The sequence below is a fragment of the Gopherus flavomarginatus genome, chromosome 3 (genome assembly GCF_025201925.1).
Source record: "Gopherus flavomarginatus isolate rGopFla2 chromosome 3, rGopFla2.mat.asm, whole genome shotgun sequence".
Classification (NCBI taxonomy): Eukaryota; Metazoa; Chordata; order Testudines; family Testudinidae; genus Gopherus; species Gopherus flavomarginatus.
In genome coordinates this window covers 95,317,512-95,439,407 of record NC_066619.1, presented here as the reverse complement: position 1 = coordinate 95,439,407, position 121,896 = coordinate 95,317,512, and the positions used below count along the sequence as shown (strand labels likewise).

Here is a 121,896-nt window from a genome sequence, read left to right as displayed (position 1 = left end):
AGGGGGCGCGTAGGGGAGGCTCCGCCACTAGGCAGAGCGATCTCCGCCGGGTCCCAGCAGCAGCAGCCGGAGCCGGGGAACCTGCCTGCAGCAGCAGCGGAGGGAGCAGCAGCAGCTGGATGCAGCCCAGTGGATTGTGCCCGTAGCGCCCAGCGGGATTTAGCCAGGGAAGAGCCGCCGCCCCCTTCCCCGCTCTGCCCCCAGCCCGACTGGGCTCCTGCGCGGGGCATGAACGGCTACGGCTCCCCGTACCTGTACATGGGCGGCCCGGTGTCCCAGCCGCCCCGGGCCCCCCTGCAGCGCACTCCGAAGTGCGCCCGCTGCCGCAACCACGGCGTGCTGTCCTGGCTGAAGGGCCACAAGCGCTACTGCCGCTTCAAGGACTGCACCTGCGAGAAGTGCATCCTGATCATCGAGCGCCAGCGGGTCATGGCCGCGCAGGTGGCGCTGCGCCGGCAGCAGGCCAACGAGAGCCTGGAGAGCCTCCTCCCGGACTCCCTGCGCGCCCTGCCCGGGCCCCCGCCGCCACCCGTCGCCAGCGGGGACTGCGCCCCGCAGAGAGCCCCCGCCGCCGCCCTGCGCTGGGCAGCCGAGCAGCCCGCAGCCCTGCAGCCGCAGCTCCCCAAAGCAGGTAAGCGCAGGGCATGGGGCGGCGCCGCGACCTGGGGGCTCCTCGGCGCCCGCAGGCATCGGGTGGGCGTGGAGGAACCTGGCTCCAATGGGCGAGGGGCGCTGGAGTCCCCGAGGTGCCTGGGCACGGGGCAGGGGGCTCCGGATCCCCCAGGACCGCGAGGAGGGGCGGGTCAGGCTGGCTAAAGGCAGCTGGCAAGGAGAGCTCCCCAGCGCAGGTAGGGAGGGGGCACCCGGGGGCAGGCCCAGGCGGGCAGCCGGTTCCCCAGCTCTGTGCCTTGCTCCGAGCGGCAGGCCGCATGTGGTCCGGAGCCGGCAGCTGCCTGCTGGTCTTTGCAGACAGCTGAGGGCTCTGTTCTGGCTCTGGGGAGCTCGGGCCGGTGGAGCGGGTGTTTGTGCATTGCTGGGAGTCCCTTCGGAGCCCGATTCTGACCCCATAGCCGCGCCATTGGCTCTCGTGGAACTATTTCTGCTTCACCGCGGTATCCGGGGGGATCAGATTCCGGGCCTGGGTGTTTGGGGAAGTGGGCGCTGGCCAGCTACTGGCTTTTTGGGGGCGAGGGGGCGTCTTAATAAATGGGATCGATTGTCAGGACTTGTAGTATTAAACCACACTGACAATGACTGTTCTGACTGGCCCGGGACTCTGTACCCAAACCTGAACCATGGCCCCTGAAACATGATCAGAAGGAATTAGAATTCAACCTGCAACTACACCACAGCTACTTCCTAGGCGCGGGCAATGTATGGAATCAGACTGAGCGGGTAGAAACCCCCCACATGCACAGTGCATGTCCCTGGCCTCAACTTTCGCCAGAGCGCAGAGCGGTGTCATTTCACTGCAGAATCTCTGGCTCGTCTTAGCTCAGTCAGGTCCCAGTGGGAGACTGCCCGAGTAAGGACTGCGCAAAAACTGACAGCATGAGTCCGCATACGTTTGCACTTGCAAACAGTGCTTATTCAAGTGAGTGGTCCTTTTGAGATCGGCGGGATGTGTAGCAATGTGAATGAAGACCATTTACTAGTAAGAGATCGCAGGATGGGACCCCTGAGTCAGGGCCCCCCATATTACAGTGATGAGAGCCAGTGCAAACCCCTCCGATAGATAGTAAGGACCTCAGGAGTTGCTCCAGAATTACAGCAGACACGTTAAGGTGAGGTAGCACTCTGGATGTCACCGAAGCGGTACAGAGTCCTAAAGCGCCAGGTCTGACCTTGCAAAGGGTAGGGGCTGCTGTATAATTCCTGTTAGAGTCCCAGTATAGCGCCTGCCTTTCGCCTTTGCAAGGCGGGCGGCAATAACTCATTTCATCAGGTGGATCTTTAGACAGACCTTTTTTTTTTTTAGATTCTGCCCTATTTTTGTGTTATGTTGGAGAAAACAGTTTCCGTAGAACAACGTGTCTTTTTCCCACTCCGACGGGCACCTTGGGAGGCCGGAATACACTTTACACTTAAATCTCAGGCTTCACATGAAACCGCTGAGTTTGTTGATTTTCATCACCTGGAACAAAATAATAACCAATTGAAAAGACCGCAATGAGCAGTTTTCGGCCTGAGCTGCTGTGCGGCTGAACTGTGCTGTAGCGAGGAAGGGGGCTTGTGATGTACAGTGTTTCCCGTGTGTGCAAAATTAGGAGTTACCCAGTTAATTCTTTTTGAAGTGGATAGTTTTGGTGGGAGCCCATTTCTGTGCCTCAGATGTACAGAATAAATAAATGCCAATATATATCCAGGGTTCAGTCACTGAATTAACATATGAGCTGTTGGGAAGGACAAGGAAATGTATTTAGTAAATATTATTAGTAATATAGTACTAGTATCAATTGACTAATATATGTATCATTTATTGTTCAACATCTCGAAACTCATCGGAATTTACACCATATCGTATTATAACTGCAAATCTGAAATTCATCACCTGAAAACTTTGGGGCTTGCACTTTTTTGTTCAGCTAAACCACTTAGGAGGGGGGTCACCTTTCCCATCTCCGGGGCAGAGGCTGCAGAACAATTCCCGAAGCACTATTAAAGCCATAACAATACATAATCCAGCATTAAAATGCAGCGTCGTTAAAAGAATAAGGGATGGAACTGGCACTTTTTTTTTTAAGAGCAGCCAGTAATCAAGAGTTTGGGAAATGTCAAGAGGAAAACGAGACAACAGTGGCATTATGTTTATATGTCAGTCTGTGAATCTGACCCTTTAAAATATTTCTCTGTGCACAAGCTATACATATAGCGTTGCTGCTGAGTAAAAATAGCGCAGGGCTGATGCGTGGAAGAACATTTTTCTGGGGAAAAATACAAACCGAAGCCTTTTTTCACTGAGTACTTACTGGACGAGAGCACACACTTATTAAAAGGTAAACTTACAGGTGAAATCAACAGGAGCACAAAATGAACGGGTGTGCTCCAGAGAGGTTTTTTCAGCGCCTCCAACCAAAATTAGTCCATAAAAGACACAGAACTCTTGTAAACCAACCGTTGGCTACAGAACGTAGATCGGCCACAAATATTTCCCCCTCAATTAATTGTTATTCATGTTTCTAGTGTTTAAGATGGTTTGCGCGTTGGGTAGTTTAACTTGAATGAGCAATTTTCAATATACCTACAGCATTTTTTTCTGGACATTAATAACTAGAGTCTTCGATTAGAGGGAATCTGAGCCCAGAGGGCTACGAACCCCTAGAAAGAAACGGAGTTGGATTTGCGACGAGCTCTCCACAGCAATCTTTCAGCTCTTGGGTGTTTCTGTAAGGACAGACTCAGCCCAGCCCGCTTGCTCTGCGAGCCAAAAATAAGGGTAATTGCAAAGGTGGGATACTGATGTTAGGAGCTCCCATTCACCCAGGGCCGGCTCCAGGCCCAGCGCGCCAAGCACGTGCTTGGGGCGGCATGCAGCTGGGGGCGCTCTGCCGGTTGTCCGGAGGGCGGCAGGCGGCTCCGGTGGACCTCCCGCAGGCGTCGCTGCGGAGGGTCTGCTGGTCCCGCGGCTCCGGTGGAGCATCCGCAGGCACACCTGCGGGAGGTCCACCGCAGCCGCGGGACTAGCGAGCGGCAGAGCGCTCCCAGCGGCGTGCCGCCGTGCTTGGGGCGGCGAAATGGCTAGAGCCGGCCCTGCCTTCACCCCATTTATTCCTTCCCCCAGTCAGCATCCCTCCAGCTCAACGCGATGTAGGAGGGGCTGGTGGAAAAAAAAGCAAAGCGAGGGCTAATCCGCTCTCGACGCCAGATCTTTTCCGTGGTCCTTTCAGAGTGAGGGAACCCACAGCCCTGAGCTGACTGCTCCTATGACTTTTACAGACCTCATCCCTTTTCTAGCTCGGGAAGGAGGGGGGCGGATATTCATGGACCCTAGAGCTGCGCTGCGCGCCCCTTCTCCAGTGGGTTAGGGAAGGAGCGCTGGCACAGTTCAGTTAATTTGGCTGAAATGTTGTCGGGGAAGTTTCTATGGTCTTCCCAGGCTCATTGCACTGCAGCCAGGGCTTGGCATTTTGTCCCCCTGGCCTGCCATCGTTCCCAGAGGACAGGAAAGAAGTGAAGTTGCTTACAGCAGATCTGTTGGTGGGGCCCTGGCTGGGTGGGATCGTTTCCGCCGAGGAACGAACACTGCATCGTTGTAATCGGAGCTAACGGAAGGAAAACAGCCCCCTGACCCCTGAACAAAATGGGGCAAGATTTAAAAACAATGATAGGGTCGGAGGGAGGAAAGGAATCCATGGGCCCGATCTCGCAGAGCTTTATGATTCCCCTAGTGAAGTCAAAGACTCCACTTGGGTGAGTAAGGCTCGCGTAGGCTTTGCAGGGCCAGGCGCAGAGGTGGCATTCAGCTCCACTGGTTATTTTATTCTCCTTGCCCCTGTGGAACCAGCTGGGCTTTCCCATCCCGCTCAAGGTCTGCTGCAAGGGGCTCCCTTTCCCACGCACCCTGCTGACGGCTCAGAAAGGAAGGACCCTTTAGGGCAGCTGTAGGGCCCATTTCCCCGCGGGACCCTCTCCTTTCCTGCGCGCTCTGATCGATTGTCTGATTTACACTAGTTTTGTTATTTCTATTCTGGGTTAGTTCTACTTGTGATCGGCTACCAGTGGCGCTGTGTGGGGCGTTGTGATTTCCCATTTCCACTTGGGGCAGGCCCAGCCAGCCCCTGTCATTGTAAGGAGTTGTAATGTGCCCCACCTCGGTAACTCCTGTTAAATCAGGGGTCCCGCTCCGGGTCGGAAAGTAATGCGGAGGGGAGGGAATGCAGGATTGGTGTAGATGAGGGCGAAACTGTCGCTGATTTCGGTGGGGGCGGGATCAGAGCCTAATTGTAATAGCCGAGAATTTGGGTTAAAATCTTGCTCTTTCAGAGCGTGGCCCGTTGATTTCTAAACAGGTAGCTCGCCGCCAAAGCTTCACGTAAACATGCCCGTGTGTGTGTGTAGCTTCTAGCGCTGCTCACAACATCTCTCTCATCACGCAGCTACACACGACCGGATACGCGGCTTGAGCTGCCAGCCAAAGAACTCACTGAATATTGGCTCGAGTCGTGTTACCCTGGAGCCCAGATCCTTCTTTTCATCTGCTATTGGACCCGCACTTGACTCCCAGACCCCAAACTTCTAGGTCCCCTTGTTCACTCACCCCTCCCCGGCCTGGAATATAGGGACTATTCCCACCCTGAGCGACTGGTTAGCGCTCTGCAAACCCATCAGTAACCCGCAGAAGCGTTGCAGCTTCACCATCACCCCATCCGAGGCTTAAGATCTCTGCCTGCCGTACCCGCATCCCCATCCTGCTAAGGGCCGGGGACGCTTACAAATTCAGGGTAAGAAGGGGTGTCTGTGTGTCGAGGGCAGAAAAAGCAAGGAAAATCCTTCCAGAAAGTGCAACAGAAATAAACTCCGCCAGCAGGATATAAATCTGGCGGACAGAAGCGATGTTGACTTGCACACCCAACTTTTCTTTCCCCCTGATATATGAACTTCCCAGTTTAAAAGATTACTGTAATCACAGGAGGACAGTGTAAATCGAATCTGATAGCAATAACTTTAGGAGAAGGTCAGGCTCAAGTGAAATGTTACCAAGCAACAGGCATTTTGTTTGCAAAATACAATCAAAGAGCATTGATGAGAAATTTTTCGCTGCCAGCCAGTCAGCACTTTCTGCTAACAGCTTTACAGGGGAAAAGGGGTAAATCTTCATAAATCAATCTGTCCGGAGCTCTCCCAGCCTCTTCTCCCAACTTCTTCGTGGAAAGGGAGGAAGATTTTGCTTATCTGCACCTCAGCTGCCTCCCTGGATGCAAGACCTTCAGAGAGTTGCTCCCAATGACTCTAATTACTCTCATTTTTAATTAAGGTTGCAATTCATGGGGCGCATTCGGAAACTGCCAGGTTGCTTTGCCTTCATTGTACATAGACTTCCCTTGTAATCAAAGGGAAATAGAAAGCAAGGCTGATATACCTCAAAACAGCTGAACACCCATCTGGAGCCTTTCTTTTAAACCGGATTCACCATTCCAGTACTTTTCTTAATTCACAGAGTCATAGAAATTGGAAATGAGAGACACCTTTTACATCATCTCTCCGCTATAAAGTATGGTTCCTAGATATCACAATGAATAGCATACTGGAGAGCGGTAACAGGATTGTTCCCTAGGATATATTAGCCAGTGCTTTGTCCAGTCTTTTATATCTCTGGGCTTTAGATCCATCCAGTGTGTCCTGATTTAGGGCCAGGTTCTAATACCCTTTACTTGGACTACTTTACTCCTGGAGTAGCCCTGATCACTTCAGTAGGGCTACTTTCCCCGTAAAGTTCAGTTCGGGAATAAGACCAGTTTTCTTAATTTCTTCCGGCTACATTATATTGTCTAAATAATTCTCCCTCCTCCAGGAGCGGCGCCAGGGTTTTTGGCGCCCTAGGCAGGGGTCCTTCCACGCCCTCGGTCTTTGGTGGCAATTCTGCGGCGGGGCGGGGGGGCCTTCTGCACTCCCGGTCTTCTGGGCACTTCAGCGGCGAGTCCTGGAGCGAGTGAAGGACCTGTCACAGAATTGCCGCTGAAGACCCAGAGTGCAGAAGGACCCCCTGCTGCCGAATTGCCGCCGAGGATGGCAAAATGCCAACCCCCCCAATACTGGTGCCCTAGGTGACCGCCTAGGTCGCCTAAATGGAAGAGCCGGCCCTGCCCTCCTCCTATTTTCACCCTACACATAAACACAGCTATCCTCTCCCTGCCCCTTAGTAATGATTAGTGCTTGTAAACAAATACTGTGAAGCCATACTGGGCCTTTAGTTGATTTAAGTGCTAGGTTTTGCTTAAAACTCAGTCTCATAGACTTTAAGGTCAGAAGGGATCATTATGATCATCTAGTCTGACCTCCTGCACAATACAGGCCACAGAATCTCACCCATCCACTTCAATAACAAGCCCCTAACCAATGTCTGAGTTATTGAAGTCCTCAAATTGTGATTTGAAGACCTCAAGCTGCAGAGAATCCTCCAGCAAGTGACCCGTGCCCCATGCTGCAGAGGAAGGTGAAAAACCTCCAGGGCCTCTGCCAATCTGCCCCGGAGGAAAATTCCTTCCCGACCCCAAATACTTGTCCAAGATTGCCCTTAGGGAAAAAGTAATTTAGGAACAATCACTCTTAGCCTCCCCAAGATACACAGGCCTTTAAAAACAGGGGAGGAAGTTTGCAATGTAATGGGATGCTGCTTCTTCTTCTTCTTCTTCATTATTATTATTATTATTATTTATTATTATTTTTGGTAACTATATAACAGTTTCACAGGAATCTATGGTATTTTCCGTTCAGGTCATTATAATTACAGAAACCGGGATAACAGTAGATGTGGGTGGGCTCCAGGTAAATTTGGGTGGCAGGTAGATCCTTCTTAATCAGGTACGGTTTAGAGCTATTTTCAGGAAGGGCTATCAGTGGGACTATTAAGGGCAGCAGGATTTAACCCAAAGGATTAGACATGTTTTCAGTGAAGGAATGAACTGGAGCGAATGGCTTTTTGTCTGGCTATCTTTCACGGGTACTTATATGGCCTCATTATCATAGTATCTGAAATTCTAGTTCTAGACATCTCCCTTAGAGCTCACAATCCCTGTGTTCATGTATGTATACATCTATACAGCACATATGTACACATGCTTTTCCCATTGCTGTGTATATGTTCATGTGTATATATATATATATATCTCACTATAAAAAGGTGTGAGTAAGTGAGTAAGAAATGTTATGGAAGTTCTCCATAATTAGTATAAACAAGGAAAGCGATTCTCTCTGGTCACCTCAGGGCTAACAAAAAAGTGCACTGAATGCAAGCAATCTGAAATAGCATATGTTTTATTAAAAACAATACTAAAAGCTGCCTGAAGCCAAGGTTTCTTTCTATAAAATACAGATCACCTTTAGGAGAAGTTAGAGAATATCACAGAAAGATACCGTGGGCTAAGAACAAAGTGTACATTCATTTTTAGTTAAATGTATATTGTAGTAGTTGAAGACTCATCCTATATTTGGGAGTAATACGAAATTAAAGCCCTAGATGTGGCTAGTCTGCATGTTACATTTCTACATTTCACTGTCCAGAATATTTGTATGAATTTGTAATATACCTTTCCAAATCCTTCATTATTTAACAGTTGTTATTCTCTGCCCATTGCAAATACGTAAAAATCTAATCGCAACCATTCCCACAAAAAGAAGGAAATGAACCAACAAAAATTGCCCTTTGCCAAACAGCACTTGCATACCATCTATGTGTTTGCTAGAGGCACTAGTGTTCAGATAAGTTGAACAAAGTAACCAAATTGCCTTCCAGGCAAGAAATTAGCATGACCTATCAAGTGGTGCAAAAGAGTCACCATCTGACCTGTCTGAGAAACTAGACATTTGTGACATCTGCAGGTCAGCATGAGTTTTTAAATGGTGTATGCCACATCCAGATCAGTTCAACAGGAAAAAGGCTTTTGACTGACAACCATACAGAGAATAGGAATCACTATAAGAATAGGATCAACCCTACTGTATACAATTTTCTAAATGTTTACTAAGGGTAGGAAGGAAAATCCCTGTGAAGTAGTAACAATGAGGAACAAATATACCATGATTTCATTTAAATAGTTGTAATCCACCTTTGTGACTCTGATACTAGGAGGATTTGGGCAGTCTGGAGAGATACATACACCTTCTGCATGTAGTGCACGTTTCACCAATTGCCAGTCCAGATACGGGGCTAGGAATAAGGATTTTTATAGGGTATATGTATTATGAACCTATCCTGATGTCACTGAAGTCAGAGAGTGTGTACATACTTTTAGCTTTTTAATTCAATAGATTTAATGTCTAGAATCTGAAAACATCTTTAAGTCAAATTTCATAAAGACAAGTTAGAAAATTTTAAAGCTAATTAATCCCACCCCCAAAACATAAAACCCATAAAGTAATAATTTCACAGGATCAGAGTTGTATTTAACTGATCTGGGAGATGTAATATGAATATATTTTTCCATATATATTTGCTAGGTTATGGTGCCCAGTATTAAATGTAAGCTACATAACAGTAAATACATTTTGGAAACTAAGAATACTTCTGAAATACACTTACTTGCATGCAATTTACATAATCAAATTGGTCACTACAGCACAGTAAATTTACATGAAAAAATATCACCATACTATCTTCCTCAAGCGTCTGTGTACCGGAAATAACCACTCAGGGGCAAGAGCTGCTGTAACTTATCTTCCAAGCTCTGTTCTGCAGTCCTTCCACATGTAAAGTTCCCATTGACTTTACACTTGAATGGAACACAGTGGAAGCTACACTTGAAGAATGCAGAGTCAAGTCCTTAAAAGGTGGTGCACTGCAGCAGTTGGGTGTCTGCAGAGGATGGAGGTGGGTAGCATATGGAGTACCAAGAGTTCTCCCCTAATAATGTCTGGGCTACACACAATTACCATGTACACACACACATATATCAATTTAAAAATGTTTATATCATTTTAGCTTGTGTGGGTAAATTTCCTATTTCCCTGCCCCTGTTTTCTTTTGCTGCTAGGAAAGAGATTCCATGCAGTGGGCAAATGGGGCACTCCAGATTGTCTGTCTGCAAGCCTATCCGAAGTAATTTACAGTTTTGAATGAGTGGTTACTAGCATGATTTCCAACCTCAAAGCTCCTTGTTTGCTCCAGGCTGCTTCCTTGCACTAATAAAGTTAATAAATGAGTAGGCCTCATTTTAGTGCAGTTTTGCAACAGAATGTTTGAAGGCTTTGTTCAGTGTTTATTTAAAAAACAACAACAATAATTAGGACCAGATTCTGCCAGCCTAACCCTTAGCATCAACAACATACTATATGCTGAACTCTAGTAAAATCAATGGAGCGCTTCAGCGAGTAGGGTACTATTCTGCATGAGTCAGGCAGGAGGAAATGGTTCTTAGTGAAATAACAGTGAATATCTGCCAGCAAAATATATTGTCACCTTTGTCTTTAAAAAATGCCAATGAAGCAACTCTCCTGGCTTAGTTTGTTTATTTCTACCAAGGAGTTGCATTGAAAAGGGTTCCAAAATCTTTCCACGCTCTGGGCATGTTTTTCAAAAGTGACCAGTGATTTTAGGAGTCTCCATTTTTGGATGCCCAGCCTGAGCCACCTGAAAGGGGCCTGATTTTCAGAGGTGCTCAGCACATGTAAGGCATCCCAAATTGGACACGCAAAAAATGAGCTACCCAAAATCACTAGTCACTTTGGAAAATCTTGGCCTCCTTCTCTGTAGTGTACTGTATTAGCTACCGTATAATAGATTATAATCTAATTGATACACAAAGACCTAGGGCTTCACGAACTTAAGGGGCAAATCCTACTCCCTTCCCTTTTCCACAGACGTAGTGGGAATAGTATAGTCCTCTGCACAAGGTAAAAGTGCAGGTGTAAGAGAGATGAGACAGGAGGCTATGCCACTGAGCTGTGCTCTATGGATTGGGGGGAACTATATGGCTCAGAGTAGGGAGAGGGGCTGTCTTCTGCTGGAGGAAAAGTGTGCTGGTGATGAGGGGTTCTTCAGCCTTGAGGCAATAGTACTTGTGGATGGCTTCACTAATGCTGTTTGGCCTTGTGGGGATTATTCTTGTGTCCCAGGTCCCCTCAGAACTCTTCAGCACACAGTCCATTCACTAAGAGCATGATGTGGTCCTAAGAGAATACTAATTTAAAAGAGTGAAAATGCCTTTGGGGAAGGCTGGCATTCAGCTGATGGACTGATGTCTTACAACTGGAAATCCCAGTTAGGAATGGCAAATCTAGCACTCAGCAGGGTGAGCAGAAATTTAGTTGACCAAACCCATTTCCTTTCTATATAATGTAGAAAGACAAAGTTATTTACAAGGAGATATCAAATGCATAGTGCATATCCCCTCAAGTCAGCTAGTCCTCATTAGAGAGCACCATGCTGGCTTGAGCACTGGTAAAATATAATTTAGCATGACAAAGAGAGGGGTTTGGGTACAGGTTATTAATGAAGGCAAAATGGAAATAGGATCACCACTTCATTCAACCTTTTACTGTAATCTCAGGAAATTCTTTCCTTCAGTAAATTCTTGCTTTATTCATGTTAAAAAATATATGATACAATGTATGAAAAAAGTTTTTGGGCTCTGTGAAAGGCTTAATCCAACTGCCTTCTACTTTACAGACATGACTGAGGAACGGTTGGGTGACGCAAGTGGAACAGATAATGCTGAGACGTACAGTGACAAAGACACAGACCAAAGGAGTTCTCCTGATGTGACAAAAGCCAAAAGCTGCTTCACTCCCGAGAGCCCTGAAATAGTGTCAGTGGATGAAGGTGGTTATGCAGCTCAGAAAAATGGTGGCAGCACGGAAAGCAGACCAGATAGTCCCAAGTACCACACAGAACAGAATCATCTCCTGATAGAAGGTCCATCGGGGACAGTTTCTCTGCCTTTCAGTTTGAAGGCCAACAGGCCTCCTCTTGAAGTGTTAAAAAAAATCTTCCCCAACCAAAAGCCAGCTGTGCTTGAATTAATCTTGAAAGGCTGTGGGGGTGATCTGGTGAGTGCTGTTGAGGTCCTTTTGTCCAGCCGATCTTCAGTAACGGGTGGAGACAGAACTTCTACAGAATCAGACAGTCTTGTTTTGCCCTCCAATGGGCACATTTTTGAACATACACTGAGTTCATATCCTATTTCCTCTTCTAAGTGGTCTGTAGGATCAGCCTTTAGAGTTCCAGACACATTGAGGTTCTCCACTGATTCTAGTAGTGTTGTGCCAAATCCTTTGGCTGTACCTTTACAGCACCCTTTCCCACAGCCACCACGATACCCACTGATGTTGAGGAACACTTTGGCGAGAAATCAGTCCAGTCCTTTTCTACCTAATGATGTCACCTTATGGAACACCATGACACTGCAGCAGCAATACCAGCTGAGATCCCAGTATGTCAGCCCATTCTCTAGTAATTCTACCAGTGTATTCCGAAGTTCACCTGTCCTTCCTACTCGCTCATCAGAAGATCCCAGGATCTCAATCCCTGATGATGGATGTCCAATTGTGTCTAAACAACCTATTTATACAGAAGATGACTATGATGAAAGATCTGATTCTTCAGACTCTAGAATACTTAATACATCATCTTAGAATGACACTTGACATATTATAAGTAAGTGATATTTGCAATTCAGCTGAACTACTGGGCAACAAGAGGAGGGACACATTCTCTATGAAACCCTTGAAATTATATTAAAAAAGTGACTTTGCTTGGTACTGTACATTAGCAATAAAGACATAACTTATTAAATTTCTTGCACTTCACTGGAAAATGCCAAATAGCTATACTCTATGGCTTTAGTGCTGAATGTTTATTACAAAGGAAGATTCTAATGCTAAGAATAATTATGGGAAAGCTGGGACTGTGGAAGATTTATAATAGAACCTAAAGCTGAAGATCTGCCTTGCCCCTTAACTCAGACAACCGGAATGTTAAAATAGAATACTTGAATGCTGTTTTAAAAGAGAGGACTCCTCAGGACATAAGAAATCAAAAGAACGTAGTTCAATTGCAAACGGACTAAGCAGGGACCTTGTATTCTTATTCCAATAATCATCCTGCATTTAACAAAAACAAAAACAACCCCTTCCCCCAAAAAACAAATCAAAATGACTTACTGCACATGAGACTAGCGTGAACTGCTTCTGTGCTGTTTAAGCTTGGACACTTTTTAGAGACAAATAATATTAAGAATTATTCTTTTCACATGGCTAGATCGAAACATGTGTAATGTCAATGTAAAACCAATTACAGCTGTGAATTGCATGAAATGTATTGTGAAATAAACACACGATTAAAAATTGTCAGGTTAATGTAGCATGCTAAGGACTCTAGAAAAATAAACTAAGAAGATGATCTTGGTTTATGTCATTTATATTTGGGCAAAGAACATTTCTAAAGTGAGGGCCAGAGCCTCAGCTGGTGTAAATATGCCTAGCTTCCTTGACTTGATGGAGCTAGGCCAATTTGCACCATTTGAAGATCAGGCCAAGAACCTGAAGCCAGTAAATGAACATGACTAATGGTCAAAAGGTGCCCAAATGCTGTGGAGTAGTTATAAGCAGCATGGCAATTTGTGTTTGTCCTCACAGCACAGATGCTGTCGTCAGTTAAATGTTGTCATCAGTTAAGCTAAGGTATCTTGGAGATATGTGTTTGCAGAATCTGAGGAGGTTGGCTGAGTAAAGCAGAATTTGCTATACTAGGAGTGAGCAGAAAAAAGGATATTTCTTCATAGCTCCTTTTCCTCATAGGCTACAGCAGCATAAAGGAGAGAGGATGCAAGTTATGTGGTGTTAGAAGACATGTCTTTAAAATGAGACTTCTAAGCAAATTGTAATTTTCAGATTGGTATCTTTACAGGAGCAATTAATGCTGCCCTCATCATATATACATTAGACCTGCACTAAGGACCTCTAAAGTGAACAATTTATATACAGGGTTCCTCAGCAAAGTGTCATCTCAGTATCAGTTTTTCCACCTTTACCTAATGATGATACCTCTGTGACAATTGATATTTGCTGGCACCTTAACACATATTTCGGTGTAGGTGCAACTATTGGCAGGATTCAAGGTGGAGTGGAGTACATATCCCCTCAAAACAATTCTGGTGCCTAGCACAGTGTGACCCCAAAATACAGATAAAAATTATTAATGCTAACTTTGTGGGAGATCAGTAGCCTCTGTGTTCTCTCCCAACCTTTCATACTTGGCCATGCCTAGGCACCAAGGGTTTTCCTTAGATCACAAGCATACTGTTCTATAAAAACATTGCTGTATGATTTCTCTTTCTCCAGTGCACACAGATGCTCAGAGGGGCTCTCACTCTTGCCAAATCTTTCAATCTGTTTTTCCAGATAATAAAATGATAAATGTAGGGGGAAAAGGAAACAAATACATAAATAAAATCCCTGCTGGGAAATAATGTAAACAGAGCTCAAAATGTCTCGCTATGTCTTAACCCTGGTATTTCAATTTTGAAAGGAGAAATGACATTACTTACATGCACTCACATAGTATTTTTTTCTTAAACACTTTTAAAACAAATTAATCTTCATTCTGCCTCAGTGTGGTAGGTAATCCATAGTCCTAGACTTGTTCCGAGGTCACAGGGATAATGAGTGTTAGAGCCAGGGTTAGAATTTGGGATTCTTGGCTCACTCCACCAGGCAATGATTTTTCTCTAGAAGGAATCTTTTGCCTAAATATTCCTGCTAGGCGACCCAGAAGTGTCATTAGCCATAAAGTCATCTGTGCCCATCTGTCTATGTACTAGATAGATGGAATAGAGGGCAAAACAAACTGTGCAACTCATAGGAGTGTATTTTGTTGTAGTTACACCAATGGTCAATTTCCCAACTGAAAAAGGACTGTTAGAAAACAGGACTTAACTTAACCTGTACTTGGAATTGGGACATGCCATTGGAAGAAAGCTGACTCTTGGCTAGCACTGTGTGAGAATTTCATTGTTTCTTTATAATTATCATGGAGCAAGAATCACAAATACATCACACCATTGATAAGTGAATATAATTTCTTATCCTTAGTATAATATTGAAAATAATGATCAGATCCTCAGACTGAATACATGAACTACTAGGGGCCTGCTCATTCTCCTCTCACTTACATCAGTGTAAATCAGACATAACTCCTTCAATGTCAATGGTATTATACTAGTGTATAAACACTGTGAGGGGAGAATCAGGCCCGTGGTGGTGATCAGCTGTATCATTATTCTCTCCTGCACTCTCACTATATTTGTTGTCTGGGGATACTGATACTACCCAACTCTCTATATTTCTTTTTTGGTAACTGCCAATGAAAATGAGAGTTACAGCCAGTATTTAGAGTGGTCTGAAAAAAGTGTATGGGAGAGGGGGAGAGGGGAGGACGGCGGGGGGGGGCTCTATTATAATCTAGAGGCAGCAGCTTTGGTAAGATAGTGCAAGTGCATCCCTCGGTGACCTGGCTTGATTTTTAATCAATTATTTTTGGCTGGGTCTGCAACCCCTTACAACCGCTGCACTTTAAGCCCTGGTCAGAGCACTGGCAAGAAACAAAAATTGTATAAGCATGCACTGTGCACATTTCTTCACACTTCCCTGTAAATGCTGCTCAATCCTGACCTGTAACAATGCTGTTATTCCAGTCAGCTTCAGAGGGCTCAAGATTGAATTCTTTGCACACCCAGTGACATTGGTTGAAAGATGAAAGCAGGATAGAGCCCAGAGAGGACCTACCAGTCATGCCACAGGTGCGGAGTCCTTGTAATGTGGACAACTGGCCCCTATGGATGGAATTGCTACTACTGTATCTCATTTCACTTTTCCTCTAAGCCACATTTGAATCCAGCTTTCACAGTCTAAGTACTGTTGTGATGCCTCTGGCCACCCACCTAAATCCTGCAACTTCAGTAATTTTTCATAGCAGTTTTGTGAGTCCACCTTCCTCTCAAAATGATCTATGTATAAGGTCCTGCTCTATGAAAGTCAATAGGCAAGTTTGTGCCATTGGATTCAATGAGAGCAGAACTGGGCCGCAGCCATCCGCAGAAAGAGCTCCTGAAACAGTTTTATTTTTTGTACAGTTTGTTATGACTAGTTAACTGCTTCAGAAATTTGTCTATCTCTGACTCAGAGCCTCATATTGTCTGATTCAATCTTGGGAATTGATTTTGGATTTAGTCAACTGCAAAATGTTCAAGTTGGAGGAAATGTTTATGCTCCGCAAAACAAAAGTACAAATAACAATTAGAAGTAAGTAGTTTTTGGAGATATTTACCAGAAAGCCCCAGAAACACCAGTTGAATGAGCAAACCCATATAAATCCAAGGAAAGATGTTTTTCACTTGGCAGGATATCCACTTTGCTTTTAAGTCCAGTGACCGGTGAGTACTATTTGGGATTTTAAACATAGTGCTTTCATTATTAAGTTTCTAACATGCATGTGCGGTAAAGGGAGAATGTTTTTAAAATGTTGATCTCCTTCACATGAGACTGATCTTACAACCACCCTGCTTACTTGAGTAATTTTTATATGTGAAGTCCCATTGAAGTGGGAGGAAGGACAGTCTTGTGGTTAAGACTCTGGATTCCACAGATTTGGGTCCCAATTCCTGAACAGACTTTGGGCAAGTTGGTTAGTCAGTATGTTCCTCGGTTCTGTGAAAATGAGGATGGTAGTAAAACTTCCCCACCTCAGAGGGAGCGGGGTAGCGAGGAGAACATTCATTAACAATTGGTCACTGTAGCATGTGAGCCTCTCACAGCATACCTGCCAAGACAGGGAAGAGCCAAGGGGCAACTCTTCTAAGTATGGTTTGTTTGTGAGCAAAGTTGTGGAGCTGTTCTATATCAAGCCTCTTTATCCGCTGCCTCAAACACGGTGGTGTTTTTTCCCTTTAGACTCCCAAACTTGCCCTCGTTAGAGGTCTGAAAGGGCATCTCTAGAACATTTGTTGGGTGCACGGTAAACAGGTTCAGCTCACATTTGTGCTGACATATATGAAAAATGAGTTTGCTTCCCCTGGTACACTGTTTCAGTGATTCATTCTTTATGTGCATTTACTCAGTGGACATGAGTGGAGAAATAAGATTGATGCTAAATTTATATGTTAATTTTAATATTGAAGCTATCCAAGAAATTGATCAATTCTTCAATTTCATTTCTTATGTGGTATTGCACATTGTCATTACTGGAAAATAAAATTATTTCTGAATGCACACTACTCAAACTCCAATTCTAGTGGACATATAACTCTCTGATGCATCATTCTTCTCTCTTCCTTATAATGACCTCATTCACTACGGCATTTTTAACATTCTCACAGTACACTTTGCCACTGAAAGAAAATGAAGACAATTCTTTCCTCTTTAGGTGATGCTCGTTTGTTAATTTATTCCATGCAACATTTTGTTACATTGTGCCCATGTGAGGTCCATGACTCATCATCTCTCTGAGGGATTATGAGGTATAAAATTTAACAGTAATCTTGGTTTAAGAGTCACAGCCAGTGCTATTAGAAATTGACAGTCATTTTTAAAATAACTATGGTGCCTGGGAGGGATAGTCACAGCTTCATGAGCTGATGGTCTGACCCCGAGAGGCTTATGGCTTGATCCTGACCCCAATGGGAGTTGTGAGTGCTCAGCACTTCCCAGGATCAAGCCCTTAGAATGCTGGCATTTTTCAGACTGCCAGCCAAATGAATGCTTAGGAGAATGTGCACTCTGTGGAGAGCATTCTGTGATCTCCAAGAAGATCTGTCACCGGTCACCTGGCTAGACTGAACCTACAACAGAAATCTGTCTACAGCTCGTGACAGGTGCTAGCATCTGCAACTCTCCTTTGAAGTTAAAGGGAGTAATAAATACTCAGCACCTTTCAGGATTTGGTTCATTACCTTTTCTTTCTATATTGGAAGGGCAGTAGATGTCTAGAGGTTTGAGTGAGGGGCTGGATGTCATGGAGTCTTGAATATTAATCCTTCCTTTGCCAAATGACTTGATCTGTGGCCTCTGGTAAATCACTTAACCTCTCTGTGACTCAGTGTCTCTTTTCCCCTACTTTACAGGGGTGTTGTTAGGATTAAGTATTTAATGTCTGTAGAGTGCTTTGAAAATGTAAACCGCTGAGTAAATGCCAAATGCTGCTAGATGGCCCAGGAGCTTTCGTAATAAAGACTGGGAGGTTTTATTTGATTTATTTAAATGGTTTCTGTGTGCCACGGGATTCTTCTTCAGAGAAACTTTAACTGGTATTGCCAACCTCAAGCCTTCAAAAAATCTTGAGTTAGACCCCCTCCAAATTCATGAGATTGATCAGATTTTAAAAAAATATATACATTTGGGGTGATGGCTATTTACTTTCCATTTTGAAGGCCGTTAAGGTTCATGTTTTCAAATTTTCTCTGCAACCATGAGGACTAAAAACTATCTTCTTAAAAATGAAATCTCTGACTTGCATAATAACATGACTCCAGGATCTTAGACTTTATCACAATTCTCATAATATTTGGTGTTTTCCCTAAAATCACAGTACTCACAATAAATTTGTTAGAGTTGGCAGAACTATTAGACCCCTTGGCTCCTTTTCTCTCTGAGATGTCTAAATGAGCAAATAACAATAAAATAAGGAAAAGCCACCAAGCAGAGGGAGGAAAAGTGTAGCAAGCTCCCTTCCTTCCCCCAAGTCTATAAAGGCCCTCTGTGCTTTCTCCATGATGTAGAGTTTCCTCAGTGTTTGAAAGAGCAGGGCTAGAGAGAAGCCCTTCAACCCAGGATGCTCTTTCTCTGAAACAGGTGGATGTACCTGCAGACATTAATGCTTCTGCTTGGAAGGGGAATTTTCACTCCATGGCCGCATCCGTCCCTGGGAGGGGAACGGAGGGGTAAGGGAAGATTGTGCTAGTGCAAGAAGAGGAATCAGTGAATGGGAATGTGCTGACTTGGGGAAGAAGAAGCGAGGTAGCACCACAGAAGGTCTAGCATGCTGTGCAGTTGGTGCTTCCTTTCAGAGATCCCCCTGTCTCCTTTGCAAACTGCTGTAATTCCTTCATGCTGAAGTGAATGTTAGTGAGGTGAACCTGGGCCCTTCCCATTTTGCTGCTCCATTGTACCTTATGTATGACCACTAGGCTAGGGCTGATTGAGTTAATACATGGATAACACCAAAATAACACTGAAGCTTTCAGAGGATATGAGCCAAGGCCTATTGAAGTCAGTGGAAAGATTCCCATTGACTGCAGGTGACTTTTGACTAGCTCCGCACAGAATGCTCTGCCAGTAACGAAAAAGTAAGTCCCCAACACTAACCTTATATTTACATTTATGTGGTATATTTAGCCTAGACCTGCTTACCATTTACACTTCTCTTGCAAAGGGGGTAATTATTGCTTCTCTTTGGTACACCCAAGGAGGCCATGTTCAGTCAATATGTCCAACAGGAGAAGCTTTGATGATGGGCTAGGAATGCCTCCCTTCTGCCTACCCTCAAATAGAGTGAGACTATATATTTTTTATTCTGGGCAAGAGAAGTGAATGAATTCCAGCCACTTCATAAAATTGACATAAAACACCTCTATTTAATGTAAAAATGAATGTATTAAAACTAGCCTGAAACACAAAGAGACACAATTCCACATCCTTTGTGAGCTCTAGAGGCATTGTTCATGTTTTAGGGTTATACCAATACTGATAATGGAACAAGAGGTGTGGGAATGGAATTGCATTGCATTTGGTGAGAGTGTTACAGTGGCTAGGGCACTAGGTGCTAACCCTAGTTCTGTCACTAGGCCCAATCGCCAATCGCCAGTAGTGGGATTTTCTAAAGCACTTACTGTTGACCTAACTGAAGTAAATAGTAAAATTCCTATTGACTCCAACAGGAGCAAAGTCGGCCTACTCTGAGCACTTGTGAAAATCCCACTCAATCTCTCTGTGCCTCGGTTTATTCCTCTGTCAAATAACTACGTTATCTACGTCATGTGTGTGCGCGCACATGCGTGTAGCTTAAGTAATGCTTGTAAAGCACTTCGAATTTCTGTCTTGGAAGCATTACTGTATATAAAAGCAAGGAGTTGTTAGATATGGTACTATACTAGTACAAAAGCATCTTTATTATAAAAAACAACAACCTGGACGCTTTAACCTCCTCATTGGAATTGGGCCAAAAAAATTCAAATAAAAACAGACTTTACCTTTACATTTTAGCAACAATCTTAAAACTCTGTAGACTGTGTACTGAAAAATTCATTCTAGTTCCTAGGTCAATTTCTGCTCTCAATATGCCTGTGTAACCTCTTTGCATTCCAAAGAGGTGCATGGCTTTAAACAAAAGAATTTGGCCCTATATATGTAATTCCTTGTAGATTCCTTGCCTGATTATTCATTATTAGCTAAGGTGGATTTAGGATGATCAGTGTAAAATGGGAACATTATCTCTTCCCCTCGGGGAAAAAAATACTGGTTTGAATTTTTGTCCAATGATAACAAACATATTGAACCACAGATGCTAATCTTTCAAAGCCTTCCAGAAGGGGTGGTTGTCCACTGCCTTGCACTTTCTGCTGTCATTCACACCTGTACAAAGTGAGTATAAGGCATTACCACCAGTGTGAGTGAGTGAAGAATTGTGTGGTGATTTCATCTTAAATAACTTTCTCATAGTGGTTAAAAAAAAGCGCAAGGCAATGGAGAGTCAGGCCAAAAATGCATTCTGGGAAGCTATGTCTCCTGGGGCCCAATCCTGCATCACTGAAGTCAATGGGCATTTTGTCATTGATTGGAGCGAGAGCAAGTAGAACCTCTGTGCCAGACAGAAGGTGACGTCTTTTGATTCCAGAACACATACAAGTCTCAATGAACTGGTTTGCTGACTCCTGCTATATGAGCATTTACTAGATATGTATTATGAACCAGGAAGCTGTGATAGCACTTCCCAAGATGTCTGGTATAGTTTTAACATCAGAAAACTCTACAAACATCCTACTATTGAATTATTGTAGAGTTCCATAGTTTCTGATTTGGCTGGTGCTACTGGCTGCTGTTCTGCTGGTCTGGCAAAAGGCAATATAACTGTGGCCTCAGAGGGTGGGGCAACAGGCAATACAATCCATAAAATCTTGCTATTATTTGTTGTGGTTTGATTCTTAACCCAATGTACAGAACTGCTCTTCCAGTTTGTTAAACCCATTTTTAGGACAGGGAACACATTACTATGACTAGTTACTGTGACCTGGTTTTAATTCAATTGTAACTGATTAAATTTTGACCCTGCAGGGAACTTTAATTACTTTTTGTTACAATGGCAAACAAAAATCACTGATGCTGAAGAACTGCTTAGTGACCCAAATACCAGCTCTTCAGCCTGTGTGTTTTTGGCAAAATACAATCTCAGCTGGCAATAAATATCCCCTATATATAGTTTGAGAGCGCCCCTGGAAATGAGAGAGAGATTTTCCTTCCAAATGTCTGGAATTGCAACTGTCTTTGAACATGTGTTTGAGCCAGCCTTAGCCTAGAAAGAAATTGCCACAAACGACTGTAACATGTTTTTTTCAAAAATATATCTAAAATAATATTCAGCTTGTCAGATTAAATTGACTTGACTTGGACATCAAAGGCACATCTGTCTTTGGGTAAAGTGGGTTTGGCTGGGAAAACCTTTGACAGAATACTATATGGACTTGCAAATACCAAAGAGGTATTTAATTTGATAATGTAACTAGACAGAAAACTTCAAGACTCTATTTTCTGCTTCTTCAGTCTTGTTCCTTTAGACAATGGCTCCATCTAGTGTCTGTGTAATCACAGCACTGAACTGTTCTGCTATTCCATGACTTGGAAGCTGCAGTCATAGTGACTCAATGATATGGTGCTAATCTGCTTTGTCTTTTACCCATGAAAAATATTTGGACATTTCTTTAGGGGTTTGTTTCACCTGTTCATCTCAACAAATCCTTTACACTAAATAAACGCCATTTATTTTTTAGACAATGGGCCAAATTCATCCTGCTGTAATTTCAGTTGCTTCACTGGAGCTATACCAGGGATGCATGTGGCCCCAGGTTTTATCAGATCCTGCAGAGGAATAAGCAGGAGGAGGGAAATGTGGGAGGAAATTTGTTTCAGAGCCCTTTGCTGCTCTCATTGGGTTTTGCACTGGAAATTGTAGTCTCTTGGTTGTCCCCTTACGGCCACGCATTACTCCCAAATGCTGTGTTGGGACTAGCCTTTCTTGTGGCATAAACAGAAACACTATCTTCCAGAGTGGCATCAGCAGCCACATTTCCCCTGCATACCCTGATGTTTCAGGAGCTATTGAGTGTAAAATGCTTCCACGGGTGTCAGTGAGGGATGAATGCTGATTTGGCAGTGTTTTATGTCCACTTCACATCCCTTTTGAACTTCTACTTTGCTGTGATAATGACACGACATGGACCTCTTTGAAGTTTGTGGCTCAACACAGCTACCTAGCTGAGCCAGTATGAAGGTCTAGTCTTTTGTGAGGTTGTTGGCAACCACAATCTCTAGCTTGCTGGACTGATGTCAGCTTCTGAGAACTCATTAGCTCTGTGCCTATATCTTGTCAGTTTGATGTTAAGGAACAAGCTGCTGTACAGTCACTGGATCGGCAGCTTTAGCATGTCAAGGTACAGGCCTTGGTGAGGTCACTGCATCAGCAATTTTGGCAATTTTGACTTAACTCCCCACAGACAGGGAAAACAAATGGGCCATGCACCATTTTCTGAAGCTCAGTAAACTAAGAATGCAGTAAGATCTTCTAGAGATCCAAAAACGGTGGTATTATAAGCTCCCAGAAGGTATATCTTATAACAACAAGCTGCCAAATTCTGCACCAGCTTCAATTTCTGGATAGATTTAAGAAGTAACCAGATGTAAAATGCATTCCAGCACCTAATCGGGAGGTAATACAGGCACAGAGATGATAGTTGCAAGGTCTACATCCAAAGATGTAGCCTCCTGGCCATACATACATGAAAAAAGCTGGTCTGGCCACAGATGGGAATCCAGCAGGACTCCTACAGTGTGTCCCCACAAATGGTAGGTGAACACCCTCTATCAGAAGGGGGATGTTATCTTTGTCAGCTCATCTGGTTGTTTTCCTCAGCCAACCAACATCACCGTCATCTTCTCCAGATTAAATCTGAGCCAGATAACTTCTCATCCACGCCCTCATCTCATCCAAACATTGGGCCGAGCAATCAACTGCTTTGTCTGGATCAGGTGATATGGAGATATAGGGCTTGGTGTCATCAGCATACCAAGGGCATTGAAACCAGTGTCTTTACTAACCCTCCCAGTGACCCCAAATATACTTTGAGCAGGAGAGGTGAGATGGTGCATGAACATTGAATGTGGACTCACCCAAGAGCTGTCCTATCTTCGTCTGCCATAGCCCACAGATAAATCAACAACACCTCCTAACTGAAGGCAACCGACAAATCTAATATTACCATGAATGCACACAATCTCATCCTTGGCCAGGAGATTAGCTGCAAAATGCAGCCAATACAGGCTCAGTGCCATACCCTGGTCAGTACCCAGATTATCAAGGATCCAAGAGATATGAGGTCATCTGATACTCTTAAGTACTTTGCCATCATCTTTTCAGTAACCTTTGCCAGAAGTAGGTGAGTTACCAGACAATAATTGATCAGATTTTCAGTGTCAAATGATCATTTCTAGAACAGAGGCTGTACTGGTGCTTCTGTAGGAGAAACTCACAGTCTGCCCATCCCTAAGGAGTCTTTGACATTCTCTACTAATAACCTGTACACTTTCAATAAGCAGGAAGGACCTAGGTCCTGAGCACAAGCATAAGGACAAATTGCTTCCAGTATTTCTAGAGTTTAGCCTGAGTGCCACTGGCTAAAGCTCGAGCAGAGAAGACTTAGCTTTTGCCCCTTTCCCACCCGCCATCCTCTGCATGATCTTGTTTGGCCTTCCTTTATGGTCACAGACAGAGCAGATTAATTCCTAGTGATTTTGTCTGCAAAGCAAGAAGAAATTTCCTCACAATGAAACATATTTATATTAGCTAATGAATGGCAACAACTCCGATTGAACAGGCTTCTCCACCACCCAAAGGAAATCTACTGATTGAGACTTTGCAGATGCAGTGGTGCTAGCAAAGAAACTTCACTATGCCTCTTGCACAGCCACAACACAGAACTTTAAACCCTCTGTGCTGTAATCAATCAGCCCCATACTGAGACTTCTCCCACTGGCACTCCAGCTGTCTTTCCTCCTGCGTCAGCTGTCACAAGTCATCCACAAACCAAGGTGACTTGCGAGGTCGAAACCCAGGAGAAGATTGTCTAGGGGGCCGCTTCATTGATGGTTGACGTCAACAGGATGTTGTAATAGTCCACCAAACTATTAAAGGAGTGGTCACTTAGCAGAACAATATTTTCCCTTGGAGCCCTCTAGAATCACTCAGGTTCCATTAGTTTTAGATATAACCATCATTCTGAACTCCCATTGGAGTAAACAGGAGATGTGAGTGCTCAACACCTCTGAAGATCAGGCTATTTTTACTGAGTTGCCAAAATGTGGATTTAAGTGACTAACGTTAGCACCTACATTTGAAAATGTTGGCATAGATTACTTGCCTATACTCAAGGTTATATGAAGTCTTTGCAACTGTTTGTAAAATTCAGACATAAATACTGTGATTTTTCTCATGTACCATTGTTTTTGCGAGAGCCTCCAGTGACTAGATCACTTAATAGACTGAATTCTTTCTTTCTACATTTGAAATTAAAGTGAATTCCTTCATAATTTACTCTTTACCACAATTCCTTATTCCAGTTTAAGTTTATTCACAACTTTCTTTAGACAGCAAAGGCAATAGAGATAATAAATAAAGCCCTCTGGTGCCAGGCAGAAACAGACGCAGTTTGATAGGAAAGTATACTGCTGTCTTGAAGGACCTCCTTGAATATGAGACATAAATCTGAGAAGGCTCTTTTGAAATGTCATAACCTTTCCTTCCTTATGGGAAACTTCTATTCAAAGAGAGTGTAACTAAAGTTGCAGCTCATCTGGACCTTGTTACCCCTAACAATGAATAGTAGAATGATATAAGAGGGTGGAAACTGCAGAAAACAGCCATTTGGAGTGAATATACCATTCAATATCTCCATTATATAATGTTCCTCCTTGGAAAAAACCTTCCAGGTGCACAAATGTAGTTTTTGCTCTATTTTATTCAGTGTCTGGAAAATATTAGTCATTGATGACAATCAATACAGAATTCTCCAGTAGCCAGGTAGTGTTTTAATGGCGTAGCAGGAGCATTTCAAAAACAACCAAAACAACAACGAGCTGATGATATGGGGTTTGGAGGGGAGGGATAAATTACACCTTCTTTGTTTGGGCCAGGGAAGGGTGTTTCCTCTATTCATGACTAGCCACTGCACTGTCTGCCTATGCCGGTGTATATTACAGTAGCGATGGGGCTAAACCCAGGCTTGAGCCCTGTATCCAGATCTGAATTTCCTATTATGATGAGGCAAATCAAAACCCCAGGTCCAAACACTCCTGAGCTTTGAGGGGAGGGGAAAGGGGAGAAGGAGTTCAGGAACTGGCTCTGACTCAGAACATGCCCAAATTTCAGATTGTTTGTTTGGTTTTGCATTATTATAATGAAAGGTTCAAGCTGAGAACATGGTCTGATATGGTGTTTTGGTTCTAGGCCATCTGTGTTATAAAATGACACTTTCTGCGCTTCTGGGAATGATATCACACAGGTCCCATTTTCTAAAGTAGCGACAGCAGTAGGCCAGATCCTCAGCTTATGTAAAGTGTCATGGCTCCAATTTATGTCAGTTGCCGCTCTGGCCCACTGTGGTTTACTCAATAAAGAGGACTAGAAATCGAGACTTCTGGATTCTATTCCTTACTCTGTCACCAATGCGCTGAGTCGGATCCTCTGCTGGTATATGTTGGCGTAGCTTCATTTATTTCAGAGGAACTTGTGCCGATTTGCCCCCAGGATAAGGCTCTGACCCACTGTTTGAGCTTGGCAATTCATGAAGAAACCTGAGTGCTTACACTAAGGAGTCCATTGGAGCTCTTGATTGGCAGCTCTGAAAATCAGGCCACTTATTTTAGATGTCTAAACATGGATTGGGTGGTCTTTCAGCATCCAGATTTCAAAATGATGGCCATAACCTCTTTGCACCTTAGTGTACCCATATGTGGAATGGTTAGAATAAGAGCTTTATTATCATAGCACTTTGTGAAGGTTAATCAACTGTTTGTAGGACATTTGACATCACTGGCTGGAAGGTGCTGTATAAAAGCCAGATTGTGACTGCCCCTTATACAGGTCTGCATGAGTCTGGGGACACAAGGGCATCCAGGAGCACTGTGTGAAGAGCAGGCACTTTCTGGTTTTGATCCATTCTTTCTTTCATTTCTTTACTAGTTCCTGCCCCTTTCCCATGCTCTATGCCTGCCATGGACTTGAGCCAGTCCAGCCCTATTGCTAAGTGTCTTATTCCAGGCTCAGCGACTCACATTCATGAATAAAATTCATTGTTGGTTACCTGGTCCTTCCAGGTATGGTATCAAAAAATCCCCAAATGATTTGTGAATGACAAACTCATTTTTACATTTTGGCTCCTCTGTCAATTTGACAACTTCCAACATAGTTCTTTCATTATAGAAAATAAAATTAGCTTTTGATTGACCAAATTAGGTTAAACATATCCGAGCCATAGCCACACACAAACAACTGACCATTCATGCCCTTTCCGTGCTGTTTAGAATAATGGCGGTGACAGACAGCTACAGAGGAAATTACTGAGTTGTCAAACTCCATCTAGTGGAAGAAAAGCAGAAGAGAAAGAATGTGTGGTAACATACTCGTGCTCTCACTCACACACACACATACACACACATTTCTCAGTAAATTTAGAGAGTTATAAAAGATCTTTTATTTGCTGTATTTTTTTTAAATTGGAAAGAGGACCAATAAGATAAAGAAAACAGAGTCCATGCATCTATAGATTGAACTCCCTGCTTGGAATTTCAGTATCATGGGATTTGAGGTAATAAAACCACACCAGAGTCGTAAAAATCTTCTAGCATTGGGCTGCACTAACTGGCGAACTGAAATTATGTATAGTGCCTACCGATTAGATTATCTCAGATTACAGAGATGTTCACACTGATGCATGTGGAAGGGTGTACTGGCCCCGCACTGGAGAGGAAGGGGTTAGGGCAACACTCTTAGCAGCGGAAGCCCCCTACCCTCAGCCCTGCTGGGCATGCTCCAACTGCTGCTGCAGTGTAAAAGACAGTTGTACAGCTCAGTTGGGGCTGACCGCTGAGGGGAAGATGCACCTCACCGGCTCCAGCTGAGGAGCAGCCAGGAGCCTGGATCAAGGGAGCAGGAAACACTGTGGTCTAGGCAGGCACCCAGGCACCTATGCAGGCCCCAGGGAGATTACAGGTATCCACGCTACCTCGAGACCCTGAAGACACCCAGACTCAGCTACAGGAGTTAAGGTAGGAAGCAGCCCAGGGAGGAACCAGCCAGCGTCCCTGCAGTAGTTGGCGTGTTGTGGGCGGATTACTCGCTGACTACGTGGCAAACCTCATTGCCACTGTCGGGGCTCTGGGTTGGGACCTGGTGGAGCAGGGAGGGCCTGGGTCTCCCTACCCAGCCATTTCCCTCCTTTCTTGGGAGATGCCCCCCCTCTACTGACTCTGGCCATTGGGCTGCCCTTTCCCGCAGACAAGGGGGAGCCCTACTGAATGGCCTTTGGGCTGTGTGACCCTGAGGCAGGGCGCAACCCTAGAGGTGGTGCCACGGGGATATCACGCCCTTGCCCCTCCCCAGAGTGATGGGGGTACTGGCCCCGCAGCAATGTAATTCAACATATTAATGAGCCAAAGTACACCTTACAAGGAAAGTGCTGTACAAATGTATACAGCACATATCTAGCTGTAGAGCGCAGAGTGGTTTTTAAACCTGAGCAAACATTACTTACGCCCTTTTTACAGATGGAGCAGCTGAGACAAAGAGCATAAGTGATATGCCCCAAATCACACAGTGAGTCAGTGGCAGAATCAAGAACATAAGACCCCAGATCGTCTGACTCTAATTCCTGTGCTCAGTCCACTATATATAGCTGCTCCAAGGCAATCAGGCATGCAGTCCATGAAGCGTAATGCTTACAGGGGCTAGAGGTTTTGTGAAAACCTTGTGTCACCACCTGTGCTTTGGAGCCATGTTGTTCCTGGCTGGCTAAGGCCAGTGGGGAAGAACTAGATCCACTCTTAGTGAAGATTATTCCTTTAGGGAGGGCAGATTGCTGGCTTCTACTGTGAGAGCCATTGTATGATCCTCACCGCAAAAAATATCAGTTGATGCTGACAAGTGCACCAGCTACCTTTAGTAATTAATGTTCATATTTGTGGGTAAGACTATTGATAAGGTTGTGGCAAAGAGACTCGCCAAGTATTTGACAATCTCACATCTCCATGACTAGTCACAGGCCTGGGTATGGCACAGACACTACATAGATAGCATTGCTAGATGAGCTCCTCCTGGTGAAGGATAAAGACCAGGTGTCCATGATGATATTGCTACAGTAAGTCTATCAGCTGCCTTTGATACCATTGATGAGGAGTAGTTGTCCTTACCTTTGAACCCCTGCTGGAGTAGACAATCTGTCCTTCAGTAGCTTAATCCTTATCTCTCAGAGAGATTCAGAGGGTAGTTCATCTTGCATCTTGTCTCCCTTCCTTGTTCAACTTGTACATGGAGCCATTGAGATAGTTATTGAGAAGCACGGGGTACACTGATTTCAGTGGGCTAATGACACCCAACTCTATTTCTCTCTCATCCAATCCTGGCTGCTGTGTCAAAAGTCCTTACGGCTATTTGGTAGAGAGTGGGACATGGCTGAGAGGTAGCTGGCTGAAGCTCCATCCACAGAAGACTGTGGTGATGTTAGGCTGGGTAGATCAGCTGGAAGAGATGGTGATGGAGATATCTGCTCCTTTAAGTGAGGGTTTGTAGCCACCGTTTGATCCTGGAGTGAGAATCTAGTGGTTTTGTTGCATTTTTACAGCTGCTACTGGATTCTTTTAACAGCTGTAATGAGGACAATCTTTTGTCATTTACGTCTGGCCTGCAGACTGCAACCATTTTTTTTTCAGATGAGGAGCTTGCAACCAGGATCTGTGTCTGTGTTACCTCAAGATTAGATTACAGATATGCCTGAAGAATGGAGCTGGTGCAGAATACATGAGGCTGCTTGGTGAGTGAAGTTTCTCATTGGGAGCACGACGTAACTGATCTGTGAGTTGCATTGACTGCCCATTGTTTCTAGGTGGAGTTTAAGGCCTTCTAAACGACTTGGGACCTGCCTATTTGAGAGGCTACCTCTCGTGTCGTGCCCAACTGCTGCAATACACTGTGCTTGCAGAGCAAACTTTAGTGATGGCCGCGCAGCGTTGGAATTCATCCTCTCCCTTGGTCCAAACTTCAGGACATGCGCTGCAAGACTCACTTTCTGTCTAGGCTTTGAGGACAGAGGGGAACATTAATGACTGAGATTTGTGGCCACAGAGAGGTATTGTTGATTTGATATCTCTGGTGGGTCATTTTCTGGTTTGGGGGCCACTGCTATTTTATTATGTTACTCTGTTTCAATACTGCGTCCAAGTTGTCTAGTGCATTATTGTTAATAAACAGAGCAGCCTCACCCGAGATGGAGGATTTGGAGTGTGTCCTACTCCCGATGGACACTGGGAGCCTATGGTGGTATAGCTATAGCTGAATTTCTAGAGATGCTAATTAACATGATTGTAAATTCTGGTGAACACAGGGCACAACCATTTGTTACCGGTTGTATTTAGGTTTTAAATATGACTAACAACAAATGGTTGTGTCCGGTTGGCACTAGAATTTACAATTATGTTCAACACATATGTTAAAATATGACCAAAAATGTAAACATTGACATAACCAATGGGTGCCATAGGTTGTGGCATCTGCAAGGGATTCAGAAGTAAACCAGTAGCTGCTGGGAAAATCTACACCATTAAAACCAAAGCATCGCAATTAAGAGGTAGGTTTGCAGTCTGGAGTGTATTTTTTACTACAGCTGCTTGCAGTTGGTGAAACTGAGGCATAAAGAAGATCCCTGGAACCCATACATGGTACCCAAACTAGAGCCATCTTAACAGCAAGAGGTGCTAAGGTCTGCTGCTATGAGATGAGTTCTTCTAGCTTTAACTGAAGGAACTGGTATCATACAAGATTCGCCTCCAAACTCTTTCCAAAACGGCCCTCAATTTTTTGACAACCCTTCTAGTTGCAGTCCTCTCCAATTTGAAAAATACTTTCAGTCCAGTTATTCCATGACTCTGCTGTTTCACATTGTACATGTGGGCTGTAATTCTAGATGCTGGAAGAACAAAAAGCAGTCTGTTTTAAAACCTCACATTGAGAATGTTTGGTAGGCCTGTATACAAACTTTGGCAGGAATCATAGCAATATAGGGCTGGAAGGGACCTCAAGAGATCTCCTAGTCCAGCCCCCTATCCCGAGGCAGGATTAACTATATCTAGACCAGAGGTTCTCAAACTGGGGGTCAGGACCCCTCAGGGGATTCGCAAGGTTCTTACATGGGGGGTTGTGAGCTGTCAGCCTCCACCCCAAACCCTCTTTGCATCCAGCATTTATAATGGTGTTAAATAGATACAAAAGTATTTTTAATTTATAAGGGGGGTCACACTCTGAGGGTTGCTGTGTAAAAGGGGTCAGCAGTACAAAAGTTTGAGTACCACTGATCTAGACCGTCCGTGACAGGTGTTTGTCTATCCTGTTCTTAAAATACTCCAGTGACAGAGATTCCAAATCCTCCCTGGGTACCTATTCCAGCACTTAACTATCCTTATCGTTAGAAAGTGATTTTAATAGCCAGCCTGTATTCCCCTTGCTGCAAACTAAGCTGATTACTTCTTGTCCTAACCTCATAGAACACAGAGAATAATTGATCATCATCCACTTTATAATGGACATATATATTTGAAGACTTCTTGAAGACTTCCCATGTCTCCCCCTCAGACTTCTCTTCTCTAGACTAAACATGCCCAATTCTTCCTTTTTACTATCGAAAAGCACAGGGAACATTTAGAAAACCATGAGAATATTTATTAATACAGGGTTGCATTACAGTAAAGGGAATTTAATATGTAACATTTGCTAGTGCTTATAAAATGAGGACTCAACAGAGAGGGCAGTAATACCTTGGATATAGCCTCAAGTGAATTTCCTTGTGAGCTTCTCTGCTGAATATGGTGTTTTTTGATATTCCTCCCATTAACAATAAAGTTACTTGGAACCCATCTTCTCTTTCACAATCAGTAGTGATATTGCACTAACTCTGAACCCTGAGCTGTGCAGTTTATTTTGACAAAAACCACTCCTCTATATGTGTTATAGTCAACATTACTGAGGTGAATGTTGTTGGGGGGATCTTATTTGGGGAGCCAGTGAATGTTAATTTACCACATAAAGCTTTTCTTAGTTTTCCTTCACGTGGCACAAAGTATTTATTTTCACACAAAATAAATCCCTCTAATTGTAAGTAAAATATCTTACTTACAAAAGGTGCCTGTTCTAGAACTGTCTTTCCTGTGCCCTGATTTATGACTATCTGACACCTTGTAATAAAGTTACTGATTTGTAATGTTCAATTTATTTTAAAGTGACAATGTTGTGTTTATGACAGGGTAGTTTGCACTGGTAAAAGTTACTGGTTCTTCACCATGGGTAACTGAATGTAAAACATAGGAAAATGTAATAAACAGATGTTCTTTCTATCACAGGAGCTTGCAGTAGTATATATCTCAGAATTGCCCTTTCTTCATAACATCAAGGCATTTATTAGAGATATATCAAACCATAAAAGGCAGATTCAGTCTCTTTACATCTGTCTGTTACCATTACACAAGAGACGCAGGTAGTGGCTATATAGAGTACAATATCTTGCTGGAGACTATGATTTTTGTTTGTGTAGGGCTTAGGGGCACCAATCGGGTATCAGGGTTGCATTGTGCTAGTTACTGTACAAATGAGTATATCAAAAGACTGTCCTTAGAAAGTAATGGAAACTCAAACACTTGGTGTCACTGTTGCTTCACAGAAATAGATCTGAAGCATACTTTATCTGACTATGAAAAAAGGGTTATTTCCCAGGGTGGAAACTTAGAAGTAGACATTTTGGGTAGTCATTGTACCACTAATTTTGATCACTTTCTACTGAAATGTCAGTAGGGACTGTGATGTGATCTATAGCATTAAAGTGCCTAGCCACATGCTGATCCAACTTCTTTATAACAATAACAGATTTGTCATTCATGAAATGCATATGTGAGCACATCTGGTGTGTCCTGTGTGTGTTATTTATGACAGTCCAGATGTTGACATGGTACGACAGCTGAGAGAGGTAGATGTGCAATGATGACATGTTGTATATTGTAGGTTCTGTCAGTGGATATGTCTTTAAAAAGTGGCTTGTTTTTTTTAATGACCACTGATAGACTGTCTCTTTGAATCATGGTGGTTAGAGTCAATTTTGCTAACAATCTGGTTTCATTCTTTAACATCTGAAGGCCTCACCCGGCTGGCACAAAAGAAACAAAAAGAAAGAAAGAAAATTCAAAGTAAGGCTGACACTCTCTAAAAAGTGTGGTTGTTGTCTGAACATCACATATTGAGACTTCTTTGTCCCCAACTACCTGCACATCTGAGCCTTACTCAGATCAAAGGAAAAAGAAAGAATTTTCTAACTGCCAACCCTGTAAGCACAGTTTGATGTGTAAAAATCAATATGGCATTTCTGCTTCATTCAGCATCACCAGGAATGTAGATTCTGCTTGACGTGATTGATGCACTGAGTAGAATAGAATACAGCTTCTTCTCCTGCAGCTATTTTGGCTCTGCCAAGCTGACAGCAATAAAAACCTGGATTTCTCTGCAAATGATGCTGATATGACTCAGAAGACACATGTGGCCAAGTTCTGCCCACAGTTACACCTGTTTAACCAAAATTGCTTCAATCAGATGATACAAGTGTAATTTAGGATAAAATTTGGCCCACCGAGTGCAAAGAATGTGATAACAATCTGGTGTTGTTTTGACAGGTAATTTCATAACTTAACCACTAATTTTAAGTCATATTTCTAAATTTTGTAACATGCTGTAGCAGAAGCTGAACTCAAGTTAATGTAGTTGTGTCATTTTATAGAGGAGCCAGGTATTATTATTAATAATAATTATGTATTTATTTTATTTTACCAGTGATTAATTTGTCCACATGAATTCAATCAGATATCTAGGTGCCATAGGTTGATTTGACAGCAAACAAAAGAATCAACAGCCAGGTGACCATATAGCCAATTCATGTTTCTTGCAGGCCTGCTCTGTTAGTTGTTTAACAACTTTACCTTGGATTTGAACAATGCTTATACATGAAGGCAGGACACATGCAGGCAGTATCCTTTCAATGCACAGAATCAGTAGCATGGATGAGGCTTTTTGAATGATCACTTATGACTCCAGAATTCTCAGTACATATTAAAACTCTTCTGAAAACTAGGCCCAATGCCTATTACAGGGTTCACTTTCCTAATACATTGTCTGTTTACTGTTTGCTCGCATACTGTAAAGATGCTTTGCAAAATTTTACTCATTCATGGTGAGTAATGTAATTTGATGGGAAAGCTGAATGCCAGCCCCCAGCCCTTTATCTTCATTATCATGGCACAAGATAGATTTTGTGCGTGGGCTGGCATCTTTTCATGCTAGTTTATCAAGTCTGCCCTAAAGACTACAGTAGCCACTAGCACCGGTAAAAGGATAGTCACTAAAGACAGGAGAAGTCCTGTATAAGGAGTGGAAGGGAAAGAAAGGGTTTGGGCAAGGGGAAGGGAAAGGAGTAGGGGAGAGAGACAGTTGTTCTGGGGGGTGGAGGGGCAAGGTTTCAGGTACAGAATGAGAAGGACAGGTAAACTGAAGAAGGGAAAGGGAGCTGGGATTGCCTGGCAGAGGTCTGATGTTTTGAGGAAGGGTCTCGATGGTGTGTGTATTGTCCATTGGGACTGGGGGAAGGGTGGCTTCAGTCAATACAGTTAGTGGGATAAGTGGAAGAGAGGAAGGGAAGAAAGACAAATAATCTGAGAAGATTTTTGTAAGGATTCACATTTCTACGAGGTGGAACTGTCCTTTTCAAGGTATTTTGAACATGGGAGAACGCGTAGGTCCCTGGCTGGAGGAGGAAAAAGTGTATTTAACCTCTATTGCTACTATTTGATCTCTGTGGCTTCTCCACTTTTTTCATGGTGTTTCAGAAGTTTGGTCCCGGAATCTCATGCTTCGGCCAATGATGCTGATTGGCTGAAGTTCCCGAGTGACCCTTGGTAGCCTTGCCTTTCAAAATGAAGAGTTCTGGGGATAGATAGTTCCTTGGCCTGGTGGCTGGAGTGATAGGATTGTTCTGGGGTCGTGGGGAGAGGTTACCTGTGGGTTGTAGCAGAAAGCAAGTAATTCAGTTCTAAATCCTTCCCTTTCTCTCAGACTGAGATTCTGAGGAATTTCAGTTGGAGACATGCTCACACAAATGCTCTAGTCTGAACTCCTGCTTCTATCCTCCTATGAGAGTGAGCACAGATGTGAACTGAAAGGGCCTGCTTATCTGCACTGGTGCTTCTTGGCCAGACCCCTCACTAGGAATCCACCAGTGAGTGACTTGGGATGCGAGGTTCCAGCTCTGTGCTGGGCAGAGTTGAGCATACTCCATTCAATCCTGTATCCAGTTGCTCTCTGTCTGAGTGCTGCTCAGCACCAGCGACTGGTGTGTCCTTCTCTGTGGCCTGTATCAGGAATGAATCAGAATGTTTCATTCTTGTAAGTGATACTTTTTGAGTAAACATCCCCTAGGTTCCTGTGATGTGTAACTAATGGAGTGCTAAACTCTCAGGACTGGTTTAAGACTCAGAAAGTACACGTGTTGCCAATCCATCATGTTCCTAATACTAATTAACATAGCAGGGACACAATAAAGCCCCAGAACTTGCACACATTACCCAGCTCAAGTTTCCATTTTATAACAAACTCGCTATTGACCTAACAAAAGCACATCTTGGGAAAATGAGATGTGGTCTCTTGTACCATTCAGTAAAAGGAAAAGAGATGCTGAATATCGTTTGTTGTTATTGTATATCACGGAATGGAATTTTCAAGTCATGTGCAGGCAGTTACAGTTTTACAGACATCATATGTATTCCCCAATAGCATTCATGTATACCATTCCTTGCTGGGCTTCAGCCAGACCTAATGCACACACAACACTCCCATTGACTTCACTTTCATAGGAGGTTTGCCTGTTTTAAGGGTCTGATTCTGCTCCCACTGAAGTCAATGGGACTTTAGCTGTTGACTTCAATGGAGCAAGATTAGGTCCTAAGAATGCAAGACTGGACCCAGTGTATTATTCATGTACTATTAGTAATATCATTGCCTTTGGCTCCTCTTGAGTTCTCTTTATATTCAGTTTAAAAATATCAGGCAGGTGGACAAATAAACAACACTAATAAGTGAATGGTAGAATTTATGCTAGATTTAGCATGTCTAAGATGAATGGTCATTATTAGGTACTATAAAATATTATTCTGTTATTGAGTCTGACTCACTACTGCGTTGCTCCTGTTTTATGCCTATGGAACTCCTTGGATTTCAAGAGATTTACACTGGTGTATAACTGAAGCAAAGTAGCGGTGAATCAAACCCATTGTACACATTTGGACATTTATATTATGCCAGTGGTGAAATTCTGGCCTCATGGAAGTCAATATAAGTGTTGCCATTGATTTCAATGAGGCTAGGATTTTACCTTTGAAATTCTACAGTAGCTCCTGCTGAAGTCAGTGGAATTCAGAGACAAACATCGAAGTACAATTTATTCCCAAGTCATTCCTTATCATTGTGTGTGTTGCACAAGGCGCTAACTATTCCAGTCATTATTAAACAAGGTTTTCATTTGGGAAAATGGTGATTTAGCCTAGAAGTTGTCATAATTATCACCCAGCAAAACCTAGTGGACCATATCCTGGGGTCTTTACTCAGCCAGTCAGAACTCCTGCTGAAGTAAGGGGAGGTTTGCCTGAGAAAGAATCTCAGGATCTGGCAGAGTATTCTTAAACCTGTTTCAAAAGCATTTTCTTACCATTGTTTAAAAATGTAGGTACTTATATTTCACAGGAATATTGACAGGTAACTTATATGGATCCTTACCAATATGAATACCCAAGTAATATACAGGTTTCAGGTATGGCCATCTAAACTATTTGGTATCACCTGGACATTTTGCCTGAAGTATTGTGGCTGCATCTGCTTTGGCATGCCCTAATGGTGAAATGTGTACTGCACCGTGCTGCCCTAATACAGAACCTTCGGGAAGAGCTCATTTATTAAACAAACAGCTGTGAAGCAGAGTGGAGAGACATTTAGCCTACTAAGATTTGATTAATCTCGTAAATGTTCTAAACTGCACAGTATCCCAGAGAGCCGCTTAGAAGAGACACCACTCTAAACCTTCCCAGTGAAGTGAGCACTGGCGTATGTATTTCAGTGGGCATTAGGTGCCTAAATACCTTTGAACATCTGTGCCAACAGCAGCTGAAACTCTTTTAGGTGACTCCTCAAAGTCTCCTGTGAACAATCTTGTTGGCAAATTGGACATTCTGGACACGGTGAAACGCTCTACAGGGCTTTGTCCTTTAAAAAGGAAAAAGCATTAAATATAGGCCTTATCTAATTCCAACTGAAATCAATGGGAGTCTTTCCATTAATGTCAGTGGAGCTGGATTAAGCCCTGTAACCACAGAACGGGTAAACTTTATGCACTGTCTGAGTATCTGGACACATTACATAGTTGATGGCCAAAGACTGCAATTTGCTGAAGTGTCAGATGTTAAATCACTGACAGTGTGCTCAGTATACCATAAGATCTTAGAACAGTTTATGGAATATTCTTTTTGTATTATTACAAGTAAACCTAAGTGAAGAAAAATACTGCAAGTCAATAATGTTTTGGAGTACAGTGCCTCCAATGTTCTTAATATATGTGCTCAGCATATTGCAGATGTGTATAGAGTTACATCTAGAATCTCAATAACTTCAATGAGGCTGTACAGGTTTAATCAAGGGCAGTGTTTGATCCCAGTGCATTCAGTGGCTGCACATTTCATGCAGGCCTCTTGCCCTAGATTTTCACCTGGATTTGTGTGTTTACAAATGATTATACCCTGCTGTAGTTTAAGTATATCTAGTAGATGAATGTATTTTTGGTTTCACGTATATTTTGTGTTATTCTTTTTTAATATTCCCCTCCCCCCACCAAAACAGGACAAAGGAAAACAAGTGCTTTGCTGCCTTGGGATCAGACTATTCAACATCTTGCAGGATGGGGACATAGGTTTAGAAATGACAGGACATTCAATATGTGAGTCAAATTCAGGCTAGTCACTAAGCAGGTGCATGGGTGGAAGGAAGGGAGAAGATACAAAGAGCTTTCCTCCCCCTTTCTCCCCTACACAGAGACTGGCAAGAATCACAATGGGGAGCACCGTCCCTACTTCCTCTTAGGTATAAAAGGGGCAGAAGCAAAATGATGGTGAGGCCATTGCTCTGCCCTTCCTCCACTGGTGCATGAAGTGGGTAATGTGCTGTGCACGCCTGATGGGTGGTGCAATGAACAGGCCAGCGTGCACTACCCAGAAGTCCACAAGAGAAATCCCATTGCAGCTTCTGCACCTCTGCTTCATGCTCTCTTTGCTGCCTCTTATGGCTCTTTCAGCAGATGCTAGCCCTCTATTTGTAAACAAGGCACACTAGAAGATTCACAGTGTGAAAGGCCCACAGGAGAGCTAATTATGGGTTAAAACATGACCAAATGTGGTCTGCAGAAAGTGCAGCAGTAGAAACTCCTCCACAAACACGAAGGAAAATCTTCAAGAAAGAGGACCCATACAGCAAGATACTTCAGTGCCAACTTTAAACATGAGAGGCATCTCATTGACTTCAACTGGACGCTGTGTCCTCCCCCTCACTCCCGCCTCCCCCTCTTCTGGCCTTCAAACAACATTCCAGCCTCACCAAGCCCGTCATCAGAAGCAAGCTCCCCACAGACCAAGGCACTCCAACTCAAAGCAGCACCAGGCCGTGATAGAACAACAGCTGCAAAACCTGCAGACATAGCTCCACTGCTACAGTGGTCAATACCAACCACTCAACAAAACTTTCAAGATCCTGGGATCCCACACATGCCTATCACAACATGTGATGTGCCTCATCCAGTGCATCATATGTCCCAACAACAACTATGTGGGTGAAACCAGACAATCACTGTTTCTCATATGAACTCACAGAGTAAAATGACAAAAGACACAACTAGCCTATTATCTGTAGGCAAACTTTTTTCACAGAGTGATCGCTCCATATCTGACCTCTCAGTCCTCATCTTCAAAGGAAACCTGCATAACACTTTCAAAAGAAGAGTCTGGGAGCTTAAATTCATAACTTTACTGGTCACTTAAAACCAGATTCCCTGTTGAGATTGGGTTTTTGTGGCTCATTACAATTTGTAAACTACTAATCAGAAGTGCAAGTAGGGTGGTACGCTCCAGTATGAATTACCGGCAATAGATTTCTAGCTGGTACTGGGTACCAGAAAGACTTTGGGAGGTTAGCTCCCCACCCCCCAGAGGGAGGTTGAGCTGCACTCTGCTCCTGAAAGGAGCAGAATGTGGCTAGGGAGGGCATTCATTTTTTATATGGGTTTTACGCACAATACATATGCTAACAAACTTATACAAAGACTTTGTTTAAGTTTGTTATCATATGCATTGTGCTATTAAGTTGGTCAGGAGTCCTCCAGAGTAGCGGGCTGGGTGGGACGGAAGGTGTTTAAACAGCGTTTTTGATTCCTGCACCAGCCTCTGGACTATGAACATGTACTGATGGGAGCATTCTAACCAAGGGACTGAAGACTTTAAGGTAATCTGGAGCCTTCATATTTCCTTGATCCTTTGCAGATGGACTTATGAGTTGAATATGGTACAGAGACTGTTCTAGCTTCATTGACTGCTGATTTCTCCCTTGCAATGGACAAAGATCAGATGTCTGCTGACTTTCTCACGTAAGCCAGCAGCCTTTCGTACCTGTGGTATAAGCAACATAGACCTTTGCTTGAATGGTTTTGTTCTTTCCTCTCCAAATGTCAAAGCTTATTCCCATTGAAATCAATAGCAAAACTCCTTTTGATTTCAATGGGAACAGCATTTGGCCCCAAGAGATCAGAGAATGTGATTTTGATCAATTGCTTATCTATCCAGAGACAGTTTTCATGCACATTCTGCCAGGCTGATTTTGGTTGCCCCTCCTGAACGTCATGCTGAGGAAAATAATAAAACAATTTGGGCTGTAGTTCTATCAAGATGCACATGGCACACACAGTTCTATGCCTCTTTTCCATCAAACCCAGATGATGCAGCTTCTTTGCTTTCCTCATGCCTGTCAGAGAGCAATACTTAGGCCTTGTGTACACTGCCACTTTACAGCGCCGAAACTGTCTCTCTCAGGGGTGTGAAAAAACACCCCCCCGAGCGATGCAAGTTTCAGCACTGTAAAGTGCCAGTGTAGATGCTACTCCCCTCATGGGGGAAGGAGGTGGGTTTTTTTTACAGCACCAGGAGAGCTCTCTCCCAGAAGTGGTGCCGTGGCTACACAGCCATGTTAAAGCACTTTAACGTTGGTAGTGAAGATATATCCTTAGAAAAAGGTAAGCTGGCAAAAGCTTAGTTTGGACACAAGGGAGGCACTGATAGTGTGTTAAGGGAAAGTGGGATGATTGTCCTTCCTATCCGTCTTTCATTTAAGAAGTTTTCAATTTAGGGTGCTGCTGGATCCTCAATGACACCTGGAAGTACAGGTGGCACCAGGAGCCCAAAGCATCATTTTACAACTGCTGTAAAATTTTAGACAGGTAAAGGGGGTGTCAGAGGGGATGGGAAGAGCATGTGGGCCCCAGGCTGGGGAGGAGTCACGTGGAGGGTCACGTAGGAAGTACCCGCAAGAAATGATTTCTGCTTGTGCCACTGCTACTAATCCTCTTTTGTTTTATAAGGGCACAGGTGTTAATTGTCCACTTCATTTTAATTGATTTCTTGCAACAAGCGTTAACCCCTTATGCTTAACAATCTAGCCCAACTTATGATACTCTGGTTATCTTTTCCAGACCTGACAAACAGTTCTGTGAAGCCCAAAATCTTGTATCTTCCACCAACAGAAGTTGGTCCAAAGATATTACCTGACCCAGGTGGTTTCTCTCATACGTAAAGACATGCACTTGCACAAGCATCTTACTGAGCAGGGGCCAGAAAGGGGAAAGTGAAATGATGTGTCAGTAACTTGCACTGTGTCTGTGTCATGCAGACAGCTATGAAAGTGTTATGGGCCACCTTCTTCCCAGGTGTCACTCCATTTACAGTTACAGCAGGGATTGATTTTTTTTTTAAATGTGCAGATCCTTAGGCTACAAAATGCTTAAGAAGTTTTCAGTTAAAATTGCATGGTTCAGATGCTCAGACTGTGTGTTCTAAAGGAAATAATGTATCTCTCTTAAATGATTTCTGATGTGGTATGAACCAACATGATGAACTGATCTCCTACAACTCCCAAACAACCTGTTTGATTTATATATAGCCCAATGAACCATCAGGTCCATATTCTGATAACCTGATTCATGCTGAGTAGCACCTTGTCCATCAGTGGTTTCATTGACTTCAGTAGGACTATTTGAAGAGTAAGGGTGGCTTTTAGGGAGGGTTGGATTATTGTGTATAGATATGGCCTGAGTCTGCCTACCTTATTTTAACCATGCGCCTGCTTGGGATGCCATTACTCATGCTGACTTGTACCATACTCTATAACAGTCCTATTGATTTCACTTAACATAGAAGAGTAGAAGAATCTGGCTAGCTATGTCTACATTAATGGACTAGTGCTGCACACACCACAGCTATACCGATACTTACTTGATTTAGCAATAGCTCTATTGGCATCTTTAGTATTTTGATTTGATTAAAATGTATCCTGGGAGGGATGGGGGAACGGAAGGGAGGAACTATTCTGTAAACTTTGTTATTTAGAAAAGAAAATAAATTGCCTTTCAGTTTATTTTCTGTCATAGGAAATCAGATTTAGTTTCCAGAATTGTAACCACCCCATCCCAGCTCTTTCTGCATCTGTTTGATATTTGCATAAAGCTGCCAGAATGCAAACAAGTTTGGAGACAACATCTCGAGCAAACTCTGCAGCGACTCTAAAAATATTTTTGGCTGAGTTACTTTTTAACGCCATATATTAAAAAGTCACTAAAATTTATTGGCGTAAACACTTGCCAAACTACTTAAGACAGTTGGGAAGATTGTAGTGAACTACATTAGTTGCTGACTTGACAATTTGCTACGCTCACCGCTTGTCTATTGAATTCTTGATATTCACGCTAAGAATTGATCTTTCTAGTACCTTTTAACAAAAGACCTGCCAACAGTGCACTGACTTATTAAATGCTGGCAAATGAAAGTTCCGCCTCGTCTACGAGCCCCGGAAAAGCTGCCCACGATGGCATTCACCCCCTAAATGTGAGCTTTTTGTTTACATTCCAACTTCCAGCACTTTTCATCTGGCTCCTTCCCTGTGTACCGCGGCCATGAGTTTCCAGGCTGCAGAGGAGCAAGCACTGTTTTAATGGAACCGGTTTGTTTCACTGACATTTCTAATTAGGAACAGGTTTGTACGATCGCGGGTGCTGATGTTACCGCAGTACGAATGAAGACAGGGCTAGAATGTGTCCTTCCAGTACAGACCTGATTAGGAGTGCTGGGGTGGGGGAATCGAACAACGGATCCTAGGAGCACCCTTATGGAAGGGAAGCCAGAACTCTATGTCTTGGTAGGTCAGCTCCGCTAGGGTCCATAGTCCGTCCTCCTCCGGGCTCCTTTTGGACTGGCTTGCTCCCCAGGGATACTATCAGGAAATAATTCCTGTACATAGAAGAGGGTAGGGGGTGCATCCTGCCTACTTCAGGGCCATCCTGATCCAGAGCTCACAGTGATGATGTCGATGAGTTGACTTCAGTGGGCTTCCTATCAAAGCACATCTTACAACATTCCACTTCGCAGGTACGCTGCTCCCCCTTTACAGCCATCGACTTTAGTTCAAATGTGCACAGGTGAAGAGCAGAAACGAGCCCGGTATGTGGGGCCTAATGAGTATGAGGCTCAATGCTGGTCATCTTACTCATGCAAACAGTCCACTGGGGCCACTCACACAGCCAGCAGAATTTGGCCATATAGTGTACAGTGTGGGAGTGTCAAGTAACTATGAAAGTATCCGGGTTTCAATTTCCTGGGTGTGTACTGTGGCACTAGTCTGTGTTTAGCGTGTACTCCTGCAAAGGAACAGTCGAGAGAACTGCTGCTCTGACTCTGCACGTACAAACGCGTAGCTTGCAAATGAAACAAATCAATAGTTCAAGTTTAGCTTATCTACAAAACGAAAAAGCCACAAATTCTCAGGAAGGTATACGGGACCTGGTTTAAAAGCCCACAGACGTGAAACCAAAGTCTTCCTGCCCTCTAAATGGCGCTCGTTGGGGGAAACTTCTGTTTATTTACTGTTATTTTTAATCAAAGACAAAAAGGGCCACACATTTTAATAGCTGGATAAGGCCCCAGAATAAGACAATGAAACTGATTCTTGCTGATACTGAAGTCACTCGCAAAACTCATTGATTTTAATAAGCGAATATTGGAACTGCTATATATCTATAGCAGGGAGAAATACTTTGGTATAATCCAGATCTTTAGCTAGTTTATATCAGTTTAGTACCTTTGACCCCCCCTCCCACACACACACCCGGGTTCTGCTCTTTAATTGTATGGAAATGGTATAAATGACTAAAGAAATAATACAGGAGAACATCAAAGTCGAAAATCATCCTATTTTATAGCAAACAAAACTGAAAGCAAGTCTCTAGTAGCGTTTCAATATCTGATGTTTATGCCCCTTTTAGGGACTATATCTACACTGATCTTTCCATTCCTTTGCTGCTGTGATTCCTTAATACTCCTAGAGGGCTCTGAAGTTGAAAAGTGACTTTTCTGACCCCACAGTGATTTCACCGGACTCAGGAGATTTGTCTCTCGTGCACAAAATGCCCACTCGTTACTAACGAGAGTAACTAACTGATACGAGGTATGGTTCTGCTTTGCATTCCTGATGGGCCGCGCTAATGTGTGGAGCATGGTTAGCGCAGTCTGCTCGTCGAAAAGCATTCGGCGGGCCAGCTCGCCCTTTGGAAGAAGCATGCACACAGGCAGCAACTAGAAGCCGTCACCAAAGTGCCAGCCCCAAAGGACTTCCCAGAGAGAGAGAGAGAGAGAGAGAGAGAGCCCACGGGGCAGGGATATATGGGCAATTTGTTTCAGATTAATTAGTAACATCTCTGACAAAACAGGCCGCCGGGATCTCCAGCGTTTGGCAATGTAATCTGCTTTAGACAGTGAGAGGAGAGGGCAGGATCAAAGCATTCTTCCAGTGGAAATTGCACCCGGGGTTGGCGTTTAGTTAGCCTGCCCTAACCTTGCTAATAAATTTTCCGGGAAAGAAGAGGGGAGGCTGGAGGGGGGCGGGGTAGGACGAAAGGGGACAGCAGCACCTGCAGCCCTGCCATCTCCCGCACATGTTAGATCAATGCAAAGCAACTCTGCCCTGCTCTCTACAACCCTGGGCAACAACGCCACAGAGGCAAAGATTTCAAAGAAGAGTTTTCCCTCCGGAGTCCTTAACACTCTTGTAGCTCTTTTTTTTCCCTCGGAGGACTCTAAACGCAGCCCTTTTACAGACCAGGACCACGGCTGTAAATGGAAACGATATAAAGGCTAGTCACCTTCCACTGTCCCTCTAGCTAGTAGCTTGGCTCCCTTTCCCCATCTACTGTGCGGGCACTTAGGACCGTCCTGCTTCCCATTTGCGTCTCTCCCGATAAAGTTGCATTACAGTGATTCTTCTCCAGCAAGAAGACTTAAAACTCCTAATTTTCTGCGTTGGTTGGGTTTTATCTGAAACCCCTACAGGCCAGGCAGACACACTCTGCAGACTCCCACAGACACATTAGAGATGCAACGGGAATAGATGCAGAACGACACCGTTTAAAAATGAAACAAAATGTTGGACGCTTCATGAGAATTTCTTTTATTTTAGGGGCATCAGTTAGATCAAATTGTTTCAAACCCATTCAGATAAGGAGGCTTCTCTTCGGAGCAGGGAGGAAAGGTTTGGGAACTTGAGAACGTGCCATATTAAAACTATGATTTAATGAAAAGTAGCCGTTCTTTGTTCCCTTAAAATTCCACGCAGAATAGCGGAAACTGCACTAAGGTGCGAAGCATCTTGTTTTCAACCAAGCCTTGCTTCAGAGAAACATACACAAGTCCCAGCTACGTTGGCGCTGGCTCCATCTAGGTTAGGGAAGGCCTGGCCAGGTATGTTAAACTACAGATTGCCAAACACACAAATAAGGACAAGAGAACGGTTACTCCTTGAAGTACCATTTTCTCATAGACTGGAGCAATGAAGCACATTGAGACCAAAGGATGGGGAAAGCAGTGAATAGTAGCGTTATTTCTCATGATCTCTACCGCCAGCAGATGTCACCTTTCCTGCTGGTCATCTTTCTGCACACCCAGCCCGCCCTCGAACAAGATGACTATGTATTGTGCAAAAGCCGTGACTTGCTGTTACAAAGAGCTCTCGTTTTAGAAAGGAAGTCCCCATCTATTCCCCAATAGGCTATGATCCATTACTGATGTTTTGGGGTTTATCTCATCCATGCCTTTAGCCATACAGCCGTGCAACAGATAAGCAGAGGAGATTCGGACTTGTCATTTCCCCCCTTTCACCACAGAAAGAGAGTGTGTGTGTGTGTGTGTGTGTGTGTGTGTGTGTGTGTGTGTGTGTGTGTGTGTGTGTGTGTGTGTGTGTGTGTGTGTGTGTGTGTGTGTGTGTGTGTGTTAGCGTGGAGAAGGGGGCAAAAGCTGACAGACCAGTACTCCAGTAAACTGCTTTGGTTGATAGGATCCTGGCCTGCAGGTGTGAGTGTCTAGCCGGACTGATGACTTCTGCGAAATATTAAGCCCTGGGGCTGTGACAGTGCTCGTGTTGACGATCATTTTCGGAGTCGCGGGTCAGGGTGCTGCACTAAAGACTTCCCCTCTATATCCCCAATGATTGCAAGCCAGTCTTGCTGAAAGAGTGGGATTTCTTTAGTTAGCTTTCTGGCTTTGGGAACGAACTTATCAATGACTCAGCGTTCAGAATCCTTTGTTGCTTCATCGCTTTATTGCAACTTGTTTTTTTCCTAGAAAATTGCGCAGAATGCCCAACATTCCTGTGTAAAACAATTTGTTAACCAGTCTCTCGTCTGGGTGTCTACCCGAAATATGCATCAGATATGTTGCACAAATCCTAATAGGCGGCAACATAAATATTTGACTGATTAAATGACGCCGTTTGACAAAGCAGACAGCTAGATGTGCCTGAAAACAATAATAAAAACAAAATTTTGCGTCTTCTATATTTTTATAATAGGCTTGAAACAAGTAAACCATTAAGCTAAAACATAATATACGGCTACATGACAGATTAACTGGGCAATTGGATGTTCAAGTGAATTAAATATAATATTTTAAGAAAACGTTCGATTCTATTGCCTTGCTAGACGTCATGTAGAAAAGAAAAAGGGACTGACCTTGCTTTCCTTATTTGGCAAACTCTCAATGACATCAGTTGGAATAAAATATGTGGGGCTTAGTATATATTGTCACTGTGGACACTAATGTTAAATAGAGAAAGTGTTATACATAGGACCAAATGCATCTGTGCTCTATGGAGTTGTGGTAGGGATGCATTTAACCTTAAAGATGAAAAACGAGATGAAAGCTCTATAATTCTGTTTTTGCTATTCAAGCTAGCACAAGAGTTCTCTGGCGGAGCTGAGGCGGTTCCTATCTGCTTCACAATAAACCACTTGAACGAAAGGCTGCATAGTTGTACCTCTGTCCACCAGAGTGATCTATGCTGTGCTATTGCTGGGTCAGCCATCGAAGAAATAGGAGGTTGCGCCTTCCTGGAGATCTGGTAGGATCATATACTTGGGATGAGGAGGATACTAGTTTCAAATTCCTCTTTTTAAAAGGACAGGGTAATGAGAGAGAGGCACCCCGTTATGGTGATGAGGATCATATAAGGTCCATAAAATAGATTTGGAAAGATGGATCTGATCCACAAATTGCGTCAGAGAAGCCTAAACAGGGGTAGAAAGACAGATAATGTAGACAAAAAAGAGAGAGATTCAACAAAACTTGAGGTCCTTTAGGCTCAGGCTGTGAACGTGTAAACGAGGGACTCTATTATTTACACTACTTCATGTTTCCCATAAGTAAATCAAATTAGAAAGCAACCACTAAGGATCACGGTTACATTTGTGATGTAAGGGAGCGGGCAAGGAGGGAAGCGTATATGTCCTGCAAAAACTGAACACAAACAACAGTTAAGAAGAAGAAAGTTACACAAACATGCTTTAAAATCATGGCTCGGTTTCACAGTTCCCCGCGGATAAAATAAACACTAGGCGAACTGTTTTGTAATTTACTATTGTGGCAAAGAATTTTACTTCGTAATTTGGTATCGGTTTACAAGCAAAGGGGACTTCTGTTTCCTAACCTAACAGGTCTGTGTCATGCCTGCCCCTTTTAAGAGGGACCCCAAGGGGGAAAGTGAAATTCCTTGGGTATTTGCCTTTTAGTCATGCTTATAAGTCAAACAGTAGCCCGCGTCTCTTTTGGGTTGAATAATCTCAGCCATCAGGAGATGCACTTTCCCCCCAGTCTCTCTCTTTACATAACACTCAAAGGTGCTGCGGGTCAAAGAGGACAAATGTTCTTGAAGCTCGGTGCGTTTGATGTTCTGCGGCGGTGGAAGAGCTCCTGACACCTCCTGAACTAGCCAAAGAGCTTGGGTGAGCTCGGAATGGTCCGCAAAGCTAATATTGACAAAACCACCTAGGAGGGTTCATTGAATCGCACGGAAGGGGACGGGGTTCTGGGGACACAATCCAGGCCTAGGTTTTGGGAATCAGGCTAGCCCCCAGGCATTAGAGCGAGTCCAGTTTAAAAGCCGGGCGATCAGTCCTTGCGGTCTTTACTGAAGCAAAAATCACCACTGACACCAGTTTTGACACGTTTGATTGGACCTCACTAGGAGAATCCGGCCCCTTCATGTTTGAAAAGCTCTCGGAAGTGGCTATCAGTGTCAATGAATTGACATACCCCATTCTCAAACTCCAGTCGACAGCCACATAATTTCTCCAAATCTTAATATATGCAGGAAGAAAATGGGAGATCTTATAAATAACTAGTGGGTTGGGAAAAGTGAGAGAGGCTCATTCCAGAGGAATCCCCAGCCATAGCGTCAGAAGCTAACTGCCCAGCGGATTCAGACGCTCTGTTTAGGAAGGATCTACATGGAACAAAGATCTTGGTGCCCAGAGCGCTGAGTTAGGGTGCCCGATCAGAGAAGGATTTGGGTCGTATATAGAGAGAAATAGCAAGTCTGAAGGAGCTCAGACTTCACTGGGGAAAGGGAAACCCTGGCCCCAACGAAGTCAATGGGATTTTTGTTATTGACTTCAATGGGGCCAGGATTTCACTCAGGGATTTTCCCTAAACGGAGTAGAAACCTCAGGGGCTGGCTGATGAAAGCCAATGACATTTATTTCTTTGGAGTCTCATCAGGTGAGCAAATGAAATGGATCTTTCATTATAAGGCACACGAGAAAAGGGCAGCATTCGGGCCAGTAACAGCTTGCCCTGGCTCAATACATTCTGCTTCGCGGTCCAATAACCAGATCCTCAGCTACACCCCGGAAAACCAGAGCTATACCCTGAGGAATAAGGGTTTAGAAACGACCCCTCATAAATACTGGCGGGGCTTGTTATTGGGACCGATCCATTCCGTCCGGATTTGTTTTAACTCCTGATCAGAAAAAGGAGCAGCGGGAACGTGAGTAAGAGGTTATTTGCCTTTGATTTAAAATGAAAACGTTGGCCTGGTTGCCAAAGGGATTTTTGTCACTGGGCAGGATCAGGTCCCTTGCGGGAGAACTGGCTTCCTGCCCAGTGGTTTAACTAAGCAGCGGTGGCCAGATAGGGCCCCTCTCAATTTGCGGCCCAGGTGTAACTAGAAAGGGGATTGACACATATCCACGGCGATGCTGATTTCAGCAGCTGCGGCTGATTTTCCCGGGTGAGTTTACAGTACACAGACTTCTACCGCCGAGAACTGTTTTCACTGTAGATAACAATTATTTAAAGTCAATCGCATTCCGGGAACACTCACTTTTAATTTGTTTATTTTGAGTTTATAGAACAAGATCCTTCCCTCCCTCCTCCCCGCCAAGTAAACTGGCTTCTGCTGACAGATTTCTGTGCTTTGTTCGCTGAAGCGTATACAAAACTCCTGGTGGGATTGCTTCTAAATATTTGAAATGACCAACGATCGCCCTTTATAATCGTTTGGGGCACGTGCCTCTAACCTGAACACTACTGTAAAAAGGAAATACAAACAGGTTATTTTTTTTAAAAGGCAACGTATAGAAAATGTAAGTGTTCAAACCAAAAGCTAATGAGATCACTCCGCGATATTTAAAGGGCCACCTATTTGCTAAAATTAAAGCTGATTTAGAGCAAATGCGTCACTTGTAAGTTCGCCCCTCATCTGTTGTTGACACTTCTCCCTTGAATTTTCTTCTCTATCCTTTTCAAGAAGGGAAGACATGACCGTATGGAGAAAGCGTGGCTTTTCACCAGGCGCAGATGGACAGTTGTTCCTCTAAAGAGAGCTAACGGTGATGAAGATGTTCTCTGTCCCTGCATGAGGCTGGAGCCAGGCGGACAGAGGAACAGCTACCCAGCTGAATGTGAACGGTCCAGTGCGAATCTCCAAACACGTTTCACAGTCTAAATAAATCATCCACACATCATAAGAAGAGATACAAAAATCTAAGGAAAAAATGGATCGACCTGACCCACTAGGGTTTGAAAACCTGACTTGCTAAGGCCAAGTTTTTGATATATCTAATATAGATGTTAACTATATACGCGCAGTTGGTATATATTCTAATGACAGGGTAAGAGTATATGTTTATATTATATAAGAAAACATATTAACCTATACATACACACACCATGTAAAGGGGAATATTCATCAGAGTATTTATGTCACAAATATGCAGTTGCTCTGCGAATATTTTGATCTATATCATTCTTTTCGATCAGCGCATTGTTGGAAAGTTTGATTCCATACAATTGTTTTCCAGCTCACAAAGTGGATAAAGTTAACTTCTGAATAAAATTGCTAGTTCTGAGGATAGCCTGACATCCAGGATAACCAATACTTTTATGTTTTTACCTTCCCTCGGCTCCCGCTTTTACCTTGCGAAGCAATGACACTTAAAAATATTTCTGGCACAACTGAAACTTTGCAAGTAATCATTTAATCATTAAGTTTTAAACGAAACCAAGCTGTCTGCCCCCTGCCCCTGAAATGTAGCATCAGAAATGAAGCAACAATCGAAAGTTATTCAGGACTATGATATTTGTCGGGGAATATTATTGTTGTGACAATTAAGGGGAAAAAAAGCTCAAAATAAATGCACAGTATAACTATCCTTATTTCTAAATTGCACGTCATAACAAAACACGATTCCGTTTTATTTTCTGACTTTTAAAGGCCATTGCCAATCGTATTTAATGCAGCCAGAAAACCCTAACCCCATAAGGAAAATGTGATATTATTTTGGATATTTTAAATTGGTTTTGCCCTTGATGCCCGCACTGCCTATAAGGAGACAATCTCACTACCCGGCGCCTTTTATTTATTATTTGTAATAGTGATGCTGGCTATGATTTTCCTCTCTTTTGACCTCATGAAAAATTCCCCTTTACCCCTGTGTTTACAGTACAGGGGGTACGCCTAACGTTTGCAGGTCGTCTGAAGGATAAACCGTGGCTTTCACACATCGCCCGGCTTGCAGGGGCTGGACACATTATTATCACACAGGCAGGCGGACACAACCAGGGGCGGAGATTGGGGAGAAGAGGGAGGGAATCGACGGCCCATACTGCCAATCAGAACTCTCTCCGCCCAACAACCCACCAATCAGCTGTCCGGACGCCCCAGAGCCGGAGCTGTTAATACAGTGGGCGAGTCGGGCTGGGCACTGCACGGAGGGGAGCATAGAGGCGGGTGCTGGCGCTGTGCTGTTAAGGCCTGGGGTGCTGTAGACAAATGCACCCCAACTCCCCCTTGCTTATCCCTATTCCTCAAGCCTGATAACCCACTACAGCATCTCAGCCCCGCCAGTCCCTTGCTTCGGTCCCCGCAGCTCGCCCATCGCTGGCAGACGCTGCCGCGTTCCTCCCTGGCCCGTCCCAGCCTGCAGAAGTGAGTGCCCCGCAGCGAGCCGCTATGTGTCGGGGCTGCTGAGGAGCTGCGGTCCCCCTGGGCTCCGTGCTGCCCCGGGTTCGGTCTGCGCCCAGCCACTCCCGCGGGGCTGGATGCAGCCTGCTTCTGCGGCCGGCCTCGGGCTCTGAACTTGGGTAAGTGTAAAACCCGGGGGTTGGGGATGTGCGGGCTGGGCTGAGCAGAGGCGAAGGAACCTGCCTACAGTGCAGTCTCTGCCTCGATTGAACTAACCCACCCCCTAACCGCCCGGGGTACTCTCCAGCACTCTGTGAAGGGGCTGGGGCGTCTGCACTCACTGGCGGAGCGTGTGCTTTCGAGATTAAGAAGTCATTTGACTGTAAGGTTTCCCTATAGATGTAGTCTAACCCCCATACACCAGAGAGAGGAAACCAGGGAATCTCTTCAGACTTTGCGACCCGCCGGGTGCTGCCAGCCCCACAGCCCGTGCTGCGCTTGGCCCCACCGGAATCTGGATTCTTGGAAATTAGCCCCTAGATCCCTTTCTTCTGCCGTTCCACGCCGATCCCGCGTTCGCTGGGTCAGCAATTCCCAGGGAGGGCTATCGGGAGTTTTGGATGTTCAGGGAATTCAGGTTCGGGCTCTAAATCTACAGCTTCGGCAAACATAAGGGTACAGGCCCAGGTCAATAGATAGCTGAACTGGAAAGCCGAGAAGTCGCGCTGGGACTTTAAATTCTGCAGATCGCACTAGACAATGATGCCGTGAGGCGTGCGTGTGATTGAAGTGACATCCTTATAACCCCGAAGAGGTGTGTGTGTGTATGTATGTAACCCTGGCAAGGTAGAGCTGAGCTGTGCGGGTGCCCGGGAGAAATCTGACATCGGTGTGTTGTGTGTCGGTAAGGATTTGGTAGCTAAAGTGTGTAGCGCTGTGTGATCGATTAGATGCGCGTGCAAACAGGCTGTGCGTGTGACTCGGAGAGCAATGTGAGGTGTGTGCAGTAAGCCTGATGTCGGCCCAAACCCCGGCACGACCCCGTCCCAGGGCTAGCACCGCACAGGATGCGTGTGTCAGGTGGTGTGCGGGGCTAGCTTGGACGCGGTGCAGGGAGCGACCCCTTGCACGGGGCAGGGCCTGTGTCCGCCGGGAGTATGCACTCAGCCTGGCCAGCCCAGCCCCGCTTGCGGCGGACACGGAGCCTGCTAAGGGCAGCGCATGGCGGGGTTTGTGTTTTGCAGCGCGGAGCAGCAGATCCAGGCGGTGCCATGGCCGAGGGGCAGGCAGCCTACGGGGCCGAATGGGAGATCGACGTGGAGAGCCTGGAGCTGGACGAGGGCGAGGAGCAGCTGGGGGCCTGCCTGCTGCAGGGCGGCGGGCCGGGGGAGCATGAGGACGAGGAGGAGGACGACGAGGTGGAGGAGGAGGACGGGGAAGAGGAAGGGGCGGCCCCGCGGGTCCCTAGCCAGCCCAAGCAGCAGCAGGTGGAGCGGGGCAGCGGAGTGGAGCAGAGGAAGCTGAGCCGGACCCCGAAGTGCGCCCGCTGCCGCAACCACGGCGTGGTGTCCTGCCTGAAGGGCCACAAGCGCTTCTGCCGCTGGCGGGACTGCCAGTGCGCGAACTGCCTGCTGGTGGTGGAGAGGCAGCGGGTCATGGCCGCCCAGGTGGCGCTCCGGAGGCAGCAGGCCACTGAGGTGAGGAGGGGGATGAGGGGGGCAGCGCCCACTACCCCTGCGCTGACAGGTGACCCCGCCTGTGTGAGGGCCGCGATCCCTCTCCTAGCGGCGCTCTCGGGGAGCAGGAAATGTGGAGAGGCCTCCAAAAATCGCAGCCGTTTCCAATGATTAATACCGATTTGTTCTGCCATCTGTGCAACTGACTAGCCAACACCAGAAGGTAGATTGTGCATCTGTTTTCTCCTGATTGGGACGCAGGCATCATCTTGACTCAGCTGAAAAGGATCAGGGAGATTTTTTTCCCCCCAGAGCCCATATGGGGAGGTAGTTGGTCATTTTCCCAGGCAGTTAAATGCTGTGAGATTTACAGATGTGGTTCTTAGTGAACCTGGGTAAAGAAGTGAATGGGATGAGAGATCCCAGGCGGTGGACTCTGTCCGCCCCGGGAGAAGGGCTCGCTCGTTTCAAAAGGAAGAAATTAGTCATTTATAACAAAAAACAAAAAAACAAAAAAACCCAACATCCTTAGATTGGAGGCGGTACTTCTGTGGTGAGGCGTTCACGCAGGATGGCAGAGATCCTAGCAGAGTCTCTCCTGGGAAGTGACAGCTTTCAACAAAGTATAGCAACGGGCTCACTAGCTTTGGAAAGAGTCAGCGTGATATTTGCCCCAGCCCTGTACTTTTCTAAGAAAGCACCGAGAGTAATTCTGGGATTTGAATCATTCATGAAGATGTGACTAGCCTTTGGATGTGACTAACCATCGCGCGTCGAGATTTTCAGAAACTCGCTTGCGATATTCTTTGCTAGAGGCTGAGTACTGAAACGTGGCAGGGGGGAAACTAGCAAAACTGTCAACAAAGAAAATAAAATCCCTGTTGTAGTTCGGAACATCGCCGAAGGAATGATTTGTATGTTATTATGAATAGTTATTTTAAGGGCTGGTGCCGATGAATGATTATTACAATTTGATCTAGCACATTCTGTCACCACTGTGTCAGATGCAAGTTCAGCTGACGCATTTTGTAATATATGGCGTAGTTTTAAGAGGCGGTGTAATTCCGCAACTTCACCGCGTTGTCTAGGGGAAGCTGGAAGTAAATGCGCTTTCTCAATAGATTCGTTACATTTATGGAATCATTGCTAACCAAGGCCTCCTATAAAATCTATCTACGTACGTGCAAAAATATTCCAGAATTGCTATTCCCCATCTTTAGCACGTTCTCTGATCTACACCATCCTTTCCCTCCAGAATATTTCCTCAGGGTTTTGCAACGACTGGTTTTCAGTAATCCTTTTTTTATTTAAAACGAGGCGTGTTGTTTCTTGGTATTAAGCGATCTGCTCATCTGAAAGCGTCACTAAAGGATTGTGATGCAGACCTGTGAGCCGTTCCGATTTTCACTAGGATCCAACATTCTCCTTTGAGTGCACACGGAGCCGGTGCTCTGTTCTGTCTAGTCAAACTCCCGGGCTCTGATCGTAGAAATAGATTAGATGCTTCTGATAAATATCACCCTTGCTTCTCTTTCCTACTGACATTCGATGACCCCGACCGTTTTGCGTCACTTTCTGTTTTGTTTATCTGCACTTAAGGCAGATTCTTTCTAACAATAAAATCCGTTTCCTCCTTTTACAACCCGGAGAGCGACATTTTGATTCTTTTGAATCCGTTCTTTTAAAACGAGTAGAGCAGAAAATAAAATTTCCTTAAGGAAGGAAACGACGATTGTCCTTCTGTTTATTGACCGTTTTCTTCTCTTTTCCCTTGCTAGGATAAAAAGGGACTATCAGGGAAACAGGCTAATTTTGAGCGCAAAACAGTCTACCAGAGGCCTGTCAGGACGCCCAGCTTGCTGGCCAAAAGCATTTTAGAAGGTAAAAACTCTCCTGCATTCTGACCTTTATGAGCAACCGACATCATAACTGTAGGAGCTGCTGAAACACCTACTCAGATTTCCTTGTGCTATTTTGAAAAAAAAAAACGCTCAGAAAACAAAGTGTCTTGCATAATGCTAAAAAATCTAAAGTAAAACAAATGTATTTAATGGCTCACTACTACAGAAGATCTCAGGATTTACACTATCTGTTCAAATTAAAAGCTTAGGGAGTCTCTCTGTTTTAGAAAAGCTCCTCATTTCAAAATTAAGAACAAAAGGCTAAATATGCAACAGATTAGAAAAATAAACACTAACTCTACTAATTATTTACTAATATTATTTAAAGGGAACATGATTATACTGAAGACATATTTCTTACTCTGCAATACACTTGGAGTGCATATACACCAGTAAGCATGATGTACTGTTACCTCAAATCTCTGCACATCAAGAATATATTTTAAAATTTTGGACTCTAGCAAAAAATTGTTTTAGAACATAAAATAGTTCCCCTCCCTTTCAAATGAGATCTCCCAGTACATTTTCTTGTATCTTTATTTGTTTTTTTTTGGTTGGGATGGAGATGGAGGAAATACGATCAGTCTGCTTGTTATGAAACAAAATTGCACCAAAGGATTCTAGAAACAGCACATTGAAATTTAGGGTAATTTTTAGTGTAAAAATGAATGTAGGTAAATAGCTACCTGGCAACTATTGACAGTGCAGAAGATTTTATTCTTGTTTCATTTTATTTGTAAATGAATGCAATGAACTTGGCCTTTTGTAAATATAAAACATAACAGACTCTTCAAACAAATTTGATGTACATTATTTTGTGTGGCCAGAAATATTATTTGTAGTACAATGCCATTTAAGGTAAATTTTTATTAAATAAATAAACATTGTAAAGGGCTAATTCTTGCTTTTTTCAATACCCTATAACCTATACCCAAAATTGTTTATATGGCCATTTTGGTTACTTTCCAAGTGATTAGACATTAGAAAAAAAGACATGAAAATGATGACGTCCAGTTCTGTTAAGTGCTATTTTCTCTTTACCTGCATTAAGTTAGAAAGAAAGTTTGGCCAGATACGAAAGTGATTTTGGCCAGAGAAGAATACTCTTTCCAGGTTACTTTCTTCTGCAATTCATTCTTTAAAAAAGAATCTCTTCTGCATTCTTTTCCCTAATCTATCTTAACTTTCTTTTTCTTTTCTCCTAGCTCTCCTTGGATTTTTCTGCCATCTGTAACAATGTGTTACAGATAATGATTCATCTTTAGAAAATAGAAATGGCATCAGTTATAGGTATAGATATCTTCTTTGGCAATCGGGAAACCAGTGTGAGATGAATGGGAATGAAAGTGGGCTAAATCTTGTTCTCCTTACTCATGTAAGTAGTTCCATTAACTTGAATGGGATTACTTGTCTGGGTACAGCAAACAGGATTGGGCCCAGTACATTATATTAAGTGAATCTAATTAATGTGGTCTCCTAATTGAAAATGTTGCAATTTTAAGTAATTTGTATTTTTTCTTTAATTTTGAGAAAGTAAAATAATCTAAATATTTAAAATTTTCACTTTAAAAAAATAATTTTAAATGGAGGAATGAAATGCCAGCATAACAAGTAACATAGAGGAGTAAATCCCTGCTCACTTTGAGCCCAGTCTGACTGCTGTTGACTTCAGTAGGAGTTGGACTGGGCCCTTTATGTAAGTAATCCTGTTGTCTTCACCAGAACTACTTACCTGAGTAAAATGAGCTGGATTTGGCCCTATATATGCTGGAAGCGTCTATATACTACGTGGGCTTGGCTGTGCAACGTGCTGAGCACTTCCAGCAAGGTGCCTTCCTTGGGAGTTGAGGGCATTCAAGATTTGTAGGAAGTGCTTAGGTCTTTGCAGGATTGAGCTCAATATTAGCTTTCCTGTCCTTTTACAAACACTACAGATAGGTGATCCTGTTTTAGTTACTTTAATTTATTCATACCCATACTTTGTTGTTTTAGGTTATCGCCCCATGCCAGCAGATCCTTACCTGGGAGGGAATTCACCTTTGCCACCCCCTGTAAGTGACAGGATGAGAAAAAGACGGGCCTTTGCTGATAAAGAGCTGGAGAATATTATGTTAGAGAGAGAGTATAAAGAAAGGGAGATGATGGAAGCCACTCAAGCTGCTGCCCTTTTCCTGCCTAACCATATGGTGCATGGAACTGAATACAATTCCTACAAAACTGCCTTTAACCCTACCCAGGTTGAAGCTCCTAGCAAGGAGTTTTGCAACTTCTTACCAACCTGTCTTGACTTAACCATGCAGTATTCAGGATCTGGGAATATGGAACTGATTTCTTCAAACGTCAGTGTAGCCACTACCTACAGGCAATATCCTTTGTCCTCCAGATTATTGGTATGGCCAAAGCGTAGCCCCATTAGTGATGCTTTTCTCTATCAGCAATGCCTACTGAATGCTACTGCAGTCCAAGCTCTCAAACCTGGGGCAGCCTGGGACTCCAAGACTTCACAAGGCCAGGATTGTGTAAATTCAGAGCAGGACATGATGTCACCAAAAACTGAAAATTCACTTGTGCTTTCTCATGCTCGAGAAATTCAGTGTCTCCCTCAGGAGGCCCGTGAGAGGTCTGCTTTCTCTCCTCCGAAAAGGACTTTTCCACAGATTTCTGAGAAGGATTCTCTGGCTTCTCAAGAACACATCTTAAGCAAGATCAGCAAAGAAAATACCAAGCACCCTCAAGCACTCAAGTATAATCCGTTCCACTCATTTTTACAGCAAACATTTCATGACAAATCAGGGCCTGAGTTAAAAACATCATTTGTAAAAGAGAGTTTTGAAGAGGCATCTAAGAAGTACAGAGAGTGCTCCATCAAAGATAATCAAAAGTACAAATTTACAATAGACAGATACTCAAAAGACTTTTTTGGGGCCAAACAAGCTGCAACAAGACTCTCAGCAAATGAGCCTCTATCATTCTCTGTTGAATCAATCCTTAAACGACCCTCTTCCGCAGTCACTAATGTCTTGCAGTAACTACATCCTCAATATCAAGTTTAAATGTTTGCCATCTGCAAAGTTGCTGCCACCTGTCTTTTCTCTCCAAAGATTCGTACAAAGGACTTAGTTATGTAAATAGTGATTTAAAAAAACCCGTGTACATAAATATGCATGTTTTCTCTCATGAAAATAAATATTTAAATTTTAAAAATGAAAACGGTGCATGTGCAGACTGTAAAGTGTAGGCTTTATACAGCACTTCAAATGTTACAATAAAATGAGATGACTTATGAACATACTTCTTCTTTGCCATGCCAAGAGGACATTATCACTTCTGCCTTATGTCTCTCTCCCTCCATCAAATGGGTATCCACGCACTTGCAGAACATGTGTATGCTATTGTTTGCTATTATAGATAGGGTAATTATTTGCTGTGCTGGAGTAACTCATCTCTGCTTTGAACACATACTAGCTCGCAGAACAGGTAACAGCAGTGCAAGTTTACTTGCTATTATGCATCAAAGGCATTTTTCCATTGATTTCAATGGGCTTTGGATCAGGCCCCAACTGTCAGTGCAGTTCTGTTAGGATAAACCTCCTGGGATGAGAGAGTAGGTTATTCTGGGCCTCTCTGTTTAGACTGGCATCATTCAAGCAGGGCATTAGTATATCAAGTTTGGAGATAGGGACAAGGGGAAGGAAGATGGAAGAATAGGAAAATTCAGTGACTCTTAAGTGTTCTCAGATAAAGGTCTGCTCTTGTGTCAAATGGGCATTAAAACCCCCCTCAGGCTCTTCACAGACTTGGAATATTGAATTTCCTGAAACTTTTCACTTCTGACAATCACAAGCGGGACTAGATATTTGTGCCACCTTCAATGAAATGAACTTTGGGATAAAAAAGGGTTTCATAGAATAATAGCTACAAAATGAAAATTAAGGTATAAAATTAAGAGGAGATATTATATCTTTGAGTCCTTTTGTAGGCAATGAAAATAAAATTAGGCTGGTAGGTAGAGTTCACCTCAGCTGGAAGCCTCCTTCAGGTTGTAGAAAACTTTACCTGTTAACTTAGATTTAACTTAACAAACTTTTTTCTAATTTTTTCTTATTTTGCTATTTTTTTTCTATTTTACCATCATCTAAGCAGAATTAGCTTTTGTTTTCCTGCTTTCTATACATACCAATTTTAATCCTATCAATGTGTTGACATAGCCCTAGGTGGTACTAATTTGTTCTATCATCTAAACGTCTTTAGTAGTTGGGTGAAAAAATTGCAGTGGACAGATTAGGTTACAAATTCTGAGTAATGAGTGATTTTTGTGAATTTATTCACTATTCGGAAGTGTTTGGTAATTATTTTTTCCTGAACAAGTCTCAGCCCATGGATTGTCAGCGAACTGACTACTGAGAGTATTTTTTCAGGTATTTGATATTTGAGTTGTATGAGTAGTGTCACATCAGATTCTTTCTGTTCCCTGGTTGGATGATCCAACCTTCATAAATGACTTCTGTGTCGCTATCTTCGGGTTTTATACTATTGTCCATCACTGGAATATCTGAGCTCTTTCTAAGTAAAATCAATAGTAACAGCAAAGTCTGCCTTTGCCTGACACTAATTTCATTGAGTAATAAAAACAAATGTTTTGTGATTTAACAAGTCTTGGCCACTGGTTCAAAATTCACTTTCCATGAACATTCATAGAAATAATATTTTTCTTGTGTGAATGTTAAATGAAAAGGGGTGTGAACACAATGAAAGCAAAATAGTTGCAATTGCTTTTTCTGACTCTGTCCGTGATCCAACTCCCGTTTAGGTCAATGGAAAGACTACCACTATCTTAAATGAGAATTGGATCAGACCTTATTTACCCAGATCTGGTTCCTAGCTTTCTGTGAATCCACTTTCACGCTGAATCATACCCAGCTGACAGTTTTGCCTATGTATAAGGCTCCTCACTTTTCATGCTTCGTGGTTTTATTACCATGGATTCATTCTTTGGTGGTGGAGGTTACAGAGCATAAAATGCTAATGAAGCCTTTTAATTTACTATATATTTAATATATTTCCTTTGTTACTAAAATTCTATTTGCTTTATTTCTCAAGCTGCTGGCATGAACTGTGATGACAGATGTGGGAAAACCAGAAGTCCAACTAGTAGACCAGTTCTGGACTCTGGGAATTTGTCCTGAATAAATGTCTTGTTGCTTAACAATGCATGTATCTAATTTTGTTCAGCTTAATATTGGTAATCTTTTTTTCCAGGAAATTAAGTACCTTAATTTATCTTTGGAAAAAATAAAAGACCTCATGACCCCTTTAAAGAGCCAATTGAGAAAAGTAATTCCGTGTCCAAATTCTGGGAGAATTCCAAATTCTAAAATCTATATTCCAGATAATTTTTTTCAGAGTATAATAATTGGGAGTGGAATGGCATTTTTATTACGTTTAACCAGAAATGTGACCCTTGAGACAAAACTGGGCTAAATCATGTTTGCTCTGCTGCACAAGTAGTCCCACTAGAGTCAGGATTTGGCCCGTAGTCTGATCATTGTCCTTCTCATTTAGTTCTTTAGGGTTTATTAATTAGCTTGCCTGGCACTCACGTTTTCTTCCTTTCTTTCTGTAACCCCTAGGTTTTCATGAAACTGAAAATGTTTCATGCAGCTTAAAAGTTCATCACTCCCAGCTCTGTTTTCCTTTCTTTAAAATATTTGTGAGTTTATTTATTGATCATGGAAGGAATGGATTAATAGTTTGAGACGTGTGTGTAATGCATACAAGTGCCATGTAAACTTCCACACACAGCTCTGCTTGGCCAACACCATCCCTGCTCTTTGAGCCCTGGACCTCTCTTGAGCAGAGGCTGCCAATGGTGTCCACTTGTGTGACGGTCTGGCGTTGTGAACTGAGGGACAGCAGGTAGGGACCATCACTGTTGCTTTCAGTTGTGACCAAAACTGCAATTTGAACCCTGGTCCCTGGCTGAAAATGTCTATTGCATTGACTAATGGCATTACCTGCTCTCATCCTGCAGCCATTCTTCTATTCAACCTTGTGATATGTCAGCTGTTAAAATAATACACACCACTATCTTGGATATAATTTTTGTAGTGTTTTCTTAGGTGTCAGCAGTCACAATCCTTTATATGCGAACACCTGAACCCAGATCCACTCCTTCTGTAGGAATCCACTGCATTTGCTGAGTTTCAAACATAAGTTATTTGTATTTTACTCAGCTTCTTCTGAGTGGGCCTCTGGTTTACTCCCGTCTAACCTGAATTCTTTTTGTGCAGCTGTGGAACATGGTTGCAAGGAAGCTCAGTTTAAGATCTGGGGCCAGTGATTAATAACCTACATTTGTGTTTGCTTTTAAACATAAAAATATTCTTTGTCATGGAAAAGAACAAAGCACAGTCATGCACTGCCCATGTAAAAGTAGCAAGAAGATCCTTGCAGATCTTGTTGCCAGAAAGCACAAAAACACCTGCTACTGGTGCCGGACTCTGCACTGATAGCTTGCAAGAAGAGTGGACTCATTTGTAATAACAGGTGGAGGACCTAGAGAGACTAAGAAGCCATAGTACCCCAAAGAGCTTTGCATGTATTCCTGACTCAACACTTCTAGCTTGCTGGTCTGGTGTCAAGACATAGGCATCTGTGATACTGGCTCAGCACCTTTGGGTTACCGCGCTCATGTCAAGGTGCAGACCTCTGAGTTCGCTGGATCAGCATTTCTAGCTTACCATAAAGTACAAGCTTATGTAAATGCCAGATTTCTATGCGGTCTCTGGCTCAGCACATCGAGCTTCCTTGGGCTGGCACAGACATTTGTACAGTTACTGGCTAACCAGCCATAACTTACTCATCTGATATTGAGACTCAGGCCACTACAAAGTCAGTAGCTCAACAGCTTTAGCAGGCTGGGCTGATGTCTAGGCAGCAGCGGCTCCAGATACCAGTGGTCCAAGCGCATGTCTGGGGTGGTAAGCTGCGGGGGCGGGGCCCTGCTGGTCCCTGCGAGGGTGGCAGTCAGGCAGCCTTCGGCGACACGCCTATGGGAGGTTCCCGGTCCTACAGATTCGGCAGCTTGCCTGCAGGAGGTCTGCTGGTCCCGCGGATTTGGCGGCAATTCGGCTGCGGGTACGCCAAAGCTGTGGGACTGGCGGACCTCCCACGGGCAAGCTGCTGAATCTATGGGACCAGGGACCTCCCACAGGCGCACCACCGAAGGCAGCCTGCCTGCCGTGCTTGGGGTGGCAAAGACTGTTTGCTTGGGCTTTGCCTCCAGGTGAGAGGATTCAGATCTATGTAATGAAAAGTTACAAGTTAACTGTATGTTGCCACGGATAAGAACATAAGAATGGCTATACTGGGTCAGACCAAAGGTCCATCCAGCCCAGTATCCTGTCTACCGACAGTGGCCAATGCCAGATGCCCCAGAGGGAGTGAACAGAACAGGTAACGATCAAGTGATCTCTCTCTTGCCATCCATCTCCACCCTCTGACAAACAGAGGCTAGGGGCACCATTCCTTACCCATCCTGGCTAATAGCTATTAATGGACTTAACCTCTGTGAATGTATCAGATTCTCTTTTAAACCCTGTTATAGTACTAGTGTTCACAACCTCCTTAGGCAAGGAGTTCCACAGGTTGACTGTGTGCTGTGTGAAGAAGAACTTCCTTTTATTTGTTTTAAAACTGCTCCCCATTAATTTCATTTGGTGGCCCCCTAGTTCTTATATTATGGGAACAAGTAAATAACTTTTCCTTATTCACTTTCGTCACACCACTCATGATTTTATATACCTCTATCATATCCCCCCTTAGTCTCCTCTTTTCCAAGCTGTAAAGTCCTAGCCTCTTTAATCTCTCCTCATATGGGACCTGTTCCAACCCCCTAATCATGTTAGTTGCCCTTCTCTGAACCTTTTCTAATGCCAGGATATCTTTTCTAAGCTGAGGAGATCACATCTGTACTCAGTATTCAAGATGTGGGGAAACCATGTATAAGGGCAATAAGATATTCTCCATCTTTTTTAATGATTCCTAATATCCTGTTTGCTTTTTTGACTGCCACTGCACACTGTGTGGACGTCTTCAGAGAACTATCCACAATTACGCCAAGATCTCTTTTCTGATTAGTTGTAGCTAAATTAGCTCCCATCATATTGTGTATATATAGTTGGGGTTATTTTTTCCAATGTGCATTACTTTACATTTATCCACATTAAATTTCATTTGCGATTTTGTTGCAAATCACTTAGTTTTGTGAGATCTTTTTGAAGTTCTTCACAGTCTGGTTTTGTTTTAACTATCTTGAGCAGTTTAGTATTTTCTGCAGACTTTGCCATCTCACTGTTTACCTCTTTCTCCAGATCATTTATGAATAAGTTGAATAGGATTGGTCCTAGGACTGACCCTTGAGGAACACCACTAGTTACCCCTCTCCATTCTGAAAATTTACCATTTATTCCTACCCTTTGTTCCCTGTCTTTTAACCAGTTCTCAAGCCATGAAAGGATCTTCCCTTTTATCCCATGACAACTTAATTTATGTAAGAGCCTTTGGTGAGGGACCTTGTCAAAGGCTTTCTAGAACTCTAACTACACTATGTCCACTGGATTCCCCTGGTCCACATGTTTGTTGACACCTTCAAAGAACTCTAATAGATTAGTAAGACACGATTTCCCTTTACAGAAACCATGTTGACTTTGCCCAGCAATTTATGTTCTTCTATATGTCTGACAATTTTATTCTTTACTATTGTTTCAACTAATTTGCCCGGTACTGACATTAGACTTACCGATCTGTAATTGCTGGGATCACCTCTAGAGCCCTTTTTAAATATTGGTGTTACATTAGCTATCTTCCAGTCATTGGGTACAGAAGCTGATTTAAAGGACAGGTTACAAACCATAGTTAATAGTTCCGCAATTTCACATTTGAGTTCTTTCAGAACTCTTGGGTGAATGCCATCTGGTCCCGGTGACTTGTTACTGTTTAGTTTATCAATTAATTCCAAGACCCCCTCTAATGACACTTCAATCTGTGACAATTCCTCAGATTTGTCACCTACAAAGGATGGCTCAGGTTTGGGAATCTCCCTAACACCGAAGCAAAGAATTCATTTAGTTTCTCTGCAATGACTTTATCATCTTTAAGTGCTCCTTTTTTTTAATCTCGACTGTCCAGGGGCCCCACTGGTTGTTTAGCAGGCTTCCTGCTTCTGATGTACCTAAAACATATTTTGTAATTATTTTTTGATACAGTGTTGTGCTAACCATACTAGCACCTTCCTACCAATTAAAGGCTTATACAGTAACCAATAGAAAAGCAGGAATGCATTCTGTATATTGTTAGTTTAAAACACTAAGTCTTCTCTAATCATTTTAAAAGCTCATTAAGGCTGAAACTCACACAGAAGTAAATTCTTATACTAGCAGAGCCCTCATTAAGGCAGGCACAGAAATATACACCCACAAACTGGTCAGTTACTTCCAGAACCTGGTGAAGTATGGATCTCCTAGAGACAAGGCAGGGGCATCCATGGGTCTCCAAATCACCTATCTTCTTCAGAGGAGTACAAGAGTCTCAGGGATAGAGGGCTTAATTCTACAGTGACTCCTCCTAACCATCTAGCTGACAGCTGCTATCTGAAATGCCCTCTCTATCCCTGTCATAACATTTTTTCCCAGATCTGGACCTTAGCGTCCAAAATATGGGTGTTAGCATGAAAACCTCCAAGCTTAGTTACCAGCTTGGACCTGGTAATTGCTGCCACCAGCCAGGAATTATACAGTACCTAGCTCACTGTGGTCTCCCCAAAACCTTCCCTGCGGGACCCCCAGACTCAGATGCCTTGAGTCTTACAACAAAGGGAAATAACCCCCTCCCCTTGTTCCCTTGTTACTTCCTCCCAGGCTCCCCTCCCTGGACGACCCTAGGAGATTCCCTGCTTCCAGTCCTGGAAACGCAAGTACTGAGAGAGCTAATCTCTCTTCCCCCTCACCCTGAGGGTATGCAAAGTCAGGCTTAGTAAATCTAACACAAAGAGATTTTCCCCCTGACTTCTTCCTCCCACCAATTCCCTGGTGAGCTGTAGACTCAATTCCCTGGAGTCCCCACTAAAGAAAAACTCCAACAGGTCTTAAAAAGAAGGCTTTATATAAAAAGAAAGAAAAAGGACCTAAAATATCTCTGTATTAAGGTGACAATATACAGGGTCAATTGCTTAAAGGAAAAAAAATGAATAAACAGCCTTATCCAAAAAGAATACAATTTAACACATTCCAGCAACTACACACATGTAAATACAAAAAAAAAAAACAATATAAACCTATTGTCTTACTATCCTTGTACTTACAACTTGGAAACAGAAGATTAGAAAGCCTGGAGATAGAAAAATCACTCTCAGAGCCGAGAGGGTCAGACCCAAGACAAAGAACAAAAAACTCACACCCAAAACTTCCCTCCACCCAGATTTGAAAAAGTCTTGTTTCCTGATTGGTCCTCTGGTCAGGTGTTTTTTGTTACCCCTTTCCAGGTGAGAGAGACATTAACCCTTAGCTATCTGTTTATGACAATCCCCCACTGCACTTGGCCAAATGTGGATCAGAAATGGTGGAAGCAATCACTACTTACCTACGCTGGCAGGTAGCAGTCAACTGGGAGGCAAATCAGTTTATCCCAGGACTGGGGGCTTAGCTTGAACATCTTGGTGAGCTCAACTGTCCCAGTGTCACATCAGGAGAGAGCCAAGACCAAAACAATTTAGAGCTTTTAGGTCCAAACCAACATCTTAAACTACATCCAGGAATCAACTGGAACCCAGCTCAGCCTGTGGCATATCGGTGCTCCCTGTGTACAAAATTACTTAGTAAGCAGGCTGCTGAATTCTGCACTAGGTGCAGTCTAAGAATAAATTGTGGGGGTCGCTGCAAGGACACGTGAGTTGGCTGGAGAAGGTTCTAGGCAAAAGTGCTATGGCAAAGCCAAGAGACAAAGTCATTTTAGGGAAGCTGTTCTTTTCTTTACTCTAGTAAAGTTCCTTGTTAAGCGTTAGAAGAAAGTGACTCACTTTTGGTAATTCCTTACCATTGTCACATGACAGTAACCCCACGTAGAGTATATTGCCAAATATTTCACCTCACGGTAACTAAGGTGTGTGTAATTGTGGTAAGGTCTGCATCCAAAGGAAAAGAGTATATGATTAGGAGGTTACCTCTAGCTCATGGTCGTCTGTAGTGTATGATATGTATTGAGTAACATTAGAGTTTACATAAAGGAAAGGGGGGCATGGATCAGCGTTTGTGTCACTCTCCCTGTCAGTACCCAGCCCAGGGACACTAATGATCCAACCAGTGGACCAAATTTGGTGTTGAATCCTGGTCATGTGCCACCTGAGGCATGCTGCACATATGCTAAGAAGACAGAAAGGAAACAGGAATTAATATGTGCTAATAAACAGGTTCCGTGTTGCTATTTCCCTATTCAGCTCATGCGTGATTTGGGGGCATTGCTGCCCCCTACCCCTGGCTGCAGCAGCTCAAGCTCCATTTCACTGCAAATAAAAAACAGTCCCCTCCACCCTCACTGTATGTATGCCTCAACTAAGCAACCATGCATTAGATATTGTATATTCTTCCAAGCCCCTCACTTTTCTGGTGTATGTTATCCTGTCAAGTCCATCATTTAGGACCCTATCCTGCAACCACTTACAGTATGCTTACCTTTCCCCATGGGAGTGGTAAAATTGCTTTCACTGGAACTATTCATGTGCTTAAAGTTAAGCATGTATATCAGCATCTGCGACTGCAAACATCCTAAATCTGGTTCTGTCTTTTACGAGTTTTCTGTAAAGCACCCAACCTAGCAAGTTTATCTGGTGGTGGTGGGCTGGAGGAGGCTACTAAATAAATAATAATAATATATCTCTCACAGATGGGGAACAGCCACATATGGATGAGCATAATGCATTCATTAGTTTATGAACACAAAGTCCCACTAGAGAGTATCATAAATCCATGTGATGTTCCTGAGTGCTGGATTTTGCATTTGGATTTCTGAATTAGCTGAAAGTTGTGTAAAATGAAAATCACATGTATTCAGAAACAGCACCATAGCAGTGGAAGCTTGTAACATCTGAAAGTGGGTAGGGAAAACTGACACATAAAGATATGCTCAGAGCCAATTTACAGCAAAGGGTAAAGATCATACTATAGCTGACTTCTCCCTAGTGACTATCCATCCAAAGAGTCTCTTGTGTGCTGATTATACCAGCAAGCGTATGGAATATATTACAATCACCAATAGGCTTATGCCACGCTAGTTTCAGAAAGGAGCATATGAACAACAGGGGTGGAGACTTTAACCTTCTACTTGTGATCAAAATGAGCTCTATTTTCATTGTTATCAAGCAAAGAAGCATGTCTTAACTAGATCACTTGTTGGAAGAGAGTGGTACCATGATGGAACAACAGTTTTGCGCAAAAGCTGATGCAAGCCTTTCTACTGCATTCCACTTTTAGATAGTGGATCTGAGATAAGATTTCAGTTCCAAAAGCAGATATTCAAAAGCTGGGCATAATAGGTGAGTCATACAAAATGCATATGTGGCAACTCCTGTACTTATGTGCAAAAACTAGGCAACTGAACATGCAACTCCTGCACTGTTTGCCAGAAGCTGGGATTGGGTGACAGAGGATGGATCACTTGCTGATTTTCTGTTCATTCCCTCTGGATCACCTGTCATTGGCCACGGTTGGAAGACAGGAGACTGGGCTAGATGGACTTTTGGTCTGATCCAGTATAACTGTTCTTATGTTCAGTGATATCAACCATTTCACACGCACAAATGGAAGGAGTTGCCTGCCAAATTGCTGTATGTGACTTTTGCTCAGGGCTTTACAAATTTAGCTTATATCTTTAAACATAAATATAAATTTAAATTTATTCCTGGTTATCATGGGTTGATACTTTATTATGCATGTGACATAATTAAATCTCCCTTTCAGTTGTTCTCTAATATTTGTCCTACTTATCATTATTTAAATTCAGGAAATTGATACTTGTGTTAAGCAAATATATCGAAGAGTCAGAATACTGAACTGGTCAGGCACAAAACTGAGGTATATGTGGAGCATTGAACTCTAGTGACAGGGACACTGGAAAACTTCTGTTTTACATCAGCAGCACCCTTAAAAATTATTAAGTATTTAGTGAGCTAATATGAACAAAATAGTTGAAGTGAAGCTTGGTTAAAAAGGAATGCTGGAAATGATTATTAGTATCCCAGGTGATGGTCTTACTGTGTAAACAAATGAAAATCAAATGACCTGAGCCAAAGCTGCAAGGATCCTCATAAGCCATCTTTAGAACAGATTGACTATACAAATCTTCTATCTGGTTAATTTGCTAGTCTACTTTTTGGAAGCCTATATGAAATGTGTTGATGGGCTGAATACTACCACCACTTCCAACACTGCTTGACAGTCTGTTTTCTCAGCACACTTGCTAAGGACTGAATAGATACAGAACTGAATATAGGCTGCCTGATCTCAAGAAACAGGTAAATAGATATTGGTGATGGTCTCTTTTCCCCTCAGCCAACCTAAAGGAATCCAGAATGATGGAGATAGGTGATGCAAATCATCCAGTATGGCAATTCTGCTAATCCTAGCTAACACAATGGGACCCCATGGAGAGTTCTCTTTTCTTTTTGAAGAGCAGTGTAACCCAAGAGGAGGGACTGAATCTTGGAAAGCAATACAGTTCCAGCAGTATCTGGTGAACTCTTGCGGCTCTTTCAAAATCTAGGCTAGACTGTATGAATCTCCTGCTGGGCCAGCAAAGAGATGGCTTATGAGTTGTCTTGGCAGAATTCATTTTTTAATTCTTTAAAATCATTTTAAATGTTCACAGTTGTGGGAAATTATGGGGGAGGGGTCAGACAACAATTATTTAATGACAATAGGTGTTGAGATTCAAAAAGTTAAAGCTTTATAACTGTTAAAACACATCACATGTTAAAATATACAGAGTAAATATCCTTAAGTCAAATACTAAGTTGTCAAGCAGCATTTTCTTATTGTGTTTTTTGTAAATTTCAATGATCAGCCATGAAAATATTTTTTCATTGGTTCATGTGTGTACAGTGAAATCAGCATTTACTGACATTTGCTGATGAAAATCTAATCCAGGGTTCAGCAACCTTTCAGAAGTGATGTGCCAAGTCTTCATTTATTCACTCTAACTTAAGGTTTCGCGTGCCAGTAATACATTTTAATGTTTTTAGAAGGTCTCTTTCTATAAGTCTATAATATATAACTACACTATTGTTGTATGTGAAGTAAATAAGGTTTTAAAAATGTTTAAGAAGCTTCATTTAAAATTAAATTAAAATGCAGAGCCCTCCGGACTGGTAGCCAGGACCCAGGCAGTGTGAGTGCCACTGAAAATCAGCTCACGTGCCGCCTTCGGTACTCGTGCCATAGGTTGCCTGCCCTGATCTAATCCTTCAAGCCTTCAGTACAGTTTCAGAAAAGACTGGAAGGCAACATGTGAAGACCCAGTACTGAGGGTTTACATCCTTACACATCAGTGGTGGGCAACCTGTGGCCTGCAGGCTGCATGTGGCCCACCAGGGTAAGCTGATTGTGAGCTGTGAGACATTTTGCGGATGTTGACCCAGGGGCGGCTCTAGACATTTCGCAGCCCCAAGCACAGCATCATGCTGCAGGGGGGCGCTCTGCCGCTTGCCGGTCCCGTGGCTCTGGTGGACCTCCCGCAGGTGTGCCTGCGGACAGTCCACTGAAGCCACGGGATCAGCGGACCCTCCACAGGCATGCTGCCGAAGGCACCCTGCCTGCTGCCCTCCCAGCAACCGGCAGAGCGCCCCTCTGCAGCGTGCTGCCCCAAGCGCGTGCTTGGCGTGCTGGGGCCTGGAGCCGTCCCTGCATTGACCATCTGCAGGCACCCCCTCCCCTCTCGCAGCTCCCAGTGGCTGCAGTTCGCCGTTCCCAGACAATGGGAGCTGCGAGAAGTGGCAGACAGCATGTCCCTGCGGCCTATGCTGCTTCCCACAGCTCCCATTGTCTGGGAATGGCTTACCTTGATGGGTCGCATGTTGTCCACCACTGTGCTATGATGATTCAAACAATATTAAATAATAATAACAACAGTGCACTGAGAACCAGGTTTAGTCCTAAAAGCAAGTTTCCTAGATGCATAGATTCCAAGGACAGAAAGGACCATTGTGATCATCTAGCCTGATCTCCTGTATAACACAGGCCATAGAACTTCCCCAAAATAACACATTGACTAGTGGTGGAACAATTATCATCACAATATTTTGGTCTTATATATTGCTTTGAAAATAAAAGCTGAATAATTTATTGGCCAATACTTGATAAAAAGAAAATGTAATTACTACCCATGTGTAATTATTGCACAGCACAGGTCAGCTGATCATCAGAATTTAACTGGTGTGTGTTTCAGTTTTCACTGCCACGAAACTGCCATTCCAGGCTCAGACTGGGAGGGAAATATGGTAAACATTATTTCCTGTTAAACTAGCCATCACTTTAATAAATATTGTGAGAAGGCAGGAAGGAAGTAGAGTTCCCATTTATAAATTTCTAAATTCAGCCCCTGTTCCAGCCATACTCCATTTTACAGCCATGAGGATTTAATAATATTGATATTTTGCCCTTGGTAATTTTCATTTGTGGATCTCAAAGCACTTTTCAATGATGTACTGATCATCACAATATCCTCATATAGTGCTGGTAACTATTATTATGCCCATTTCACAGGTGGGTAAAGTGAGGCATGGTGAGGTTAAGGGTCACAAAGTAAGCTTGTTAACATCACCTGTGAGCAGTTACTTGCATGAGTAACTTCTTGAAGTCAGGTGGACTAGAATAGATCACAACTGGAGGGAGAGCTCTCCAGTTTTGTTGGGTGACGTCATGGATCTCAATGTTATGTGATGATTATAATTGACTTTAACAGGACTACCCATGCAGATAACTACTCACCTGCAGGAGAAGAGTTTTACCCAAGGTCACACAGTAAACTAGAAGCAAAAGCAGAAATTGAACACAGAAGCTTTGACTATCATCTCCAACCACAAACTCATATTTTCTTTCTCTGTGGTAACATAGCTTTAATCAAATGTAGTAAAAACAAATCTCCAAATACTCTAATCACTAGAAAAACTCTCTCTGCAAATGAGATGTATATACAAGAGAGTGAAGGACAAGTCCAGGGTAAGAAAGGAGCCAGGCAAAACCTTTTTGGCATGTGGCCACTACCACCAGAATCCTTAATATTTACTGCACAGTGTTTGGTCATGCAGTTTGGGACACCAAGTTGTTTGCAGAAGCAACAAGGAGACAAAGCAGGTCTCCAGCATGAAGTCGGTATGGTAGCCAGCCCAAGCCAATTAAAACATAGAGCAAAACGTGAACAGTTCACATCAAGATATTCAGTGTTCTGTATTAAAAAATTGTGTTGACCGGTGAACTCTAATTGAACTTTTATGAGTGTTTACTTCAGTGTAATCAAGTGACTGAAATAAAAATATCTGTCACAGGATCACTGCAACAAAAGCTTGATAGATGCTCTCAAGAGTTCTTGGGAAGGGATTCTTTATAATTTACATGCTTCATTTGAAATATAGATTCTGAAGTACTAGTACATACATCTGTTTCCCTGACTTTTTAACCATGGAGTGCTAGTTTATTGCTGAGCTTAAGGATAAAAGAAGCAAGATATGAAAGTTTCAAAAAAAGTTTTCTTTGCACTAAGTACATTCAGATGTCTGCCTCCATGTATCCCACACAATGCTTTACATCCAGCTTATTTTACCTTTTGTTTATTAGCTTATTTCATTAAGAAATGAATTAATCTTGAAAGGTGGTGATGATGGGGTTGGGAAAAAAGTTGTTTACAAATATTTTAATTAAAAGTGATTAAAATACACTTTTCATAAAAAAAGTGATTAATTTTTTTTTTAAAAAGTTGATGCTGAATCATTAAACTGATGTAAGAACAGGTTTATGGGAAACTGTATCCCTTTCTAGTGGAAACCATGGTCATTTCACTTTTGGTTGTGTCATCCGTGTCTGAACTGAGGTTTTAAATGATATGAGATGGGGGCAGGAGGATGGGAGGTCCTATGTTAATCCCCACTCAAAAATTATTCACATTATACATACCAAACACCCACATCTAAGTAGCACCGTATTGTCAGCTGTCATTTGGAAGGATGCAAGGAATGAGCTAACCTTGAATGACTTTTAGGGCCCAAGTACTTTTATGATCTCTGGGTTTCCTAGCCAAATGGAAAATCTGCAAGCAGCAGGGGAGCATGGCGTTTGGTTTCTTTTTTTGAGACTTTGAATGTCTCAACAAAAGCCTTTTAAGATTCCCAGAGAGCATGATGATGGGCATAAAATAAATGCCTACAATAATAACGGTAAGTGTAATATAGATTACCATTAAAGTAGTATTGTTTTGCACGCAGTCTACATTATTGCTTAGCATTTAGATAGCATCCTCCATTCTTTACAAATATTAAGTCTCCCAGTACCCCCGGGAGTTAGGCATAGGAACTACTTGTAAGCTGGTGGAGTGGGCCATCTGGCCCAGGCACGAAGTCTCACACCAAGCACATTTTGTACTCTACAGTTTATTCTTGAGATTTGGAACAGTACACAGGTTACAGTGAAAGGATTTTGCACAGGCAAAAAAGGCACAACTCAGGCTACAGAATAACTAACTTCCCTCCCCCTCCCTATCAAAATAAACTCCAATCCCTCCTCACAAACACTCTCTTTTTCCTTCTGATTGGCAGAAAGCTGCTCCTCTATGGTTTCCTAGCTGTACGGAGTATCTGGCTGTATCTGCCTTCAGTGTCCAGTCTTGCTTTGTTACTTTATTGTTTACATCTGTGGTAGATCTAACAGGGAGTTAACTCCTTGCCAGTTGGAATTCAGGTGGGAACTCTGCATCCTGTCTCTTTAACACTATACAGAATCCAACTCAGAAAGGGTGAACTGAAACACAGAGTCAATAAATAATTTGCCCAATGTCACACAGCAACTTATGGGCCACGGTAGGACTAGAATCAAGAACTTAACTATCATCCTGTGCACTAAGACTAGACACACTTCCTCTCATTTATTGTAGTCAACCTGTGGAGTTCAGGAAATGACAGAAGTTAATAATTTAATCTTCACATGAATGTAGATCACACGTATAAATACACTAGTTGGACTGAAAAGTTATGCAGAGCATCATCTCTCATGCTTTTGAATGTGAACTGACTGACCAAGTGTAGCGTTTGGTGAATCTTTCTCCTAAGGTGATCAGCAGTGAAATAGGTAATATTGCTGACATATAAGCCATAATCATTTGATTCTAAAGTTAACAGCAGCCAACGTGAATCAAGCAGTTCATAACTCACTTGGTGTCAGATTCTCAGAGCACCCGTGACTCCCACTGTACTTTGCAGGCACTCAGTACCTCTCCAGATTTGACCCTTTATCCATCTCTCTCCTAACTCACTGTGACAGCCCTGCCTTGCTTCACGTTTGGAAGGATGCCTTTACAACCACATGGACTAGAAATTTAGGCTCCAGTCCTGCATGCAGGGAAGTGAGCTTGCTGTACACCCTTTCAAGGGTATAGTGGGCTTCTCCTGGCCGACTGGGCTGGTCAGTGATTGGCAGGGAGAAGCAGGACCACAGTTGTCTCCTTGCTGCCCACTTTGAGTATCAGGGAATCCATGAAAAGAGTTCAAGGACTGTAAATGTATCTGCCTGGTAAGCATGGTTGACCAAGTGGCAACTCTCTCTGTACTCTCCCATGCCCCCACAGACCATAATCTTGCTGTAGAAACATCTCTCCAAACCCAGCATCAGTCCCTGCCCCTGGTTCCACTTAATATCAGTCCTTCACCAGTTCCCAGCACAGTCAGCTCAATGCAGTGACTTACTTAGTACTCCAGTTGAGTCCAGAGGCCCACTCCTTCTGTGGATATAACTCAAAGTCCAACATAAACCTAACGCCTCATCTTCTGCCCCAGATTCTTACAGTGGGGGAAACTCTCCTTCTGAAAGTCTGTTCTCTTTCACCTTGTCTTTAGGCCATGTCCTGGGCTCTAGTCTGTGCCTTCAGTCCCTTGCTTGAAGGAATTGCTGCACTGTCACACAGGGTGGGAGTATTGGGGAAATCACATCTACCCTGGAAACCCTAAACAACTGGGCTGTCTATTCATAATCCAGTATTGCCCCACCTACTCCTTCCCGTGACTCATCCTATACATTTCCAGCCTAGTCTCTTCACTAGCCCTCCCATTCTTTATGGTGCACTGTAAGGAGGCGCCCTGGCTCCCCACCGCGCCTGAGAGGGACGAGCCAGAGCAGGTGCCTCAGTGGGCGGAGTCAGCACAGCCTGTCCCGGCCCCCCGGAAGTCAAGGGGCGGGACAGGAAGTATAAAAGCCCGGCCCCAGCACTCAGTTGGCGGCAGGCTGCCGGAGAGGACAGACGCTGGTGCCTGGGCTCCCGCCGGGCCGGACCTGCCCCGCGCCCACTCCCCAGAGGAGCGCTGGCCGGACCTGCCCCGCGCTCACTACCCGGAGGAGCGCTGGCCGGACCTGCCCCGCGCCCACTACCCGGAGGAGCGCTGGCCGGACCTGCCCCGCGCCCACTACCCGGAGGAGCGCTGGCCGGACCTGCCCCGCGCCCACTACCCGGAGGAGCGCTGGCCGGACCTGCCCCGCGCCCACTACCCGGAGGAGCGCTGGCCGGACCTGCCCCGCGCCCACTACCCGGAGGAGCGCTGGCCGGACCTGCCCCGCGCCCACTACCCGGAGGAGCGCTGGCCGGACCTGCCCCGCGCCCACTACCTGGAGGAGCGCTGGCCGGACCTGCCCCGCGCCCACTACCCAGAGGAGCTCTGGCTGGATTTGCCTCAGACCCAGTACCCGGAGGAACGTCGGCCTGACCTGCTGTGTGCCTGATACCCCGAGGAGTGGCCTGAGCTTCCCCACGACCGGTACCCAGAGGAGCCCATGGTCTGGGACCCCCCAGACGACGCTGGCAAGGACCAGGTACCCAGAGAGGGGGAGGTTGGAAGTAGCCCGGGGATAGCCGACCCTGGTTTGGCTCCTGAAGAGCCCGAACCCATGTCAGTGTGTTGCGGCCAGGATCCCCACTGACCGCAGCGGGTCTTGACCGCTGCTAGGGCCCCGGGCTGGAACGCAGTGGAGTGGGAGGGCCTGCGTTCCCCCTGCCACCCGTAACCGGGTGGCAGACTCCCCCTCTTCCCGCCTATTGCCACTGCTCTGCCCTGATCCAGAGGGCCAGAGCTAACGAGACTTGTGTTTGGTGCCCCGCCCGACCCAAGGGCTGGGCCCCTTTTACTTTGCCACTGCTCTACCCTGACCCAAAGGGCCAGAGCTAACTAGCCTTGTGCTTGGTGCCCCGCCCGGACCAAGGGCTGGGCCCTGTTGACTTTGCCACTGCTCTGTCCCGACCCAGAGGGCCAGAGCTAACTAGACTTGTGTTTGGTGTCCTGCCCAAGCCAAGGGCCCGGGCTGATACTGTGTTTGCTCAGCCCCTGCTAGAGGCCTGAGCCTGAACTGTTACTGCCCGCCCTGTCCAAGGGCTGGGGCATATTTACTTTGAGAGCCCCGACCCCGGCTAGAGGGCCGGGGCTCTACCTTGTTTACAGACCCTGTACCACGCTCAACACCTGCCGAGGGGCTAAGCCTACCCGGACGACAGTGCGTAAGGAGGTGCCCTGGCTCCCCGCCGCACCTGAGAGGGACGAGCCCCGACACGACCGGTTTACATGCACTTACTCCTAGATGTAGTCTCCCTGAATACCATCCACTTTTGATAGCACTCAAACTCTCATCTCTGCCCTCCTTTGTTGAGCCTGCTCTTATCTCCCAGCAGGCCTGGTTTAGTCCCATGACCCTAGGCACATGACTAACCTTAATTCCCTTTACCTGGGGAGGCAAGCTATGCCTAGCAGAGGTATGGCTGAGCAGGGCCACCCGGGGGGGAGGGGGAACAAGTGGGGCAATTTGCCCCAGGCCCCGGGCTCCACAGGAGCCCCACGAGCCCTGGCCTGGTGGCGGTCTGGGTCTTCGGTGGCATTTCAGCGGCGGGAGGCCCTTCAGTCGCTTCGAGTCTTCAGCAGCATTTCGGCGGTGGGGGGCCCTTCAGTGCTGCAAAAGACATGGAGCGATTGAAGGTACCACTGCCACTGAAATGCCACCGAAGACCCGGACCGCTGCCTGGTGAGTACAAGTGCTGCAGGTCTCCCACTTTGTCCCAGGCCCCCTGAATCCTCTGGGTGGCTTTGTGGCTGAGCCTTAAACCTCATTAAAAGGTCAGTTTGCCATGTGACACCCACCCTACATTACTGTGTATTTTTTTCCATTTGTGTAGCAAAGAAGTGTGGTCCCCTTTGGAGACTGACAGTGAGATAGGGCCAGTCACCCCCTGGTGAGTGGAATAAGGAAAGCCATGCCCATCATGCCTGAAGCAGAGGAGTGGGACAGGAACAGAAGTATAAAAGGCAGGCCCTGAAGCCACTGAGGGAAGCAAATGCTTCCACCCTGCTGAGGATTTCTGCTGTCCTGAGGGCTTGGCTGAACTGCCTGAGCTACCAGACATGCCTGATGCTGAGAAGCAACTGATTACCACTTGCAGTGTACACTGGGAAGATGAAGGACAGCCTTGACATCCAGGTACACCCTGAGGAGAGGGTAGGAAGTGGCCCAGAGTCAGCTGACTATGGTCCAGCTGGGTTGCTGCCTGAGTCTGGTTCAGTGTGTTGTGGCTGGATCCCCAGTGACAGACCACTCTGACAGTGTTAGGGCCCTGGGCTGGGATGCAGTGGAGTTAAGTATACCCCTACCCTCCTACCTCCTGGTCAGGGTTGCCAGGTGTCTGGTTTTTGACCAGAATGCCCAGTTGAAAAGGGACCCTGGAGGCTCTGGTCAGCACCACTGACTGGACCATTAAAAGGCTAGTTGGTGGCACTGCAGAGCTAAGGCAGGCTAGAACTTACCTGTCCTGGCTCTGATCTGAGCCCAGGAAGCAGCCAGCAGGTGTGGCTCCTAGGCAGGGTAACCAGGGGGCTTGGTGTGCTGCCCCCACCCTGAGAACGGGCTCTGCACTCCTATTGGCTGGGAACCATGGACAATGGGAGCTGTGGGGGTGGTGCCTGCTGGCAAGAGCAGCGAGAGGAACCTGCTGGCCACTTCTGGGGTCAGGGCCGGCTCTAGCCATTTTGCCGCCCCAAGCACGGCGGCATGCCGCGGGGGGGCGCTCTGCCGCTCGCCTATCCCGCGGCTCCGATGGACCTCCCGCAGACATGGCTGAGGAGGGTCCGCTGGTCCCGCAGCTCCGGTGGACCTCCCGCAGGTGTGTGCCTGCGGATGCTCCACCGGAGCAGCGGGACCAGCGGACCCTCTGCAGGGACGCCTGCAGGAGGTCCACCGGAGCTGCCTGCCTCCCTCCCAGCAACCGGCAGAGCGCCCCCCGTGGCATGCTGCCCCAAGCATGCTCTTGGCATGCTGGGGCCTGGAGCCGGCCCTGTCTGGGGTACAGCATGGAGCCAGGACAGGCAGAGACAAGCCTGCCTTAGTCCTGTTGTACTGCTGACCAGGAGCTGCCTGAAGTAAGCCTGTGCCCGAGCCCCAACTCCCTGCCCCAGTTCTGGGCCCCCACAACATAGAGCCTCCTCCTGCACCACCAAACCCCTCATCTCCAGCCTCAGCCCCACGTGCAACCCCAGTCCAGAGCCCATACACTCTCCCACACTCCAACCCCCTGACTCAACCTGCAGCCCCTTCCCACACTCAGAGGCCCTTGGCCCCACCCCCCAGCCTGGAGCCCCCTCCTGCATCCCAAACCTCCTCATTCTGGCCCCACCCCAGAGCCCGCACCTCAGTTGGAGCCTACACCCCTTCCTGCATCCCAAACCCCTGGCCCAGCCCAGTGAAAGTGAGTGAGAGTGGGGAAGAGTGAACCACCGAGTGAGGGGCAATGTAGTGAGCAGGGGCAGGTCCTCAGGGAATGGGGCAGGGCTAGGGTGTGCAAGTAGAAAGTTGGCAACCCTAATCCGCCCCCCCCCCCATTCCTGTCTTCCCACATTTAGTTGGGAGGCATGTGGGACTCTACTGTCTGCTGAGCAAGCTCCCTAGATTGTGTTGGGTGCCTTCCCTGCCTGAGCCCCCTAGACCGTTTGGTGCCCCGCCTTGCCTGAGGACTTGGGCCCTTGGACCATGAACTGCTCTAGCCAGCTGGAGGGATTGAGCTCTGAGACTGCTAACTTCCACCTTGTCTTAGACTGTTGTTCCAGGGTCATGATAGCAAAGAGGTGCGGCCTTCCTCCAAGATAGACAGCAAGGGAGTGCCACACATGCCTACAATTTGGTAATATCGGTGATATGGCTCTGGTTTAATCAAACAAGTCTCTCTCATGTAATAGCACTAAAATGATTATGTGATATCATATAACTTTTGTTCATAATCAAAATAGGCGGGTAAGATTTTAGTCCCAGTCATGTGGCTGGCATCAATGCTCATCAGAAAAAACACAACTCTCTTCTTTCAGGCTACTGCAAATGTTTGTATTGATGCTATGGTGACCATGGTTTGTGGCTAGAGTGAATATCAGATCTATGTATCTGTAAAGACAGTAGGTTCCCTTTGTTGGCAAAGCCAGTACATCTATCTTAAATTCACCGCATGGAGAGATGGGTTTTGTGAGCCAAAGGTTGTTAGATTATTAAGATTGTTTGCATAGCACCTAGGAGTCCAAGACATGGACTGTGGCCCTGTTGTGCTAGGCACTGTACAAACACAGAACAAAAAAGCTCCCTGCACCAATGAGTTTACAATCTAAGTTTTGCAATGCTGCACTCAACTTAGCTGGTCTCAGTATCTACATGATGCAGTCATATTCAGGGATAATTACTATGCATGTGAGATTAGAATCTAGCCTTAATCACACAGCAGAAATGTAATCTGTGTCATGTACTGCTGCTCTCGGTGGGATTTGCTGGGCCTATAGGTAGAACTCCAATTAACAATAATTCACAATACAGTAATGTTGAATTAGCAGTGAGCATTGAAGGGGTAGCTCCTGGGGCCTTATGATTAAAGTTTACAATTTATGTAAAGAGTTATGCTGCTGTTCTCATCCATCCTATAAAACCATGTCACTGCTTTGAAAAGCACTACCAAAATGGTGAATGTGCCCTAATTAAGCAACATTGGAAGTACATTATGCAGTGATCTAGAAGATTACTAATTAGTGAATTGCAAAATAATTTATCCTTTTTTGCATAAAAATGAACACTGAAACTATTTTTCAAAAGGAGACATAGCTTCATTATTTGTAGTTTTCCTAATGATTTTATTCACAGCATTATCTTCTCTGTATTTATTTGCTATTCATAGGCTAATAATAGCTGATACTGAATAGTGAATCTGTTATAATTAAATGGAGATAGAATAGTCAGCCTAGACAACTGAGTATTGGTAACTTGGGCCTGTTTGTGTATCCATTCAAGTCAATGGTAATTTTGCCACTGATTTCAGTGGAAGCAGGACTGGGCTTTTGAGGTAAACATGTATTTTAAAATTGTGCTGTAGGTTTAGAGACAATGGATGCTGGGGAATATTTACACTGTCAATAGCATGTCAGTGAGCTCAGCAGCCTGGGACAAGCACGACCCAATGAGTTAGAGAGACGCTGAAGTTCTTCTTAGTCTTAGAAACAGGAAAATTTACTATTGGAAGTGTATTTAAGACCATTTTTCAAGAATCTATATGTTAGGAAACTCAATTTGCTAGGTTTATTGAGCCAAATCGTACTCCCATTGAAGTCAATGAGATCTTAGCCATTTACTTCCATGAGAACTGGACTGGGCCAATTGTAAGCAATACAGTACATATTTGGCACTTATGAATGACTGACTTAGCCATTCCCATGAGTTCGATATACTCCAGAGGGAATGCTATCTAAAATAGCCGTACATACATTTCCTATAAGAAGTCAGTGCCTCTGAGAAGAAGGACTGTCTGGTAGGTAAAGATCTAGACCAGCACTCAGAAGATCAGTGTCCCATTCCTGACTCTACCAGACTTCCTGGGGAATCCTGGGCTTTCCATTGACTTTAGTGGATTTTGGGTCAGGCCTTTAATCATTCTGAGCCTCTTTTTCACCTGTAAAGTGGGGTAATAATACTTCCTTTCCCCAACGCTTTATCTGATTTGTCGATGTAGGCCCTGGTTAGCAAAGCATGTAAGCATGTACTTAACTTGAAGCTCCTACTAAAGTTCCATTTACTTTAATGGGATATGTGCTTAGCTGCTTAGCTCAATTGCAGCCTTAAGCTGTGCTCTTTATGGCATGGGACCATCTCTCACAATGTGAATGTACTTTGCCTCGCACAGTAGATCCCCACAAATATTCGCCTGACAAGAAGCAGAAAACAAATCCCTGCTGGCAGTCTGCAAGAGACTGAGATTTAGGTCATGAGTTCCTATGCCCACTTTGATAGCCTGAAGACTGCTCATGGAGGAAGATTAACCACAGGAGACATGGAGATGAGAAACAAATTAGAGGAAAAAACAGAGAGTTGAGTGGAGTTGAGCTGGAGCTTGTTGAATGAGACTCACCCATAGTTAAAAAAGTCAGAAATGCTACAAGTCTGGCTTCCACCCAGCTGTAATTGAAAATGTGAGGTAAACAGAAAACACAAGCGACAGCCCTCAGAAACTAATTCCCAGGTCTGGGAGATATTTTGCCCACTTGCTAATTGTATTCTTTACTTTTTAGGGAGTCAATAATAAAGTACTATCAGAAAGAAAATTATTGTCATTATTATTCTATTACAGTAGCGCCTATAAGCCACAGTTATAGACCAGCACCCCCTTGTGCTAGGCATTGCACAAACCCAGAACAAAAAGCCCCAAAGAGCTTCCACTTGAAGTACAAGACAAGAGACAACAGGTGGCTATAGACAGAAAACAAAATCAAAATGAAGTAAAACCTGAAGAAGAAAATGGAAAAGGGGATGCACTGGACACAACAGCTGAAGTAAAATTCTACTTTGAGTTACGTCTGTGCAACTCCATGGACTTCACCACATTGCACTGAGGTAGCTGAGAGCAAAGTGTGGCCCGTTTGTGTTGAAAGTAGGTGAGCACAAGTACTGTATGGGATATTTCTATGGCTTTGGTTCTCTGTGAACTTATTTCAGGGCATACTACCCTTCTTTAGGGTCTGATCCAGCAAGCCCTCCCTACTAGGGATGTAAATACCATTTAAAAATGTAACAGTTTAAATGATTAAATATATTTTGTTTAAATGGTTAACCGATTAAAGGGCCAGCAGGGCTGTGGCTGATCCATCTGAGGCTGTTCCAGCCGGTGTGGATCTGGCCACCAGTGGGGTCGGTAGGCTGGCCAGCTGGTGGGTGTTGGACCACTGGGGATGACAGGCCGGCTGACTAATACTTACGGGTTAACCATTTTACATCCCTACACAGATCTCACTTGCAGGGCAATGGGAGTTCTGCACACGAAGGGCTTGTAGGATCTGGGCCATAATAATATCCATACAATGGGGCTAATTCAAGCTTTGGGCTTTAAGATTGAAATTAACAAAATGAAGCTATACAGTATATTTTTAAACATGGCACTTTTTACTAAAGCTAAAATGTTCTCGGTTTTAGAGCAAGCACCAGATAAAACTGCCTTGGTCTGATCTGCACCGATTAAATTAGAAAAAATGTAACACCAGTTTGGCTAAAACTTCCAGCATGTCTTTGTGGAATGTGCTTGAGCTGCAGTGCAGCTGTGAGACTGGCTTGTACTCTCTGCTCTCCTCAGTCTATTGCAAAGTGGAATTGTTTGCATCTGTGTCAAGATCTCTTGCTTACATCTTGTCAGATGTTCAGCAATGTGGATGTTGTTCCATATTTCACCCAGTGCCCACTAGGTGACGCCTGTGATTTCAACAGGATTTTATTCTCATTAAACTTGAGGATTTCAGAGGTTCATTCTTAATTTCTCAGTTTATATGTATGTGCACACATATGGATAAATGCGTAGTTGAGAGAAAGACTGAAATATTGCTATATCCAACCATATCTATAATGTTGATAAGAATAAAGCAAAATCTCCTGCATTTGCATGCTCTCTTACATAACTATGTGAATGCCAGTTTGTTGAGCTACATAAATAATTATCACTGTTTCTTCTACATAAGAAAACATTTTGACACAACAAATACAAATGCATTTGGATGTGATAGTTGACACACGTAATTCTAAGATCAGTACCATGACCTCAGGGGGAAGTTAGGGAGGATGAGGATCATTAAACAGAGCAAATATTATTGCAAAGCAGCTACGTTACTAATAGCCCACGTTTTAATGGTTGCATGTCTTGCAGATGCACTCAGCAATAATTGGACAAGTGAAATTTTCTTTCAGTAGAACCTTCTAGCTGATGATCTGCCCCCTGGTATATACAAACCAGAGCTGAGAAGATGTCCCAGGTATAGAATAATAAAGGACACTTCATTTCCCTTATCCACTTTTATTTCTATGGCATATTTGGGTCTATAAAATCAGGGCATGTTTTTATTTTAGAAGTACGCAGTACTAGGCAAGACTAATGGTAAATGACCATAAATCTCAGTTACATAGCCATTTGTGCCAAGATACATAATTTAAATAAATTAACTTTATCTTCATTGTTTTGTAAAAGGCAAGTACAATTTCCTCTGTATACAGCAGGTGCTCCTGCTTTATTTGGTCGCTGAAGTATTTAGAGACACTTCTATTGTTGGTTGGGTGAAGGTTAAGTATGATACATAACCCGATGACAAATTATTGTTATTTTTAATTAACCAAAAACTGAAGCTGCAAACCCTGTTCAGTTGAAAAACAAACTGTGCTCATTGTAATACAATGCTGCAATAGCAAATCAGGCACAGTTTACTACTGTGAAGGCACACAGCAGCTCAGTGCTGGGCTTGTCCTCTCTGTTCTAGTAAACAGTAAATGTATTGAAATTTACAATGATCCTGGGCCTGGACTCTTGTAGTAAAATGATCAATTTCAGTATACTGCCTCATAGAATCATAGAATATCAGGGTTGGAAGGGACCCCAGGAGGTCATCTAGTCCAGCCTCCTGCTCAAAGCAGGACCAATTCCCAACTAAATCATCCCAGCCAGGGCTTTGTCAGGCCTGACCTTAAAAACCTCTAAGGAAGGAGATTCCACCACCTCCCTAGGTAACCCATTCCAGTGCTTCACCACTCTTCTACTGAATTTTTTCCCCTAATATCCAACCTAACCCTCCCCCACTGCAACTTGAGACCATTACTCCTTGTTCTGTCATCTGGTACCACTGAGAACAGTCTAGATCCATCCTCTTTGGAACCCCCTTTCAGGTAGTTGAAAGCAGCTATCAAATCCCCCCTCATTCTTCTCTTCCGCAGACTAAACAATCCCAGTTCCCTCAGCCTCTCCTGATAAGTCATGTGCTCCAGCCCTCTAATAATTTTTGTTGCCCTCTGCTGGACTCTTTCCAATTTTTCCACATCCTTCTTGTGGTCTGGAGCCCAAAACTGGACACAGTACTCCAGATGAGGCCTCATCAATGTTGAATAGAGGAGAATGATCACATCCCTTGATCTGCTGGCAGTGTCTACATATACAGTCCAAAATGCCGTTAGCTTTCTTGGCAACAAGGGCACACTGTCGACTCATATCCAGCTTCTCGTCCACTGTAACCCCTAGGTCCTTTTCTGCAGAACTGCTGCCTAGCCATTCGGTCCCTAGTCTGTAGCAGTGCATCGGATTCTTCCATCCTAAGTGCAGGACTCTGCACTTGTACTTGTTGAAACTCATCAGGTTTCTTTTGGTTCAATCTTCTAATTTGTCTAGGTCCCTCTGTATCCTGTCCCTACCCTCCAGCATATCTACCACTCCTCTCAGTTTAGTGTCATCTGCAAACTTGCTGAGAGTGCAGTCCACACCATCCTCCAGATCATTAATGAAGATATTGAACAAAACCGGCCCCAGGACCGACCGTTGGGGCACTCCGCTTGATACCGGCTGGCAACTAGACATGGAGCCATTGATCATTACCCGTTGAGCCTGACGATCTAGCCAGCTTTCTATCCACCTCCTACTCCAATCATCCAGCCCATACTTCTTTAACTTGCTGGCGAGAATACTGTGGGAGACCATATCAAAAGCTTTGCTAAAGTCAAGGGATAACACATCCACTGCTTTCCCCTGATCCTCAGAGACAGTTATCTCCTTATAGAAGTCAATTAGGTTAGTCAGGCACTACTTGCCCTTGGTGAATCCATGCTGACTGTTTCAGATCACTGTCCTCTCCTCTAAGTGCTTCAGAATTGATTCCTTGAGGACCTGCTCCATGATTTTTCCAGGGAATGAGGTGAGGCTTACTGGCCTGTAGTTCCCCGGATCCTCCTCCTTCCTTTTTTTAAAGATGGGCACTACATTAGCCTTTTTCCAGTCATCCGGGACCTCCCCTGATCACCATGATTTTTCAAAGATAATAGCCAATTGCTCTGCAATCACATCCGCCAACTCCTTTAGCACCCTCAGACACAACGCAACAGGCCCCAGGGATCTGTGCTCATCCAGTTTTTCTAAATACACCTCTACCCTGCTATAACATGGTTGTGGGGAGCCAAAAATCCCTACCGCATTATAGCTGAAACCCTGTTATATTGGGGTACGGGTGGCAGGGCTCTGACGGTGATTTAAAGAGCTCTAGGCTTTGGCCGCTGCAGGGAGTTTGGACGCTTTAAAGCGCCGCCCGAGCCCTGCTGCCACAGCCCTGGGGTAGTGGCGGCAGGGCTCCAGAGGGATTTAAAGGGCCTGGGGCTCCCTACTCCAGCCAAAGCCTCGGACCCTCTAAAATGCCACTGGAGCCCCGCTGCTACCGCTTTATACACGAAGCCATGTTATATTGGGTCACATTATAGCGGGGTAGTCCCTAACCACTTCTTTCTCCACAGAAGGCTGGTCACCTCCTCCCCATGCTGTGCTGCCCAGTGCAGCAGTCTGGGAGCTGATCTTCTGTTCGTGAAGACAGAGGCAAAAAAGCATTGATCACATTAGCTTTTTCCACATCCTCTGTCACTAGGTTGCCTCCTTCATTCAGTAAGGGTCCCACACTTTACTTGACTTTCTTCTTGTTGCTAACATACCTGAAGAAACCCTTCTTGTTACTCTTAACATCTCTTGCTAGCTGCAACTCCAAGTGTGATTTGGCCTTCCTGATTTCACTCCTGCATGCCTGAGCAATATTTTTATACTCCTCCCTGGTCATTTGTCCAATCTTCCACTTCTTGTAAGCTTTTTTTGCTTTAAAGATCAGCAAGGATTTCACTGTTAAGCCAAGCTGGTCGCCTGCCATATTTACTATTCTTTCTACACATCGGGATGGTTTGTTCCTGCAACCTCAATAAAGATTCTTTAAAATACAGCCAGCTCTCCTGGACTCCTTTCCCCCTCATGTTATTCTCCCAGGGGATCCTGACCATCAGTTCCCTGAGGGAGTCAAAGTTTGCTTTTCTGAAGTCCAGGGTCCGTATACTGCTGCTCTCCTTTCTTCCTTGTGTCAGGATCCTGAACTCGATCATCTCATGGTCACTGCCTCCCAGGTTCCCATCCACTTTTGCTTCCCCTACTAATTCTTCCCGGTTTGTGAGCAGCAGGTCTAGAAGAGCTCTGCCCCTACTTGGTTCCTCCAGTACTTGCACTAGGAAATTGTCCCCTACACTTTCCAAAAACTTCCTGGATTCTCTGTGCACCGCTGTATTGCTTTCCCAGCAGTTATCAGGGTGATTAAAGTCTCATCAGAAGGGAGGAGCAGATAGGCACAGAAGGTGGGGTTTAGATTTTGAAATCATTAAGGATTTGGCTGGCATTCATGATCCTAAACAGCTGGAAAGTTTGGCCAATCATCTAGATGATGTCTTTTTAAAGATCATCTGTACAATTAAGAAAATGAAACCCTCTTTTTTGCCCCTTCTGGTTTATTAAGAAGGCCTGAAAGGGTTTTTAAAATTAAATTTCTGCTTGCATTTTTACACTGGAAATATTTGGATTGTCAAGTCTGTCCTTCCTTGGTTTTATTGGAGATCTTTACTGGATAATTTAAAGATGCAGATAGAGAGCTTTCCTAACCGTTTATTGAAGGGGTGGGTATATTCATTCTTTAACAAAAACACCTTTTCTCTCAGGAGTATGTAAACCATACAAACTCCAAAGAGTTTTAACTAGTCTCAATTTATCAGGTTTTCAGCTTCTTTAGTATCTGTGATACCATGATCCAACTAGTTCTCCAGTTGTTCAGAGAATCTTCTAAAGCATGCAGAACCTGGATTCCCTGACCTCTTTAAAAGACAAAAGTATTCAGGCCTTCTTTGTGTGTCAGAAAAAAACAAAGATCAGTACAATGCCAATGCTTCACCATTCCAGGTCACCTTTAAGTAATGTATCCTAGGTGTTCAGGTCACTACATCTCTCCATATATTATAAGAACCTTAAATTAGTCATGATCCCTACTGTTAGTACTGTGGAGAAGATCCTTCATATGAGCCTCCTCTGTTCTGTTTGAAGTGCAACCAGCAATGCCCTTGGTACATTTCTGTCCCTGTCTTAGACTCTGCAGACAGTTCTTTGTGGAATCAGGGATCTGTGATAGGGCAGGAACGATCATGCTGGAGCAGGTCTAGACCCGAATCCCTGAGTCTGCAGAGGATTTTCTGTAGGATCTGAGATAGGAATGGGAATGGGCCATGCGGGCTGCTGACCCTTCTCCACACAGACTGCCCTTGTGCATGCCAAAGGCAAACTAATGGTTAACATTAGAAAATGTATTAGCAAGCACTTTTTAACATGGTGCATTTCCCCATGCTAGACAAGGCCTCTAAACAAGTTTACTACTACTTCTCCATCTCAAAATTGTATTAATATACATTGTGTGTAATATATTTTTCCCCCCTGTCCTGTGCTGTGCCTGTTCTGTGGAGAAATAGATCTTCAGTTTCTAGGGTTCTAAAGCTGGCACTAAAATTCAGTCTAATTAAGAACATGTTTATTTTAAAAGCCAAGTTCAGAGCCACAGCAACACAGGAAACAAGATGGATTGTCTTGCTATGCTTGTACTTCGCAAATGACAACATGTAAATGCCATCTTCCTACTGCAGTGCTACAATGAACTTGAAGGATTTGGGGCATGGAGACTATAGCAGGGAAGCAACAGCTGAATATGAGCCCTCTATGAGTTGTTAGCTTGTCTTTCCCATTACAGAGTAAGAGCATGCGTGGGTCACAAACTTAGTTCAGAGAGCATGCAAAGGAAAATAAAATGTGTACTGGCCGGAGCTGGTATGTAAACAATAGTCAAGGTTTTACTGGGCTTTGGCATGAATCAGGATTAACACCACTGAAGTCAATGGAGTTTCATGGCGTGAATCCAGTGGGAGCTGAGAATCAGGACCCAGATGAAATGGTGATGAATCTCCTGTGTGATGAACTGTTAGGGAAAAAAATGTCCTGAGACCATAGATTGGAAGTTACCTCTTCCTTATCTCATTCCAGCTCTGAGGATTTTTCCCCACATTTTTTGCTGTTGCTCTTGAGCGCTTGGCTTCCATAAAAAACATGCTCTTCCTCTTTGCTAGACCTGTTCATAACATATAAGCCTTCTAAATCCTAAATTCATTTCACCACTTGGTGTACTTGAGAGGCTATATTGGAAACACTGATTCTGTCCCCATTACTATGGACATTTTACATCCCCTCTTTTAGATAATGCCCATAAAATCTCATCTGCAAGAACTTTGATGTTTCATTCTGTTTCCAATTTCAGGACAATAACTATCTAGCTTATCACCAAACTGAAAAAGCAAATTAAGATTTGTCAACCCTTGCTCATGATGAGTAGTACTTTCTTACATGTCATCCTATTGAAATCAATGGGAGTAATTGTATGGGTATGTGCTATTCAACATGTGTTAGGATTACAGAATCTGGCCCTTGGTAAAGAACACGAAGGATGACATTGGTTGCATATCATCTCCATTTTGATGTACAAAATCTCCAACTTTCATCCACAAATCACTTAAAGATGTTTTCTAAAAATTAATTTTGCTGGAAACCTGAGCTGTACCTTGTTAGGATAGTTCAACAATGTTCAAAACTGATACTATTCCTGAGAAGGAAGTTAAGAAAATGATGTTGGCACATCCTATTTTGTACAGTGACTGCTGCCCTGCCAGGACTTGACAGATCTCTTCTACTTCCAGGGTTGTAGTACAGTATTTCTTCCTCCTTATGCACAAAGCAAACCACAAGACCCTACCTGTGTTTCACAAAGAAAACTGTTCTGTGGTGTTTACACAGGTGGGTTAGGTGGAGAGGGGAGTGAGAAGAATGTAGACAGCTGTGCAAAATACAGACATGAGACTATGGCAACAACCCTGTTTTCAGGGTTGAACTATTCAGTATGCACATTTTTTAATGTAGTGAAAGGTAAATATAATGCTAGAATGACGGCCTGGGAGACTGAAATCCTCCGCGCACAGAGCAGGTACACGACAGACAGTGGCAGTTCAAACCTCCCCACTCCAGCTCCAGTCAACATACTTTAGTTCTGACCTGGAGGGTGACAGGTTACTTCACTTGCCTTGACCAGGAAGCTGAGAACCTCTGCTCGCTGGGCTGAACAGCTGTTGGACAGTAAAAATATTCTGGAGGAATTCAGACCAGTGACTTAGATACGAAGGGTTCCCACCTCCTGTTAATACTTGTGGGAGAAGCTGCCTCTTTCTGGAACCCCTTTGTAGTGTATGTCCAGGTAGAGCAGCCATAGGTGTCAAAAGAACAGTCAAATTATGGATTAATCACACCCTGGATCCTGCAGGTCCTGACACTGGACACAACAGGGAGAAGTAAGTCATTGCACCCTGGCTCTGGTGTGAGTGGAGGCTACAAGCAAGGTTATGCACTGTGGCCTTGATCCTGCCAATCTTTGTGCAGTACACAGAGGGGAGCACTTGGTTGCTGCACCCTAGCTCAAGCTTGATCAGAGGTTACATGTAGGCACAAGTAAGATTAGTATTAAACAATTCTCAGCACAGAGCAGAAGTAAGTCTCAAGGCTTTGTTGGCCCACTGCTTTATTCATAACAGCACACACATGACAGAGTTGTGGTTAGCGAATTGACATGCCCAAGGAGACATGAGTTGAATGGGATGCACACTGTGGAAATGCAGCACTTAGCTACATGCTCCCCATTTAGGCCTTAATCCTGCTATTGGGTAGTGGGAGCTTGGTGTGCAGCAGCACATTCATTAATACCGAATTGGCTTCCCCTGTGTTCACTCTCCTGCTCATCACAAAGCTCATGGTAAAAAGTGTGCACAGCTCCAACCCTGCACTGGGCAGGATCAGCCCTGATAACAGCACATTTGACTATACATGCTTTTGTCTGTAATCCCTCCTCAGACTTAACACAAGGTTTTTTCCCCCAAGAGCTGAGCACTTATAATGAAACATCAATCATTGCCATGTGTGGATTAAGGCTCAACTGGGCTCAGATCCACCAAAAGTTGGATGGGCTCCAGAGATGTATGCATTTCCTTTCTGCCCTCTTTACAGGCTCATGTATTTTTTTGTTCCTGAATCTTCCTTCCAAGTGCAGCAGCCCAGCCCATGCCAGCAGCGATCAACCATGCACTGAGTCACCAGCTGCTGCTTTGCCTTGGATTTAATATTTATTACAAATTGTTTACTCATCTCTAATGAATTATTATCTCCATTGTACAGATGGACAAACTGACACCAGGAGTTCAGGTGTTTTGCCCAAAAGCCACAGCGGTAATCAGAGTCAGGATCAGAATGTAGAATACTCCCTGTCCTGTGGTTTGAACGCCACCATGCAACCTTAGCTCTCAGTCTATTTTCCTTGCTTTGATTCATTCAAGTCACTTCTAATATTTTTTTAAAGAAAGTCAATTTACTTTGCGTACAAGCTAAGGCTCAGATTCACAGCAGGGGGTGCAAAGGGTGCAAACAGCAACACCCTGCATTTGTGGGGTCAGTTGCACTGGAGGAGACATTCATACTTGAGGGAGGGCATGGCGGTACTATGCCAAGGGGGTTTGCCCAGGCCACTACAGTATTGGGGCTGCATTGGCTGGCTCCTGCCCCCGGCGGAGCGGGGTTACAGTTGCTTGCGTCATTGTATGTTTTCCAAGTGGACCTTCCACCACTGGATACCTGCAAGTCAAGCTCCACCAGTGTAATGGGTGGACTGGGCTGATTAACAATCTGATTTCCTCTCTTGTGAGAGTGGGAGGCAAGGCGAGGCAAACACTGCAATCCAAGATTGTCAGCTGAATAAACAGGAACATTCCGAGTTGCAAACTCACTGAGGAATTCTTTTAACATTTTCCTTTGTGGAGTTTGCAACATACACCAGCTATTTGTTTTTAAGTTAGTTAGAATTGCGAGCTTCATCATGCCAACTCTGATAACTAAGTAGCTGTGCCCATAAAGGTAACAGTCTGGAAAGGAATAGGATGTGAAACACATGAATAAAAGTATCAAATATCCTTAAAACATGTGTGGATTAAGCTGGTGAAAAGGTGACATTTCTCTTCCTCATGAGTTAATGTCATATTTTTATTGGAGACTATAATTTGAATCTTTTCTTTCTGCTCAAGTGATAAAAGATATGTCTTATCTGAATGAACTGACATCTTAAAAGGCTCTCTTTGTTGTAGCTAAACTTGCTTGTCAACAGTTATACAAGTTCCTCCATATTTGCTTAATATTACCCTACAGTGTGTTGATATAAAGCTAGACAGCATACTTTTAACTACTTTTGTTGGACAAGAATCTTTACAACACCAGACTAATCTGTCGTGACTGACGGTGTATTGGCATAGCATGACAATTTAAATCCATGTTGGAATATGTTAATCCATCACCTGGCATTATGATACTTATTTTACTTTTAGTTTATAGAAGATGAAATTTGAGGCTCTGTTTCAAACTGAGTGTTCTTAGGTACTGGGTGTAACAGCTTGTAACTATTCTCTGCAAGTGTGTACAGAAATGGTTGATTTCTAGACATGGGAAAACCTATTCCTCATGAAATAGAGAACTCTTTGTGCCTGATTTTATTACTCTTCTGCACAGTGAATATTTCCTTAGTCTGTGAGTAGCCCCAATGAAATCAGTGGTTTACTCAATATAAGTAATGGTGGCAGAATCAGTCCTCTTGAAAATAAAAAAAAATCTCATTTGTTACAAACTCAAAAAATGAGCTCGTTTTTAGAAAATGCTATTGACATCCACTACATTTTAAAACCAAAAAGTGTGGAAATTTGCATCTTTCAGAGTGCTCCAGTGTGGTAATTACAATTCAGATAGAACAAAAACATTATTTTGGGGGAGGTACAATGATATAAAAAATGGAAAAGTTCATTTGAAATTCTGCATTTTCACACAGCTGTCATTGGTTCCTAATTTGTTAGATGATAATGTGCCTCAGCTCCCTTCTGTTTGCTTTATCACTGACTTGTCTGAATGTCTCCCAGAGCTGTGGGTGTTCAGAAGGAATATACATGCTAGTACACCACTTTATTGGGTGCCACTTACTCCCCTGCTAGGCCAGTCGCATGCTGCAGGCCAGTGCAGAATGAGAGCTCCTGACTTTACCCTGTCACGAACCCCCGTGGCATAGGGAAGTATGCTGTCCCCACACTCCCTATAGCACAGGGACTGCAATTTACATGAAACATGCAAGGAGAGGGAAGGTTCCTTGTGCCTTCCCCGCACTGTGCAAACAAATAACAGCTGGCTACAGGGTGACTCTAGATTTGAATAATCAGAAAGTCAGCTAAAGATCATGATTACAAAAGCTGTTTTTCCAGAAATGGCACATTCAGAGTCACATGGTTAGGAAGGAAGAAGTCTGTAATATACATACCGAATTGGATGGAGGCAATGATATAGCTAATGTATGGCTAGCTCCAGAGGCAAACAAGAGAAAATGTTCAGGGGGAAAATATCAGGGGAAAGGAGCTAAAAAAGAGATATATTGTTATAACATGGCTATTCAGGTAGGTTTCTGTGCTATAAACTACCTACAGGTGGAATCTCATCAGGGTAGTCTGATGTCAAGTTCTGAGTCAAATACAATATGACCATTACTCATTGATGTAAATCTTCTCTGAAAATAATTTTACATGTCACTTGTGCCTATCCACTTTCAGATGCTACCAGCTGCAAATGAGATAGTCTGTACTATGGGGGCTAGTACCAAAACAAACAAACAAACAAACCCCGTCCGTGCTAGGAGTCAAAACCATGTTAAACCATGTCAGGTACAACCATACTGGAAAACTGTTGTCAAGCGTAGCTATACATGGTTGTTGCTAGCACAGTAGAAGCCATGGTGTGGACAGGGCCATAGGCATAAAGTAATACCTAACTATAACCCACACTGGGTGAGTGTGGGTCTTTATCCCCCTTTACTAGTTGGTCCACATCAGAGTTTGAGGTGGGTCCTGCTAGAGGACTTACACCTTCCACTCAAGGCATACCAACACTTTCTTTTAGTTCAAGACGGTCTTTGATTCAAAGGCTAGGTCAGATACATAAGTGAACATGAACTATAATAACTGGGTTGGTATTTCAGAAGGAAATAAAGCCCAGGTGAAGTAAAAAGAAAAAAAAAGGATGTTGAATTATCACAGAATGTATCGGAAAAAAGCAGGAAATGTTATGTGCCATCAAACAGAAGCAAAAGGCACAAAGGGGAAGTGCAAAGAGAGCAGAGATTAATTAATGTGGATCAAGCATCTGAAGCCTATGGAATAGAACAGGGCAAGCAATGACATGCTAAAATCATCCTTAGAGATCAAGAAGACCTCTTGGAACACTGAGAACATTCCCTTGCAAATGCAGTGCTGTAATAGAGGACATATCAGACATTTATTTGGCTCATCATAAGTTTAATTAGCTGGTGAACGTCTCTCTGCAGCTGTATTTAAAACCCTTTGTGGTCAATTCCTATTGACCTTAGTGATGCTCATTGGTGCAAGGCTGGCTTGAACAGCCTTGGCTTTCCTTGCCTGTCAGTCCCTGAAGGTGATTAACAGGCCATTCATTACAGCAGTGGATTAGCTTGAGATGAAAAATGTATCATTCTTATTCTTCTCTTCCAGCAGTAAACTCTCACTGCCATGGCTTGTTAAACGTGTTTATTCAAGCACACTTTATTCTTTTGATCTCTGCTGAGTAAGTATAAGTTCACCTTCACAATAGATAAATGTTGCCAACATACTGAAAGCTTACAAAGTAATGCGTATAGTCAACAGCATTTGAATGACTGTTTAGTTTCTGCGGATAGTGCAAACAATGGCAGTGAATGCACACTTAGCTGTGGCAAGGGTCTTTTAGGTAACTAGCCTTGGAAGCCATTCTAGAGTATCCATCCCTGTTTTACAACTGTTTATGCTGCGCTGGCCTTCAAATTAACAGCAACACAAGAGGCCACCCAGTTAAAACCCTGTGCAGTAGGAAATCTTGAAACTGTTTCCAGCAGCATGTCTGCCATTTCAATAGGAGCTTTGACTTGTTATGAAACGTTTCTCATTCCATGTTTCAAAAGGGATGAAAAGACTATTTGAGTGAAGGAGATTACACGACTTCAGTGGATATTGCAGAAGAGCCTACTAACGGAGGGTTTGTTCAAGATGAAAACTAGAAACAAATTCACTGGATCAGCGGGACACCGTGAAATACAAACTATTCCAATGTCTTGCACATGGAAGACTTCATTGCTTGTCTTCACTTTTCTCAGATGGTGCAGGAAATCTTCCATCTGTCCCTCCAGTGCCTTAGCTGCATGTGTTTCAGGCTTCTCTAGTGCTTTTTCTGGGCTAAGACAACATTTAGTGATACTCAAGACCAAAATCTCTGTTAAGACAGTTAAGGTGGAAAATATATTGTCCTTTAAAATCCTATCTCCGTCTATTAACATTGTTTAAACTCTCTACACATCAAGTGCGGTGGAGCTGGAACCCAGGCCTGCATGGTTGCTGAGGAAAAGCCTTACCTGCTGCAACACCATGCTGCAAAGTCAGTTAAGCTAACTGCCACTGCAAATAGGGAGTATACATTGACTCAGCAGGATCAGCTGACTAGCAGCAGACATGATTGGTCAACTCTTAGTATAAAACTTCCTGTTCCTACCATACCATTTGTCTGAGCAAGTAGTCTCTCAGGCCTGTTGCCATCCAGACTTCTTGATCCATGACCAAACTCCTGCTCACCCAAGCCAGTCTTCTGACCTGCCCAGACCCCATCCTCCCAGGCCTGTCCCTGGGTCTGCCTGCTTCATACATTGACCAGCCTGTTATAGAAGTGTAGGGATGAAAGGGACCTCAGTAAGTCATCTAGTCCAGTCCCCTGCGCTCAAGGCAGGCCTAAATAAACCTAGACTATCCCTGTCCCTGCACCTTGCCTGTTCATCTACTGCCTTCCCCCCAGACTGACACTGGGCTGCACCCTGGACCATACAATCTTCTTTGCCCTTCAGACAACAACCTGTCACCCATCTCTCAGCAAGACTTGGCTGCTCCACAACCAGTGACCTGGTCTCAGCCTACCTCTCAACCCAGTGGCCTGGCTCACTTTTATAGTGCACAGAACTCAGGCAATTTGCAGTTAATGTTCTAATACCAGCTTTATTTGCTCTTGTATCCCCAGTCCACTCCATATCTATTAGCCAGAGATTTGCCTTGTCCTGCCCACCTTGCTGCATCTACATGTCCAGTATATTTTGCAGACTGCTACTTAGCTCACCCACGTGCTTTATACTGACAGGTGAACCACCCACCCACCACATACAGGTCCATTGTGCTCATGAGAACTGTATACTGTGTGCCTGAGTGTATAACATCCTGTATACTGTGTGCCTGAGTGTATAACATCATGTTGTGCCTATTGAGTGTATAACTTTCATGTGGCTCTCCTAATGTTTCAGTGTTCTAATGCACCAGCTATACAAGGGGAAATGAGAAACTGTGTGAAGCCACTTACTGCATATTCCCCGTATTAGACATCAGGATGATCAAGTCAATTGATATAATTTTTATTTGAGGTTTGCTAATGCAAACTATAGCAATTCTATTTGTATTGCAGAAAAAAACCCTCACAGGTGCAACGATATATGCATGACCTATGAAGGAAGGCTGAAGGAATTGGGTTTGTTTAGTTTGGAAAAGAGAAGACTGAGAGGGGACATGATAGCAGTTTTCAGGTATCTAAAAGGGTGTCATCAGGAGGAGGGAGAAAACTTGTTCACCTTAGCCTCCAATGATAGAACAAGAAGCAATGGGCTTAAACTGCAGCAAGGGAGATTTAGGTTGGACATTAGGAAAAAGTTCCTAATTGTCAGGTTAGTTAAACACTGGAATAGATTGCCTAGGGAAGTTGTGAAATCTCCATCTCTGGAGATATTTAAGAGTAGGTTAGATAAATGTCTATTAGGGATGGTCTAGACAGTATTTGGTCCTGCCATGAGGGCAGGGAACTGGACTCGACGGCCTTTTGAAGTCCCTCTCAGTCCTAGAGTCTATTAGTCTATGAGTCTATGCAATTACGCATTTAATTATTCTAATTGTCCTTGATGTTACTTGGGAAAGAACAAGAAACCAAAATCTCAAACTAAAGCAAAAAGGGAAACTAAACATAGTAGTCAAGACAGGTACAAATGACTTTATTATTATCATTCTACAACAGCTAATGGTGCTGCTGTGGCATTGACAAATGAGAATGAAAATGGTATTCTTTGTGGGCAGCTAGTTTCCAGCACAATGGAATTATTTCTCCTTTTGTTCATAATACTAGAAAAATATCAGATCCAAAGAATTCTGGATACATTTGCTTGTCAAGTACTGCAGGATCTTCTCATGCAATTGGATGTAGACATTCCCATGAAGTATTTAAAAACAGACAAAACTGGTTGCCTGAACTACCAATCTGTATCTGGCACAAATGGAAGCATATCTGAGGCATCACAGAAGTTATAAGCTTCACTGGCATAATGAAGAAGGCTTTTTAGGCCTCCCTTAAGTAATGAGCTCCACCTGCATGTCTCCTGTGGTTCTTAGTTTTAACACACTTTGCTGGACTAGTGCTCACAGGATCTATAGCTTTCTCTCAGAATATGCAATCTACAGCCCCATGCACTATTGTTTGTCCCATGTGCATGTAAAAAGGCCAGCTGCTGGAAGAGAAATTCTTCTGGTAGAAGTTCTGTAGGCTAACAGTTGGGGTAGGTGTGTGTATCTCCTTCTACCTCCATCTGTCCTTGGCCAGTTGCAGGGCTTACTACTTTGGTTCTCCTCTGCTGTAAACGTTAATATCACAATTCATCACTCTTATGACCTCTATCAGTTCTCAGAGGTCTAAATTCAATGTTCTTCTTTATCCCCTTATCCCTGGTCTCATGAACCTGTGCCCATGAGGGTGGGCCCACATTTTCTGTAGGCTCTCTGGCTAACTTCAGCTCTACAGCAATCCTGATGACTTCTTGCAGCCTTTTATGTTTCTCCCTTTGAAGGGCTATCCTGATCTCCCTGCCAGATATGTATAAACAGATAATTTAGTAGCACACAAGAAGACAGCACGAGGCATTGAAGGATGGGAAAGAGAGCTTGGTTCCTGGAAGTCTGAGAGAAGGGAGCCTGGAGATTGGGAGAAGAGAAGCGAAAAGCCTGGATATATGGGAAACAGAAGGTGAGAAGAGTGAAAGTTTGTAGCATGGGTGACACAGGGAAGAAAAAGAGGGAGAGGAGGATGGGGTTGAACTGGATTAGGGAGACGAAGAAGTGAGGTGAAACTGAGTGGGAAGAGATGGGAACTAGCGTGGGACGGAGGGGAGGAGAAACTGTGCATTTGTAATACTGTAATACATAAAATGTGAGACCCTCCACCCAAATCAATTTTGAATTCTCCCGTCCTCTCCAAAAATAGTACTAAGGCAGAATCTGCCTTCAAGAAATTAAATGAAAGCCTGAGATGTAGAGCAGCTCCAATCAGGAGGCACAGCTCTCTCTGGAATATTTGCCAGAGGTGTTTGTGGGTTTCAGTAGCTGTGTCAGAAATGCACTCACAACTTGAGACCCCTTCTTTCCAACCACCTGTGATGTTGCTCTCTATATGATTTTATGAAAATATGCTAATGAGTGTGAATATAATGTAATTGGAATATGCTTCATGCAAAAGGTGTCTTGTAAGGTATCATTACAAAGCTTATAATCTACTGAATGTGGTCAGACTATTTGTATGTATGTACCACTCTTGTATCTGAAACTAGAGATATGAAATATAATTCTGAGGTCCTATTGTAGTTATGCAAAACGTGGGCCATTAATGGTGGTTTGGGATCTTGATGGCTGCCATCAACCAGGACAATTGACTGTGGATGGGTCTGTTTGCTTGCAGGCCTTCCTGTGAGTCAGGCTGGGAGAAGAGGGCTTGGAGTCTTAGAGTGACATGTGATCATCTCACCTGAACAGGAATCTATCTTTAACCTGATGTTTTTCCATTTAGAAGGAGGGGGGAGGGGTGGGAACCCAGAGAGGGACAAAGGATTCCTGTCTTGTGAAAAAGATATATAAGGAGGTGGAACAGAACAAAGGGGGCTGCAATCATGAAAAATCCCCTAGCTACCACCTAAGCTGAAACAAGGGCTATACTAGGGGAAAGGATTGTGCCCAGACTAGGAAGGTGTCCAGTCTGTGATAGAAGTGTATTGAAAAATCTGCGGGTGAGATTTTATCTGTACTCAGTTTTCTTACTGCACTAGAGACTTAGACTTGCGTGTTTTATTTTATTTCACTTTGTTCTGTCTGTTATTACTTGGAACCACACATATCCTACTTTTTGTATTTAATAAAATCACTTTTTACTTATTAATAAGCCAGGGTATGTATTAATAACTGGTGGGGAGAAGGGGGGCAAAGAGCTGTGCATATCTCTCTATCAGTGTTATAGAGGGCAAACAATTTATGAGTTTATCCTGTATCATCATCCCAAGGTGGCAGGGCAAATGGGCTTGGGGTAGTATCAGCACATCAGTTGGCAGTTCCCAAGGGGTTTTCTGTGATCCAATCCTCACACCCCCACCACCACCCAACCCTCACAATGAAAACAAAGGTGGTGGGGGCGGGGAGTGTAAATTTAAGAAAATCTAAAAAATCAAACTGAAAGAACTGACCCTAAAAGAATTTTTATTCCATAAATGGAGACTTGCCAGTGATTCCAAAAGTCCAGGTAAGGATTGTGCTATTGTTATTGATTGCATGTGGAAGATGCTCAGATACTCGGGAGTTGGGCAGCAGTAGAAAACCCTGGATAGATAAATAATACTTCAGTCACTTTTAAGCTATTTTCTTTTACCTCATCTTTACTTGAGGCCTCCTAAATTTCTGTGCTTAGTAGTTGGCTACATTTTTGTCTGCCCAAAAGATCTTTTTCCTCAACAGATAGCCTTCCCTAGGGCTGACTCAGCTCTCTTGGGCTCTTTCCATGCTAGCAGAGATCCCAGTCATCACTTACACCCCTAACAGAGGAGCTGGAAGAGTGGGCCATGTGTTCAGCACAGAGCAACAGTTATGGCAGCAGCCTCCCTGTTTAAGGAAGCCTGGTGTGGTGAAATTGACGCTTTTTTGAAAAGATAATTATATGGAGAATTTGTTTAGGAATAAATGGCCATGGTGCTTGTTTTTTGTTGTTCAAAGATTTGTATTGCTCATGTGCTTCTGATGTGTGTGTATCATACATCTTAGCAAAACAGAGCAATAAGGAACAGAATCAAAACATTCTCAGATCTTTGCTGTTATGACAATAAACCACAAACCACCCACAATCTGCTGAACTTTTCCCAATATTTTAAACTTTTGATGTGTAGGGACCATACCTGATGTGCTTTAGAACAAAATATTTCTGATTTGGAAGAAAAACCTATTCCTGGTTCCATGGGATGGCTTGACGATCTAAGGTGATGCATTGTGGGAATGGGGAATGATTTCATATATGTACTTCATGTGTGCGTGCATTTTTTTTCTCAAACAATTGTCCTACTCAGGCTCTATATCCTAATGGCTGAGATTATGGTATTAAAAAAATCCATAGGATGAAGTTAATTAATACGTTGTCTTTTCCCCTAAAAAATGGCCAGAAGGAGACAACGATGCTATTTAAACAGTTTTCCTAAATTATTTGCAGGTTAATAAACTAATGTGTTGCACCACACAGTCTCTGTGGGAAAAAAGATGATGATTAAAGACCAAGTTGAGCAAAACTTTTCTGCTGCTGATTGATTAAAACATTCTATCAACATCAATAAGATTTTGTGGTCTTGGCTTGGGATATGATACCATAAAAAGCTATTCACCTTTATATTGAGATTTTTTTCCTTTAGATTAGCACTGAAGCAGAACTTTGTCAGCAAATGAGTTTACATCATTAGCACTGGTGTTCAGTTTCCAGAAACACAAGAAAGGAGTGTTGTATTGGGAAGGGGATGAGTGGGTTGCACGCTTTGTTGAAATAGGAATGCAAACAAGAAGAGTTAGCAAATTCTTCACAGCAGAAACTGCATGTTTATTTTCATACACAAGCAACTGGTTGGTGATCGTGTCTAACATTTTTCCATTCAGGTCAGAATGTACTCAGAACGTGATGGTACAGTGTATATGGATGCAGCTGCTAATTGACAGTACGAGATTTGCACTTGTCCAGCTTGCCTTTGAGGACACTAGTGGGAAAAACAAATAGGCAATTTTGGTAAAAGGCAATGAATGCCTTTCCATTATTAATACTATATCCTTTAGTACAAAGTTATCTTACTTTCATAACAAGACAATTTGGGGGCTGCACATTCTTCACTCTGACATTCAGTCCCATTCAAAAGGCCGGGTCCTCAGGTTGTGTAAATCCACTTAGCTCAGTTGAAGAGATGTCAGTTTATATCAGCTGAGGATATGATCCAGAAGTCTTGGTACTTCTCAGCCATGAATGTTAGTACTCAGTCATGCTGGCAGCCTATCCTTAAGCAGTGTCCTTGTTTTTGCTCTGTCTGTACTTACTAGTCCATTGCATGTTGACACGCCTATAAATCATCCACCCTAGATCCTTTGAGCTGATAACCTTGTCTAGGATAGTGTAGCAACACAACAGTATTTTCTGGGTAAGTGACAAGCAAGATGTTAGCACTAACAATTCTCTTTGTTTTGTTTCTTTTCCCTGTTAGGGACAAATTGCTAAGTTTTCCAACATCAGTTACTAAGATGAACCTGTGAAATAGGCATTGTGCATGCATAAGCAGGTATTGAGCATGCAAATTAGTAACTCTGTGCAACCAGGTGTTACATTTTGGAATTCTGTGTTTCTTTTCATCGTAGCTGGGCAATTACTAAAAAATAGATAAGTAAATAAATAACCCTTCCACAATGATCTGCTGAAGTTTAAATGAATTGGCCTTGACTATGCTTGTCCATTTGTGTTTCCTAAGAACACTCCTGTTGTTGAATTTTAGAGTGTGTCTACACAGCAGCTGGGAGGATGCTTCACAGCACTGGTAGACAGATACTACCTAACTCTGCTTGAGCTAGTACTGTTGCTGCCTGGGCAGCAGCTTGGGCTAGCCACCTGCTATGTACCCAGAAGGTCCATTGAGGTCAAATGCAGGTGGCTAGCCTGAGCTGTTGCCTAGGCTGTGATGGCCATGTTGCTAGTTTTAGCACTCTGGCTAAAACAGAACTAGCAGAGTGTGCATCTGTCTCCTAGCTGCAGCGTAGAACTGGTGGCACCAACATTTGTGTAAAGCAGGCTGCATATATGACTGTTTGGAGAAACTGAATTTTCACTCTACAGGCATATTTGGGCTGGAGGTGCTTGATCCCTCATTCAGTAAGGGAAGTGAACAGAAACAATGAGCCAGCTCTCTAGAACTGGCTGTTTGGCATGCAGTATAGTTCTAGAGTATCAAGGAACCACCTTTGCAAGCTTCTGCTTCTCAAGTCACTGAGTGCCTATATGGTTCTGAGATGCAACAAGGAGCATCACATCATTGCACAGTGGAGTTACCCTGTCTCTGAAGTCCTTAATGTCATTTCTGATTCAATCAAACAAACAGACTATGAAAATGCATAGAAAAGCTCCCTGAACTTGTGGCATCTCAAAGTTGAAGGCCTCCACTGAAGACAGTTCAATGTGTTATGTACACTTTGCTCATTGTAAGCTGGTCAAAGGGGAGAATATGATCTTCATTTTCCAAGGATAAATATTTTGGATGGTAGAAATTAAACAAAACCCCTCCTTTACTTTCCCAGACATTTATATGATCAAGAGGTTTCCGAGGCCATGTTTGGATTGGGTAACCTTATATTTTCTCCATTAGCCTAAAATAGTAAAGATGCTGGAGGCCTGTGATTCTTTTTTTTTTTAATTCCAAAAATGAAAACCCTGCAGGATTATTAAAGTAAAATGTAATGCAAAGATATATTTTGTCTCATTTGAAAGATGCATTGCACTTAGTTATTCTGAAACCACATCATATTCCTCTGCTTGTCATGGCCCATTTTTCTGGTTACAAAAAGCTACCATAGTTTTTCATATGCAAAAGTTACTGATACCGTAACTAACATTTAGGGTATTGACTTAGGCTTGCTTAGCAATAATTGAAATTTACTGCCTTGGGTGAAAAACCACATGAAGCAGCATCTGAGGGTAAGTATGACCAATTTCACCTGTATTCCTCAAAGCAAACACCACTAAAATCTCAGCTCAGCATAATTCTACTCTCGATTGTATGTGAAAAGAATAAATCACAGAACTACTCCATGGAAAGAATTTTATTTGTTAGGAGAATCAATATTTTTTCATACTCTCCTCGAGTTTGGAGAAATATGGGAGCCAAGAAACTAGAGAGCCCATGTGAGGCAGTGGATTTGGGCTTCACTGCTTAATTTGTCTCACTATGGTCACTCCCCAGTTGCTCAGAGGAGTGCTTGGAAATAGTGTTGAAATAGTGAAGCCATATTAAGAGGTGATTTTGTCCTCTGACCTTTTTTTTTACTTAAAGTTTTGAGTTTCAAAGTGACTCATACTATTTCTCAGTCTGAGTCTTCTCTTCCAATACATTTTTGGATCACATGATGGTATAACTGCAGTTCTAGAGTTAAAGAAATATTTAGTAGGATCAAATGTGATCTAGTTTTCCTAGTTTATAACTGAAAAATCCATGTGTATTCTTTAAAAAAAAGTCAGTACTCTTTTTCTGAATAAATGAAAACAGCCAATCAATTCCAGCAGCCCAATATTAATGAAAAGAGGTGGTTGAAAAATGTCCATTAAAACATTTCTCAATGGAAAAGGTCTTTCTGACTAAATCTTGAAAATATTTGTTTTCTGTGAGAACCTCAAACTATTTTCTTCTTTCCTTTTAGTTTTTGGATTAAAACACTTTTGACAAAAATGGAAAAAAAAAGTGTCAATCTCAATGAAATTTTTCATGGGGGGGAAATAATTTTCCATCCTGCGGTATTAATTAACAATGCTACTAATTTAAAGCTTCCAAGGGATTATTATAAGAAGTAGTGATGGAAAATATATACCAGAATGTATTAAAATACCTGTGGCTATGTCAGCGGGTACACAGCCCACAGAGGCAAGCTTCCCAGCCCAGGTTGACAGATTTTGGTTGGCAGGGCTTGTACTAATGCTCTAAAAATAGCAGCATCAACAGTACTTTGAGGTTGTGGCTTGGGCTCTGAAGCCCACCCCTTTACCCCCAAGCTTGAGAACCCGAGCTTCTGCCCAAGTCACAACTTCAAAGTACTGCTTATGCAGCTAGTTTTAGAGCTCAAGCATGAGCCACTCTATCTCAAGTCTGTTGATCTGATCTGGGAGGCTCACTTCCATGGGGTGTATAGACATACCTTTAGTGTCTTTAATTGAAAGGTAAACTCACAACGTTCGTTTTACAGATTTTTGTTGTTGTTGTTTCAATCAGAGCCCATGGGAAACACACAAAACTGCTTTTTATACACTTCTGGTTGGACCTTCTGTATTCCAACCAGGAAGGATCCTACCATCCTGAGCAACAAGTATCCTCACCAACTCAGCATAATGTTTTCCCCTAAATCATCCTCATCAAAGGTGTATTATCACATTGTCATCCTTACTAAGCAAACCATTGTAGAACCTAATAGGGAGGGGCATCCTGAACTGCTCAGGAGAAATACTCTATAGTGATGATTTCCCACAAACTCTAGGTGAACCTTTTATATTGGCCACTCTACATGCTGCAGTAGATGAATGTGACCTCCATTTATCTTTCATATTATAAATATTTTCAGTGATTTAAGGCATTCATTGCTTCCTTTTGCTGTCAAGGAAGTGAAAGAAATACATTTCAGTAGCACTTTACAGAATGTACTTATCTTCACTCACTGCTGTAAATATGCAGTGATCATATTCTCACTGTGCCAAATAAATCAAAATATGTTGCCAGCTAGTTCACTTATGTCTAAACTTAAGTTACAACTAATGTCATTTTTTCCCCAGTTATAAAATTCATAGTTACATCATCTTTTTCTGAGCCATTTCAGTATTTTGCAGCTTTATTCAGTGAAGACATGTTGTAATAACATTGAGGTCCTCTGAGTTAATTTTGGGATACTCTGCTTAGTCTTGTATAGATTGTATAATAGAATAATAATCAGTAATTAATTGTCTTTTTTATCCTTATCCCATCATTGTGCTTCGCATTCTGTACAACAGAATAAATACATTATTATAAAATACCACTCTCTTAAAATATAAAAATATACAATAAATGAGATGGGGGAGAAGGAGGACAATTTAAAAGAGAAACCTTTTCTCTTTTAAATTATATATCATATATAAATTATATATGATCAAAATTGGTCACTTTGAAAACAGCTTGAGAAAAATAATAGCCTTAAGGAGTTTTTTAAAAGTTGGGAGGGATGAAATGAGATGGATGAAATGGGATGGAAGAAGTTCCACACAGCAGAGGCCACTACAGAAAGATATTTGGTCCACTATACAACATAGGGTGTGGGTGCGTACATATATTTATTTCTGACAAGCATATCTAGTTTACTGGGGTGATATCAAGAGACAGGCCATTGTGATGTCACTGGCTCAGAACTCCTAGTTTGCTTGTCTGCTATCAAGGAACAGGCCTTTAAGGGATTATTAGCTCAACACGTCTAGTTAACTGGGTTTATTTGAAAGCCTGGATTTCTGTGAGGTCTCTGGCTTGGGGCCTTTGGCTTACTAGGATGATGCCAAAGTATAGGCCTTGCTGAGGTTACTGGCTCAGCAGCTCTATCATACTGGATTGATATAAAAGTATAGAGTAGGTATCTGTGAGGTTGCTGGCTCAGTTCTAGTGGTTAAAATAGATCAAAGTAGGAAGCAGAGCTCACTAGCTCTCGTGGTTTGTGTGGTTGTGGGTGTTGAGGCCATGTGCTGAAGTGACATTGTGGTCAGACATGGTATGGGGCAAAGAAGAGGGAAAAAGAAATAAATGTTATTTGAAAATTCATGTCCCCAAGCAGGCGAGAGAGGCGAGAAAGTGAGAGAAGAGTGTGAAGCAGTGATGAGGGATAACCCTTGGGCTCTCCACTACTTTCTCATCCCCGCACTGCCCACGCACTCCACACCCACGCACTGGAGAGAGCCTGAAGGGTAGAGGGAGCCGACAGGCCCATTTTTGCTTCCTCTGAATTCTGGCTAGGGAAAGGGGGGCTTGTGGCAAAGTTAAGAGTGATGGAGGAAACAGGCTCCTCCCTCATTCCCTCTCTGCCCTCTAGAGGGGTGGGGGAACCAGCAGAGGGACAGATCTTTCTAGAAGGTAAATAAGGTACTCCCTGAATTAATGATTCCTTTTCTCCCATCAGGCACCAGTGCAGCTTCACCTACTGACAGGAAGGCTTGAAGTCCCCAAAAAATCTCCAGCCAAGCACCAGCTTCTTACTTTTGCTGCTCCCACTTCAAAGTCTCCCAGAGTTGTCAACTTTCAAGATTTCATCAGGAATCTCACGATTTTTAATGGTATTCTCAAAGCCTCAGCTGCTGAAATCATGATCTTGCATGACAAGCTTAAATTTCATTTCAAACTGCACTCACGTTCTTAGCCCTCACGGTTGTGGGGAAAACCTTGACAATGTGAAGTGAGTGCACTGTAAAGGCTGAAAACTCAGAGGGCAAATAAAGAGAACTTACCATTTAATATGTTAAAAAATATTCAATTTTAACCCAGGCTCAATATTTTTGGGAGACATTGTCATAAACAGATAGCTAAGGGTTAACATCTCTTTCACCTGGAAAAAAGTATCTGAAACACCTGACCAGAGGACCAATCAGGAAACAGGATTTTTTCAACTCTGGGTGGAGGGTTTTTTGTGTGTGAGTCCTTTGTTCTTGGGTCTTCTGCCTGTATGCTCTCTCAGCTATGAGAAGTGATTTCTGGTTCCTGCTTTCTAATCTTCTGTTTCCCAGTTGTAAGTACCAAAGATCAAATAGGAATTTATATGTTCTTTTTTATTTACATAAATATAGTTGCTGAAGTGCTTTAAATTGTATTCTTGTTGAATAAGGCTGTTTATTCAATATTCTTTTAAGCAATTGACCCTGTATTTGTCACCTTAATACAGAAAGACCATTTGTATGTATTTTTCTTTCTTTTTTATATAAAGCTTTCTTTTAAGACCTGTTGGAGTTTTTCTTTAGTGGGGAACTCCAGGGAAAATAGTCTGCAGCTCACCAGGGAATTGGTGGGAGGAAAAAGTCAGGGGGAAATCTGTGTGTGTTAAATTTACTAGCCTGATTTTGCATTCCCTCTGGGTGAAGAGGGAAGTGCTTGTGTTTCCAGGACTGGAATTAAAGAGGGTGGACTTCCTCTGTTTAGATTCACGAAGTTTGCTTCTGTGTATCTCTCCGGAAACACCTGGAGGGGGGAAGGGAAAAGGTTTATTTCCCTTTGTTGTAAGGCTCAAGGAATTTGGGTCTTGGGGTCCCCAGGGAAGGTTTTGTGGGGACCAAAGTGCCCCAAAACACTCTAATTTTTTGGGTGGTGACAGCTTTACCAGGTCCAAGCTGGTAACTAAGCTTGGAGGTTTTCATGCTAACCCCCATATTTTGGACGCTAAAGTCCAAATCTGGGACTAGGTTTATGACATGAGTGGCAGTGGTGAGACAGATACAATGCAGAAGCCAGTAGGAATATTATATTTTTCTTCTCTCTGCTAGGGGCTTTTTAGCAGACAGAAACAGTTTGGTTTTAAAAGGGAACCAGAGAGAATTTTTTTTTCTGCTCTCTCTGGCAGTTCTGGCTTGCATATTAACCAAGAAACCATTAAGAGACTATTAAGGGTCTTTTGTCACACAATAGCACTCCCATTAGGAGGCAGATACCAGCACTATACTCATGCAAATAAAGTGGTTTTTCTGGTTTACTTTACATTGAAAAAATTAGCTAGAGGAAGAAAGAGAAAAAGGCACTGTTGCTAGGAAGACCCCAGGAGGCAACAGAGCCTGCAGTTCAGACAATAAACACCGGAGGGCACCCCAATACAAGAAAACAGGAACCATGACTTCTAAGGCAAAAATGATGGCCGAAGAACAAAGCAAAGAAGCAGAACACAGGCGACAACTGGAAAAAAGAGAAAAAGAGGTGGAGCTGAAAGAAAGAGAAGAACAGATCAAACAGGCAGCCCATAAAAGAGAACAAGACGCCAAAAATGCAGCCCACCACAGAAAACTAGAAGAAGAAGAGGTGGCTCACCGCCGAGACATGGAAAAACAACAAAAAGAAATGGAAAAACAACAAAAAGAAAATGAAGAGAAGGAAAAACAGAGAAAACATGAACTGGACTTAGCGCAAGCTTGGCTGCATGCGCCAGCCAATCCTAACAACCCTTCGCCAATTATGGTTCCACATCACAGAAAATTTCCCACCTACAAGGCAGGTGATGACACCGAGGCCTTCTTGGAAAATTTTGAAAGAGCCTGTCTTGGGTACCGCATCTCTGAAGACCAGTACATGGTAGACTTGAGGCCACAACTCAGTGGACCTTTAGCAGAGGTGGCAGCTGAAATGCCTAAGGAGAACATGAACGACTATAAACATTTTCAAACCAAGGCCAGATACAGAATGGGGATAACCCTGGATCATGCCCTTCGGCGTTTCAGAACCCAAAAGTGGAGACGAGGCTGGTAATATTTTGTCTGCCTGAGGAGTCCTCACTGCACCAGCCAGTGAAGAGATGGGGGCAAGGAGAGGGGTCTGTGGGACCTGGCGAGGGAGAGCAGGGGGAACTCTCCCATCTCTATTTAGCTGGGAAGGAAGCGAAACCTTCCCCCACACCCTCTAACTTTAACCCCAACCTCTCTATTTCCACCCTTTCTCTCTCTCTCTTTTAATTCTCCTCTCTCCTCTCTCATTTGTTCACCTTCTTGCTTTCTTTCCGTTTTTAATCCACTACCTCTCTCTCCTCCCTCATTTCTTCCCTCTCTCTTCTGCCTTTGACTGTGTGGCTGCTGTCCTTCCTTCTCCCCAACTTTCAAATCCAACCAGCAAAAATACTGATTGGCCAAAACCTCATCTTTATGTCTAAAGATCCACCTTTCTCCTTACTGCCCACTAGGTGGAGTGCCAAAGCTAGTATCCTGTAGCCCCTTAGCTTCCCTCCTCTGAACACCAGGGTTGAGTTGGCCTAAGATTGTGCTCTCCCTCATGCAGCAAGTATCATTTTTGCTGTGCTGAACCCAGCACAGGAAGTTTGGTCTGTTGGCTGCACTGTTACAGGGACACACTGGTGTGTATAAGCAGAGCACATGTGCTGATTGCTAATGATGAGGGAATAACTTGAATGATATCTAGTATGGGCGCTTAGCCCTTCTCCCTCATGACATGTGTGCCATGAAACCTTAACCCACAAAATTTGAGTTAACTGATCTGAATATAGCTGATTTAAGTGGGTTAAGATTTCAACACAAAATACTCACCCAGTTGTACTCACAATCCCTCATATCGTGTCCACTGAGTTTATAGAAACAGAGTTAATTGTGTGAGTGTTCCCAGTATTTCTCAAGTATTTAATTTTCAATAGTACATGAGGAAGTATGTATGCAGTTGGATGTGGGTTTTTTTTACATCCTCTGTTTATAGTACACAAATGTTATTTTCATAAAAAGTACTTCCTGGTCATCACTCTAACTGGCAGATATCATTCAAGCTAAGCATCACTACGAGAAAGGCTTCAGAAAAGGCCTACAAGTGAGATAAAGGGGGCTGGATGGCTATCCATAAATGAATACAGAGGTTTGCCCCTCTGAAACAACTACGTTGTCTAGTCAGAGTTGAGGCCATTTGTCAGGGTAATTTGAGGAAACTCACACTGCTGCTGGCAACATACCACTTCTGTGGAGAAAGAGAGGACTTAATTGTCCATCTGGCAGCTTTCACCAGCAGTAAATTCTCACACATTCAAGAAATAAAAGCATAAGGAACTCCAGAAACAGGTAGGGAATCAATTGCTACTAAATGTGTTAGGGGGCATCTTGGATGCTTGTTGGACAACTAGATTTAGGCAGAGTGACCCTCTGAGACTCACTCTTTCAGCTCACCTCATTAAGCTAACTAACTAAAACTGCCCTTTGGCACACTATATTGTTGTTTATTTTAAGACATTACTATGCTAAAGATGAAGTTGCTCCATTCGAAAGTGAATGGAATTCAAATGAATTTCTGCATTAGTAACCCGCCCTACCTCCCTCCGCAAACGTCCCCTCCCAAAACATTGGAGGGAGGCAAAACCTGGGAGAGAGGTATTATGTGCAGCTGAGAAGGACAGAAGGGGGAAGAAGGATTAAGTGTGGAGGAGTTGGGAAGCAAGTTGTCAGGGGAAGGGAAGCCCAGTGTCAATTGGGAGGCTGGATGGAGGTGGTAACTTGATCCTTATCGTCAGGATCTGTGGAGATACCAATGGACTGGGGAGCAGCCCAGGACAAATTTGCCGTGCTCTGGGGATCTTGGGGGAGGGTTCTAGCACTGTGGTCAATTCACTCACTGTAGGCTGGTCTCTAGCCAGAGAGTCTGATACCCTTAGACAGGGGGATTGGGGTCGGGAGCGGGGGCAAGTGCCAGCAACACTCAGATTGCTAGCTCCTGAGCAGTGAATATGACAGGAGCACGTAGTATCACCCAAGGTTAGGAATTGTGTCTCCGCTCCAGTAAGTGAGACTTATCTTAGATAGCAGTAGGAACATGGATATCAAGAATGACCCAGGGCTTTTTAATGTACATTGGCCCTGCTCACACTCCCTTGTTGTTTTCTTCATTCAGATTAAAAGATCTTGAAAAAAGAAAAACTCCAGATTAAAAATGTTACTAACAAAGCACTCTGAGTAACTTCCTCCTCTTCCTTTTGGTTTGCTGAGCCTTCCAAAAAGATCACAGAGATCACTTTATTTTTATTAGGGTAGATCCTAAAGGCCCTCATCTGTGAGGCACTGTGCCAACATGTAGTATGAGACAGACCCTGCCCTGAAGAACTCATACATCTAAATGGAGGAGACAGAGAAAAGATATTTTATTCCCAGGATTTGAAATACAGAAAGGTTAGGTAACTTCCCCAAGATTATACAGAAAGTTTATGGCAGAGGAAGAAGGAACTACATCTCCTGAGTCTCAGTCCAGTGCCTTAACACAAGCCCTCCCTCATCGCTCTGTACTGGATCTTCCTTATACCCTGGCTTAACATAAGCTTCATTTTCATTGTAAAAAGTGAGCAATAAGTAATAAGAAATAGCTGACTTCCCTACTAAAGGAACATATAGGTGTGCACTTGGCTGTGGCATTAAAATATGGGCAGAGGGAGATCTTTTTTTATATGTAGGGGTACTATGTAGGGAAACTAAAATAATGGTGCCAATTAAACCCTTTATATACTGTTTAGCAACAAAGAAGCAGTATTGTTAGAGTATCTTGGCATTATTATGGACTATTAATACAGAGGGCACTGTAAATAGCTGGTTCCTAATAAAGTCTGCTCATGTTAATGCTCAAAATTCAGCAAGATCTAGTACCTAAAGAGATACTAGCTATCTTCATCGCTTTAAAATTTTTGTCACCGCACAATCCCAGGAGACAAGGCAAGGGAACAGACTGGATTTTTACATTTCAAGAGGGAAAATAATCAATTTCAATACATTAAAGACAGAACTACTGGTGCAGAGAGGCACTAAATCAACTGATCAATGGCAGTAGAGGCTTGACAGAAAATCTAACAAAAAAAGACAAAGTAGCTGCAGACATGTATTCTGCATTCCTTCAATATCCTGGGCTCCTAGGGAAGAGATTGGAGAAAACTCAGAGTTTAGAGAGAGCATAGAACTTTCCACCGTAAACATTTTTGTTGACTAAAAAGCACAGTTGAAATATGAACACTTAGATATTGGTTTGTACTTGAGGCTAAAGGAAAGCATGTTTATGCCTGATGTGTTGAAGAAACTGTTCAAGTACAGTTCATCCTTATGTACATATTACCCCACTGATGCAGGCAAAATCAGTTTCAGTTTAGTTTTTCAGCCGTGGAATATTGAAGCGGCTGAGAAACACCTGGGTTTTTTTGTAGGCTTGAGATTTTGTGTTTAAAACGAAACTGTGAATCAAACCCTTTTGTTGTGGTGGTGGTGGTGGTTTTGCCCTTTACTGCTCCTTTCTGCTGAGATAGAAAAGACTCAAAGTTATTTTCTTTTAAAATAGGAATGGGGACAGGTGGCTTTGCTTTTATAGTTGAAATGTCAAGAATATCTGTTCTTCCTCTCTTTGGAGCCCCTGAACAATGATGCTACTCAAAGGTACAACCTAACATGCAGCTCTCCCCACTGAAGAGGAAGGAAACGTTGATTGTTAAGGATCCTAATTTATTCTGGAACAATATGGTGAGTACTGCTTAAGAATCAGCACCCTCTCCCCTGTCAGATGCAGGGAGGAAAAGTAGCAGCTCAATTTGGAGCCTTCAATCACAATTCAGGTCTATTAAAAACCTTGAAGAAGGACCTTCAGCGGGGAGAAGGAACTGAGGCCTTGATATTGCTAATGTAAAAAACAAGCACAACCACTCTTTTTTTTGGCAGGGGGAGGACAGAAAAAGTAGGATGGGCAGGAAATAAATATTTGGTACATCTCTCTCTCGCTCTGTGTGTATATATATATATATATATATATATATATATATATATATAGATGGTGGAAAATCAGGAGGAGAATAGATATCTATGTTGTATCTAGAGATGGATCTTGTTTCAAACACCCTACTCACACCATTATCTCCAGGTACTTCCTAATACCTGATGTGCCCAATGGATATGCTGAATACCAGCATATATTGGGGGTATTTGTAATTCTCAGAATTAGCTGAAGGTGGCAAAACTCACCAGCCTAGAGGTGGTTTAGCTACTAAAATACTTAACACAAAATTTCAATTGCTTGTTTAGTTTCTTCTGTTTCATCCATCACTTGTTTCATGCTACAGGTAGACTCAGCATTATATTGCCCTGCATGTGCACAATTCACAAAGTCTTTCTTTCACCATTTCAAATATGTGAAAATTTGTACTTGCTGTCTGTGTGGTATTGTAAATCTCTTTAGAATAAAACCTAAATGGTAGCTCAGGTATATTTCTTCTCAGGAAATTACAAAGCTCACATTAGGAGCAGGTAATTGTCTTAAAAGGGTTAGTGGCAAGTCATGACTACTGATGTCACTAGAAGCACAGTGGATAAAATGCATTGCACATTATGAAAAAGACAAACAAGGAGCATAATATATGTGAAGAAAGATAGCTTTTACTTTACCATAATATCTGTTGCCTCTGGAAAACCTACTTTACTAAATCTAACCTGTGGGCTCATGTTACATCTAAAAGGAAAGCTAAGCTCTGGAAAGTAACATAAAACACTAATCAATACTATTTCATCACACTTAAACAACTCAAATTGGTTAACAAAAGCTTTTCATTTCAGCTAATGCTGACAAGCAGGAGGACTTCAGAAAGCTGTGTTTCATTCTTGCAGAGGTAGAAGATAGCTAGCAAAAACCACAGCTAAGGAAGTTTGTCGAGACCAAACTGGGAATTGTTTTATGAACTGTGCTAAGTAGAACTTTAATTAGCTGCTCGCAGGTAAGCCCTAAAGTTTCTGTTGGTTCCAAGCATATTTTTCAATATGAGATTAAAGTTTAAATTTGCTTGAGTTTAAATTTAGAATGTGTTCTCCAGCATAATACCTGGAGAAAACTCTGGGGCTCTAGGGTCCCAGTGGTAACAATATAAAAAGAGAGAGAGAGAGAGAGCCAACAGTGCAACATTCAGATTTCCTTCCTTTCTTCACACATACTGTCCTTTCTCATTAAGTACTTCGTGAACACAGAGTTTTCTAAGTTCCTAGACATTACCCTGTACATAAACATACTATCACACTATAACAGTTCCTGTTGGGAAGCTATCTGTCATAACATTCCTTTTGTCACATTTATTGGGGTTAGAAAAATTAAACACAAATCTCATAACCTGCTAGTGTCTTTAACATTCTATTATACCCCCTTATATAAAACTTAATACAACACCAAGTCTTTTATTTTTTTTTTGAGTAGCTCTTAACTTGCTTAGGAACTAAAGTATTTTCCTCTGAGTTTGGGAGTGTTGTTCTTTTGTGGCTTAGTGTTGTACAATGTCTTAAACTTTGCAGGCCGTTTGACGTTGATGTGAGCATGAGTCTTTCCTGTGATGACAGGACACTCACTACCTTATACTTGGTTTTTCTGACGGTATGGTGTTTTGAGAGTCTATCCGGACCTCTATCGACTGCTTGTATGCCTGTGTTCCTTCCAGGTACTGCTGATCAGGACTCAAAGGACTGTGTATTTCACTGTCCTACGTGTCCATGTTTACATCACGTATTTGTAGTGGGTGAATGTTTTTTCAATTTTGGTGAAATACATGCCCATTCACCACCATGTTATATGAAGGAGGGTATTTATCTGTTCACCGCATATAGCTTGCTTCCAAGTGCAGGATTTGTTCTGAGGAAACAATATGACCTTAACAGGGTCTCCCAATTCATAGTCTTGGGAGGTCTATATCTTCTTTATAGTAGGCTTTGGCCTTTGCATGTCTCTGTTCCTTTTTTTGGTTACTCCTACCCTCAGTTCTGGTTGTAGTAATGCTGGGGCTATAGTCACCAGGGTAATAGGCATGTGTCTTAACCTCAGGCATCTTACTTGACTGATAGGAAGGCCTTCTGCGGGAGTATTTGTTTCTCCATTCAAGAATGGCTAGCTATACATTTTCTTTGCTTTTTGAAGCTTTCTTTATTGGGTCTTAGAAATTTTAACTGCCACTTCAACTTTGCCTTTCGACTGGCTGTGGGGTAGTGATGACAGGATGTGATGAAATTCCTGTTCCTGGATAAATTTTCGAAACTCATTGCAAGTGAACTAGGATCCAATGTCCTAAATTACTGTTTGGGACAACAGGCCTACTGGAATGCTTCATTGCTTTGTCTGTAAGGGTCACTGTGGCAGTGTTCATCTTGTTCTCAGAAGTTTGAATAGTAATCTACAACAATGAAGTAGCTCATGTGATTTGTGGTGAAAAGGTCCATTCCTACTTTGCTGGTAGAGATGCTGTGAATTTTCATTGTCTCTTTTAGCTCTTTGGCCTGCATTTCCCCACATATATCATATCTTCTCAACAGGTCTTAGATATCCTTGCTCATGTTTGGCCAGTATATGGTGCCTCTGGGTTTCCAGATACGTTATGCTATTCCAGTATGGCTCTGATGTGTTGCTGAGAGAGTTTCTGTTCTTATTCACTCAGGTAGTGTGATTCGACTGCCTTTATATATGATGCTATCTTGTATGTTCAGCTTGTCTTGATAGTTCCAGTATTTCTGAGAGATAGGTATTTCTCCCTTGGTGTTTGCCCATGCTGACAGAATGATGAACGTGAACACTTGTAAATTTTTGTCTTAGAAAGTTTGTTCTCAGAATCTTTCCAGCCGTCTCATTATCTCTGCTTTGTATTTGTGCATTTGATTTTGCACAAATTTTCGTGCATTTTTCCATGTATTTTCTTGCTTTCCACATGCTACTTGGTAAATGATCTCAATGTCTGCTCTATCCATGCTCTGTATTTTGATGTGAGCTTGTTCAGTAGCTTTGCACATGTCTATAGCTCTTGGTAGAATTAATCTAGATTGCTTGAGCATTCTCATTTGAACTCCTGTGTCTTTCATCACTGTAACTAATCTACAATTAATTAGTTCATGTTTTATGATTTGATAGTCATATGAGTCAGCCCTGGACCAGATTACAAGATGTCCTCTCCCTGAGGAACCCAGATCATTCCAATATAAAAAGAGCAGGAAACCATAGAGAAGGTGAGACTGAGAGTGTAGCTGAGACTGCCAGAGGCAGGAAGCCTGGTTGTAAGCAGGGGAAGCTCAGGAGCTGGGACTGGGGAAGAAGACCTGGCTGAGACAGTACCTCAGGGAGGAGGGGCTGTGCCCAGTTTAAGACTAGATGGAATATTTGTTTTTATATTTGTTTCTGGAATTCCGTGAACAAGGAAACCAGACTCTGAGAAGGAATGTGATTGTATGAGAGACTGTGGGGGGTTTGTTTAAGGAGGCTGAAGCAGGAGAAAGCAGAGGCAGGGCACTGCAGAGTGACCTCTGGCCATAACGGGGAGCTCATGATGGTGACGGTGAAGTCTGTTACATAGGATTAGACATGGTTCCTCTTGGCCTGCTACTGACACATCCAGATGCTGTTGGAGAATGTGGCAGCCTTCGTACATTGCAGCTAAAACTTTGGCTTTTCTTGTTTTGTTGGCATATTTAGCCAGTCCCCTAGCAATTTTGTAGTTTTCCACTGTGATCAAAAGAATGTCCAGTTGTTAAACACATCTCCTTTTGTGTCCATCTGCTCAGGGACAGGAGTCTGGTATGCTGCCATGATCACGGTTCTCTCTTTTTGTTTTGTTTTTATGTGCAATAATCTTAGTTTCTGATTTCACGTACCTGCAGGAGCCCACTTACTTTTGACACTAGGTTCAGTGTTAAAGCATAAAAGGAAATAGACAAGACAGTGCAACCTTCCAGTTTATTCCTTCTCCCACATATACTGTTTACTCTCATCAAGCATGTCCTGAAATTAGAGTTACCCAAATTCCTAGACATTATCTTATACATAAGTATACTAGTCTACAACACCTTTTATTGGGATGTTATCTATTGCAACATTCTAAATGGTGTTCCCAGAACACTGGACCTCTGCAGTGTGTTTTACCAAACATACTTACAGAAAAAGAACTGAGGAAATAAATATAAAGGAGGTGGTAGATAATAAACCTCACAGATCTTTGTTGCCTATTAAAATCCAGATCAGGTCAGCAGCAATGAGCAAAAAATCAGCAGCCCAGATCAGCAGTACTGACAGCTTTTCTATGGTCTATGCAAAATGACTTTAGTGCCCTCAGCCCAGTTTCCAGGTAATTGGTGCCAATATCCAAAAGTCACATTCACATTTAGCAATAATTGGCATCTAGTAGGCAGCCTGAGCAGAGAGACCAAGGATTAAACACATGGTTATGCAGCGTGACCTACCCTTTCACTCAGTGAGATGGCTTGTCCAGTTCAAGGATGAGGTACACTGGAGGGGCACATGTGGGGGAACTTGCACTGCTTGTTGCCTGTTTTGTGGATAAACAGTTTCCAGCGATGTCAATCCAGCAATCCTCATGAGAGCGAAATTCACTTAAATGGTTAGAAAATCCTACATTTTGGCTGGAAATACTGAAACAACTGCAATTCTGTTGCATATCTACAGGACTGTGGGCTATTGTTAGCATAAAGGGATGCTGTTAGCTGTTGCTTAGGCTGAAATTTAGCTTTTCTTTAAACTTAAACTGTACCAAAGCAATGATGACTAGAAAAGTTTTCATTGAATATTTTAAATTTTGTTCAATCATTATTTTGAATAAACTCTTGAAGTGATTTCCTCCCGAAGTGTTTGCAATCCAAACATATAGGCTGAAGAACAAAAGCCACAAGACAAAATCAGGCTCATGGAATAGGACTCAGTCCTGCTTTCTTTGGAATAACTGTTCATTTCCAGACCTGGATATTTTTGTTAGCCAAGTATATCTAGTAACAGTCTTACACAGTGCTGTCAAGTATTTATCTGGCAGTGCCACTAGGAGCACTTACAATGTAATTACTTAAGTCTCAAGAATGTTCAGTTTTAGAGAATTTCTGTGGGCTATCCAAGATATACTTAGCTGTTTCCATTGGGAAAGGTCCTCATTAAGGGCCCCCAGTCACATCAATGGGAATTGATTTGATCTGAGAGCAGGGTTGGACTTTAAATCATAGAGTTAAGGAGGAGGTTAGTTTAATTCAAATAATGACTAAACAAAAGTAGGCAACCCTAAATATTTGACTGAACAACTGGCCCATCAGAAAGGGGAAATATTTCATTAGTGAAGCAGCCTAATCTCTTGCTACTTCTGCTGCTTTTGTTATCCACTATAGGGCAGATTCTTTCTTTTAGCTGGGTTTTGCTCAGTGCAGGAGAATGTTTGGGGAGAGTCAGGGAGCTGCTTACAATTCCCTGATTCTGAGGGCCAGTTTGCTCTGTCCCAGCCGAAGACCTGCTCCAATGTATGCCAGCTAAGGGTTGGTGTAGGAAATAGCATTGTTTTGTCCCACCCACTCCATCCCCTGACTTGTCTCCTTTGTAGAGGTAGAGGGAAGTCGATGCAGGAGTTACTCCATGAGGGAATTCTCAGCTGGCCAGATGCAGCCAGAATCCAGCTCCTTTATACCACCTGAACGGGATGAAGAGGCCTGGTGGTAATAGAGCCTCTCACCCTTTGATTGTATTGGTGCCGGACATCGATGTGCCATGTACTAACAAATAATTCTACAGCTTCAGTTCTACCTATAGTATGAAGCAAATGTCTAAGGAAGAGAAGAGAATAAAGATGCAAAGGAGATGTAGATTTTCCAAGTATTTTGTCAGGGATGATGGTTTTTTCGGGAACATTTTCTGTTTTAATGCACATACTGATCTGATAGTTCTGGTTTTAAGTGCAGAGTGCACTGAAAACTGAAGTCTTGCATGCAATATATTTTTTTAATTTCTTTTATTTTGTCTACAGGCAAAAGTCTAGGACATAGTAATAAAGGCTGAACATTTTGCTAGTATTTGAGTTTTTAAAAAATGCACATAATTTCTGTACGGGCACATGAGAGTTGGGGGACTAATTGCATTAAATAAAGGGTGAGGACTGTACATAATAGAATCTTTGTGAGGTTATATTTATAATGGTCTTCCTTTGTCCAGCCTAGACAATGATGTTGGCCCAAGTGAAGAAAAGATGAAGATGGCTATCCTGATCACGCAGGTAACCAAACAATTGGTTTCTCCAGCTAATTAACCATCTTAAAGATGGTAGAATCCTCTCCCTGTCCTACTTTCTTTTTCAGTTGTTTGCCTGCATGCATTAAAAGCAAATAACCTTTGAAGGGCTAACACCTTCATCAGCAACAGAAGACTATTACTCTGTCACAGTGGTAAATAATACAGCTTCCTGGAATTCTGACTATAATACGCTATTTGGTGGAACTGATCCTGAGACTCTGCTAGGGGGTTAGGTCACTGTTAAGGGGAATCTGAAGAGTGGATATCTATTCTGTCTAGATCATACTCCTCATGACTTCCCTGTTCCTCATACACCTCTTGATAGAGAGTACACATGTGGATGGGTTAGGTTAGTCAATATAATTAGGAATGTGTTTTTATTTCCAGCACTTCCTTGTTACTGAGTTTTGGGGTGACTTTTATATGTAAATCTAAAAATTGTATGTCTAAAACACACCATGATTCTGACTGCTTTGCTTGAAATTTGTATAATTATTATTTTTACTAGAAAAGCTCACTTAACAAAAGCTCTATGATTTCTTCCAGAACCTACCCGTAATGACCTCTAGTGGCACTGGGGGTGGTTTAATTATTGGTTTAAGTTGTTTATTTGATGTTTCAAAAGTTTGGTTTAAATCTCTACAGAAACATGTTGAAATGTTGGACATTTGTATCAAGTTTGGAAAAAATAAAATATTAGTTGAAAACAAACAATAACACATTGCTTGAATATTAATTCAATATCATCCCTGCTGTATTTGATCTATGGGCAGTAAGAGTCTCTCAAGATTACTGCTATATTCATGATACATTTTTCCTACCCTATCTTACAAGATTCCTTGTTAAATGGAAAGATTGAATTTCATTGGGATTCTCAGTCTACCATGACCTTTTTAAGCAGAACATAATAAAAAGCACAACAAGAATATGATACTATTCAGCAACTTATCCGGGGCCAGCAGGTGACATTCCTTGATATTTGCAGTGACCTTCAATCTCAATTTGCTCTGAATTAAATACAGCAATAACAGAGACATTAAAAAATACTTTATAGAATTAGAGATTGAGGATAGCAACAAGAATTGTATCTCTTTTCTTCTGATAAACAATTATGCTGGTCCTCTCAAAGGGCAAGGAGAATTGGCCCTCTCTTATAGTTACTTCTCCTTGTGTGTTAAATATTTGTTCACCTGCTTGCTACTCAACAGCCAAAACAAACTTGATATGAAGAATGGATGGTTCTGTTTGTGCTTTAAGGGCCTGATCCAATGCCCATTGTTGTGAATGGGAATCACAATTCAATTGTGAATGGGAATCTTTGGTTCTGGTGGCTGCTGATGGTGATGAGTCTTTTTTATGGTTCTGATTAAGCTGTTACTTGGCACATTTTTATGGTTTTACAGCAGACTCAGCCCTACTTCCACTGAAGTCAGTTGTAGTTTTGCCACTGACTTGAATGGGGAGCAGGATTGGGCCCTGTTCATATTCTGGGATACGGCCCCTCCCCCCTAAAAAGCTTTCTTGCATATAGAGACCAAAGCGTTTAGTGGTAAGTGACAGCATATTTGTCACCACACTGGACTCTTGAAATATGGCAGGCTACTGCTTAGAAAAGTTACAAAACCTACTGCCTATCATTGTCTGCAGACAATCCATTGCATCTGCTTGTCAGTTCATATGCAACTTGAATCTCTTGACACAAGGAGAGGGTGAAATAAAATGCTCTGTAAAATGCACTGTGGACTTGCAATGTACTTAAATATGATACTCCAGTTCAAAGAAAAGTGTTTGAACCAGACTACAGTTACTGACAAACATATTATTAATGGTCAGCCATCAAATGCTTTTGATTAAGAAGAGAAATACTGTAGCACTGTAGAAGGCCATTTTTTCTAGTATAGTGGATGTACTTTAAGAAAGGTGAACTGCTTTTTTAAAAGATTAATTACACCTGCACTATATTTTATCCTTTCTTGACATCAGGAGAAAAGAGAAGCTGACTTCACTTTACAATATTTTAACAATAGTTGACACTTTTAATAAGTCATTTGTTACTAGAGCTAGTTGAATAGTGTAAAATGCTGTCTGGGACTATTCGCTTGAATTGAAAATTTCAGCTATGTGTGCACCCTTTTTGCATTTGTTTTTTAGGACTATCCAAATAATTGACTTCTACTCACACAAAAGCTAATTTTAACCAGTCCTGCTTGAGTAATCACCACTAGAAACATTAAAAATTTGCACACATGAGTATTTGATGGAACAGGAATTGATACAGAACAGAGACAGAAGGGCCAGATTTTCAGGGGTATTTAGGCACCTGCTGGGATTTTCAAAAGCAGGCAAGTTATGTATTATTATTTATTGTTTGTATTACTATAGCACCTAGAAGGCCTAGCCATCCAGGACCCTACTGTGCTAGTGCTGTACAAAGACAGATAAAAAAGATGTCCCCTACCCTGAAGACCTTACAAGCTAAGTGTAAGTCAAGAAACAAGAGATGGATACAGACAGAGGGAAGAATAACTTGATGGGAGATGAAATCAAAAAGAGTTTGGGAACTATGTTGCTTAGGCACTTTTGAAAATCCCACTAGGCACCTACACAAATCTTTAGGTGCCTAAATATAATTGAAAACATGGCTCATAGCTCTAAGGCCCCTCACTGAAGCCCTGGTACGGAAACAATTAAATAGCCCAGATAAGCACAGGTGCAATCGAGGGGGGAGAAACACTGGGGCAGGGACAAGTGGTTTTTACCCAAAAGTTGGGGGGGAGGGGGCGCACAAGGATCTGGATCCACAGACGAGCTTGTTTCCCATCCTTCCAAAAGTCCCCCAGCCACACCACGTCCTACATTTATACTGTAGATGTGTCTGTGTGCACATGGCCAAGCTTGTGTATGTGTGTATATCGTGTCTTGTGTGCCCCTTAGCACTCTGCCTCCCCAGAGCTCTCTGTCCCTCCCCTTAGGTTCTACATCCCTCTTTCCCCCCGTACCCCAGTGCTCTGAGTTCCCCAGCTCCCTCTCCCCAGCTGGGATCTACGCCAGCATCAGAGTTGGCACTTTTGTGGGGAGCCAGCATGGCACTCCAGTACTTCTGATAATTGTATTGCGATGCTTCTGGGAGAGCTCTGGTCAGTGACTTGACCAGCCATAAGCTAGTCTTGTTGTTGATATCATGCATTCCAGTGCTTCTTTTTTTAGGATTCGAGCACTGTTCTCTACCCCTCTATCTCCCCCAGTGCTCTGTGTCTATTCCCAGCACTCTGGCCCTACACCTGGGTTCTCTCCCCCAGTGCTGTGTCACCCAGTCTCCCTAACCAGTGTTACCCATTTAGAGGAGCCTGTTGCAGAACAGAAGGAGCAAGAACTACAGCCTCTGCCAGCTGCAGCACAATGAAGACTGCTGGCATCTCTAGGAGCCAGGGCAGAGGGAGACAGAATGGTTTGGTCCAGGTGGCTATCAACTAGACATTAATAGCAGTAGGACAATATGTTTTAAGTGGAAGAGGACGAGCCCTTTTCATGTTTTCCTGCCCAGTCATAGAGCAAGGAAAGGCAGGTGACAAATATCACTGAAGAGGGGAAAATTTGGATGAATATTTCCCCCCCCATCCCATTCTCCCTGTGGTTGCACCTATGCAAATAAGTATCTGACTTCACCCTTCATAACTAAGGCCCTGACTGTGCACTGGTATCCATTAGTGTAGACTCCTGCACCTGTGCAAAGGTCAGCTGAGATCACTCTTCGATAGCCTTGACAAATAGTCCAGTGCAGGACTGGGGCTGAAGGCAGCACATAGCCTCACTTTTTTGAGTCAGTGACTGTGGTTATGACCGGAAATTACGGACTAGCAAATCCAATGCATTTGGTATATTTCATATGGAACTGGGCACTATTTAACACAGCAAAGGTCAGAGTTCTCAAAACTCCTGGGCAGAGTCCTGGCACGGAGCCATTTTAATAAATCAGTAAAGGATCTGTTTCTCTGTTGCAAGGACTGAACATGTACAAACACACTTAGGCCCTGAGCCTGCAATCTGCTCCATGCGGGAGGAGCCTGAAATCTGTGCAAAGACCCAAGGAGCTCTTCATGGGTGCAGGGGTTTGCCTGAGTGGAACAGATTGAAGGCTGGAGGTCTTTGGTTGAAAACCAAAACCAAACTCAAAATTAGATGTTGGGGTGTAAAAAAATCTAATCTTTAAGATGACCTTGAAATGCTACAGTGCCTGTTGTGTTAAAAAAAATCACATGAGATTCAGGTCCATTGTAGTTTCAACAATATGTTTTCAGAGCTTTTCACCTTTTCATGTTGCTTTTTTAAAACTTGGATGATATCTGACAAACTGTAGAGGTAGCTGCAATTTGAGAAGGTATTTTTTCCCCTGTGAAATGGTTTGCCATTTTTCATTGCATTTAGGAGTTGTGTGCTATCCTGAGGTGGCTAACAGAGATTATGATAAATTTGCAAGGCATACTGTACTTAGAAGAAAAAAGATGGAAAAGTTCCTCCACGCTTAATTTCCCCCCCATTTGTAATCATTAGGCTTTAAAGGGCCCATACATCTCTGTCGTTTAGATAAAAGGCATTGATTACTTAGCTGTTGCTCAGACATTTCACACACCTGGTTTTAGATGACATTTCTGGGGTAGAAAGAAAAAAAAACGTACTGTAAAAAGTGTTCACAGTTTGCAATGTCAAACATTATTACATCAGGTCGTAAACAAACCCAATTAGCAGTGAGAACATTCAGAGCCAGGGCTTTAAGCGAACTCCAGCTTCATTAAATGTTTCCTGCAGTGGAGCAAGGCAGTGGGCAGTATAAACCGAACCCTCCAATTGATGATTTATAATAAAACACAGTAACATCTTAGAAAAGCTTTGCCTTTCCCAACAACTGATTTCTTGCCAGGGTCCAGCAAAGCCTCAGCAAGGGGTTAAGTAGGGGTCTAGAGGGACCACTTGACATCTGCTACACTTGTGAGTTTTTGATCCTGTGTTTTTCTTGTTGTTGAGGGACTGGCCTACAGTAAAGGCCGTGTGTATGTGTTTCCCAGAGATGGTCAGGCTGGGGAAGTGCATGGGGGGCGGGCAGTGGAGGAAAGAAAACAGCTCCTTGATGACAGATCAAATGAAGGCAAAAGAGAGAAGAGGGGGATTACACACTAGGTAATGATGATAATGGAAAGGAAAACATTGGAGGTCTCATGTGTGAAAGCCTTTGTCTGAAGGAATGTAAATGGCAAGGATGTTTTG

The 121,896-nt window shown here is 43.3% G+C and overlaps 2 protein-coding genes across 3 annotated transcripts; both read left to right on the top strand.

Moving 5' to 3' along the window:
- Positions 1 to 228: 228 nt before the first annotated feature.
- On the top strand, positions 229 to 12,996 carry DMRT3 (doublesex and mab-3 related transcription factor 3). Its single transcript, XM_050944292.1, has 2 exons — positions 229 to 631; positions 11,324 to 12,996. The coding sequence occupies exons 1-2, from the start codon at positions 229 to 231 to the stop codon at positions 12,286 to 12,288; spliced, it is 1,368 nt and encodes a 455-aa protein (XP_050800249.1). The 3' UTR covers positions 12,289 to 12,996.
- Positions 12,997 to 50,180: 37,184 nt separating this feature from the next.
- Positions 50,181 to 58,580, top strand: DMRT2 (doublesex and mab-3 related transcription factor 2). 2 transcript variants are annotated; one of them, XM_050944290.1, is made up of 4 exons: positions 50,181 to 50,529; positions 51,595 to 52,047; positions 53,805 to 53,907; positions 55,920 to 58,580. In XM_050944290.1, exons 2-4 carry the CDS (start codon positions 51,622 to 51,624, stop codon positions 56,954 to 56,956), a joined length of 1,566 nt encoding a protein of 521 aa, XP_050800247.1. In that variant the 5' UTR covers positions 50,181 to 50,529; positions 51,595 to 51,621; the 3' UTR covers positions 56,957 to 58,580. The 2 variants fall into 2 exon arrangements, with proteins under 2 accessions (XP_050800247.1, XP_050800248.1); XM_050944291.1 differs by lacking the exons at positions 50,181 to 50,529; positions 51,595 to 52,047 and adding exons at positions 52,531 to 52,586; positions 55,133 to 55,217.
- The last annotated feature ends 63,316 nt before the right edge of the window (positions 58,581 to 121,896 follow it).

Coding starts and splice junctions, on each gene's coding strand:
- DMRT3 (XM_050944292.1), top strand. CDS start 229: ATGAACGGCTACGGCTCCCCGTACCTGTACATGGGCGGCCCGGTGTCC. Junction 632..11,323: donor GCCGCAGCTCCCCAAAGCAG/GTAAGCGCAGGG, acceptor TCTACTTTACAG/ACATGACTGAGGAACGGTTG.
- DMRT2 (XM_050944290.1), top strand. CDS start 51,622: ATGGCCGAGGGGCAGGCAGCCTACGGGGCCGAATGGGAGATCGACGTG. Junction 52,048..53,804: donor GGAGGCAGCAGGCCACTGAG/GTGAGGAGGGGG, acceptor TTCCCTTGCTAG/GATAAAAAGGGACTATCAGG. Junction 53,908..55,919: donor GGCCAAAAGCATTTTAGAAG/GTAAAAACTCTC, acceptor TTGTTGTTTTAG/GTTATCGCCCCATGCCAGCA.